We start from the raw sequence: 144,179 nt of genomic DNA, 5'->3' as shown, positions 1-144,179 counted from the left end.
TTGGGACTGGGGGCTAGCTAGTCTTTTGGCTGTAGCTCCTGAGAGTCTATCCGGGGCTACAACCAAAAGATCAAGGGCTATAGCCCCCTTAACCCCCCTCTAGCAACGCCCCTGGCTTCAATTCCCACCATCCGTGTTTATTCTCTGGCCTCATCTTTCAAGACATCTGTGATGCAAATAGCAAATACGTGTAAACCATACTTTGGTTTCTGGAGTGGGGAAAAAGAAAATGGTGAGCAGTGTGGGTGTGAGGATTTGCAAAACTTTTCAAGTCACTGAAGGTTTAGATCAATCTCCTGCAAAATATTGCAGCTGACTTGTGATGGAGTTTGCTGATCCTGACTCTGCTGGCAAGCAGGGGAATAAAATGTCACCCAATGTGTATCACTGTATGCAATGCTCTGTCCACTGGTCCACATTCCCATGAAAAAGTAACCTTTCTGGCCTTGATACTCATCTAGTTCCTGCCCCACATTATACAGAACTTTGTTGAACAACACTAGTGCTATCTTTTGTGAAATGCAATGTCGATAAGAAATGTATAGAAACAGAACAATGTGGCAGAGGTGAGTGTACAGGATGGGTGTGGTATGGTGATTGGCTGCTGGGGAAAGCTGACGTGAAGGTCTTGTGGGGCTGTGTGTTTTTCCAATTGTGCATTCTGCAGTATACAATGAATCGACAGATATATGGTGCTCACGTTTGTCCCAAGTTTCTCCAGGCACACAGTATTCTTGCATGGAATGCATGTGGTGACAAGTAGTTGATCTTTATGAAAAAAAATCCACACCATGGATTTTCATGGTTCGCTAAGGTGTGGACTACTACACTTACCTGACTCCAAATGTGGTGCTGGTGTGCGTATTTTGGTTACTGCATGCTCCTCTTTTGCGCTTCCAGATCGTACAAGTTACGTTTGAAAGACACAGAGACGCAGGAGTATCTTTTTCTTTACACCTCGATTTAACTTTGCCAATTTTCTCCTTTTTGACGTCAATAATATCCAGAAATATATCTACATATCTTACCTCTACCTTTTTCATCATTAGTCCTAGACTCAGTGGATGTGTTTGATGCTGGAGACCAGGACACCCCTACCTGTATCCTGGTTTATCAGATTAATATTGTTCTTCTACACAGAGTGTATTTTTATTTTTTCTCAGGGCTCATTAAACTCCCCTACACTGTGTGGTTCTGATGCTCTAATTATTGAGTCCAACCTCTGTGTGCTCCCCACTTAGCTAAATGACAGATAGCACACTGATTAGAAATATTATTGTCTACTGGGGTACATCCAATGGATATAATCTACTTTTACATCCAAAGGACGCTAACATGTTTCTTCTGTGAGACATTTTGGGCCCAATTCATGTAATAATCTGCGTGGAAAAAACAACACTTGCATGCAAAACCACGCGCAAGTCAACGTCAGTCAATTCATGGAACACAATGCACGGGGCTTACCTGGGACTTGCAAGGAATCCGCAACGGTTCTACATGTCACTGCGACCTGACGAACGCCTTGAGTGAGACTCCATCAGAAGTGCCAGCCGGGCCTGCACAGGCACCTAAAAAGGGGGCGGAACATGTGGAATGAGGAAGAACAAGTGAAAATGTGGGCTTTACGAGGTACGTTCCACCATCAAACAATTGCACTGCCCATATGTGCGCAAAACAAACATATTCATGGAATTGAACAGGGAATGGCGGCGCACGAAGAAAGCATGTGAAAATCCAGACACAGCTATGCCACGCGATAGCAGATGTAAACGTCAATGCACACACTAACAAATGCATAAAAAGCTCACGCGATCAACAAAAACACAGATACAGCCACGATGAATGCACCATTTGTTGCAGCAGTCATCCTGGGACACCACAGGAGTAGGAGGATGGCCCTGGCCCGGATCTTCCGCCCAAGGACCAGCCTTTTTGGGATGCCTGATGACCAGGTCTATGGCAGGTATTGGTTCCCCTCCATATCATCCTCGACCTGGTCTCAGAGTGGGAAGATGACCTCACATCACCCATCATATGCTCCCAAGCACTGAGCTCCTTGCTAAATATGCTCACAGTTCTGATTTTTTAGGCCACTGGTTCATTCCAGCAGACCACCGCCATAGTAGGTGGCATCTGCCATGCCACACAGTCACACTGCTTACACCAGGTGTTGGCAGTCCGAACTCCATATCCTTCTTTCTGATGACATATCTATATGCCTAGTACACTGGAGGAAAGGCAAGCAGTGGTCCAGGATTATTATGGGGTGGCACACTTCCCAAAAGTGCTAGGTGCCATTGATTACACCCATGTTGCTCTATGTCCAGCTCAAGCAACAGAGCACATCTACCGCAATACGAAACATTGGCACTCCATCAATGTTCAGGTTCTGTGTGATGAAAATGGCATCATAACTGAAGGATATGCCAACTATACTGGCAGTACACATGAGAATTACATCTTCAGGATGTCCCCGCTACACTGGCCCCTATTAGCTGAGAAGCATGACAACACATGGCTCATTGGTGAGTATGAATGGCCATGCACATGCATGCATGTTGCACACAGACCAATAAACACTGTCAACAAAGGAAAATGACAAGCATTCCCACCTCTACAAGTGGCAGTGCCTACCCTCAGAGCACATAAATTATGACCCCATACACAACCCTAACACACCTGCCGAGGAGAGGTACAACACTGCCCATATTGGGACCCCGGGCATAGTGGAGTGCACATTCGGAGAGCTCAAGTCACGTTTCTGCTCCCTTGACCACACTGGTGGTGTGTTGCCTATATGCAACATCAGTAGTCTGCAGGATCATTGTGGCAGCATGTGTCATGCACATTGTTGCTAAATGGCCTGGCGTCCTGGTGATCATGGTGATGGTACCCCATCCACAGCAACAGGCACTCCGCGTGCGTATGGCTGGCAAAGAGTGTGTGGAGTGGCTGCACGTACCCAGCTTGTGCAATCTTATTTCACCTAAAATCCTTCTCCTGTGGAGTGCATATGATCCCACCAAATCCCAGGTGACATTCAATGATGACAATGGGCAAATCCACTGTGCCCGCAAAATCACCCTGAGAAAGTGCCCTTCGAAGTGCAAATGTGTGTGCATCCCTTAGAACTAAAAAGACATTTATTTTTGTGTTTCCAAAAGAAACACATTGAAGAGAGAGGACACCACTACCGCCATGCCAAACATTGATTGAAATCAACCCTTTGGCACCAAAAACATCACATATCAGTAACTAACATACCTGTCAAATGTGTAAGTAGTGTTGAATCCAGAAACATCATGTCTGAGCTGCAAGCCATCCATGGCCAAAATATTAACATGGACACAAAATACAACAAGCACAATGCCATATAGCTGCACACATGTCCTAGAATGTGCACGATGCACACAAACATGTCCCTATTGTGGGGCGTAGAAAAGCAGTGCAGTATCTATCAACAGGTTACTCAATTATGAAACATGACCACAATAAACCCCATACGCACCCATGAAAGCTCATCTTCAGGGAGCGATGTGGCTGTGGTCAGTGACATTGGGCATGGTTGCTGGGGGTAAGTCGGTGAAGGTGGGTTTGGACTCTGCAGCAGTGGTGGGGCCAGGTGATGCCAAACAGGGGCGATCCATGGCAGAAGATGCCCCAGATTCATCCAGGTTGTCGGAGGGGGAGGCGGAGGAGGTGGCCATTGAAGCACATCCCAAAGGGTGAGGTGGGGGTGTTCAAGTGGACATCCATACTGAAGTCCTGGCCCAGGGGAATGAGGCTGTGCAGGCCACCATGGAGGTGCCTGTGCAAAATCCCATCCGTGGGCCAACAAATGCAGCAGTGTGCCACCACACCACCCAGACCCATCCCCCATTGTCGGCTGGTGTGTCGACCCAGACCGACACCCCGTTACTATGCAATGTGTACATACATGATTATGTGCTATGCCTGCTGGGTGGAATGACAAGGCAGACATGTGTCATTCGCGATGATCTGCAGGCTACTCGTAGTCTACTTGCACATCATTATGGTGAGCTATACCGACTCGTGTCATGGCTCGCAACATGCCTGTTCCATGTTGTACTCTGTGGGATGTTCCCTGATGCGACAACCTCCTCAACTTCCTCCTTTGCGCACCAGTCATCCTCCAGGGTACCAGCAAGGCCCCCTGTACACCAGTCCCACCCCCAAGGCCCCATCTGGTTGAGATCACATGCCTACCCATGTTGGGAGTCCAAGGCACAGCAGCTGAGGTGGCCACCGTGCTGTGCCTACCCAGGCTCTGACAGGGGCACATGCAATGTAGAGACAGCAGGCACCCATGAGCAGCGCAAGTGCCATTCGCCCTGGGTATTGTCATCAGCTTGGAGAGTGTAGCAACGTAGCAAGCACCGGGCACTGGAGCGGCAGCGGTTCATACAGAGGAGGTGATTTTTCACACGGCAGACCACCCAAACTAGGCATTTGGCAAGAATGAGGCAGGGGCCCCGCCTCAGGCACAGATTGTCTTCCGTGTTCAGGCATTATTATAGGAAGATCATGGCAGAAAGGCAGCAAGAACAGGAAGCAGGAGTGGTGATGGCCAGGGCTGGGTTTGCACTGCGTCATGCAAGGAAGGGGGCTGCCATCCAGGAGGCAACATGCAGGGAGGCAGGGTGATAGAGACACAGATGCTGGACGACCTACAAGCCCTCCAGGCAAGAACTGAGGCCCGCCTGAGGGGGGTGAGATGTGGCGTGGGAGCCAGCTGTGGGGGAAAGGTTGATTAAGATCTGTAAGGAGGAATAGCCCGCTGCCTATGTAAATAGTTATTTAGATATTTTTCCTTTTTTATTTATTATTTTCCCAGACTTGCCAGACTTTCCTTCCCAGTTTTTCATGTATATAGTTAGGTAGGGGTTGGGTTTTTGTTTCTTTTCTTTTTTTCCCCTGAACTGCTTTAAACTTCCTTTCCCGTTTGTACTGTAAATATTTATATGCAATACATATTTGATTTTGTTACATTCCACACTTCATGCAGTTGTGTGTGTGCAACTTTGATACTTCACTTTTCAGTCAGCACATCTTGCCATTGCAAGTCATGTGTCATGTGGCATTTGTGCATGCATGTGTGTTGTTTCTGTGATGGTTGCGACTGGAAGGATGCACATGTGCCTGACATGTGGGGGTGGATCTATCAGACAGCTGTAGCTGCACTGTATGTTTTCATTTGCTTGCAACTGTGCAGCGTTACTGTGTGTTTGCCATCAGTGTGGTTGGGGTGGAGGTATGTGGGGTCATTGTGGAGGTGTTCGATGGTCCTGTTAATGGCACTTTTGTTTATCATGACCCATGTCATGTAGACACACCCACCAGCATGTACAGTCACAAACTGTCTTCTCTCATGCGTTGCTCCACCTTGCACACTGGAATGCAGTAGTGAGCCATTTTTGCTATTTCAGAGTGGCATCACAATTTTCCTCCGGTCTCTTTGACTCATGCAATCTCTGACTGCCCTGCCATCACCCATGCATAGTCCTGTCATGTTATTGTTCCCTGTCGGGTAATTTTAGTCACCTTCCACCCAGGTCAATGATGCTCAGTAGGTGACGCACATGGGCATTTTTTGTGTATTTTTCATTTCTATTAGCATGTTTACTTCTGTCGTGGGCACACATTCAGTTAGTGTGCTTTGATGCCTTGGCAATGTGCCATGGCCAACATGCACATTCCACTTGCCATATCATTCACTTGTCACATGTCTATGGGGTGGGCTGGTTAAAGTTTTGAGGTGTGTTTCAGCAGATGCTCCAGTCCTGAATTGTTCTCCATTGCTTCCTGTTGATCATGTTTGCGGTTGACATATTGGAGTTACACTTCATGTAGCTGGCAGACCACAGAGGTTCAGGTAAGCTGCAGACCTGCATTGCATTGGTATTGTGGAAAACTGTGTGGGGACTTCCTGGGGAGGGGTAGGGTGTCCAGTCTGGAATGGGATGCCTGGGGGTGGTTTCCAGTCTGGAGGGATGTTCAGTCTGGATGAAGTGGGATGCCGGGGGGTGTCAAGTCTGGAAGTGGTGTCCAGTCTGGAGTGGGATGCCTGGGGGAATGTCCAGTCAGGAGTGGGGTGTCCAGTCTGAAGTGGGATGCCTGGCTGGGCGGTGTCAAATCTGGAGGGGGTGTCCAGGCTGGAGTGGGATGCCTGAGGGTGTCCAGTCTGGAGGGGATGTCCAGGCTGGAGTGGAATGCATGGGGGGGTGTCCAGACTGGAGGGGGCTTGCTGGGGGAATGTCCAGTCTGGAGTGGTGTTCAGTCTGGATGAAGTAGGATGCCGGGGGGGATGTCCAGTCTGGAGGGGGTGTCCAGGCTGGAGTGGGATGCCTAGGGGTGTCCAGTCTGGAGGGGGTGTCCAGGCTGGAGTGGAATGCCTGGGGGGTGTCCAGTCTGGAGTAGGATGCTTGGGGGGGTCCAGACTGGAGGGGGCTTGCTGGGGGGGATGTCCAGTCTGGAGGGGTTGTTCAGTCTTGAGTGGGATGTCTGGTGGAGTATCCAGTCTTGAGTGGGATGCCAGGGAGTGTCCAGTCTTGAGTGGGTTGCCTTGGAGGGTCCAGTCTAGAGAGGATGTCCAGTCTGGGGTGGGATGCCTGGGGGGGGCGTCTAGTCTGGAGGGGTGTTCAGTCTGGATGAAGTGGGATGCTGGGGGGTGTCCAGTCTGGAGGTGGTTGTCCAGTCTGGAGTGGGATGCCTGGGGGAATGTCCAGTCAGGAGGGGGTGTCCAGTCTGGAGTGGGATGCCTGGCTGGGCGGTGTTAAATCTGGAGGGGGTGTCCAGGCTGGAGTGGGATGCCTGGGGGTGTCCAGTCTGGAGGGGGTGTCCAGGCTGGAGTGGAATGCCTGGGGGTGTCCAGACTGGAGGGGGCTTGCTGGGGGAATGTCCAGTCTGGAGTGGTGTTCAGTCTGGATGAAGTAGGATGCCGGGGGGGATGTCCAGTCTGGAGGGGGTGTCCAGGCTGGAGTGGAATGCCTGGGGGATGTCCAGTCTGGAGTAGGATGCTTGGGGGGGTCTAGACTGGAGGGGGCTTGCTGGGGGGGATGTCCAGTCTGGAGGGGTTGTTCAGTCTTGAGTGGGATGTCTGGTGGAGTATCTAGTCTTGAGTGGAATGCCAGGGAGTGTCCAGTCTTGAGTGGGTTGCCTTGGGGGGTCCAGTCTAGAGAGGATGTCCAGTCTGGGGTGGGATGCCTGGGGGGGTCTAGTCTGGAGGGGGTATCCAGTCTCAAGTGGGATGCCTGAGGGGGGTGTCCAGCCTGGATTGGGGTGCCTGGGGGTGTGTTCAGTGTGGAGGGGCTGTCCAATCTGGAGTGGGATGTCTGGGGGGGGTGTTCATTCTACAGGGGGTGTCCAGTCTTGAGTGGGATGCCTGGGGAATGTCCAGTCTTGATTGGGATGCCTGGAGGGTAGCGGGTGTCCAGTCTGGAGGGGGTAAGCAGTCTGGAATGGGATGCCTCAGGGGGGTCCAGTTTGGAGGGGTGTCCAGTCTGGATGGGATGCCTGATGCGGTGTCCAGTCTGGAGGGAGGTACCTGGGGGGTGCAGTCTGGAGGGGGCTGCCTGGGGGTGTGTGCAGTCTGGAGAGGGATGCCTGGGGGTTGTCCAGCCTAGAGTGCCATGCCTGGGGGTGGGTGTCCAGTCTGGAAGGGGTGTCCAGTTTGGAGTGGGATGCCTGGAGGGATGTCCACTCTTCAGAGGGTGTCGAGTCTGAGTGGTGCCTAGTCTGGAGGGGTGTCCAGTCTGGAGTGGAATGCCTGTGGGAGTGGCCAATGTGGAGGGGTCTCCAGTCTGGAGTTGGATGCCTGGGAGGAGCCAGTCTGGAGTGGGATGCCCGGGGGCTGTCCTTTCTGGAGGGGGCTTCCTGGAGGGGTCCAATCTGGAGGGGGCTGTCTGGCCTTGTGAGGGAGGGCCGTGTTTTCGCTGGGGTGTGGCCTTGGCCTGCGAGGTGATTCACACGATTTTCCTGCAATGCAGCCTGGCCTTGCGAGGGAAGGGCACTCGTTTTCTCTGGGGCGCAGCCTGGGCTTGCGAGGGAATGCACACGTTTTCTCTTGGGTGCGGCCTGGGCTTGTAAACTGAGGCGTGCATTTCGCTGGGGTGAGGCCTGTGCTTGCGAGTTGAGGTGTGCGATTTTGCTGGGATGCACCCTGGCCTTGCCAAGGAGGGCACGCATTTTCTCTCGGGTGCGGCCTGGGCTTGCACGGTGAGGCACGTGATTTCGCTAGTGTGCAGCCTGGGCTTGCGAGGTGAGATGCACGATTTTGCTGGGGTGCAGCCTAGGCTTGCAAGGTGAGGCAAGCCTTCTTACAGGGGTACTGGCTGGTGGGCCAGGGGTGGTGCAGAGGCTTGCGCTGAGTTATTTTTTTTGCTTGCTTTTTGCGGGACTTGGGGCGTGTTGTGGGCTTTCCTCTCACAGCTTGTTATTACTTGCACGACAGCCAGTAATGCATCTTTAAATCCATGAATACACATGGCACGCAATATTTTTTTACGGCACACGCAGGTTCCTTCTCGGCGCGCGGACCTTGCACCATTTCTGGGCCCCATTGCATGAATCAGGCCCTGTCCCTCTTGTCACAAAATCCTCTCCCTTCACAATAACATGGCACACTGATTCAGAGCCACTGAACATAATCTCATGTCTGTTGCTAAAGAATTGTCGGATCCCTCCTCACTCTGACAATATATCTCACGAGTGTGGTCATGTCAGATGTTCACTGGAATTCCCTCCTCCGAGATCTAGTTGCCACTAGATTATGCATGATTTAAAGACACTTATTATAATATTCAGCATTCTGCCAAGAATTATGAATCTTTTTATCTTGCCACAAAAAGATGGCTCACTCAGTTACAGCTACAGAAAACAATCTCCTCCTTCCACTGAAGTATTTTTTATGTTCCTTAACAACCAACAAGTATTGTGTCACACCACAAAAAGAGGCATCATTTTTTACAGCAACCGAATGTTATGCCCCCAAAGAATTGTAAGTATTTTCCTCTTCAGGCAACAAGCAATTTCCCTTGTCACATATTATGACACATTGCTATATCACCACTGAATATATTCTCCCTCTGCAAACAAACAGTTCTAAGATATTTTCTTTACAATCATCATGTATTTTCTCTTGTACAAAAGAAAACCACATTCAGTTACAAGCACTGAATGTAATCTCCAACCTGTCAACAAACCATTGTTGTATGTTTCAATCATCAATCTGATAATTCATGAATACATGTTTAGGTAAAGCAAGGTGGTCGGTGGAATGAATTTTCACTTTCCATGTACCAGTAGCAAGTATATGATACCACGCCTGTTGCACACTGATTTGAAACCACTGAATATAATATCCTTCAGACAATAAATAATTCTATGATTTGTTTCTGCAACACATATACTCTCTCATTGGCATAATGATGTGCAACTTGTGCATATTATCTCATAGTGCTTTCAAACAATTATACAACTTTGTTTCTATTCAGCAAGTCATTTATCTTAAAATAAAAATGATAGCACACCTATTTACCTAGCAGATTTGGTGAGCTTTTGCTTTTGGGGTGAGACCAAGCTTGACTTGACTTTGGTCTTTCCACTTTGCAAAGGGCATGACAACCTGACAAATGAGTCTCAGGAGTGTTGCCCATAGTAATACCAGAGGGTATTTTATTAATTATTCAAATCCTTCCAATGATCACATTGTCATTAAATAAATATAATCTATTCCTACCACCAACGAATTGAACTAACTTCCCTCATAAAACAAAAGATGACACACACATGTACAGGCATTAAATATTGTCTCCTTCTTCCAGAAAAGAATCATATGACTTTACCTGCAACCAGTATGTTATCTCATCACTTAAAGATGACCCACTAAGTTCCAGGAACTGAATACGACCTCCTCGTGCTCCCAACACTGTTTAGATTTATTTTCTCCAAAACAAGTAATTTCGCTAGTCATATAAATATGGCTTACTGATTTGAATTATTTAAATGAAATCTACTTCTACCACCCAAAACGTCTACAAATGTTCCTTTCCAAGGAAACACAATCACTACAAATAATGCTCGCCTGCCATAAGAACTTCAAGACGTCTCCTTCACAAGCAACACATATTTTCTCTCATCATAAAAAAGATGTCACACCGATTTTCAGCCACCAAATATAATCTCTTTCTGCCTCCAAACAATTCTCAGTGTTTTCTGTCAAATGACACGTATTTTCTCTTATCAAAACAAAGATATCACTATAATTTACTGACACCAACTATGTTCACTTCCTGTTCCTGTCTCCAAAGATGTACATGAAGTATTCCTTGCAAGTAATCCATATGTTCTCTCATCACAAAATGATGGCACACTCACTTACAGACATTGAATGTAAACTTATGTTTGCTTCCAAACAATTCTGGGATGATCCTCTGCACACTATGTCAATGTGTGCTGTGTATTTTACATTCATGTTAGTTGGTCACTAGAGTTCTCTCTTCCAAAGAACTTGTAGCCACTGGATGATTTCATGTGTTTTCACAACAATTTACAATCTTTGACATGTATTCCTTTCTCTGAAGAACTTTTCCCACACCAAGAATATTCTCTTTTCATAAAAAGAAGATAGACACAGTTGCAGAGAATGAATATAACCTATACTTGCCGCCAATGAATTGAATGATATTTTCTCTGCAAAGAAAATGGTCTTATGTAACAAAAAGAAGGCAGATTCAGTTACAGCCACTGAATGTAATATCCCCTACCTCTAATGAATCCTAACACCTATTCTGTGCCAGGAACAATTACTTTCTCACATCATAAAACATATGCATATATGCACCAATTTACGGCCTCTTTGTATGATCAACTCATGCCTAAAACTCCATTGAACACATTGCCGAGAATCAACAAGCATTTTCACTTTTTAAACAAAAAATGGTGCATTGAATTTCATCATCCGCTAAATACAATCTAATCCTGCTTCCAAAGAATTGTAATTCTTTTCTTGTAAGAAACTTGTGTTTTTCTCATCACAAAAAATAGTGCATGGCCACTAAAGAAACTCCTGCAGTTTCTAAAGTATTTTAGGAATGCCATGCTGTTTTACAGTGACTCACTACAATCTATTCCTACATCCAAATAATTCTAAAATATTTTCTTTGCAGGCAACACACTTTTAATCTCGTCACAAAAATATGGCACACAGCAGGAAGTATTTTATTTCATAACACAAAGATTGCACAATCAGTTAAACCCACTGGATGCAATACCTTCTTGCCTCAAAATAATTTGAAGACCTTTTCTTTGCATGTAATAATTATTTTACCTCATCATGAAAAAATGATGCACTGACATACAGCCACGGAATACAATCTTATCATGCCTGCAACTGCTAAGTCATTTTTGTGCCAAGCAAACATACATTTTTATTGTCACAAAAAATAGAGATGGTGCACTGATTTAGGAGAACTTAATATAACCTCTCCTCCTGTCCCCAGAGAATTTGAATACATTTTCTTTGTAAGCAACAGAGTTTTCTCTCATCACCAAAAAAGAGTGGAATACTCATAACGAGGCCCAATGAAAACAAATGGCATGTATGCTTAGGCTATGACAGGTGGTCACTGAGATTCTCTGCTCTTTAGAATTAGTGGCCACTAGATGTGTTTACGTGTGTTTACGTGTGTTACACACTGAGTTACAGCCACATAATATAATCTCCTCCTTCATCCAAATACATTTTAGTGTGTTTTCTATGCATACTGTAGATTTTCTTGTCACAAAAAATGCACACTCAGTTACAACTCTTGACTATGATATCATCCTGCCTACAAATAATTAAAAGTCTTGTTCTGTGCATGCCACAAACATTTTCTCTCATCAGAAAAAAAAGATGGCACACTGATTTACAGCCACCCAATAGGTCTTTTTCGAGTCGTAGCACCAAATAATTCACAGACTTTTCTTTAAAACAGCGAGTGTGGGCATTTTGCACTGTTTTATGGCCACTGGTCATGATCTACTCCTGCGTCTAAATAATTTCAAAACTTTTTCAACACAAGCAACAAGTATTTTATTGCATCTCAAAAAAGATATCACATGGATTTGCAGTTTGGGAATACGATCTCTAAAAACTACACCAAAAAAATGTGCAGACTGTTCTCAAGCAACTGCCATTCTCTCTAGCCATTTAAGACATGGTGCACTGATTTAAAACCACTGAATACATTTTCCTTATACCATCAAAGAATTCTAACAGATAATACAGAAGGCAGGGTTCCCCTACCCAACCAGGAGATGGAGACATTGCTGATAAACATACAAGATTGCTCCTGTCCTAATACATGTATTTATACATGGATCATGTTGTTATTAATGAAACAGACAATATAAATTCAACGTTTTGCTGGCACTGCAAATCCCTCCTGATGCAAGTTTCAGCTATTTGATCTACGGTAGAGAAGTCTAGATACTGATTACTAAAATGTAGGGTTCCTATACCAATGTACTGTTATAAAGATTATGTGAGAATGTCTTGTACCAGTATCCGGTCATTGCATCTAATACAAAGCATTGACAGACCATAGCATTGAAAAAAATGCATTGAAAAAAACATCTAATGCATGTTTCCAATGGTAAAGGGTTTAGTGTAGTCAAAATGTGTTTTAAACCATTAAAAAGGGGGGATAGTGAGGAACCCTCCATTAAAAAAATGTGATTTTTTTTAGATGCTTTGTGTTCAATACTATGGTTTGTCGATGCTTTGGATGCCGATGGAATCACTAGGAACCCTTGTACCATTGATAAAATGTTAAAGTGTCCCTAGATCAGTAAAAACTGCTATAGACAGACATAGAAAGGAGGGTTCCCCTACTCAAACAGGAACGGGTAACTGTGAAAATTACTGATAAACACACAAGATTGTTCCTGTTGGAAAATATTTGTCTATACATGTATCATTGTGTTATTTATCAAAGAGACAAAATTAATGCAACCTTTTGCTGGCAGTGCAAATCCCACTGCATTACATTTGGGATGTGTGAGACATAAATTGCTCACTTCTTTTGTAACCCTTTTTATTCGCAAAGTGGTCACAGATACAGTCATTTATAATCTAAAGTAAATTGTATCTCAGGTCTCATTTAACAGAATCATATAACATAACACAAATTCAAAAATGTGATTGTGACATACAAGTTATTAGTGTGCAATCAAAAAGAGATAACTGGTTACCCCTCCCTTATAACCCCATGATTAGGTAGAGAAAGGAACTCTCAAATACTGAATTTCAAGTCAGTATTATATTCACCCAAGGACACTTTTATGTACAAGTGTGTCAAATGTTATTGCAATATGTTGTGTCTACATATATATATATATATATTTCTTTTAACAAAAACATATCTTAATAAATTGTGACATTGATCATAAAAGTGTGCTTGGGTGAATATAATACTGACATGAAATACAGTATTTAAGAGTTCCATTCTCTACCTAATCACAGGGTTATAAGGATGGTAACCAGTTTTCTCTTTTTGATTGCACACTATTTCCTATTTTCCCACCCTAAAATTGGTCCCCCGATGACAAAAAATTGGGAAGTACCCATATTTATACATAAACATTCATTAGAACAAAAGCACATAGCACAAATTATTTTACAAAATATATATTTTAAATGGAACATGTGGATATCACAACTTCAACACATTTTCAATATATATTCACATCCATCAAAAGCAACACATCTGTCACGTATCTTATGCAATACTTCCAAAAACAACCAAATTAAATACAGTAACAGGTTCTCTAGGAATAAGCAAAGCTCATTCCTCATCACTTGTCTTTTTGGAATAATATTAGCCTTCAAATATTCCATAAGGAAATGGCTGTGTAGTTCTGTTTTTTTAGTTTCAGAATATCTTCACCTGAAGTTTGTGGAGAAATGTTCTGATTGCTACACGTTGAATAAAAAAGGGATGGGCCACTAACAATTTCACATATGGGTACTTCACTATAGCTCAAAGTGAAGCTTTCAACAAATTCATCTATGGGAGAGGAGTCTAGATACTGATGACTAAAACGAAGGGCTCCTCGGCCACTGTACTGTTATACAGATCATGTAAGAATATCTTGTGCCATTAAAAGAATGTGAAAGTTCCCCTACAGCAGCAGAAAAACAACTATATACAGACAACACAGAAGGGAGGGTCCCCCTACTCAACCAAGAACTGGGAAAATTGCTGATAGACACTCAACATTATTCCTGTTGGAAAACATTCATTTATACATGTATCATTGTGCTACTGATCAAACAGCAAATATAAATTAAATATTTTGCTGGCAGTGGCAATCCCAATACATTACATTTGGGATGTGTGAGAAATACATTGCTTACTTGTGTATTTTATCAGTTTTGAAGGAATTCTCGGTACATTTACTGATCCTTTTTTAGAAAATGTAGTGAATTTTTAGCTCTTTTACAGAAATAAAATGTCTTCCTTTTAACCTCTCAAGCAAACTAAAAAGTCATGTTCAGTTCATAAAATAGCTATCTGTTTGCTATAATTCATTTTAGAAATTAATTTGTGTAAAATGTGTGATCATAACAATAATTACTTGACTAGCCATTAATTTCTTTTACATCATTGTGTCTCAATAGTATTTAAAATTGATTAGCTCTATTTATTAATTTTTAATTCAATTATTCTTAAACTATCACTCATAATAGCACTGAAAAACGTTCTGTGGAAAAAGTAACACATAGATTAATTCCAATGACATGTTTTGAAGAGAGTATTTTTCTGATTAAATTATTTTAAGGCAGAGCTTTTTTTGTAATTGCTTTTAAGGTTTCAAACTTGCAACATCATTCAAATTCACATAACGTACAGTTGGCATTTTCCTGATCACTCAGCACATTCAGTACACCTCTCATAACAAAGCTAAACTGATTTTTACCCCTCAATCCCCTCCTCCCCCACCACTAGCCCTCCTTCCACCCTCTGCCCCTTGGGTAACTGCAGGGTATCATCAGTGTCTCATTGGTCCAGTCAGCCAGTGTGGGCCATGTCAATCAATATATATATATATGGGTCAGAGTCTGTTCCAGTACTCTTGTGGAGACTCTACGGGGTGACGTCTCAACATTCACACCTACACACTTGGCGCCATTAGCTCCACATTTCTTTCATAATGTGGGCTACTATGCATCAATAGCTGCTCTTGTATTGTATTTGGCCACGAAGGCGGACCATTTTATTTCTCTGGATGGTTTGCAGTTATGCAATGCACTGGTCATGTTTTCCATACCATAGATATCCCTAGCTTTGAGGACCCATTGCTGCTCTGTTGGCAGCATTAACTGTTTCCACCTTATGACCACAAGTGTGCCGCTAATAAAAGGAAGTGCACCATGTAGGGCAGCCACCGCCACTCTTCATCACAAAACTCCACACCATAGAGTGTCAAAAGTGGGTCTAGTCTCCTCTCTATCCCATCTATGCTCTTTATCCAGACCAGGACCTCCCTCCAGAAGAGCTGCATCTTCAGGCAAGCGCACCACTTGTGCCAATAATCAATGTTTTGCCCGCATTCCCCCCAGTACTGTGGGTTTACCCCCGGGTACATCTTGGAGAGGCAAGTAGGATCCACTGCCACCTATATAATAGCTTAATGCCTTGCCATTTTTATTGACATGCTGTTGAAGTGCAGTGAGCATTCAAGTACATCGTATTCTCATCTAATTCCACTCCCATGTCTCTTTCCCAACTTCTCTTGCAAGTCTATATCTCACCCCACGTGCTTCAAGCAATGATGGATAAAGCTTAAATATTAACCCCTTGGTCGACAGTGCAATGCTAAACACTGTCTCAATGGTGGTTAGGTCTCTTTGGAGCTGCTTCTTCCACTTGGGAGACATCAACACTCTGTTCTGCTGTTTGCATTTAAAACATGAAGCACCCAACATGTAGGCTTTCTTCAAGGGCCCCAAGCTCCAAAATGTCATCCCCCTTCACCACCTGCCCTACCCTCTCCAGTCCTGGCTCATACCAGTCTTAGTGGGTCCTGTATGTCATCTCTTACTGAGGGAGCCCATATGTGGCTAAAAGGGGAATTTCATGTTGCGATCCTTGCCATATCTCTTCCTGCCCTCCTCAGCACCCACAGTTAGCCTAAGATCTTATGGTGTTGTACCTTACACAAGACTGCTTTCAATAGGGCCCATAGCCATTTGCCTAACTTCACTGGGCAAAGCAGGTATTCTCAATGTCAACCCACCGTTTGTCTCTATCTACTTGCAAGTGTGGTACAATTGGTCTAAGCTGTGCTGGCCTATAATATGTGTACATGTCGGCGAGACCCACTCCTCCATTGTCTATGGGTTGTATCAGTACAATGTAAACCCGATGATCCTGTGTTTTAATTCTCGAAAGTGGTCCTCGGGCACTGTTATAGGCAGAATCTGATATAAAGAGAGAACCTTCGAAAATAAGGTAATCTTAACTACATTGAGCCTCCCTAGCCAGGATAGGGTAAGTCATGCTATGCCTCCATGTCTGTGAAAATCTTGTGTAGCAGCAGTAGGAAGTTAGCCACATAGAGGTATGCCAGGTCCCTAGGCATCTGTACTCCCAAAAATGTTATCTTGTGTTTCTCAATAGGGATCCCGAGTTCTCACAGGTCTTCTATGAGGAAAGATTGTACAAGGCTACAGGGGAAAAGGGTTGATTTAGAGTTGTTTACTTTAAACCCTGCAACATGTCCATAGTCCCCAACCCTCAGGTCACCCTACATGGGTCCCCTCCCCTAATCCTCTTGTGAGGCTAAAAACCTTACGGTCACCCTACTTGGGTCCCCTCCCCTAATCCTCTTGTGAGGCTAAAAACCTTCTTGTTTGACTCCTCACTTTCCTTCTTTATTTGACTCCTCATTCTCTTACTCTCACATCACAGAACTTGCCAAGAAGTCCAACTTTCAGCTCCACCTCTTCAGAGGCATTGTCCCTTTCCTCTCCTTTCCCCAGAAGCTCAATATCTCCAGAGCTCTGGTTCTTTCTAGGCTGGACTACTGCAACAGCCTCTTCCTCAATATGGCTCTTTTCTCCCTTCGCCCTCTTCAACTAATTCCAGAATAGTGCTGCAAGACGTATCCTTGGCCTCAGCTTTCAAGCCCAGAAATCTCTCCAATATCTCCCGCTAACCAGAAGGATCAAATTCAAGACGGTCTGCATCATCCACAATGCTGTCTGCAGCCTGGGACCGCTCTACATCCAGCTTTCTCTCCCTAAATCCCTCCCTGCACGAGTTCTTCGGACGCTAGCTCCAACTCTTTGCAGGTCAGACAATTCTCCAAGCAGAGAGAGGGAGATAGAGCCCTTTACTTTGCAGGAGCCATCCTCTGCAATTGCCTCCCGCCCCCCTCATACTTGAGCCGATCTCCTTAAGTTCTGGAAACTTTGCAAGACTTTCCTTTTCTCCTCCTCCTTCCCCCCCACTCTCTCTTCCTAATGCCCCTCTGCCACTGTGACAGGTGCTTGGTCCTTTATGAGTCTTCAAAGGGGACAGGCCCTCCTTGACCAGTCTCCCCCAGCATCCCTAACCAGCACTTGTCCTTGGTCACTCTTCCTGGACTAACCTTAATTTGGTCCACCATATCCATTGCACTTGTATTGCCTTCCCCTTCTCCCCTCAGCACATGCTCAGCCCCCGGTGCAACCCACTCCTGCACTTCACTCCACCCCCCCTCCCCCTTTCCTAGCCCTTCACCCCTACTCCCTGCACTTTGTGTCTCTGCACTTGCACTGTAAAAACATCACAAGGCCCAGTTTGCCCGTTACAGTTGTTTTTCCTTTGCTCCCCTCATCCCGTTTTTCTGACTTGTGGCACCTGGAAACACGTGTGTAGGCAGCATAAAAATGTCCAATAAATAAATTAAATTAAATATGGAGCACTTGCTGGGCCAAGCACACTCTGTTGTGTACATCAAGGAGAATATTGTCTGCATACAGCCCTAGTTTGTACTCTGTCTCCCCTACCATTATGCTACTGTCACACCTAATCTTGATGCACAGCGGCTCTATAGTTAGGGCGAGTAACAGTGGGGACAGGGAGCACCCCTGCCTCAGTCTTCTCCTCAGGATAAATTCAGGGACGTCTTGCCATTGAGTACTGCATGCACAGAGGGGTTGGTGAATAGCACCCTTATGCCACTTTTTGCCCTTTGCCCAGAATCCACTTTCTCCAAGACCGCAAACAAAACCCCCCACTGCACCCGGTCAAAAGCTTCTTCAGCATTGAGGCTGATCAAAGCATAATCTTCCCACCCCGTTCCATGTGCTCCATAAGGGTCTGTGTTGTTCTCATTGCATCTGCTCCCGGCCTTCCCCAAATAAACCCCACATGGTCTGGGTGTATGATCAACCCCTCTAGTCATGTAGAAAGCACCCTCATGAAGACCTTTTCATCCAGATTGAGCAATTATATCAGGCGGCAAGATTGGCAGCATCCTGGGTCACTACCTTCCTCTGGAATAACAGATATTAGCACCTTGCTGAAAGACTGTTGGGCCTGGGCCACACCTGCATCCTGGATGTTACAAGAAAGCTTTACCATGAATGGTAGGCGTATCACTGCAAATTGTTTGTAAATACCTATTGTATATCTGTCTTCGTCTGGGGCTTTTCCATTCAAGAGTCTGTTAATGGCGACTAATATTTCCTCCTCTGTAATTGGGGCTTCCTTGATTCCTATCTCTTCTCGTGTAAGCTTGGACATGTTCATGTCTTGGAGGTATTCCTCGGATGCAGTAGTGCACTCTCGCCTATCACTCTTGGGGAGTTTCTCATAATACTTTTTAAAGTAGTCGACTATCTGCTTGGGCCTTGTCTTGGACTCTCCCCCTATTTCCTGAATAGATGAGGCCCACTTGTCAGCTCTTTGTGGTCTGAGCCTTGCCACTAGTAGTGTGTTGGCCTTTTCCCATTTTTCATAAAGATTTTGCTTGAGAAAACTTAATTTATGGAGAGCATCAGCACCTTCAGTTCAGCCCATTTTGCTGAAACACCTGGGGGCATGTGTCCATGTACCCTTCTCTACAGTGCATCCTGTCTTCCCTAATCGCAATATCTTTCCCGAGGACCTCTTCCATGTGTCTCTGCACCCTCTTACCCGAACTCCTTCCCTCATTAGACATCCCCTCCAGGTTGCTTTGTCTTGCCTGCTCCCCACAAAATGTTTGTGTACACCCCCACATGTCATTAGTTTGAAGTATTCTACTATGTACTATGTAAGTGCAGCGTTGTTCCATGAAAATTGGGTCATGCCATAGGAATTTGTTGCACCTCCATTTATTGTCTGCTCTGCATATTCCTGCCACGCCTATTTCCAATGGTACCATGTCATGGTCTGTCCATCCCACAGTTCTATTCATACAGCTCAAAAATGTCTTCTGCCCAGGTCTCCATTTAGCAGCAAGTAGTCAATCCTAGTGTAGGTGGCATGTGGTGTGGAATAGAAGGTGTTCCCCTTCCAATTAGGGTGTATCTGCTTCCAGGCATCTATAAGCCCCCTTGCAGCTATGGCTCAACCAAGGGCTCGAACCTGCACCTCCCCTTCAATTGCCGTCAGATTTCTCATTGGGACTCTATCCATTTTTCGTCTGTCCCAGAGTTAATGTCCCCTCCTACATTGGGATGACTATGTCCAGTGCTACAATAAATACAGCCTGGCCCTGATTGGGAGGCATACATTACAGCGAGTACAACCAACAGCCCTTCCACGTTCCTCTGAATCAGTAACAACTGATCAGCACCCAGCAAGTCCCAGAAGTCCCGCTTTGCCGCGGGAGACTCGTCTGTTGTGCTCTCCTTGAATTGGAATTTTTCTGGATTTACTGGACTCCGACGCCCAGAAGGTGAACTTTTCAAATGGACTGTGTACACAGTAGTTATACATATATAGTATCACTTTACTGATACTTTTTTCTATTTTTTTAGGCTTTGCTCCTCATTTCAGAGGCGGGACTTACATAAGGGCTGCTGCATGCGCACCGCGCGCGCGCACCCAGCAAGTCCCAGAAGTCCCGCTTTGCCGCGGGAGACTCTTCTGTTGTGCTCTCCTCGAATTGGAATTTTTCTGGATTTACTGGACTCCACGCCCAGAAGGTGAACTTTTCAAACGGACTGTGTACACAGTAGTTATACATATATAGTATCACTTTACTGATACTTTTTTCTGTTTTTTTAGGCTTTGCTCCTCATTTTAGAGGCGGGACTTACATAAGGGCTGCTGCATGCGCACCGCGTGCGCGCACCCAGCAAGTCCCAGAAGTCCTGCTTTGCCGCTTTGCAGCGTTCATCGCGGCGGGTGGCGTTCTTATCCCCTCTTTTACCTTTTTTCTTTATTAACTTGGCACAATTACGCCTTCTTTACTATTTCGTTTTTTTGGTTTTTGGTAAAAAATGAAGCAAGGCATTTCTACCTTAAAAACAGGGATGCCTCCTATTACAGCATCTCACTACTCCAATGGTGAAAAGTCACCTGTGGCTAAAAGAAAACCTCGCCTGAGTTCCACACCTCGAGCAGGCTATCCAAATATAAAAGGGAAAACAAGAGCCAAAATTCTTCTTGGCATGGATATTCGACCCTTTTGTAGTAATCAAAGCGCGGCTTCATCCGTGAAAACTGAAAATGGAAACATCAAACTATCAGCATGTGGTCAGGAAGTCCAAAGTTCCCTTGTGCCACAAAAGGACTCACAAAAGGAACATTCAGCTAGGAATCTTTTGGTGAATGACAAAAACGAAGGCATGGTAAAATCCGGCCTTGTGACCCCAGAAATCGTCTCCTTTGCAAATGAAAATGTATCTTTGTCTGATAGTATTTTGCTAAAAAATATATGAACTGGTATTGTTGTTCCTTCTATTGTAACGCCAGATAAGCATGCTACTTCCATTAGAAACTCAAATTCAAAAAGTGCAATCTCCGGTGACATGCCGGTAATAGACCTTAATTCAAACGATACTGCTTTTTCCACGCATACACTCTCTGACAATCTGTCCAAATCTCCCATCCTATTTACCAACATCAGTGCTGCGAATTCCGTAGCAAATTTGTCTTTCAGTGCCCCTACCCCGCGCAAAGTAAATTCTCATGGCAATCCTGATTTGTGCCCAACAGAATCACAGAGTGTTCAAACTGGAATAGCCTTGACATCGATGAACACAGCGATTTTGGCTTTAGCCAAACTGTTTGAGGTCCTAGCCACAAAGGCTGATCTACACTCCAACCAACTGAATCAAGTTTTGGCAGACCATCTTACACTTGCCAAAAAACTAGAAAGTTTGAGATTACTGTAGCATTGAGCTGGCATAGATTACACCAAGGATAGCAATAGAATGGTAGCTGCCTGGAACCGCATGTCATTCCAAGGTTCCAGGTGTGACGGTTGGTGAACACACAGGATGGGAGATTAAACACTGAAGGATGTATATGCTATCTCTCCTACCTCCCTTCTTAATTAAACCCCGTGACTAAATAAAGCTCATCTACAATTATACCAACCTGACCTCGGAGTGTTTCCTGCTTCAAGACTGTGTATGATAAACCCCAATACTACAAGTGGCGACGAGGATGGGATGTCTAAGTGAACCAGTGATAAATGGAAGTGAGATCCAGCGCCATGATAATATTGAGCAACGATGGTGATGATCTTCCCACATCTAATTGGAAGATTTTCAAGGTGCTGAGGATGCGCTGCCCCACAGCGTTATCAGGGATCAGCGTGAGTCCCAAATACTGTCAAATGCAGTGTGCAGTATTATCAAAGATAATGGTTGAAGAAGCTGCGCGCATAATTCCATCCAAGGTCAGTGCCTGGTAACTTTTTAATAGCCTAGCGGTTGCTGTGGGAGGAATTTGGGGATTTTAAATTCCGAGTACCTAAATCGGAAAAAAAAAAATGAAATCGCTACTGTAATCCCATCCACATCGTGCAAATGGAGTTTATCTTATGGGTGTTATTGCCGTGCACCACCGCTGGGAGACGCTGAAGGCATCACTGTCAACTGTCATCGTTATGACTGTCATTGAGCAGGAGCTCCGTTCAGTTGTGCTGTAAATATGCAAATATTACGTGTTCAGCATAATATGATTTGAAGGCGTATGAGTTCGTTCGTGTTTGTTCTAATTTTCATGAGTAAAGCACCCACTAACGCCTTGCAAGCGTGATGACAGAAGGAATAAACCATCTGGAATGGTTTATTCCTGAGATTTCCAGGGATGTCTCAGGAATACACCATCCAGGGATGTTCCAGGAAAGCTCTAGGGATGTCCTTTTTGGTTACTTCAGGATGGGAGATGCAAAGTGAAGGATGTTTTTAGTGGCTATCCCCTTTATCTATAGTAATTCGAAGATGCGATTGTACCGTGCTCTTTCACTACTACTTTTGCTTCTGTTCTCTAAAGTTAATATGACATGGTTCTTATCATGTGTTTCTTCAAAACTTTCATCTTTCATTTTGTTGTTTTCTGTGTTTCCTTTATTTGTGTAAGGAAAGGGAGATGTGTAGCATTGAGCTGGCATAGGTTACACCAAGGATAGCAATAGAATGGTAGCTGCCTGGAACCCCATGTCATTCCAAGGTTCCAGGTGTGAAGGTTGGTGAACACACAGGATGGGAGATTAAACACTGAAGGATGTATATGCTATCTCTCCTACCTCCCTTCTTAATTAAACCCTGTGACTAAATAAAGCTCATCTACAATTATACCAACCTGACCTCGGAGTGTTTCCTGCTTCAAGACTGTGTATGATAAACCCCAATACTACAATTACCTTATGGCCTTTCTAAAATCAGGAGGTCCATAGCTTCTCAGAACTCTCCTTTGTCGACCACCCCATTAAAAGAATACCATACCATTCTGTGCTTTCCTAACCCCATCATAGATCTTATGAGTGTTGGACATAACTCTTCTCCAGTTCAGCAAATGAAATCAATGAAACCAATTTATCCCTTATTCGATGGCAAACTAAATTCGTATCACATCACTAAAGGGGATTTTAAAAAGCCCCCCCCCGTCAGAAAATCCAAAAACATCAAATCTGTGGCCAAACACGGTAGGCAAACCAAAGTATTTGTTAAAAATCTATCTATACCTGCCGCTACTACGATTGCTGCAGCTAAACTAGTTGCAAAAAAATATGCTATGCAGTCTCTGAACCGGAAAGAGAGGGTATTGTCATTGCCAGTGGAGCATAGCCCGCTAAATGATTTAATAAGAGTGGCGACTGTCATGTCCAAAAATACACTCTTGAATCAGACAACAAATGATTTGGCACATAAAGCAGATTTGTCTAAGGGCCTTGCAGATAATGATATATGACTAAAAAATCTAAGAAAACCTATTGATGATTACATGACATCCAATTCCACTACCAAAAAGTTGATCTTTGCTCCGTCTCAGTCTCAGCCCATAAAAGAATCTCTTGTTCCGCCGCCGCAGCATGTGCAAATATGTCCACAACATTTCGCAAATGCTGTTGCTCCTCAAGCTATTTTACAGACTTGTCCAGCGCAACACTTGCAAACTGCGCCTCTAAAAGTTATCAATGCGCCTTTACCTCGAAGCACTTCCCAAGTGTCTGTACAGTCCACGGCTATTGGCTCTGTGGCTGAAAATAATACTACCAAAGACATAGAAAAACTGATTCACACGTCCTTGAATAAGTTCTTTGAGAATGCTGCCTTTGTGAAACCTAATTTTGCTAGTGTACCCTTGCAAATGTCTAAAGCTGTGCCTCCGCCACAAAAATCTAAACCTCTGAGTGGCGGCCTTAAACGACCAGCGATTCATGCTCTAACGCTTACTTGTATGCCTGTTCCAGCCAAACAGTATAAGCTTAATCGTGCCTCCATTCTCGCCATCTTTAGCGAAATTCCTGCATTAGATGACATCGGCTCTATAGACATCGAGCTTGTGGAATTTATCAACAAGGGCAATTGCTCATCTGTAAATATCTGGATAAACTTGCGACTTGTGGTAAATTCTATTTGGGCCGTTAAACAACAACTCTCTAATCTGTGTTTTTTGCTTCACACTATTTGAACTCGTCTTCAATTCATCCTGAGGTTTCCCCTTGTATTCAATCATTAAACAAATCACAGGCTGTGACCTCACATACTTGTTTGTGTGACTCCAAGAGTAACCAATGCTAGCTTCACAAACTCACAATTTGCTCTTTGGTCTTTGTTAGTTGGAATTCAAGAGGACATGCGCATCTGCTAAACAACAATAATGCACAGCTTTTGGGTCGTGATGTCATCATGTTGCAAGAAACTTGGTTTACCACTGTACCATCTTGGAACAACTATGATGTGCTTTTGAATCCAGCCGAAAAGGGTTGCCGGGGGCGTCCCACTTCGGGACTGTTAACTGCGGTGAAGCAATCCTCTTTGCTAAAAATTGAAGCATAGTTCTATCCTAACACTTTTTTACAAATGTCAAAAATCATGGGTAACAATTTCTCATGTGCTGTGATAAATGTTTATTGGAATCCCCTGGGAATTGCTGATAATGGTTTTCTAAATTCTGTGATCAAGGCCCTGGACATAGTCTTGCTCGAGGGCTTCACTGATTTTATTTTATTGGCTGGTGATTTAAACTTGCATTGTCTGAGTCCCCCATGTAACTCTGAAAAACTTTGCATACAAAAGTGGACGAGTTTGGTTCAATCTCGTAATCTGTTTATGCTAAATGGAACTTTTCCTCAGGATATACCACCCAGAGCTACTTGGCACCGTGGTCGAAGTCAAGGTATCATTGATTTTATGTATGTAAATGCATGTTTCTTAAATAATATCACAGCATTTGAAATAACTGATACAGAAGCTAGCGACCATAATATTTTAAATATGATGGGCTCCTCAAAATCTGTTACATCAAATTTGGAACCTTCAAATACAATAGATCCCATTAAAGTCAATCCTGCGAGGAACAGATTGAAATGGTCGGAAAAATCACTCATAGCCTTTAGAGATCACTATCAAGCAAAATTGATTAAACGAAAAGGGAGCTATTTTCCGGGTGATGTTGTTTACCATGACTTAATGCAAGTGTTCCAATCAAACTCTTCCCTCCATAAACAGAAACAGACACCTTATCTCCATTTACCTGATCAGGAATTAGAGTAAAAAAAGCCTCCATGCGAGCAGATAGGAGAGCTGCCCTTAAGCTACCACTAGACATGCGTGCTCCTGTTTTATCCCAAATCAGAACAAAGTACAGGGATTGGATTAGGGGCATGAGGGCAAAACTATATCAATCCGATGGTTACTCTATGTTAAAGGCTTTAGCTGCAAAGAATTTGGCTCAATCTTGGACTATTATTACCCAATCTACAGCGGGGCATCAGGTGGCTGTCCAAGCAAATGATGTGACGGAGTCTATGTGGATCCAGCACTATTCAACTCTATTTGCTGAGCCCCCCCCCAAATGTATTTCATAAAACAGGCAAGCAATTCTAGAGCCCCTGGCCCTGATGGCTTGGCTAATACACATCTCAAACAATTCCCGGACATTTGGGGAGATATTTTGTATCTCCTGTTTGAGTCTATCAATGCCTCACAGAGCATTCCTATATCAAGGAAGCAGGCTATTGTCATCCCAATTTATAAGAAGGGGGATCGAGCCAATCCTGCCAGCTATCGGCCCATCTCCCTTCTTGATGTGCCGGGTAAAATGTATTCACGTTTAATTCTTAGAGGATTGAAAAATTGGTCGAAGAAATGCTCAAAAATGGATCCTTTACAATCAGGCTTTGTTTCCGGCCTTGGCACCTTACCTAACATGATTTCATTAAATATGCTCAAGTCCCAATATGCAGCCCGAAAACAATCCTTATATTTTGCCTTCATTGATTTTCGTTCTGCTTTTGACTCTATTAATCGGAATTTGTTATTTCATAAATTACATTCACTTGGTTGTCCATCTACTTTGTTATCCTTAATTATTCAACTACATTCAGAAACTACTATGCGAGTTAGACTTTCCATCGAAGGTTCTTTATCAGCATCTTTCACCACATTCTTGGGACTCAAACAGGGGTGCATTCTGGCTTCATTCTTATTTAATTTGTTTATTTTTGACCCAGGTTACGCTTTTCATCGCATCATATCAGATGCGCCTGAATTGGGTCATCAGCGTATACCATGGTTACTCTACGCTGATGATCTGGTTTTAATATCGCAAACGCCTAGGGGCCTCCAGAACATGTTATCTGCACTTGCAGAGTATGCTACGAAAAACCATTTAATCATAAATTTGGAAAAATCACAAATTATGATATGTAGGCCAAAGGGGAAATTCATGGCTCAAAATGTTGCTTGGAATCTCCAACTGGAACCTTTGCACATAGTTTCTGAATATAAATATTTAGGTCTGTTCATTCAGAATACTATTGGCGATCCCAAACATTTGACCATGTTGCAGTCTAAATTACTATCCTTAGTGTCACAAGTCAAAATACTGGTTTACAGATATGGCAACTTCAATTTAAAGCACCTATTTTTGTTTTATGAACAAAAAGTGATTGCCAGCCTAGTATATGGCATTGAATCAAAACTCTATTCAAACGATCAACCATGGGACAAGCTAGAAGCTGCTTTTTGGAAAAAGGTGCTACATTTACCTAATTGTGTGCCCATGCCCATTCTACGTTTTGAATTGGGTATAAATTCACTAGCGAGTAGAATAAAATGGAGAATGTGCGTTTTCTTTCGCAAATGTTTATTGGGTGTGACAAATAATAATATTCTGAGCACAGTTGCTCGTTATTTGATCTCTTCCGATTTAACTTTCCCGACGACATGGCGAATTTTTTTTCTCAAAACTCTTGTGGAAGCCAACATTTCTCTACAGTTCTTACTTGATTGCCCAATACGTGCCATAACATTTTTTTATCAATGGGCCTGGATTCAAAGTTATGAACTCTGCACTAATTATAAAGACTTTGACATCAGAATCTTTGGTAATAAGAAATTGGGTCAAGTGGCGAACTACCTTTTGAAATGCCCCTCAGCAAAAATTTAGACAGCAATATTTGCGTATTTGGCTAAACTTATGGCCTACGAGAGAGCAGTTATTGAGGCGTCAAATTCTTTCCCTTAACTTAAACTATTGTCGATTTTGTGAGCTTCATTTTGTAAGAGAAACTTTGCAACATGTGGTAGTATCGTGTCTAAGATTGAAGGACATCAGAAATAAATATTTTTGTAATTTGTTAAATTTGCATATGGAAAGGAATGAAATTGAGACGTGGAGCATTTTATTAAACAGTCCCAGGTTTGCTGTCATAAAAGCCCTGGTACAATTTCTGGAAAAATGTTTACCGACTCAAATAACTTGATTATCAAGTAGAACTTAGTCAGTTAAAATGATAAATGTGAAGTCAGTTCTAAAATGCTTTTTTAGCTGTTTACATCTGTTTTGATTCCCTGGCTGAGTTTCTGCTTTTTATCTTTTATCTATTTTACTTATTCTATTTTATCTTCTTTTACATTGCTCCTTTTTCCTGTCTACAAGTATCCTATGTGAAAATGTAACTGAATGTGAAATGAAAGTGTAATTTAAATTGTTTTTCTTATTTGATGGTTATGTACATGTAATTTTGAAAAGTTGATTGATTTCAGCTGTACCAAAATAAAAAAAAAATAAAAAAATAAAAAAAAGGAACAACTGTCCCTCAGGCCGCTTAGTGGTCACCACATCCTGCATTTTTAAATGTATGTGCGTTATGATTCCCATCCCACCCCTCTTGACGTCTGCAGATGCACAGTAAACCTGACCTATAACTGCACATCTAATCGGCCTCTCCTCACCAGATGTTATCCCCATCTCTTGTAGAAATAGCACGTTCAGCCCTGCAGCCCTAAACTCTCTGGCTATCAGTGACCTCTTACTGGGGGAGTTGAGGCCTTTAACATTAAGAGTGCCTATAGTGAGTGTGGACACCCATTTCTGTGCAATGATCATTTCCTGCCTTGTACTGCTGCACTTCGCTTCTCTAAGCGACTGTTGACCCTTTGCTATCCTTGCACTACACCGTGCTCAAAAGGGTAATAAGCCCCATTTTCTAACACCCCGTTAAACCCTAAATTCCCACCCCAATGTACAACCAACATCATTTTGAAATTAAGTGTAGGATATTCAATGAAAGTTATGAGACGCCCGCTCTTCATCAGAGGGATGTGAGATACTTTGTGTTCAGTGTCTGCCTCTTCGAACCATTGACAGGCTGAGCTGGTACTGGTGGGGTACTCAGGTGGGTGTCTTCGGGGAAGGTCCATTGAGTCTCACATATTTGCAACCACTTCTCTCTCTCCTTCAGTGCTGGGGACCCGCCTGGTTGGCTCTGCGCTCCTGCTCTCTTGTTGTGTCAGTGCGCTCCTCTCCTGTCCTCTCGCAGAGTCAGTTAGATGGTACAGTGCTTTCACTCCCTCTGCTGCTTACGTCATTCGATAGTCCACTGATTCCACTTTGAATAGCAAGGTGAATGGTTAGGCCCAGCAGTACCTCACTCCCTGTTCTGTAAGGCATTGAGTCAATGTGCAGCAGTCTCTTCATCTGGACAGCGTCATCCTGGAGACATCCTGGAAAATGTTGACCTTGGAACATTCAAGGTCCTGCAGTACCTTGACCTTTTCTACCTCTGCTTAGTTATTTTATCTGAGGAACTTCGCTATGATCGACCTTGGTACATTTCGGAACGTCTTCCCACCTCTGTGCACTTGATCCAGCTGCACTACTTTTCCTCTTTTCGACTCAAACATGAGGTTGATAATGTCTTGTTCCTTTTTCTCTACTTGGGGTGGCCTTTCCCTTTCCTTTTCCCTCAGCCCGATGAGCCTAATATTATTCTTTCTCTCACGGTTTTCTAGGCTTTAGTGCTTCAGGGACACCTCCTCTTCCTGCATCTCGAGCTCTGACAATCGGGCGTCCAGGCGCATTTCTAACAGGTCCGCATTCAGTTGGTTAGACTCTAGCCATCCATTTTTCCTTCAATCATGTTTACCCTGTCCTTAAGGTCCGTGAAGGAGGTCTGTATGCCATTGTGTTGGACTCTGCAAGGATACCCCACACATCTTCTTTTGTGGAGAACCGAGAATTGTCCACCTTTACTGGGAATTTGGTCATGCTGGCCCACTCTGCCCTGTCACCTTGCCACTACCTTTATGCTGCCTCAGTGCATGCTCACTCCAGGCTCCTAAACATGCATATGCTCCACCAATGGTCCACATAGGTGTGTCTCTCCTCCTCTCCCAGACTGGCCCCTGCACCTCCATTGCCACTCAGGACACCAATGCCTCAGAGTAGGCTCCCCTCCAGCTACAAGTGTCCTGCTCTGCCGCCCACCTATGGCTGTGCACCACTCCCACTAACACACATGTTTATTGCATGTGTGAGGGCAGGAAACCCATTCCAGCAATGTATGACTCCAATGGGTGGGATGGTCAGCAGTCAGATAAGCAGGCACAGCATTCCAGTAAGGTTGAAAGTTGCTCAGTTGTGTGCTTGTGAACATGGATAATTCCCATGCATGTAGTGCTCTGTTACACAGCTGGTAGTTCCAAGTTAGCTGCGGTGGCAGATGGAGGGAAGGGGCACTGTATGCTTTACACTATTGCAGCATTGCAGGTGCAGTCATGTTTACTGCGCATGGAAGGGGAGGGGGCCACCCTGTACACTCAGGCCTCTTGTGATCTTGCCTCATTTTTAATTACCTGGGTTCACGGTCAATCCCTTCGTGCTGCTCAGTGGAGTTTGTTATTTTTCACCCTTATGCAAGAAAGAACACGGCATGATAACCTGTTCTGTGGGAATATGCCCACTAAGAGTCCACAGCCACATGTTTCGGCTCACTGTACCTTTCACAAACGAGGAATATACATTTGCATATCAGTCTTTGTCTCGCCCACTTGAACAGTCCAGTACCAAAATGCTATGACAATCTTTCTTTGAACAAGAGTACCAACAGCAACCCACAGAGACGTGTTTCGGCCTAGTCGGGCCTCATCGGTGAGGTGGAGCTTGAGGTCCACATCTGGATAACCCTAGTTAAACGTTCCTTTTACATACAAAATGAGGTCAGGGCACCCCCTGCATGAAAGAACATGCATGACAACCTGTTCTGTGGGAATCTGCCCACTGAGAATTAGCAGTCACATGTTTTAGCTCACTGTACCTTTCACAAAGGAGGAATAGCCATTTGCATATCAGTCTGGGTCCCGCCCACTTCAGCAGTCCAGCACCAAAATGCTATGTCAATCCTCCTTTGAACAAGAGTACCAAGAGAAAACCCCAGACACGTGTTTCAGCCTATTCGGGCCTCATGAGTGAGGTGGAGCTGTGCCTCTCTAAGCACAGTGAACAGGGGGTTCATGTCTGGATAAACCTAGGTAACTTAGGGTGACCAACCCGAAGTTCCTTTAACATACTGTTGTTACTGTATTCTGCCATGTTAGTAATTCATTCAGACTATATTATTTGAAATTCAAGAGCTGTAAGGAATAGAACATAATCCAAATGCATTCTAAGCTTTATTACCATGTGTACACATTCTGAAGATTTCAGGGCCCCAGGCCAGTGGGAACTTGATAGAAAATAATTACAGTTTATAGTTAGGCCAGATGGCTTGAAACTACATCCGAAATGCATTCAGGACATGTTTTCAAAGCATGACAACACTGTTTTTTGGTGTACACTAATGGCACCAGGCCTTGCTTCAAAGAGATGTCATATGCTTTATTTTACAAAAACACATACAACAAATACATTAGCCTATGAACATTTCCACAGAAAAGGGTCACAGCCAGTAGTTAAGGTTAAAGTTTGGTGAAGAGATCCACAACCAAGACATTTTGCTATGACTAGTAGTGAGTTGGAGAAAGAATACTTAGACATTGTGTCATCTTTGCCCTCTTGAGTAAAACTGCTGTAAGAGCACACCAGAGAAAACTCCATGCATGCACATGAACAATATAATGCATTGAAATGTGCAAAATTAAATAAAAGCCTGCATCATCAGGAAAGCTCATATTTATCTGAGCATTTGATATGTTACAGATAAAAGAAAGCTCTATCAGAAATATTGAAACATAATTACATGTTGTCAGTTTCCACATGGCTCAAATGTGCTAAAAACGCATAGCATCCTCGAAAAAAATTAGCATGTAATTTTTCATGGTATCACACTGCTCGCCTTGCCGTAGAGGAACTAAAGTATAATTATTATCAAGGTTGCACTGATGAGTCAGATGTTAGAGCATACAACCAAAATGAGTCTTTATTCAGGAAGATCAGCAGCCCTCTCCTTTTTGGTCAGGTGGCTGGGAAACCACACCTCTATGCTAAGAGCAGAGTGGGTTAAAAACCTATAAGAATAGCTTACATATAGGACAGAAAAACAGAGGGAGAGGAGTCTGGAATATTGAGTGAGAAAGAGAAATAAGGAGAACAAACTGGAGATTGGAGAGAAAATTGGTGATTCCTCCCAGAAAGGGATGACTGGTCCATTAAAGGAGGGAAGTCAGAGCAGCCTGTAGAAGGATGTCCAGTTTGTAAAAGAGAATTGACTCCCACAGCACAGTGGAATATAACTGATTGATGAGAGCTGACCAATTGGCTCATAGTCACAGTACTTCTATACATTGAATCCAATGTGTATGGAGTTAGAAATAGTTGCACTTCAACTTCTCACATCTTCACTGTTCTCATGAAGTTGATTGGTTAGAATGCATTATGCCCCTATTGCTAGACATATGTTAGTTGGACATGATTGGAGCAAAACAGACCTGACTTCTCCTGATTCATTCCTTCCCAGTGTAGCGCTACATCTCCTACCACCCACCCTTAAACAGTTTGCAAATAGTAATAACATAATTGTGCTGACCTCCGGATCGTTATTGGTCACCATTGGTCAGCATCAAAAAGGAAGGATTGCGAGACACACATCTTGCGGAAAGGGAAACATTCACATGGCACCTGCTCAATAATAACCATTGCAAACACTATTGCAGACATACTGTGGGCTTGTAACTTTCCAGGGACACCAAAACATACCGTCTGATTGGCACATCTTGGAGTTCCCCTCCATCCTACATTCTTATTTCCATACATTTGGTGTCATGTGAGTGCCACCCTGGATTAGGTCGCTCTCCACAGCTGCCACTAGTAACCGTGGAACAGGCTTGCCAACCTTGATTGTATCACCCAGTGCTGTTCCCAGTGACTGCATTCTGCTGGAGACAAGCAGACAAAGTTCAGCTTCCCCCCTCCCTCAGCCCTGTGTACTGGCTGTGTGTTCAAAACTGGCCTACGGTGTAAGGACCCCCATGCAGTGCTCTTACCTGCATGTTCACCTTCCTTGCATTTATTCAGCAGGTTCCCTTGTGTCCATACTGTTATATATACAGAGTGTCCCCCCTCGTGCCCCTCCATGACTGGTCCCTGGGGCCCTTGTTCTCCCTCTCCCTGTCGGAGGTGTCCCAGCCCACTCTCCTTACTCCCACAATTGTTAAGTGTGCCCCCATGTCTGGTACAGAATCAGCATCTTCATCTTTATTGCATTCCCCCCTTTCGATCAACACCTTCTTACCCATAATTTCTTTATTCTTTTTATTGGGCACCCATGCCCTTGTTACCCTGTCCATGTCTCCTCCTTCTTCCCTATATCCATCCAGTATGGACCCAATTATCATGCAATCATTTCCATATAGAGAATATGCTACCCAAAAAGCATCATAGTCTTCTCCATGTGGTTGGGGCACTGCAAAAATCAAATACACTCCATCCTCCCCCTCCTTCAACATGGGAGGCGCCTCTCCGATCTGCTACACTCATCACCAGCTTTATTAGCAGACATTATATAATATACTTTTCCCTTGCAACAGTTACACTGCTTGATGATCCACTGTTTGACACAGAAGGCAACAAGCATCACGACAAGAATGGGAACAGTTATTTTGAACATAGCCTCTAGCCACTTGGGTACCCAGGTGAACAGTGAGTCCAGCCTACTGTCTGAAGTTGTGTCATGTGTCTCTTTTTACCATCTTTTCATGTAGGGTCCGTATCTGTTCTACAGCTTCTGTGAGTGTCCCACTGGCAGCATTGTTGGCAGGTTGGCAGTACAACAACTCCTCCCTATTTTATGGTAGAGCTGTTGGGATGGAGAAACAATCTTCAGATGAAACAAAGTCCTGTGAATGTACAGTAGGGGTTAGGGGTGTTGCAGGAGGAGGGGACATAGATAGAGGCCATAGTGTGGGGAGGGGGTTGCATGTTTTTTCCATGGTATATGTGGGGAACTAAATGCCATCTTAGATAGCAGCCACCATATTGGAATTGAGGCTTAGTTTTGTGCTTAAACCAGTCCTGCTGGCCTGAGACAAACACATAGAAATAAAGTGTATGCAGGCAGTAATAGATTGTAGATTACAAACTGGTGAGGAAGGTCATTGTTGCAGAGATTCATAGGCCCTTCATTGTTTCATGTTGCCAACATTTTGGATCCAAGAAGGAATGCGCCCTACAAGGTCACAAGGGGGTTGAGAGCTTGCTGTGAAAAGTAATCCCACAAGAAGGAGGGCACGAACCTCCGACCCTTCCTGTCCCAGCTCTAAGAAATAGCACTCGAAATTCCCAGTCCCAAGACACGAGATTTCCAAAGTACCATGCAATCCCAGACCATCAACCATAAAACTGTTAGACCCCCAAACAATTATCAAAGATCTAAAAACAGGGATCAGCTGCCTTCACCATAGGTCGCATAATTTGTGCTGCGAGGTGCCGGGATGGATAAACTATCATAGCTAAAACGAGGGTGTGGAACTTTGGTTGGGCGTCAATATGTCTGGAATCAAGCTATAATTTGTTATATCTCCTTAGCCCATGTGTGTAGTACCAGGTGCACATTAGCAGAGATTGAGCCTGTATTGTTTGTGTTCACATAATTGACAATCAGTGGTAGCTTCACACCAGATGATGCAAAAGGAGGAACCCACGTGTAAGAAGATGGATAGAAGTGGCTGTGACCAATGTCCTGGCATCCCTTATGGAGCAGGTAGCCTATGTATAGATTCTTAACCAACATCCACGTGGGTTGGAACATTAGGTAATTCACATCACTACTGATACGCTATGCTCTCATAAAGTGGCGTTTGTACAGATTTTTGCCAGAACGTTCCATGGCAGAAGAGTTCTTTGCTGTTCCATTTCTATTTTTGTCTTTTTTTGCTTCTCCACATTTTTTGTGACCCCAACGTGATCCCAGCAACCCCCGTGAAGACAGACGCTACCAGGAGGGGCTGCTCCCAACTAGAGTGACCAGTCCCATACGCGCATCGCACAGCGGTGTACAGGAGCCGTTTTCACAGAATTCCTGTCTGCATTTTGAAGTGGGCAGAGCTCCTGGGAGAGTGCAGGCTGTTGGTGGGACCCTGTGATGGAGGAGCTTGGGTGAACAAGCAAATGTGAGTACACCTCTTGAAAGCAACAAACAAAAGAGGGTAGGAGTGAGTCGGAAAGTGAAGGTTATGTGTGGGGGACGGAGGTGTGTGAAAAGGCCACGTGGTGGGCTGTGTATTTTTTATATTATTTGTAATATTAAGGAGATTACAAGGAGGAAAAAAGGAGTGTGGAATCCTCTCTGATAGAGGGGAGAAGGTGGTATCATGTAATATTATGATAAGGAGCACACAAGGGTAGGAGCTCCATATAGTTAGAGGGCTCGGCTTCCTGTACCCAATTTATTCTGGGCAGGAGAAAGAAGAAAAGCAGTGGTAGCTTATTATTTTATTAATTGTTTTAGTTATTGAATTGTTATTGTGAACTTGGTGAAGGCCAAGGGAGGGCTGGTGAAAATAGTGTGAGTGCACTGTGTGCAATGGGTGGGGGTGAGTGAGGGTGTGAACAGATGTGGTTACAACAACACTGTGTGTTACATTCAACTAAAAGGTTTTTGGGATGAATATATTATTGTTAAATATGGGGTAAAGGACTCTGCTGGAGTATATGTATAATGCGTTGTCATTCTACAAGGATAAAAAAGAGAAGTACCACAAGCAGTGATTTGTAGAGTGCCAAGAGACATTATAACACATCATCACGTTTCTAACAGATAAATATAAGGGTAAATAATTGCAGAAGCGAAAAGAGATTTTAAACCTTTGGAAAATGGTGTACGATATAGAGGATACAGCCAGGTGTATGCCCTGATGTGAAAGTAGTGCCCCCCTCCAAATGTAGTAACCATAGTAGCATCAGAGGAAGCACCATGTGCGGTGCCTAGAACGGGGCTCTATCCACCCACTGCTGCACTGCCACAGGATGCCCCAGTTCCACATAAGGGCCCCTGCCATCCACCTCCCCCATATCAACCAATCCCAAATATCAGTATGCAGCCGGAGAACAAAACACAGAAGGATTTAAAGGAGACATTGAAGGCGACACAAGCAGAGTTGATGCAATTGAGGGCAGCAAAAGAGGGGGAGAGTAGACAAGGGTGTGGGTTGGACGAGTGGAATGCAAGGGACATTCTGGTCAAATTGGATAGCACCACCATTAAGGATGTGCATGTCTAGAAGCACGGGAGTAAAGATCGAGGAGCGGGAAGTTCAAGGTATGAGACAGTGAGGTCGGACAGGGAGATTTATGAAGATGGACAGGGAGGTGAGTGGTACAGTGTAGAAGAGCGTGAGGACAAGGGAGGTGAGGCGCACAGGGTTCTAGAAATTACGCCAAGGGTAGAAAGTTTGTGGGGTGACTGACTGAGGAGCAGGTTTGGGTGGGTAACAGTGGCAAGGAAAAAGGGAAGTGGCCAGCAGAGAGCGGGCGAGGACTAGGCAAGCAAATTATGTTAATATACAAAGGGACATGGGAGGACAAATTATGTACCATGTGTGCAAATGGATACAAATAACTGGATCAAGGTGCTCCCAGCCCCTACTGCCAGGGCTGGGAAGTGAATGTATGCATTTGAGAAACAGACGGCGGCAGTTCCTTTGGCGATAGGATGCTTGAAAAGCCTACTTGTTGTAATTGTGGGGTACAGGCTGGGGCTGTGTGGGTCAAGGCAGGATAGCTTGGAGTACAACTAGGTGATGATGCACATGATGTGGCACCTTTTAATAATATCAGGGAACATGTGCGGGACACAATGATACTAGCATCCCCAACACCCCATACTTACAGTCTATAATGCAGTATGCAATGGGGGATGATATAGAGGCCGCTTGATATATTTTAAAGTGAAGGAGATGTGACACGTGTAGACGAGTGACCAGTGGGACCAATCAGTTCCTCTTTTCTATTTTGCTATTAAAAGGGGATTGCCCAAGGAAGTTCAGCAGGCACTTGACCAGATAGTGGGCAAAGACTCAAACTATAAAAATACACCATTGTAAAAGGATTCAAGAAAGAGAAAAGGAAATGGCTCAGAGGTTGCAGGGGGAGGAAGAAAAACTGGTACAGAAAAAGTTAGCTAAAATAGCAGTGGTAGGGTTGATGACAGCAAACACCAGAGACAGATTCAGCAGAGCAGGCTGCAGCTCGTGCAGATGTAAGGATGGCAGCATTTTGGCCAGGAGGAGGACAGGAGCACTGGGGTGGTGGACCCCTGTGACAGTATCCTGTGTTTTAGCAAGGAGGTCGGCAACAGGGATGAGGAGGGTTCCAAAAGAACAGAGGGGGGTTTGCTGGGATGGGGCCTTCAGGTGGGATTGAACCACCTCAGTGCTGGAGCTGTGGAAAGTGGGGACATTTTGCAAGAGAGTACAGAAGCAGGCAGGGGCAGGATACAATGTATATAATCAACCTGCCCCAACACTACCACAGCCGCCCAGGTTCACCTCCATACCTTATGAAATACATCATACCTACATCCACTTGCCACCAAACACCCTGCATGTGCAGGCCCAGTCACTGCCAAATATGCAAACACAGGCAGTCCAGCAGCACTCCCTGTACAGAGGCCAAATGCCCACATCCAAAGCAGTTTAGAATGGAACAGTAGCACCTTACCGAGGGGTCAGTGCCATGGGAGGAAACCCTTTTTAAGTTTCCAGGTACCAATACATATCCTGACTAGGACAGCCCACAGAGAGCTCTTGCGTGCCCAGTCCTGTCCATGACTACCCACCCTGATGAGGAACCCTTGGTGGGTGTTGAGATAGGTAATCATCTTTATGGTGGGCACTGGTGGCACTAATTCATGCATCAGTGAGGGAAACATTACATAATCAGGTGAAACTCTTGACAAGCAGGGATTCTCTGGGGCTGGCACAACAGTTCCGTACACAGAAGAGGTAGCAATCCAAATAGGAGGGAAAGTGGTGTGTGCACCTTTACTATATTCAGAGGCCTCCCCCATCACTCTGTTGGAAAGGGATTTGTTGAGTAAGCTGAACATGACCATTTCCTTTACAGATAGTGGTGTGGCATGTGCCACCCCAAATATGTGTGCACTAGGTGGTGGTCCATGGCATCCCCGTAGACCCTGACATGTTTGTCTATGGAATAATAGTGCTGCTTGATGCGGTGCCCCAGAATGGCAAGGCGTGCTGGCGGTACGAGACAGGCATGGTATCGAGAAAGACACAGCCTCAAAAGAGTTTATTTGAAAACCTTTATTTATTATGGTTCCTGGGTTTGTGTAATGCCTAACTGGCCCTATCTCTAATAGGGTAATTCCGTTAACTGATGTTTCTAATGGCCGTTGTTGTCTAATAATCAAACATAAAGGTCTGTCTGTGTCTAAACCTATGCTTGCCCTCACTCTGTATAAGATTAAGATAGGAAGTCTTTTATAAACAAGGAAAATAGTGGTTCTAAAAAAAGTGGAAACCAAAGTTGGTTTTGGGTGGTCTTCTCACCAGGCACTGTTTGGTCAATGTCACACAAATGAGTTAAATCAAGCAAACTGTTTGTAAGACCTTCTCCACGGCCCCCTTGTAGTTATTCCAACTACCTTCAGTGTTACCTTCCCAAAGTTTCAGTTTATTCAAGTTTCAAAACAACATGAAGAAATTGTAACACACTTCCTTTTGAGAATCTTCTTGGGGTTCCCTTCCCCACTCTTCAATCCCTTCAACAGTACAACAAAACCAACAAGTCTCTAACTTGGTTGGGCCTCTTAGGGTTCCCTTCTCAAAGCCTATGCCCCTTCCCAACCTTTAAACACAAAGTCACTGTTATCAGGAAGTTTTCTTTGATAGGCCTCTCGGTGTTCCTTTCCCCAAGCTTTAGACCTCTCCCAGCTTTCAAACAGAAACCATAATATATCACTATACTTTCTTGATTTCACAGTATGCCCTTCCCCAGGTTTAGGCCTCTTTATTACACAACACAAATTTAGGCTCTTTGCTTTTCCTAGTCATGACCACTCTGACCCTTTTCCCCACTCTTGGTTATCTTGCTCTTACTTTTCCTGATACCGTTTTATTTCCCTTCAGATGCTTCCTGCACCCCCTTTCTTCTTCTTTCCTTTCCGTGCACACATGCACCACTTACTCTTGCTCTTCTTATCATGCCCTGGCACTTGTCTTTCATTCTTTCGATGCTACCGTGCAGCCTCCTTTCTGTCTTCCTCTTTAGCGTGCCCAAGGCAGCTTTTTTTGCCTTTTCTCATACCCCTTTCTCATTACGGGCTACTCACACCCTTGGGTTGCTTTTTCTAGTGCCCCCCCTCTTGTTATGGGCCACTCACAGCCATGGGATTCTTTCCTCTTTCTCTCAGTTTCGGTTCTGATCAGTCTTTTGATCACTTTCTGCTCCGACCTGCTTTTTTGCTCGCTTTTCGTTCTGATCTGCTTCTCTTGTTTTCTGCTTGACCTTTGCTCTCAGCTGTGCTTTCAGCCTTTATACTTTCTGCTTTGCTCCTGCGCTCTGCTGCACTTTCAGCCTTTATGCTCTCTGCTTCTCTCTTGCTTTCACCAGCGCTTCAGCTTTTACCCTTTCCTTTCTTTACAAATCCTTGCCGATTTTACTGATCGTGGCTTTCTCCCACTCCGCTCTCATCCAATTGCATGCTCCCAAGTTTCTCTCACATTCTCCATTAAACTTACCAGGCAGCATCACGCTGAGAGGTGGTTCCTCCAAAAAATGTGGGGTTGAGGTAAGAGTCTCACCACTTTCCCTCAGGCACCCTTGGGGTCAGCACAGGCCCCAAGGGAACAAGCACTCTCCTGGACCTGGCCGACAGAATGCAGGCTGCACTTCTCCAGCTCCTTGGAGTCATGGCTCCCTCGCCATGCTGAAGCCCTTAATCCTCATTGGGCAAGCATCTCTGCACACTGTTCTCCTTCAGCCTGCAGATCCTTCTTCTCTCCTCCTGGGCTCCAGCGGTCTGGATTGTATCCACAGCTCGCTCGCATTTGTGTGCCTGACCACACCTTTTATAGTGCACAAATCCGTCAAGTGGAGTCAGGTGTGAGTAGTTACTATTGAGCGCCTGACACTGCCTGACTCTTTTAGTGGGACAACCTCAGTTATTTCTAGGGTAGGTTTCCCTTACTTTCCCCATGTTATTCCTATGGGTAATATTTACTGATCTTAGTTCCCTCCACCTCATCTCAGTGTTGGAAATAGAGAGGCCACCATAATTAAAAAAGGAACCTTTAAAATAAAATGACTAATACTACTCAACAAAACATAGCATGTCCACGATCCCTCCACTACCCATCCCCACTATCACTACTGTTTGAACGGCTAAGTCCACTAGTAGCACCATAAAACGCCTCACAAACCTATACTTAACAGCTAAATGACAACTCCAAGTACACAGCATTAAGTATATTAGTGTTGACATAACTAGGTCCTACCGCACCCTTGCTTCTCCAGGCACCCATTTAACTACTCCTCCTTAGCCATTCTCAACAAAAAGCATGCACAATTAACTACCTCACCTATTTCCACCCATTTCAGCATAATAACACAATAGTCTAATCCACTATCCTACCCCTACAAATGAATAACCGCTACTGCTAAACAACAAAGAAATATCAGCATGTATGTTCTCCCTTCATTGTCCATCCCCACTCTACTAAAGTATCAAGGGCCATATGCCTTAACCAGCCCTGGAAAACCTTCGTAACAAACTTCATCAATAATACTGTTTCCCCCAACCTACAATGTACCCCCATTAATTTGACATCTTTTACACCATATTACGCATGTCTTACATACCATAATAATTTGATATCCACACTACATCCAGAAAAAAAGAGTATGATATATCGAAACCCAATACATGCCATAACAGAGAAAATGGGATTTAGAAAAACCAGGTTGTAGATAACCTGACACAACAGATGCTGGAAAATCAGCTATTTGGTATACTTGCAATGCCAAATATAGAACATTAAACCACCAAAATAACCTCCACCACTAAGGCAAGGGACATGACTGCCACATGCTCTGAAAGGAAGCAGAGGTGCACCCACTTGACCTGCTGTGTACATGACAAGCCTACCTGCACCTCAGAGAAGACTCAGAGTACCATCCAATCTGGTGGAACCCTCCTGCAGTATCTTATGTAGCTGTCCCTACTGATTACAGTCATAATAACATTCATGCAACAGATGGCCCTGCAAGTGAGGTGGAGAACATTATGGTCACACATACCCAGGGTCAGGCTGTACCCATAGGGACAAACAGATTAAGAAATCAGGAGACTGTATTAGCTGCACCAGCCCACCATTTTCTACATATTCCAACTCATTGAGAGAGACCTTGAATGCAAAGGAAATATACACACTGCCATGTCACACCATTTGAAGTTGGTAGCTACATGCCATTGTTTTAAACAGACTTCTCCAAATCACATGGTACATGACCTGATAAAGCCAATATTTCCACACATATTGACAAAGGTGATAATAGCTCCCCAATACCATACAACAGCACACATGGCTACCCAAAATCCCTGGGGTGACAGATGATTTAAAAAATGCTTTTACATCATTGACCAGTTCCCAAACACCAATGGTTTCCTGAACTGCACTTATGTGCGATATGCCACGTGTGTCACCTATTCGGAGGAAGCATGTCTTCCACAACTGTAAACAATAGCAAATCCTAAATGTACAGATTACATGTGATGCAGACTATTGTTGCACACCCTGTTCCACCAGGATCCCTAGGTCCACACTGGACTTCATGGTACTGTGAAACAGTACCCCGGATGCAATCATGGCCACACACATGGGGCAACTGGAATGTCTCCTTGGTAAGTAAAATGTAGATAGTGACAAGGGAGTGACTGAGAGGTTCACGGGTGAGTAGCTTCTTAAGTTGGAGTGCTCAAGTGGGACTGCCTGTGAGAGTGGGGGTGATGGGATAAGTCTGATTGTAGGTGGACAGTTATCATATGAACTACAATTATCAAATATATTCTTAAGGACATCCCAAATGATATATCATAAGTCATTTATAGTGCACCTGTACACAAGTGTTTGTAGGCGTGACAAGACAAGGGAGGGAAGACAGAGGGAAGACAAGACAAACAATTTTACTAGGCATTGTGTCATTCAGATCATGCAAGTGCAAGAACGAAAAGTGAAAAGAGAAAAAGAGGGGGGAAGTGCAAGGGTGAACAGAGGGGAAAACAGGGAACAAATGCTCTGAGTAAGTGCGACCAGGGCAGTACAAGGAGACTACTGACTGCTTATACTCTTTCAACTACTGTGATTTTATTCTCAGAAATCGTATCACATGTTCATGAAGAGAGGTGAACACAATGTACTCAGTGCTTTATTCAAAGAAGATTATGATAACATGTCTTCAGAAAATCAATCTGGTAAATATTGATACCATATGTGGTAAAGAGAGTAGTGCTGGATGATTTGACCTTTGCTGCCACACATTTGGTAACAATAATTGGATGTACTACTAATCAACAAAACATATCAACATGTATGTCCTCCCTTCACTGCCCATCCCCACTGCACTCAACTTGCAATGGCCATGTGACCTAAGCAGACCCAGAAAACCATGTTAGCAAACCTCATCCGTGCTACTGTTTTCCCCAACCCACTATGCACCCCCACTCATTTTACATCTCTCTGTGTCAATGCATTGCATAACAACATATTGCATTACATAGCATGGAAAGCACACTGTTTACAAGCAAATTGGAAAAATGCCAAATATGATTCTTCATTATTATTTCTAAATTACTACCAACAATTACATGATAGTGGAAATCCTGCAGTATAAAACACATTCCCATATACTATGAAACCTTTCCCAGTTAGCCACTAAAACACCTTCTTCACTTCGTAATTTCACATTTCCATAATTCGAACAAAGTAGAAAATCACCAATATAGGGTCACACAAAAAACAGCAAACTATCCAACTACAAAGCACACACACAGCTGCAATATTTGTCAAGGGTAGATTTATGCTGCTTGGTTCACACTAGGGTTTATTATGCACCCTCATTCATGTCACATCTTCAAATGTCACTGAGAAACAACCTTTATATGCAAATATATTTTCTGACAAACATAAGCATAGCATACTGAAAACAATGAAGTAAAATATAGAAAACTCTACTTTGCAAGCAATACTCATAATATTTAAAAACAACATGTAAAAACACACCATCACTCACCTTCAGCTGCTCCAAATAATGAAAAGATATTCACCAGAACATGTGCACACTCTGAGTTTGTGAATCATACTCTCAAAAGTTCACACAAATGTCACTTCCATAGCTTTCACAAATCAATGGCACAAGAGGACTGTAAAAAGCAAACAAGTAAAATGACAAACACATTTCTATTACAAGCTATATCAATCAATAAACCCCAACACAATCCTTCAAAGAATATGTTATACAATATTTACACACTATATAAAAAAATCTTTAATTTTTTCCTAATTTTTCCCAATAACATAACCGCGACTATAACCACTGTTACATGACGAAGACGAAAACCCACCTATAGATGCGGTTACACAAACATTTTTCTAATGCGCTTGAAAAGATATTACAGAGATTTCAAAATCAATTCACATTAGCCTTCAGGTGAGAACATCCAAACAGAAACACATGTACAAATCTGAGCTTAAACATCCATAATATAATATGATGGCTTCACCAAAATACAATCAGCTATAACTGCGGGCAGTGACAGATCCATTCCCGTGGCTATGAAAGACAGCCAAAAAGCATGATGTGCGATTGGCCCGGTCATAGCCATGGATTATATCAACTGGCAGTAGTCGCGGCTACCCAAACCATTTTTATAGATTCAAAAATACATATTCACAAGCTGTAACAATTCAAACAACATACAGGTACACATGAGGGCATAGAATCAGAAACACATGTGAAATTGTGTGATGTAAAATCAATGAAACAACATGATCAATGCATAGAAATTGGAATGGTTGTACCCTCGGCTAAAGCGCGATAATCATAGCTGTAGCTGCACCCTCCAAAAATGCACAACATGCCATTTGTCTGCTTGTACCCACTTCTATGACCAATCTTGCGATTGGTACCTGCGGCTATAAAAGACTGCTAAAAAGCATGACGTGCAATTGGCCCATTCATCAACCACCAGTAATTATGGATACCCATACCATTTTTACAGATTCAAAAAGACATATTGACAAGCTGTAACAATTCAAACAACATAAAGATACACATGAGTGCATGGAATCAGAAACACATGTGAAATTATGTGGTGTAAAATCAATGGAACAACATGATCAATGTATAGCAATTGGAATCGTTATACCTGTGGCTAAGGAGCAATAGTTATAGATGCAGCTACACCCACCAAAAATGCACGATTTGCCATTTGCTTGCTTGTACCCATGGCTATAACCTATCTTGTGGTTGGTACCCACGGCTATAAGACACCTGACAGGACACTTTTCATTGGCTGCTATCGTAACCACAGCTATTTAAAAGAAAAGGCAGCAAAAGTATTTTCCTTTTCCAATATAATTAAAAAGTTCTTTGGGTGGCTTTTAAAAGAGCCTTTGGGTTCTTTTACTAACATATCAACCAACATTTCACCCAAAAAATATATTTTCAATGAGACAAATACTCTTCATCTCTATGATGATTCAAAACATTTTGAAAAACCTGTCTGTGCTCTATCTTTAGATAATTAGTTAATCTTCTTTTCCCAAAGAGAAAAAAACCTGTTCTCCCAGTAAAAAATATTTCTCCACAATCGCAGCATATACGTCTCATTTCAAACATTACATCTAAAGTAATATTATAAAACTAAAAACACCTTGTAAGCCAATACTTTGAGAACTCATCACCTATGTCCTCAACATCACTATTAAACCCATTCTCAAAATATTGTCGACAGGTTTTTTTTTTTGTGCCACTCCTGGCTTTTTCCCCTTTTTCAGGCTGTCTCGGGGAAGAAGCCAATTGCTGTCTACTTTGGAAGGCAGGCATTGTGGCTTTCCTTCGAGGCAGGACGTACCTCTACAAGAAAAGGATTACGGCTGATAAGGTAGAGGGAAGGAAATTGCCAGCAGTTCCAGCACTTCAGGTGAGGAGGAGGTAACAGGATCTGACTTAGGTGAGGCTTCTGAGGAGGTTGGCAGATTTCAGCGCCCAGCTATTCTTATTGCCACCGCTGAGCAAGTCCAGCAGCTGGTGGCAGCAGTCCAGGGACTAAGTCAAGAGGTCCAGAACCTAAAGACGGAAAATGCAATGTTGAAACAACTTGTTGCAGCTTGGGAACAGCATCCAGCAGAATTTGTGGAAGCATGCATGGTACACTTCACCTTTAGGGCCAGTACGTACACCTCCAAGCATACCCATGTAGGGTACATGATATTGAACATGGCTGGTAAGGATTTAGCATGGGCCACTCCGCTGGTAACCAGATCAAGTCTGGTTCTCCATGACTTTGGAGCTTTTTTGACGTTGATGAAACAGGTTTTTGAGTGTCCCAAGACCAGATTCGTAGCTTGTGAGGACTTGTTGGACATACATCAGGGCTCCATGGACCTTCTCACGTATGTTATCACCTTCAAGAGACTGGCAGCAAAGGCAGGTTGGCCAGAAGCCGTGCAGTATGCCATCTTCAGAAGGAGGAAATAAAGGACAAACTAGCCAGAATGATACGTCCTAACGTGTTCTCGGATTTTCTGTCTACCTTTCTCCAGATCGAATACCGACTCTCAGAACTCAAGGCAGAGAGAAGAAGATTTTGGGGCCCTCATATCCCAGAGACCCGTCAAAACCACCACTCCCTTTAACCTCCCGGCTCTCCAAGAAGCAACCCATGCAGGTGGGATGGGCCAGGGGACCTCTGACTCCAGATGAACGGACGCATCAGAGGTAGAAAGGCTTATGTATGTATTGTGGATTGGATGTGCATCTTATTCACGACTGCCAAGAGGCTCCCCCTCGCCGCTTGGGTACTAAAAGGGACAATTCACAGAGGTTCGAGCCCTAGTCCCTAGTCTCTATGTGACCCTGTCTGTCTCCTCTTCAGCCTCCCCGGATGACTCCCAAATCATGGTGGTTGCCCTACAGCTGATCGTAGACCAACAACAAGTCGACACGTTGGCTCTCATTAACTGTGGGGCAGTCAGCAATTTTGTGGACACCATCTGGCCTGACAAGGTAGGAATACGCTGGCTAGAAAGAACAGAAGACAAGAAGGTGGGAGGTGTGGATGGCCAACCCCTAAACTCAGGTCTGATCACCCACACCACCGAAGATGTTAAGGTGTTCATATTACAGCACTCAGTAGTACTTTGCTTTGACATAATCAGAGCGGCTCACTTCCTGGTCATTGTGGGGATTACCTGGTTGTGCAAACACAACCCGACAATTGACTGGACCAGGAACACACTGGTATTCAACTCAGAATACTGTAAGCAGACCGGTTTACCGGGGGGAGTCTGTCAGAGTACACTGCCTGCCTTCAGAACTGGCTGAATTCAGCAAAGTGTTCATAGAAAAGACCCCTCAAAAACTACCACTGCACCGACCAGAGGATTGTGCGATTGATCTGGTTCCCGGAGCACTGATTCCATTCGGATGCATGTTTTTGCTCTCTCTCGTAGAGAAGAAGGCTCTTTGCTCATACCTGGACGATAACCTGCAAAACGGCCTTATCCAGACCTCCCGTTCCCCGGCCGCAGACTCATTTATTTTCATCCCCAAAAGAGGTTCCTCAGAACTCTGGCCATGCATTAACTTCAGGGGCCTCAACAAGGTCACCATCCGTGACCACTATTCTATGCCACACATTAAGGATATTCTCGAGGCAGTGCATGGGGCCACCATTTTCTCCAAACTGGACTTGAGAAGTGCTTACCATCTCCTCAGAATACGTGTGGGTGATGAGTGGAAGACAGCAATCAGGACCGCGTTCAGCCACTTTGAGTACAAGGTTATGCCCTTCAGGATAGAGAATGCATACCAGCGGTTCATGGACCAGTTTGTTTAAGACCTGCTTTTTCATTCCACTATAGTCTACTTGGATGACATTCTGGTCTTCTCGTCGATGTCACAAGAACACCAGGCACATTTTAAAGAGGTCCTTCAGCAGATACAGTCCTCACATTTCCTCGTCAAGCTAGAGAAATGCCTGTTTAAAATGGACTCTTTCCCCTATTTAGTATTCATCCTCTCCAAACAAGGAGTAAAGATGGACCCCAACAAGGTGTCAGCAATACTGGGATGGCCTAGCCCGGGTTCTGTGAAGGACATCCAGAGGTTTTTGGGCCTTACTAACTTTTACCAGAAATTCATTCCTGACTTTTCTGAAGTGGTTTTTCCCATTATGGTTCTCCTAAAGAAAAGTGTGGTCCCTTTCTTATGGTCCCAAGAAGCGGAGAGGAGTTTTTGTCACCTCAAGGAATTGTTCTGTTCAGCCCCTGTTTTACGGAAACCAGACCAAACCTGTCCCTTCATTGTCAAAGCCAATAACTCCTCTGATGCGGCAGGTGCCGCTCTGTTACAAGAGCATGAAGGCCTTGAACACCCAGTAGCCTACCTGTCCAAAACCCTCAATTCCAGCCAGAAGAACTACTCAGTAATAGAAAAAGAGTTGTTGACCATGAAGCATGCCTGTGAAGAGTGGAGATACCTGGTACAAAGTAGCGTGCATCCTTTTCAAATTTTCACAGACCACAAGAAATTACGAGTGCTTCAGATGATGGAGTGTGTCAATGCCCTCCCGGCTAGATGGGCCCATTTTCTTGCCCAATATAACTTTTCCCTTACTTACCTTCCTGCCAGTCAAAACACTCTGGCAAATGCCCTTTCACATTGCGATAAGCCAGGGCAATCCACTGAGTCAAGACCTGATCGTCTCTTCCCAAGGAATCGGGTCATCTCCCAGGTATCCACCTTCCTTCAAGGAGTGAAGGAAGCCACCATCGGAAGTTCCCATACTTTCCAACCCAGAGCTAGGGATAAGGTGGAAAGGAAGAATGGTATGCTTTTCATTAATCATCGCTTGTTCATACCAGAAGGGGATCTCAGACAGCGGGTACTATCATGGTGTCACGATGGAAAGATTGCAGGACATTGAGGAAGGGTGAGTACCCTGGACCTCATCCAGCACACTTTTAACTGGCCAGGTATGAGGGTCAATGTGGAGGACTACACCAAGGCTTGCCTGGTTTGTGCCCAGAGTAAGCACAAATACCAAAAGACCATTTGCTTATTAGAACAAGGATCTGCACTGCAAAGACCCTGGAGTAATATCTGCACTGACTTTATCGTGGATCTTCCTCGATCGCAAGGTTGTACTTGCATTATGGTCACAGTGGACTCTTTCTCAAAATTGGCACACTTTTCTCCCCTACCGAATGTCCCTTCTGCTCCAGAGATGGCTAGAGTTTTCATCAAAAAGATTATGTCAGACAGAGGGAGTCAGTTCATGTCAAAATTCTGGAACACACTATGTACTCATTTGGGCGTAGAAAGGGCCTTGTCCTTTGGATTCCATCCCCAAACCAATGGCCAGACAGAGCACTTGAATGGTACCTAAGAACAATATCTATGTTGTTTCACCGACCATCTGCAAGACAAGTGATTCACCTTACTTCCCACTGCAGAATCCTCGTACAATAACACCAAGCATTCCCCGATGGGAATGAGCCTGTTCTTTTCCACCTATGGTCAACACCCCCAAAGTCTATTCCCTGTCCTTCGGACATCATTTAGCTTACCATCGATCAAATCCACATATCCGACCTATCCACTGCACACAGACTTGCTCAGCAGCTTCTCCGGAACAGCCAAAGGACCTATAAGACCCCGCAGATCGACATCATCAAGAATGTCTGGATTGGAAAGCTGGTTCAAATGTTTGGATATTCATGAAGTATTAACCCCGATGGGTGAAACCTTCCAATTTGTCCCCTCGATACTTGGGTCCATTGACCATAGTCTAAGATCAGCCCAGTTGCGTTTAAACTCAAGCTTCCCAAGTACTTGAATCACATTCATCCTGTTTTTAAATCATCTCTTTTTCGGCCGGTGGTTGTGGACCGAGCTGCTAGACCATACCAGCGCAACGGCTGGGTAAAACCAATATCCCAGATGAATACAACGTTTCTCAGATTTGTGTCTCCTGCTGTAGGAGAGGGCGACTGGAATACCGGGTGCACTGGAAAGGTTACCCCGAGTTTGAAAATTCCTGGGAAACTTTGTCTTATGTCCATACTCCCGGACTCGTCAGAAGATTCCATCGATTCCACCTTTGTACAAAGTTACCAATATTATTTCAATACCATCATGGTTCAAATTTATTTTTCTGTTCCTATTTTTGTATTTTCCTCTTCCGCATTACCCATAATCCTCGAACTGGTGTGCAGTATGTAATTTATTTTTAGCATTTTTGTTTCTATTTTTGTATTGACAATTAACTTTTCAATTGTAAAATATTTCATAACAAAATGTATTTTCTTCTTGTGGAATCATTCAATTTATGTGAATATTTTGTACATACTGCTTTTCAATCATATGAAATCAAATATGAATATTATGTTAATTTGTTGTGTCAGCCTTGAAAAAGACCAGGTCGAAACACGTGTCGGCTGACCACAAAAAGAATAAATTGAAATCTTGAGAATATCTATTTGGACTACCATGAATTAATTTAATATTGAGACCAACTTGTTTATCTATAGGAAGACAGTGGGCAAGTCACTGTATACAAAAATTATGCCTCCTCTTTGAACCTCTCTAGCATTTCTAATGACTCTTCAAATAGAGTGCGCCAGTGCTACCAGAGTTTAAACACTCTGGCTGTTGCTAGCAGCACCTTTAATGGATGGAGGTTGATTATGCACAGCCACCGCTCACTGCTACAATAAACATATCAAACCATATATAAACCAAAAAAGACTGCAGCCCAGTATGCTACAGACCATCCCAGGCACTTTCCAATAGACATCATCCCAAGAGACTTGCAACAAATTCTTTATCATATTTGATGTTCCCAAGCTTCTTCCCACAACTTTTTTTTTCTCAGTTCTCAAATGCTGGTGTGTCTTCAACCAAATAAATACAGTATTAGTACCGCAGACCACACTTATACTGTGTTGTGCATTATGGTCAATAGCAGACCACACTCATACTGTGTTGTGCCTTATGGTCAATAGCAGACCACACTTATACTGTGTTGTGCCTTATGGTCAATAGCAGACCACATTAATACTGTGTTGTGCATTATGGTCAATAGCAGACCACACTTATACTGTGTTGTGCCTTATGGTCGCCCCAGATCACACCTGCATTGTGTTGTGCCTTATGGTCGCCGCAGATCACACCTGCATTGTGTTGTGCCTCATGGTCGCCGCAGAGCACAGTTGATTTTGTGTTGTGCCTTATGGTCACCCCAGACCACATTTGCATTGTGTAGTGCCTTATGGTCGCCCCCACACCACATCTGCCTTGTGTTGTGCCTTATGGTCGACTCAGGACCACTTTCGATTTTGTGTTGCGACCCATGGTCGTTTCCTGTCCACACTCAAATTGTACTGCGCCTACCCTATGTCACCAATGCCCCCTATTCGCCAGTCCTCTCCATGCCACCCCAGCCCTAGCATGATACTCTACTTTACCATGATCATGTTCCCCTTTTGTGTCCTGCAAAGTAACATACTTTGCACTGGCAACAGTTACACAGCCTTCAACAATGGTCTAGTCAGACCTACCTGCCCAAGACATCACCCCATCACCTGCCCTACACCATTTCTGCCCACCACACCGGCATTCCTCCCGGTATCGCACTACGCCAACCCTACCTGCAGCTATGCTCACCCCTCTCATGTCCCAGCTATTATGCACTCAGCCGTCTCCAAGCGGAACACCACCGACAGGAGAGCACCCTACCCCACCCTTGACGACAGCACCCCCACAACTGCTAACCCAACCATCTCTCGAACCACTACCGATCGGAACATTAGACTTGGTACCAGAACCCACCATAGATCTAGTAACTGCCCAGTTAAACCGTCCTATAAGACTAACATTCATTCGGTAATACCCATGAATCCTACCCCTCCTATTCCTAAAGGAGCTCTTCTAAATGTTAGATCATTAGTCGCCCATTCCATAGAAGTCACAGACATTATTCTAACTAACAACTTGGACTTCCTTGCTGTAACCGAAACTTGGCTGCATGATGCTGCAGGACCATCTCTCACCCTAGCCATACCTGACAACTACACCATCCTCAGAGCAGATAGACCTAACGCGCGAGGAGGTGGTGTAGCCATTATTTTTAAGTCCTCACTTGATATTAGACTAGCCCCCTCTCCTCCACTTAAATCTTGTGAGCATCTCACAGTCAAATTACAAACTTCCCCCAATAGCACTATTACGCTGCATTTAATCTACAAACCCCCGGGCCCACCTGGCTCATTTGAAGAAGACATCACCTCACTAGTTGCAGACAGCTCTAAACCATCAGCACAAATGATTATACTTGGAGACTTTAATCTTGGGTTTAATGACCCTCTCGACACACCAGCCATTGCCCTGGCCACGGCATTAGGGGAGCAGGGCCTAAAACAATTCTGTTCCAAACCAACACACTCGAAGGGTAGAATCCTTGACTGGATAACCGCCCTCTACTGCAACATTACCGTGAAAGATCCCACACAGCTCATTTGGACCGATCACCACCTCCTCCCATTTGACATTAATACCAGTAATCTAGTGCACAAAAAACCCATTATTGCACCTGCCTGCTCAACTAGGAAAAAGAGTAACATCACAGCGGAAGCACTAATACCTTTGGTGATCCCGACTCTAAACGCACTTCCAGCTACAACTGACCTGAACCAATTGGTCAAAGTCTACAACGACTCCATGACCAAAGCCATTGACATCATTGCCCCACTGAAAATGCGCAAAGAGAAACCTAAAGCACACCTGAATACATGGTACACCCCGAAGCTCAAAACTCTCCGTCAACAAAAAAGTAAACTTGAAGGACTATGGAAATCAGTGCCTTCAATAAACAACAAAACTAATCTCGCTAATATCTCCACTCTCTACAAAAATGAGATTACACGCGCTAAGAAAGAATCTCTCAACACTAGGATCTCCCAGGCAAGCTCTAGCACAAAAGAGCTCTTTAACATCCTAAAAGAACTAGAAAACCCCACTCCTCCAACTGACTCTTGCACCAAGGATAAATCCTGGTGCACAGGGATCCAGAATGCTCTTGCTAACAAAATTTCAGGGCTCCAAACCAAAATTGACAACAAACGACAACAACTCACTCCTGGTTCTACCTCCAGTTCTACCCCTCTTCCCTCCACCGCCACCAGCTCAGGCTTTACCTTCAAAAAGGTATCCATACCGGAGGTACAGAAAATTATAGCATCTCTGAAACCTTCGAATTGTAAGGGGGATAGTTGCCCCGCACAAATCATAAAAGATGCAGCCAGGGATCTCTCCCCCTTCATTACTAAATTAATAAACCTGTCTTTCTCCAACAACATGGTCCCCAGTAATCTGAAACAATCCTGGGTCCTACCACTACTAAAAAAAAACACTCTCGACCCGGAAATACCCACTAACTATAGACCCATTACTACCGTCCCATTCTTACTAAAGATTCTTGATAGAGTGGCCTATCTACAAATCCAGGATTACCTTGAGACTAACCATTTACTAGGAACTCGCCAATCTGCCTTTCGACCACAACATGGGACAGAAACGGCCCTTGTTGACCTCAAGTGCCAGATAGACGAACTCAAAGATAAAGGTAAGGCTGCCATTCTCCTTCTCCTCGACCTTTCTGCTGCCTTTGACCTGGTTGACCACAAAATCCTGTGCAACCACTTGTCATCGGCAGCACACTTCTCCCATTCTCTGGTCACATGGATTCAGTCCTTCCTGGATAATAGGACCATGCGGGTCTTCTCACCCCTAGCAGCGGCTGACCCTATTCCCATTACTTGCGGTGTCCCACAAGGTTCCTGTGTCTCACCTACTTTGTATAATATATTTACAAAGCCCTTATTCGACAAACTGGACAATCTGGGTGTCACCTACACGAACTACGCAGATGACACCCAGATACTCCTCACCCTATCCGGTAATTACAACGCGGACGCCAAATGGATCAATGAAGTCTTCTCCATCATTCAGGCATGGATGGCCATACATGGCCTCTGCCTGAATGATGATAAGACCGAACTGCTTCTTGTCGGCTCATCTAATACCATCCGGAAACTCTGCCCCAGCTACACCAGCTTTACCATTGACGGCAACACCTTACCCATTGCCAAGAGTGTAAAAACCCTTGGTTTCTACTTAGACACAAATACCAACCTAGCCAAACAAATTAATATGACTGCCTCAGCCACTGCCTACACTGGTAAATTAATCAGGGCCTGCAGGCCATTGATCTCCTCCAACAACTGCCTCACTTTAGCCAGAGCACTCATTCAATCTAAATTGGACTATTGTAACAGCCTCTATGTAGGCGCCAACAAAACAGTAATCAACAAACTGCAAGTCTTACAAAACAACGCACTCCGTGCCGCCCTAAATATTCCCAGAAGAGAACATATCTCCGCTACAAGAATCGCCTGCAATTGGCTCTCCATCCAACAAAAACTCGACCTAAAAACCTTATGCCTTACATACAAAGCTCTTAACCATCTAGCCCCACCCTATCTCACTAACAAATTTACATTAAGACAGAACACTAGAACCACTAGATCCTCTAACACACTACAACTGACGGTGCCCATATACTCCCTCAAAAGAGCTGGTGGATCCAGCTTCCCAACTCTGGCCTCACAACTTTGGAACACTGTTCCACTGGATATCAAATCCACACCTACCTTCCAACCCTTCAGAACTAAGGTGATCACTTGGTTACTCAACAAATAACCAACCATGTATGTATGCTTTCCTAATGTACAAATGTTTCTTATTATGCACTAACTGTATTTCTGTTTACTCTGCCTCATTACTACTGTACTATTGTTCCCTACTGCTGCCTGTAACTTGAGGCTCTAAGCGCACATATACCCCTGGGTCAAGAGCGCTATACAAATAAATAAACAAACAAACAAACAAACAAACAAAATGGATGAAAACCTCAGACAGATGATTGGCATAAGGATAAAAAGACCTCTCGCTCATCCAAGTACAACTACTGCAGATAGGATCACCACATCTGTAAACACTTCATGAAACACCTTCTCTCTGAACTTCTGTAGCATTTCTAATAACTCTTCATATAGAGTGTTCCAGTGCTGCCAGTGTTTGAAGACCCTGCCTATTGCTGGCAGCACCTTTAATGGAGGGATGTTGATTCTGCACAAGCAGTGGTCACAGCTACAGTAAAGAAGTAACACCACATATAAGCCAAAAAAGACTGCCCTCCAGTATGGCCCAGACTATCTTGTACTATTTCCAATTCACATCATCCACATCATCCCAGGACGCTCGCCCCACATGATTTATTATGATTGATGTTCCCAAGTTTACTGACAAAACATTAGAAGGGCCATGTTTTAGTGTTTTCATGATCAATGTTACACATTGTCCAACTGGTGACGAAAATATAAAATAACAAAAATGACAATGCCGCAAAAAATGAAGCCACCTCACTAGAATTTCTAATAACTCTTCAAATAGAGTGTGCCAATGCTGTAGATGCCTGAAAACTCTAGCTGTTGCTACCATCACCTTTAATAGGTGGAGGTTCATTATGCACAACCACAGCTCAAAGCTACAGTAAAAATATAAGGCCACATATAAGTCAAAAAAGACTGAAGCCGAGTATGGGCCAGGCCATCTCGTCCAATTTCCAATACACATCATCAACATCATCCAAGGACACTTGCACCAGATAATTCATCATAATTAATGTTTGCAATTTTTGTGATGGAACATTAAAAAAAACCACATCTTCATGTTTTCTAACTCAATGTGATTTCTACTGTCCATAATTTCTCTTACATTTTCAATATCCTTTTTAATTGATTGTACTACTTTTCCACCATTAATTGTCAATGTAATTGTTTTAATTAAACCAGGATTAGTTTTGTGAGTAGTTGATGTAGTGCTTTCTTCTTTAATTCTTTGTTTTACTACAATAACTTATTCATCTATTTGAAAATATTTCAAATATTTTTAAACAATTGAAGATATCATACACTTAAAAAATAACTGTGTTGGTTGTATAAACAATTTATAATAGACACACAATTTATATGTGTTTGTTGACTAATATGTGTTTCTTAAAATATTATTGTTTGTCTCATTTTACATATAAATATGAGTGACATGTAGTTTTAAGACATTGGGCCTCATCACACGTTGTGTGGTAAAAATCGGAATTTTACGGCATGGCGCTATTAGCGTCTCTGCCCTCGCAAAAGACCGCTAATAGCATCCCATTACGAGTTCGCGGACACAAGCATAGCGCCATGCCGTAAATGACTTTACCGCCATGCCACCAAAGTCCACAAAATGCCCATTACCGGCTTCGACCACAGTGCTGATAGCACCTCCTCCCTCACGCAACATGCTAATAGCGGTCACCGCTATTAGCGGACACCGTTAAAAAATGGAACCAGAAATAGCGTCATCGCACAGGAAAGGGAAAGAGAACGGCGGCCATCTTTAAAAACACAATCCATTGCCATCCTCTGCATCCAGGACATCTTTCCGGAGAACTCTGACCAAAAACCATCCAGGACTGCCTGAAGATGTCAAAGGCCCTGAAAAAACCTCTGATCAACAGCGGAAAGAGAAATTCAGACCAGAGGAGCTCATAATGCTGGCTAGCACACTTGCAGCCAATGCCGAAGTCGTCTTCGCCAATGATATGCGCCGGGAGGCGATCATCAAGAAAAAGGCCATCTGGGACGAAGTTGCCCGCAAAGTTAGTGCGGTGGGCACTACCACCCGCAGTGTGAAGGACTGCCGCAAGAGGTGGGACGACCTCCGGCTACGTGTGCGGAATATCCTATCAGTCAACCGCAACCTTGCAATGGCCACAGGAGGAGGCGCAGAATCACCTCTGAAGATAAAGGAGTGGGAGGAGACATGTGCCTCCACAATCGGAGTCGAAGCCATAGAGGGGGTCGGAGACATGGAGCATGGTGTGGCCATCTCATCTGATGGAGGTGAGTGTATACGTCAAACAATGCACAGTGAAGGGTGAGGGGGTACCCCAAACATATGTTTATGACCAGGCCATTGATCCTGCCACACACATACATGCATGCATCACCATATACACGTGCAATACTGACCCATCAATGCATGACCAACCCGACATCCCCATTACAAGAATCACTGATGAATAGGCCCCAATGCATAGAGCAGCATGACGTTAACATTCTGCATGAGGCACCTAGACCCATTAACAATGATGTACCCTATTTATGTCCTCCACAGGATCACCGACAGACATTGGAGACACAAGCACTGCAGCACATACTCCCCCAGCAGCCAAAAAAGCCAGAATGCATGAGAAGGGTGACACCGCCACCACATCCAGGGGAACTGGGAGGACAGTACATCTGCAGAGGGCCAAGGGCAGCAGGAGCACCATTTCATCACAGCCTGAGGGCACGGCTCCTGTTGTAGCTGAACCCACGCAAGTGTGCCCCATCATTGCTGAGATGAGCACGGAGGGCACGCACTCCGCAGCCACCAGCTCCACTGGGGAGGCAGCAGCCACCGCACCAGCCACTGACGAGGAGGACGCAATCGACGTCCTACAACTCATCCATGACCCCAGCCCAACATGGTCCATTGAGGGGAGTCCAAGGCCAACGTCTGGATCTGCTACCCATGGAGCACATGACACCCACACTGTAGAAGGTGCATGGAGCCCTCAGCTGTCCTCACCGGATGCCGGAAGCACGGACCAAGGCGCACCGTCCAGCCCAGCAGCACCTACCACCCTGGCAGACCTTGCAACCATCACCCGGAGGCAGGAAGACATTACTGCGCTGGTCGCCCAGCATGTGGCCGAGACCGGCCGTCTAAGGGATGACCTCCAAAAATATGCAGGGCAAACAAAGGAGGCCATTGAGGCCTGCACTGACAGGATATGCCAGGAGATGGGCCAACTCCGCCAGGCCATTTTACGTATTGGGGACATCATGGAGCAGCATCACCAACCCCCAACACAGGATCGACCGGGAACCTCCTCCTCAGCGAGTTCCCAGCAGACCAGCCCCCTGCTGCGCTCCCTGCGCAACCTGAGGCGCCCCACATCACACCAACCCAATGTTGGTGGAGGCCCTAATGCTTAGCTCCACCAAGGACCAGGTGGCACATGTGGTGCAGGAAACATTATAGACACCATAAGACTCACCTGGGTGTTTTGGGGGGGAGGAGGGTAAGGGTGCATTTGGGTGTGTTGGGGGGAGGGGGGTAAGGGTGCATTTGGGTGTTTTGGGGGGGAGGGGGGTAAGGGTGCATTTGGGTGTGTTGGGGGGAGGGGGTAAGGGTGCATTTGGGTGTTTTGGGGGCGAGGGGGGTAAGGGTGCATTTGGGTGTGTTGGGGTGTTGCACTTCTTATCACATTCTGTTCAATACACACTGTTCTGAAGTTGAAACCCAAGCGTGGTCTCCATCATTGCGTATGTGTCATTTATCTTGGACAGGGTCTTTTGTGGGACTCCAAACATGCACCAGGGCAACAATATCCATCTCCGTCCATGCTTTTTCACCTTTGTGCCTGATGGGATTTCAGAATCAGATGCTGACGCACATCGTGTGCCTCCTTGGCATTGCCTCTTGCATGTCCTGCCGGGGCATTCCACCCGTACTCATCCTCATCCCCATCATGCTCTTCTGGTGGTTGCATGTCAATTTCAGGTGGCATTGGCACATTCCATCATATGCACATTTTTTGATGCTCTACACATGCCATGGTTATCTTTGCCACTTTGACACGGCTGTACAGGAGTGCCTCACACAGGCTGCTTAGGCAGCGGAGCACTTTCATTGGAAGGCTGACTGCCAGCTCTATCACGACGCAGGTACAGGGATGTGCAATATTGTTGTCCTCTTCCTGCTGGTTCTGTGGGTTCCGTACAGGAGTTGGGAGCCACCTCCTCAGTGGATAGCTGGCATCACCTGTATGGTGTGAGGAATGGGTACCTGTTACGGGTCACCTCTGGTGCGGGCTGTTGTTGTTGGTGCTGCACTGCTATCATGTAGTCAAGCCCGTCATGTCATGCTGCTGCTATTGGGACCATCTTGGTGTGGGAAGGGGTGTGGGTAGGGGTGTGGTGTGCTCTTTTGTGCTGGCCGTCTCCATTGCATGCACCTGTGCTGATTGTGTCCACCTGTGGTAGATGGGTACACTGCTCAGGTCTCTTAACGGGTGCTTTTCGATGCCGTTATTAGCGCCATGCCGGTAAGGGGTTTTTGGGTGTTTTCCATGCTGCTAATGCCATGTCCGCATGGCTTGTGATGGCCTGGTATTAGCGCCATGGTGCTAATTCCGGCCTGGGGGTCGCGCGCCCGCGTCCTTGCCGCTATTAGTGGCACCGTAATTAACGGGTGCGCTGATAGCGGTGGGTCCGGGTCGTGATTGGCTTAGGGAATTAACGGTACCGGTAAATCTTTACCGGTACTAGTATTCCGTTACCGTAATGAGGCCCATTGTGCTATTTTTAGTGTACATTTATTCTTGGATTAGATATTTCAAACATGCAGCCCATTTTTGAAAGAGAGGATTTTTATTGTTCAGAACTCTTAGACATTACCAGACAGAAAAACTGGAACACTATTGTCATTGTCGGTTCATTAAGTATTGGTGGCATCGCACTGGGGGAATCATCTACTTCACATGCAGCCAACATCCATACACATAACACATGAGCCCCAAGCATTTTATTTTTTGTAGTGCTCAAGCAATTTCAAATATGCATCATCCACTTCATGTAAGGTCCTTGCCAATACTCCTTACACAGCTTACATGTTTTATTTTTTCAAAACTGTCAAACTGTACGCATATACAATAGTCATACGACTTAGCCCCCACTTCACAAAATCCTTTCAGAATTTGCACAAACATAATAGATCATAATTAATATTCCCACTCTTTAAAACAGATTATTAGATGGGCCACTCTTCACATACATAAAAGAACTATAAAGCTCCTTTGAGAAACATATTTTTTGCAACACATACTTATGCCTGTTGTTAGCAGTGCATGCCAGGGATGGAAATCATCATTCAAGTCTTCACCATGACCCCAGCCGAACCAAACAACCCTGTTATTCACTGCACCTACCCTGCATTCTAGTTCAGTGTCCAGTGCACCATAATAATGTAACCAATGGCCACTGCTCATGGATTGCAACCATGGCAAGCCTCCAAATCCATGGAGCATAGAAATCAGCCATGCTGAATTCCCCAATAAGCAAATCAGAGTACACATTTGTGTTTGCCCAGGGTCAGACCCACTACTCAGACACAAAATGTATATCACTAGTTGTTCTACTTACATTCGTACACTTTGGGAAAATAAAACACAACACATATTTTAAAAAAACATGCCTGCTGGTCCTTGCTAATGCTCGTCTCACAAGTTAGTTGAAATCTAGTCCACAGATTCAGGCTGTAAACACAAGCTAAATATGGTTCCCCATTAAAACCTACCGCTTTGGCCATGCCACATGCCACAATAAGCAAATTAGTGTACACATTTTCCCTTGTGAACATCCACACCCATTGCCCAGTCACCAGAGTTATATCACTGTCTGTTGTACTTACCATTTATACTTTTAAAAAAAACACAGGACATATTTGCAAAACCATGCTTTCCAGTTCTTGCTGACCTCCCTCGTATATATTTGCTGCAATCCCATCCAGCATTTCAACCTGTACCCACAAGACCATTTGTTTTTCCCTTTCAAACCTATCCCAATTTAATAAAACCTTGCCACATAGTGGGTCTCTTGTGGACATGGTCACTTTAACCCCATTGGTCGTCCCTTGTGTTCTTGGCCATTATCCAGATTGTCCGGGCCATGACCTTATGCCATGATTGAGACAATATGCCCATTGCCCATGCCCACAGGCTATTCCTAAATCACCACAGATATATCACAATTTTTTCTGTACCTACATTATGCCAATGGCCCAAAAAATTATCATGCTTTCAGGCCCTTGCCAATACTCCTTACACAACTGTGCTGGAAATCCGTCCATGTTTTATTTGTTCAAAACTGTCAAAATGTGCGTCCATACAATAATCATATTACTTAGCCCCCACTTCACAAAATCCATTCAGACTTTGCAAAAACATTCAAGATTGGGTCTAACACATTTTATATCACCACAAAATCACTTTAACACACACCATACATGATTAAAAAGCATTGTAGATAAAATCACATTTCTACTGTTCTGTGATACATCTTTTATTTTGAAAACAACAAGCATACTTCATGATTGTATATCATGCACTTCACTAAAATTAAATTCCTTTCCTAATAAACAACTTTCAATAATTATTCCTACCCATATTTTCCATATTCAGCAGCAGCACCTCATTGTTAACTAATACAGTAAAAAAACAAAGAAAACCACAGAGCCCCATTATGAACATATTATCAAATCAAACTTTCAACACAACAATCACCAACAACTGATTAATGCCAATCATATTTTATCACAGGTAACATGAACTGCACATTGTGAGTTCTGCAGTGAAAATGAAAAAAGTAGACAAAAATGGCAGTTTCATACTTTTCAAAATCAAAACCACTAAAAGAAGACTATATTATATGAAAACTAAGAAAATGTCCAACATGTTCACTGCAACCTATCACAATGAAGTACACATTAACAAATTTAACACTACCCAATGAGAAACACATACAAACCCTGCTCAGCATCAAACGTAGCCGTGGATATTGAACACACATACAAAGCTCACTTGCAGCCGTGGGTACACGTACATTTTTCTGCAAGCCCCAAATCAAAATAAATTGGCCGTGAAAAATTCAAATCAAATAAGTGAACAACCAAGTACATCAAATAACATACACAAATAAAAATCTGTACTGTATCATCGACATAAAAGTAGGATTATTGCACAGAAAATGTATATTTATAGACGCAGCTTTAAATGTACCCACGGCTCCAGCCGCAACAAATGAATCACCGAGTAGTATTGACCTGTCTACGCACTTTCTTTTATATAGACGCGATTATACAAGAGCCCCTCTTAGATGTCTGTTGATAGCTGTGGCTATCCGCAAAAACTTTGAATTCAAAATTACATTTCCACTACACCAAACTCCCACAAGTGTCCCTAACATGCCTACCAGCCTCTCCTCTACTCCTCATAATCCTCCTCCACTCCCCTAGTCTCGTATAATCCCCCAAAACACCCACTGCATATAAAAAGTCTCACCACCCAAAATTTCGGATACCCACAACTACCACACGTCCACAAACACACGACGTGGCATTTGCTCTAATACAGCCGCGGCTGCAATGGGGAAGGTGTCTACCCGCAACCTGCAATACCGCACGCTAGGCAGCTGTTATTTAGCCAAAAATTCTAACAATAGCATCATCCTCCAATTACAAAGTACAACACATATCATAGATACCCTACTCATACAAACTACTAGAAATTCAAAGACGCAATAATTTTCCTGGAAACAGACAAATACGGCAGCTATCATGGCTGCTTTCAAAACTGTGTGGCTGATTGGAGGCAGTTGGCTGTTGGCTCCACGTTTTTCCAAAATTGTTAAGTCTGAGAAATACAGGGCACCCAGACATAATGCTCATTCATTTTGGAGGCAATGATTTGGGGAATGTACGAGGGGTGTCCCTTACTTTAATGATGAAGCAAGACATGGAAAAACTAATGGAACTATTTCCTCCCACCATCTTCATCTTTTCCAATCTAACTCAGAAGCAAAAATGTAGATGGCCCACCAGATTTAATCGTAAAATTGAGAAATCCCGGAGAAATGTTAATGCAGCAATTTCAACATTCATGAGAGACCACAACCAATTATGGATTTCGAACAATGACATACAGTTCTACATGGCCAATTTCTATATGCATGATGGAGTAAAACTAACCGATGAAGGAAATGCAGTGTTCCTTGATAACATCAAAACAGTACTTCTGATTTGCTAAGGTTCTACACTCAGTGTTCTCCCAAACAGTCCTTTTAAGGACTACTTATCATATATAAATACACAAATACAAAAAATAGAAACAAACAAAAATGTTTTATTATACCCGCGGACACAGTTCATTGACTTTTATCATAGCTGTGGTTACAAAAATTTAGTTGAGAAGGGGACTGACTAACTTTTATACTACTATATAACTTGAACAATCAGTACAGAACAACTATGCTCCTGTACTTAAATAAAATAACTGAAAAATAATACACACATGTAACAATAAACTTGGTAGGCCACACAATATAAAACCATAATTGAAAATACCCACCCTAAAATACATTCTATTGTACATCTAAAACTACACTACAATTCCTCCTTTTCATATTAATTATGTTAAACTATTTTCTTCTGTTTCTCTCCAAAGTCTCACATGCTCAAAAGTCTGAAAACACACATCCAAAATTAAAAAAAGACTCTAATACCTGCCAAGTCTTTGACCATGACCTTTGGCCATGGCCAGGGATTTTTCACCCCTGATGAGAATATACCTAAACATCGAACTTTCAAAAAAATATAAAACACTGACACCCAAAACTATTTAGTCACACATACCGAACTACACATACCCGCGGGTATCTTTTTGTAGCCTCGAATATAGCTGCGAATATCATCAAAAAGGCAGGAAACAAAAAATGCTTCCCTTCCCACCCAGGCCTTGACCAATTGCCTCCTTCACCTCTGCCAGTTTACCCCAAACACCATAAGGCTTCCTCACCTAATCTTCCCTCTCCCTTTTACCCCGGAACGCATGCTGCTTCTGGGACGCAGTTTGAATGGAGATGTCGGCTCCCAGCATTTCACTCAGTGCACTCTGGCCATCCTGCCACCTCTACCCTGACAAAATGTGTATGATTTTTTACGTGCAAATAGCTTTTTACTTTGACGTACAAATAGCTTCTTCCTACATGCTGTAGAAAGGAAAATGCTTTTCCAAGATGGCCACCATGGAAAAAGAAGGCAGGGTTCAGTACAGAGCCCCTCTTCTCTTTCCATGGCAGCCTGCAGAAGGCGAAGTCAGAACCCTATGACCATATTACCACAAGCACATTTTTATTTCGCTTTCAAACCTTTCCTACTTTCAAATAACTTTATTACATAGCTGTCGCAGGGGAACATGACAACTTTAAAACCATTGTTGATCCCTCGTGGTCAAGGCCAGTAGCCAGATTGTCCGGGTCATGACCGTATACCATGACCCAGACAATCTGGCCACTGCCCATGGCCACAGGCTATACCTCAGTCACCAAAGGTATACCACTATTCTTTGTACCTATATTTTGACAATTGTCAAAAAATAAAAAACAGGCACGTTTGCGAAACCATGCTTTCAGGTCCTTGCCAATACTCCCTACACAAGTTTGCTTGAAATCCGCCCATTTTTTTTTCTTCAAAAGTGTGAAAATGTATGTACATATAATAGTCATATAACTTAGCCCCCAACTTGACAAAATCAATTCAGACTTTACACAAACATTCAAGGTTGGGTCTATAATCTTTCTGAAAACCTTTTTCCACATTCATCAAACGGCAGCAAAGTTATAAGCCATCTAAAAATGTTGAGACCCCCTCTAATTTAGCCCCCTCTTGAGAAAATCCAACCAAACTTTACAAAAACATTTATAGCTAGATTTAAAATCATCATGAAAACTCTTGTGCAGATTTGTCAAATTGCACCACATTTATAAGCCTTTACATCATTTTGGGACCCCCTCCCTAATTTTGCCCCTACTTTACAGAATCCCACTAAACATTGCAACACCTTTCAGTGCTAGGTCTTGTATAGAATACCAACATTTCATGCAGTTTCATTGTGTGTGCCCAAAGTTATAAGCAATCCAGGAACTGCTCCCAAACATCTGAAGTGTCCCCAAACTTCACAGGACATATTTGGATTGTTCATAGACTTTTACGTTTGGTTTCTTATGGCCATATCGGATCGCATCCTCATCACCCCCACCTCACCAGAGAGTGTTTGTTGAGTTTTTTAGTTTTATATCGCTGTGTCTGCGGACACCGGCAAAAGTCTGCCCATCCAATCAGTGGGCGGGCCCGATATCCGTGGACTTCACGTCACCTGATGGGCCAATCAGATCACTGTCCGCGAACCGAACAGGGAAATGTGTCAGTGGAGCTGAACCAGATATCATACATTTTTTTGGACCTAGATTTTACCTGTTTTAAAAAAAAAAACTAGTGGAAAGATTTTCACCAAATTTACAAAAGCTCACTTTCCAGACCAAGCCACTGCTCCTGCCGCAAAGTTCATAAAAATCCATACAGCGATTTGGGCTGTAGGCGTGAGCAACTTTTTTTTCCATTCAGTCTATAAAAAAAAATCTGGGAGCACATGATAACCCCCCCCTTCACACAACCTCACCAAACATGCCTACAAAATGTTTGCAGAGTGGGCCATATACTTTTTATTGCAAAGTTTGGTGAGGCTTCGTCTAGTGGAGCGAAATTATAATCCACCCAAAAAGTACTCTTCCTATGAGTTGAGCAACTTAACCATAACTACACAACCGCTACCCGCTACCGCAGGCCGTGTAATATATATATATATATATATATATATATATATATATATATATATATATATATATATATATATATATATTAGCAAGGTGTTAGGCACACACAATGTCCAAGGATGCACTTGTGCTCCATCTCGTTAAAAGCACCAAACTCATACAGGAAAGTCAAAAGGTAGTTTATTCATTAAACACAATAGAATCCGCAGCAGAGGCTGCATGTGGCGTGTTTCACCACCTTTGGGTGCTTGATCACACATTCATTTCAATATTAGGACACAACCTATATACTTTCTCTAACTCTATGATCCACATACATTACTCATCTTTCAATGTTTCTACCACATATCCTTTTCTGTTTGCTATGCGTTCCATGGCCAGCATGTTTAACGTTACCCATTGTACTAAAGTAACTCAATGCCATGCCATAAAACATACATAGTTTAAGCCCACATTCCAACATGAAGTCATGCAATTATAAATAGGCTTTCCTGTTTTCAGTGAAATCTGATAAACACCAGAAGAACAACCCTGGGAGAACAAATGTCTCCTAGGATTACACTGAAAAACACTGTTTTCCCTTTCCCAGTTGTGTCTTAGTAGGAGCAGGGATGGGATGAAGTTTGGAGTTTAAGAGGTGGCTGGAGAGGAGGCTTACAAGATAATAGGTAAAAGACCCCACTACACCCATGTATGCTTGTTTGCTTTCTCCCATTGCTTCCCCTCATGTCCCCTGACCTTATTTAATAACACTGTACATTCAAGGTTACTGCGGTTTCTTTGTAAAAAAAATGTATTCATATGTGGTCAGAGCTATTTTGAGGAATTGTAGACAAATTGCAGCCATTTTTAGGGTTGCCGATTCACATCTTAAAATTGGCTAAAATTCCTCAAAATAGCCCTTGACCACTGATAAATATTTGTATTTACAAAACATGGTTTAACATGGATTTTTCAGTGTCTTGGTTCTCTGTGTATGATGTGTATCTGTCTGGAGGAGAGTTGAAAAGTGTCAGCTGCCTGTCGGCTTTAAAATGAAAGCGGTCTGAGGCTTCGATGTATGAGGATTGTGTGAGGCCACAGTGTCACGGTCAGCTCCCAACCTCTTGTAGCTCTCTAGGGCACCCGCACCCAGCAGCCCATCAGAAGCTGCAGGCTCCTTAATTGCTGCTTAGCACTTTGTTTCTTCAAGAAGTGTTTTTAAATTAGGAACAATTTATAAATGATGGCTCATTAAAGGGATATATGTGGGTGGATAGCAAAACTTGAAGGTGGGCATAGCCCCTTCGGTTTTCTTGAGGTTGGCAAGCTTGCTCACGTATTTGGCTACCAGGATTTTACCCAGGTTGTCATGTTCCCAGTGCAGATGCTTACCCAGAAGAAAACAAGCACTTGAAATGGGTTTTGTTTTCCAGGGAAAATGTCACTACAGATTGCTGGGTTTAAAAGTTGAGCTCTTTTTATCATTTCCCATCATTTATATTCCTCTCTCAGGTTATTTGTTCACATGTTCATTACTTTTTTTTAAAGTCCAATGCTCTTTTGTCTTGCACACTTCCTTCTAAGGGGAAGGTCAATTGAACTACATTTGTATATTTCACTTTAAGATATGCTCACCTACTCTGCGTATATTCATGGATGCCAGCTTTTCATTTTTGCTATGGGGACAAAAGTTCCCACACAGAGTGAAGCGAGAGAGCCTTGGTCATCCCCAGTCAAAACAACACTTTTTACAGCACATGATGCAGCAGGAATAGGAAAAAAAGACATAATTTACAGGAAGGTATACACATATAACATCTCTGCAACAATCACCTAACCTGCAGAGGTGCCTTTGAAAAACTCTGCTATGGGATCACCAGATATTCCCACACCAGGCAAACAGTTTTGGCCTTCTCACCCCCTCCATTCAAGCCTTAGGGGTTACATTAATGAGACAGCCTTCTCATTTTGTAGTGAACAACACTTGATAAACATTTATTATCTGCAGTTTATTTATTTTGACAGTCAAAATAATCCTTATCTCCACCAAACAGAGTGCTCCCTGGCAAATCCTTTTATCATGTTATGCCTTATCTCCTAAAATTAAAAGTCTGTACAATGTGGAAAGTTTGTTTTCACAAATCAAAGTCTTCATGGGATGAACAGAAAGGGCAAGGATGGGTAAAGAGTCCCTGAAAAAGTATTGCATAATTCACCACAATAATTTTGACTTGTAGAAATGTTAGATATTAATGGATTAACACACTCATCTTTATTGTTCGGAAAGTGTTCATAACATCTTGCTCTAAGAGACATTACCCTACTTATGCGCACAATGAAACAATAAAAGAATATTTGTGTATTTACACTGGAAAAATACAGTTATCCATGATTTTTTGAAGTGGGCAAACAGGAAAACACTGACAAACACAGATTCTGAAAACAATGAAAAAACACCCCTGGAAGTAAAACATAATAACCCTCTAAAACAGGAAACCCTAATTATACACAATAAAATGGATGGTTCTAACTCATTGCATTTCTTCATCTACATGTATTGAAACCAGGTATGTACTTGCCCTAACAGTCTTGCAGCATGTCTGTCTTGGGTTGACTAAGCTATATATAAAGTAGCACTGCCCTCTTAGCCAAAGACATTTTCCTGGAGAAAATGTTTGCATTTGGGCGAATCTGTGTACAATGCCTTGCTGTTGTTGCTCAGAAGTCGAGGTGAACTTCCAGTGATGGCTACTAGGGACGCTGTGGTATTTATGACTTGACTCAAATGGATATTCCTACTTTCACATTCAGGGGAAAGGTTTTATTGTAATTCCCACCATAACTTTTTATTGATATAATTCTAGTTTGACTCTTTACGTGCAAGCTGGATTTGCAATTATCCATGTATTTGAAACTTTTTATCCAGAGATGCTGCTATTTTACTCGCAGATTGTCTTTGGTAGTGCAATACTTTCAAGGACTGACAGTAGCACGGTTAAAAAAATATCCAGATGCTCTATGTTTTTTTAATGTGTTATGAGATATTTAAAACTAAGAAAAGATACAGCATCCGGGACTGTGGATTCTAGCCTACCTCCCATCTATGCAGTAACCAAGACCAACCCTACTTAGCTTCACAGGGAGGAAGGGGCCAGCACACTCAGGCCATGATGCTCTAAGTAGTCTTTTCACGTGTGCTCATTTATTGGACAGCATTGCCTGAGAGGGCCGATCACTTCCTCAATTTGAGGCAAAGCAGGGGTTACTGCATGGATAGGGTTCCTGGGTGCCTATTTTGGTATGGACTACAGATAGCAGTGTGCATGTGTAGTTTTATAAAACAAAACAAAAAATAGATGATGTCTGGAAGGTTTAGAATTAATATTAACCACTGGCATTGCTCCGGGCAACCCTCCAGACCATCATTCTTTGCCTGCCAAGCCATTACAGAAGGGGAAGGACCATATGCAAATCAGGCTTGGCCTCACCCCAATTGAGGCAAGGCTGATGCAATTTTAACTTAACTAGTGTAGCCTCAAAAGGAAACATGAATGAGCTGGCTTAGACCACACATAATAAAGTGTGAAACATTCCTACAGAGCTTCAATATCACGTGAGAAACAATTCTATTGGACATAGACATTTTGCAAAAAGCCCACCAAGCCAATGCGAAGGTTTGCGGTGCAAACCATCCAAAATGCTTAGTCCTCTGCACTGCATCCCTTTCTAAGAGCTGTCCTACTGTCACATGGTGTTTTGTCTGCAACTGGGCCTTGCAGATCAGATAGTGTTCATTTCACTTTTTAAAAAGAACTGTCCAGTCACTCACTAATCCTGAATTCCTGTGAATGGTGTTGGTGACTATGTTGGCATTTTGTTTAACCCTTTACAGCATCATTCACCATTTTGACTTTCCCCTTCACCATTGCAGAGTGCTGCCTTTATCTGTAAGCAATCTTCTGAAGGGTAATAGTAGTTGTAAATCAGATCCTAATATAACAAAAACATCTTAACCAACTGTGCCTTCTGGCACTTGATTTTTAACCAATGTGTGTACTTACATTTTATTCCTGTTAAAACGAGTTTTAGCAAAGTCAATACTGTGACTGTTTCATAGTCACAACATAGCATTTGCCTGGACTGCCACTATTTGCCCAGGTACTCGCACCTTTTGCCATCAAGTGGTACCATTATGCCAGTGTCTGGCAAATGCCTATCCTACACCTGCACATACTCCAGAACTGTTGACTTTGACAATGCTTTAATGAGAAGCGCACACTTGCTTAGCCCAGATTGCTGATGTTTCCCTTGAATTAATCTTTGGAGAGGGTTATCTCTGACACGTGGTGCATCAAAGCATCCAGTGCAGTGCTGGACTGACCTACAGGGAACTCTGGAGAATATCGAATGGGCCTCTGCACAATCGGACCCTGTTGTGAAGAATTTGTTATAAAGCTTCCAGTCTGTTTATCCTCACTCATAACAAATGTTATATGATAGTTTTGTACTTTGATTTTCTATTTTGTAATCCTTAATAGGACAAATGTGCTTTACAATTTGCTATTTAGACTAATTTGTCTAAATGTTATTGTATGAGAACACCCAAACCCTAGTTAGAGGAGTTTAGCGTGTTTGTACGGTGTAATATGGGACACCTACGAAAAGAAATGCCCACAGCCACTTTTAATTCCCAGTCCAACCCTGATCCAGTGTTGCCTAAAATTCTGACACTGCTGCACCATCAGCACTTGGGTAGAGAAAATCAAATGGGTTAGAGAATGGGCAATAGAAAAAAGCTTGAAAATGTGATTTACTATACAAATGCTGGCATATATTTACTTAAGTATCATTGTTTTCTTTGGGCAAAATAAGCATGACGGCCAAGGGGGTCAGCATGGAAATATATGATTGCTGTGACGGGCATCCTGATATTCTTTTGGCATGAGCATAATGATAAAGGGGAGTCAACCCTGGCATACATTGTTGTAAGTAGGATTAGTGAATTAGGCTGTGATGGCATATGTTAATGTGATTAGGCACATGATATTCTTTGGACACACAGACAGTAAGATAAGGGCACATCACTTGCATTTATCAGTATGACTGGCCTCATGATATTATTTGGGCACAACCAACAAAAGGGGGCACAACTGGCCTATATTGTTGTGACTGCGGTATGCTTTGTCAAAAGCAGAATGACGGCAGAGAGATAACATTAAAATATATTTGTATGGCTGTCCTCATTGTAAAGATACTGGTGGGGGGTGCCTGTACTTCCGCTCTCTACGTGGTAGAGGAGAGGCACAGAGGACCCCAGCCAAGATTCTCTATTGTGGTAGCAATGGACGAGCAATCAAGGCCTAGCTTCTCAGTAGGTGATGCAGGCTGGTTCTTAAGTACAGTGTAGTCCCCAAACCCCCACAAAGGAATGTCCACACACTGTACTTAAGAACCAGCCCGCATCACCTCCTGAGAAGCTATGCCTTGATTGCTCGTCCACTGCTACCACAATAGAGAATCTTGGCTGGGGTCCTCTGTGCCTCTCCTCTACCATATAGAGAGCGGAAGTACAGGCACCCCCCACCAGTATCTTTACACTGGTGGCAGCAGTGGGAAGCTTCTGGTTTTAAGAATCAGTGAATAACCATGCCACTTACAAAATATCTGCACTTTATGAAATTAAGGTTTAGTTGTGTACAAAATAACTGCATTACAAGCAATTGCGTCTATTGCAAATGGTAAATTGACTAGGATGAGCTTAGAGGCTCTCCAGAGTGTTTGTGAAGCCAGGGAGTTAGACTTTGTGGATAAGTCTAGGGCTGAGCTAATAGCTGCCCTGGTGGACTACCAGACTGATGGTGGACCTCTTGATGAGGCGGGGAATGCAACCAATGAGGACTCTGCCCCTGGGGGTTCTACTGAATCTGTTTCTGAGAATGCCACCATACCTGCTGCCTCTGTTCCAAACCCCAGCACTGCTCTTCAGGGGGAAGCCCTGAAGATTGAACTTTTAAAATTGGAGCTACAATGGGAACAGTTAGCCTTTCAATACAAAAAGTTGGCAACAGAAGCTGAGTTGAAGAAAGAGGAGTTGGCACAGCAAGTGATTCTCAAAGATAGGGACACTGAGCACCAAAGAATCCAGCTAGAGAAAGCTAGAGTGGAGACTTCAGCTAAACCATTTGAGAGTGGCAGGTCCCCAGCCACCAAGTTTATGAAAGATTTGGTTGGTGTGTTTGTGAAGGGTTCTGATATCCTCCAATGGATTGAAGCGTTTGAATTGGCTTGTGCAATTCATGATGTTGACAAAAGAGATTGGGCTAAGTGTTTGTTGAGCAGAGTGCCTCAGACTGGGTATGACTGTATTCTGAAGCTGAGTGTGGAAGACAGGGGTCAGAATGAGTGTATGAAATCTGCTTTGATTGCCAAGTTTGGCAAGACACCTACCCAATACCTTAAAAGGTTCAGGGAATTTAAGAAAAGAGAGAATGTGTCTTGCGTTGACTGGGTGAGTGCTGCGCACATGAACATGATGGGGTGGATTCATGGTTACAATGTGAAAACTTTTGTTGAATTGTCCCACCCGTTGTTGTTTGAGCATTTTTCTGAAGCCTGTTCACCAGAGCTGCGTCAGTATGTTGCTGACCAGAACATTTTGGATCCCTTTAAGCTGGCTAGGTTGTCTTACAAGTGGGTCTCCCACCGGCTGTCCCCTAAGGACTCCAGTGGGAAGGACACAGACTAAGAAAAGGGGGCCTCTCAGAAATCTGAGGAGTCCCAAAAGCAGTCACAGTCGGGTAAACATAAACCCTCCTCTCCTAAGACCCAAAATCTAGTGGGGATAAGTCATCTGTGGGCGAATAAGAGTAGTGGTCCACCTGTTGCAAAGCAGGCTCCCAGTGGTGCCAGTACCGTACCCCGCACTCCTGGCACTTGTTGGGACTGTGGGGCTCTGGATCACAAGAGGGGTGACTCCAAGTGTAAAGGTAAGGCACTCAGAGTACAGGCTGTCAGCCTGACCTTCCCTTACCCCATGTCTGAGGTGGAGGCCACTGTCCTCCCCTCCTCTACAGGGATCACATTTGGTGCTCCTGTAGAGATTTCCTTAGTGTACCTTGCGGCCTGGGACCAGTACGCAAAAGTACTGGTGACTATCCCAGAACTCCTGTAGGTTTTTGAGAAGCATCCTCCTGAACGGCCAGCCTTCTACTGGTTTGAGAGACACTGGGGCAAGCATGATATTGGTGGACAGGACCCTGCTCAAGCCAGAGGACTATGTAGGTGTTCCTCTGAGAACCACCAGGTTAGCTGGTGGGCCTCCCAAATTATCGCCTCTAGCCTTAGTCACACTCGTAATTGGAGACAAGACAGCAAAGCTTCATGTCCTGGTTCAGGACAATGTCCCTGCTAACAATCTGTTAGGTAATGATCTGGTAGAGTTGGGATTGATCTCGGATGGTCTTCCCCTGACTGCTGCTGCAGTCACTAGGTCACAGCTGACACAGGGTCTGGCTGTGAGTCAGGTACCCGAGCCAAATGTGAGGCCTAAGGCAAAAAGAAGGAAGACCAAGAAGGCCACCTCTGTGGAGGAAGCTCCTTCTCTTCCTGCTGTTCCTACAGCACCCATTGGGATCCCTGCTCCGGACGGGCTGGGTCCAGTGGTAAACCCGTCTCAACTCCTGTGGGAGGAGAGCCAGAAGACTCTCTGTGGGAGAGGTTCTCAACCCAGAGGATCATCCCGACCTCCAATGCTTGTTACCTGAAGGGGGACCCTCCCGGGCATACTTCTGTAAGGGACAGAGAGAGTGCCACTCTCTCGAGGGTCTGAGGAAACAGGCCCTGTCCCAGGCACAAGGAGAAGTGCCTAGGACCTTCTGGATATATTGGGAGGTTGAGCTCCTTGTTAATGAGCCCAATAAACCTGAACCTGGTGCCCTCAAGAGGTTGGTGATACCCCAGGTTTACAGGCCCTTCCTACTGCTGTTGGCGCATGAGGTACCCTTAGCTGGTCATCTTGGTACCAAGAAGACTAAGCAGAGGCTCTCTGCCCATTTCTACTGGCCTCGGATGGGAGTAGAAGTGGAGTCACACTGCAGGACCTGCCCAACTTGTCACTTGTCTGGCAAGACTGGAGGCAGTGTCATTGCCCCACTGCAGCAATTGCCAGTGGTTGGCACACCATTTGAGAGGGTGGGCATCGACATTGTCGGTCCCCTGGACCCTCCCACTTCAGGTGGACACTGGTTCATCCTGGTCTTGGTAGATCATGCCACCAAGTACCCTCAGGCTATTCCCCTTCTGACTGTAACTGCCAAGGTGGTTTCCATGGCTCTCCTGGGCATTTTCCCCCATGTTGGATTCCCTAAGGAGGTTGTCTCTGACAGAGGATCCAACTTCATGTCTAGTTACATGAAGACCATGTGGAAAGAGTGCGGAGTAACCTACAAGTTCTCTACCTCTTACCATCCCCAGACCAATGGTCTGGTTGAGAGATTTAATAAAACTCTCAAGGGCATGATAGGTGCTTTGGAAGAGCCCCTATGGAGGAAATGTGATCTCCTCCTGCCATGCCTGCTGTTTGCCTACAGAGAGGTACCTCAAAAGGGTGCTGGTTTCAGCCGCTTTGAGTTAATGTTTGGACATCCCGTGAGGGGGCCCCTTGCCTTGATCAGAGAAGGTTTGGAAGCCACCCCTCCAGGTCCCACCAAGCAAGTGGGGGACTATGTGTTAGGCCTCAGATGGAGGATCACACAGATGATGGGTCAGGCAACAGCGAATCTCAAGGCCAGCGGGGAATTGAACAAGTACTGGCATGACCTTAAAGCGTCGCAAGCGGATTGGACTCCGGGACAGGAGGTCCTTGTGATGGAGCCCACCAAGCCGCGGGCATTGGCAGATAAATGGACTGGACCCTTCAGGATAATCTCCAAGATGGGCGAGGTCAATTATCTGGTTGACATGGGAGCCTCTTGGGTAGTCCCCCAGGTATTCCACGTTAACAGGCTCAAGCCTTTCCACCGGCAAGCAGAATTCTCATGTCTCTTGCTAGCTTCAGAGCAAGAAGAGGATGAGAGTGAGCCCCTTCCTGATTTGCTGTATAGCAACCCTCAGGATGGCTCAGTGCATCTCAATCCAGATTTGACAACCGAGCAGCAGAGGGCCTGCAGGACTTTGCTCCAGCAGTATGCCCCTCCGTTTTCACTGACACCGGGCCTTACACCGTTGTGTAAGCACAAGATAGACACTGGTGACAGCGTGCGTGTCAAAAGCAGGAGCTACCGTATGTCAGATACTGTTAAGAACCACATCCAGGCTGAGGTCACCAAGATGTTGGATCTGGGTTTTATTGAACGCCCAACCTGGTCCAGTGCCGTGGTCCTTGTTCCCAAGGCAAGTTCCCAGGCTGGTACCAAGGATTGGAGGTTCTGTGTAGACTACAGAGTAGTCAATGCCGTCACCAAGACTGACGCGCACCCATTGCCCAGGGCTGATGAGCTCGTGGACACCATAGGTGCTGCCAAATTTGTGAGCTCCTTTGACCTCACCTCAGGCTATTGGCAAATAGCTCTGACGGACCATGCTAAGGAAAGGACGGCGTTATCAACACCAGAGGGACTTTGCCAGTTCATGGTCATGCCTTTTGGGTTGAAGAATGCCCCTGCCACCTTCCAGAGATTGGTCAACAATGCACGCAGTTGGCTGGAAGCCTTTTGTGTGGCTTTTTTAGATGACATTGCTGTCTACAGTTCCACTTGGGAAGAGCATTTGACACATCTGGGTAAGGTGTTGCAGGCCTTGAAAAGGGCTAACCTCACTATCAAGGCCACCAAGTGGCAGATAGCTCAGGGGAAAGTCACATATCTTGGTCATGAAGTAGGAGGGGGTCAAATCCAACCTCTCCCCATTAAGGTACAGGATGTACATGACTGGGAGACTCCCACTACCCAAACCCAGGTGAGAACCTTTTTGGGCCTCACTGGGTATTATCGCAATGTCATGGCAGACTATGGGACCATAGCTGCACCCCTGACAGCTCTGACTTCACCCAAACAACCTAGGAAGGTTAATTGGACTGAAGACTGTCAGAGGGCCTTTGATGGCTTGAAAGAAAGTCTGTGTAGGGCACCCGTGTTGCGTGCACCTGACTACAGCCGACCCTTTATCGTCCAGACGGATGCCTGCGACACCGGAATTGGAGCTGTCTTGTCCCAGTTAGATGACAAAGGGAGGGAACATCCTATCATCTTCATCAGTAGACAACTCAAGGGTAGAGAACTTAGGTGGGATACTGTTGAGAAGGAATGTTTCAGTATAGTTTGGAGCCTTAGACATTTTAGGCCCTACCTTACGGGGTCTACCTTCAAAGTCCAAATAGATCATAAGCCCCTGAAGTGGCTTATGCAGATGAAGGGTGAAAACCCGAAACTGCTCCGGTGGTCCATTAGCCTGCAAGGGCTAGACTTTACCATAGAGCACAGACCAGGGAAGAGTCACGATAATGCAGATGGCCTTTCCAGAAGGTATGTTGACCGTCTGGATGAGGGTGTATATCCAGTGGGTGATTAGGCACCCTCCAGCTCAGTCTGGGGGGTGCGACTGTGATTCTGGAAATGCATCGCTGGGACAGGGCCTCCGTATCCTTGTCCTTTACTGCCTTTTTATCGTGTGTTCTGTCGTGTTTTCCGCGCAGGAGTTAATGTGGGACTCCTGGCGGTGCAGCTCTCTCTCCTTTGGTTTGGTGAACAGACCCATGGGATACCCTTACGGCACCCATGGGTGGAGGTACAACCCTGTGCCCCTAGTGTATGTTTTTTGGGCACCTGTGGGTGGCCCGGAGAGCAGGGTATGGGCTGGTGGCAACTCCCTGCTGAATTTGACAGGTGCACTGAGTATCCTTCATTTTGGGATACCCCAGCCCTGACATTGGAATCAGTTGATTCCTGATGGAAAACAAGTTGCCCCCTGTGGCCTCTTGCTTTCTATTGCCGGTTACCTTGTTTTCCCAAAGTCCTGGAAAGCCCTGACTCTGTCCCTTCCCCCTGACTGGCTGTTGGGTGGAAGTTCCATATATGGTGTTGTTGTGAAGTCCAGTCCAGACTGGCTGGAGCCTTCCCAGTGACTGTATGTTGTGAGTACACCCTGTGACAACCCCTGTCTGGTTTCTGGTATGAGAGACAAAGACTGAGACAGCCCTGCCCGAAACTGGCCTGAATGCAGTGTGTAGTGTTGAATGGCTGGGTACTTGTCCCAATCCACATTCCTTGTTGTGAGTGTCTGAGAGGGAGGAGGATGGCCTGAATGCACTGTGTGCCTGGTTGGCTGACTGACTGCATGAATGCCCTTCTGTATGATTGGATGAGATACATGATAGTATATCTGGGGACCTCTCACCACTGGAAATTGTTCAGAAGCTGTGGCTACACCTGAAGAGTAACTGGAACTGCTGATCCTCGATGCCCAGCTGGAAGAAGAAGACTTGCTGTTGCATTTGCTTCGACCTGATCTGAAAGCTGCCAAATTCGCCGAAGACTGATCCGAGAGAGGACTTGTTAAGGCACCCTCTTCCCGTGCTCCGAGGGACCATCGAGCACCGCTAACCTTCGCCGAAGCTCCCTGGAAGTCAGACCCTCGAAAGGCTGCCGACCCGAGACGGGACTGCCGAGGCGAACGAAGCAAAGCACCCGGACTTCGCCGCTGTCAAAGTCTATTGCCGTCGACCAGGGTTCGCAGGTTTGTGTAACCGCTGGAGGCCTGTCGAAGTTGTGTTGCCCAGCCGTGGGGACCACTTGACGCAATGCCGCCGACGACCGGAGCTGCCCGCTCCTTTGCCTAAGAACCTTTGAATCGAAGGACTCCCTTGTCCGCAACGTCAACCACTTTGTCCTGGCGGAGAAAGTCGAGGATGACCAACGTGCCGAGGAGAATCCGCCGGTGGGTTTCCTGCCACCTGAAGGCCACAAAAAGTTCGACGACTCGACGCCCTTGTTGGGCCACAGGTCTTCTGAAACTCTTTGCGGTCCTGAACAATCCATCGCCGAGGTGCCCCCCACACCTCATCCTCGCAGGATGTCGCTGACGAGCACTGCCTGGATCGACGTTGTGGTCTCGGTACCCTTGAACTTCTCATCGGCGCCGTCGACGCCAAGTTCACCATCTTCGACGCCTCTCGACGATCCGTGGCTCCTGCTTGAAAGGGAGTCACTCAAGAAGGATTCATTTGACGCGTCTTCGAGGAACTCTACTCCACCATGTACATTGGGGGGGGTAAAACATTATAGGAGGAAATAAGACTATTGAACGATATATGGACTGGGCTTGTGCTATATATCTTTATTTTACAGGTTGCCCAGGTTGGGGGATCTCCACACAGAACTGTGTCTATTGGTATGGGCCAGTATGCTGCCCATTGTTTCAACCCTCTTGCGTTCCTTCCTATCTCTATTGCTGGTTTCCTCGTTATTGATCTGTGTGACATTTTAACCGTACAGTTGATGCACTTTAATGAGATTTGATGACATTGGTGGTACCACTTTAGAATTGTATATATTTATCATTGTTGATTTCCGAGTACAAAGTGCGTTGTTGTGAGCGTGTACATACCTTTGAATATTAATTATATAAAGACTGTGTTTTCAGTAATACTGTGTGAGGACATTCCTTTGTGGGGTTCGGGGACTACACTGTACTTAAGAACCAGCCCGCATCACCTCCTGAGAAGCTAGGCCTTGATTGCTCGTCCATTGCTACCACAATAGAGAATCTTGGCTGGGGTCCTCTGTGCCTCTCCTCTACCATATAGAGAGCGGAAGTACAGGCACCACCCACCAGTATCTTTACACTGCACTACACTGTATTACTGAAAATGCAGTCTTTATATAATTAATATTCAAAGGTATGTACACGATCACAATAACGCACTTTGTACTCGGAAATCAACTAATATTGTGATACCCGACCTCACAAAGGATCAAAGGGAAGGCACAGCCACCCAGTATCTTGCCCTTTAAGTGGAAGGGCCAAGCACCCTGGCCAGAATACACACAATCCGTCTACAGCGGGCCTGAGCTCACATTGTTGACACATGTATATGACAAATCAGATGTGGCTACTTATAGTTTGTTGAATTACAATCCACCATACATCAAACTCGGGAATGGCTTTATGTTTAAAAATTAAACTACCATCACAATAGTAATTAATAATAACTATGTAGTTCTGGAACAGAGGTGAAGCCTTTAAATGCAGCATCTGGGTTGTTGTGACTTGCCTGCCACATCAGATGTCAAAAGGGCACTTATGACCTCTGAACCTACCCTGTGCCAATGAAGAGGAGGAGCTGCAGATCTGAAGACTTATGCAGCAAGCAAAGTTCTCATTACGCCTTTGTCATGGAACTTATGAACGGGGCAATTGATGAGCAGGCCAGCCTTCCTGAGATGTAATTACCTGCATCATTTTCAAAGTTAAAAAAATCAAAAACGCCAGGGCTTCTCTGCCATTGCCAAATGCCAATTCTTCACAGCACCGGGACAATAGTTGCTGTAATAGGCATGTAAGAAAGGACTGAATGTCTATTGCTCATTATATCTCCATAATATGTCAACAATGCTTGGAAGAAGAAAAAGTTTGTTTGTTTCTTCACGTTCACTCTGCTCCAATCAGGATGATCAAAACAACACATACCAAGTCGTATTAAACAGTTGCTTACATATTTCAACGAGATACAAAAATATGTGTGCTTATGGGGATACATTAAACACATTTTAATATATTTATAACTTTTAACAAGTCAGGATAGTCAAAAAGCTGTCCCAGGAAGTCTAAGACACATGCTCCATGAATAATCAAATGTATAATCCACATGAAGAGAATAATGCATTGCAATTAATCAATCATTGAAACAAATACAGTGTTAAACTAGCACAGTGCATAAAACACAGAGTGCATACATTAATATGTCTAGAAAGCCAAAATGCCAGCAGTGAAAGGCTGCTTTCTCAAGAGGCCTAAATTACAAACTGTTGAGTTGTAACTCTCTCACAGCAATAATATAGAATTAGAAGAACCCTATTGTGATCATGGATTGGCAAAAATAAAGGTTTTTAGAAATCTACTAAATGACAACTCATTAACTACTTTCAACATTGAAAGCTCATATTTGTCGAAATATGTCTTAAGCAGGACTTGATATCAACATCTATAAACAAAACATTTTAATTGTTTTATTCAAGGAGGGTCTGGCCTACACTTGCCTGTTTATTTAATTGCTAGTTAATATCAAGGCCAAATGTGCTCCTATTGTAAAAGGCCACAGTGTCAATACTTGGTCGCGTTGCCCTTAGCTGCCAGAGGAGACACATATGGTATTTAATGTGTCTACTGTATATAGGGGAGGCATGCTATAACAAGTATGACACTGATACAAAAGATACAATTTGTAAAGCCTAGGGTTTGGAAAAACTCCTATGTTGCCCTATAACTAGGATGGGAGTTGTCTCAACCATCAAACAACAAAGAAAACAGTCTTAGTCGTGTCTGTCAAATCAAAATGGCCTATGCTAACAAAAACATAATGCCTGCCCTATCTCCTGTGCAGGAAAATGTGTAAAGGAGGTATGTATATAAAAGGAAAATCAGTGTTTGAAAAGAATAAATGTGGCTAAATCAGCTCTCCTCCCCGCCTTTGGCCAGCACGGAATAAGGCAGTCTCTATAGGCAGGATGGCACACTCTGACTCAGCCTTTAACACTGAAACAGTTTGAAACATTGGTCCCCCTGTGCCAGGCTCAGACCTTTCTCAGTTCAACGCGTTGGTCCCCCTCTGCCTATCTCAGACCTTTCACAGTTCAAATGTTGCCCCCCCTCCTCTGTCCTGCTCAGATGTTTCACAGTTCAACAAGTCTTGCCGGGGATCCCTTCCCCAAGCCTTTTACACTTTGGGTCTCCCTCAGTCAGGCTCAGACTGCTTTTAGGACGTCAAAGACTTTCAAATGTGCAGGGCTTCCTTTGTAGACCACTGCAGGACCACTTTGACTAAGAATTCAATATTCAGCTTTTTGTCTCCCCTTCTCTTAGGGTTACATTTGTTCACTTTTGCTTTTTCAATTCATTCATCTTTATCGCCTTAAACAATGCACCTTTCACTGAGACCTTTGAGTGGGCTACTCCTCTTTGCTGGACCACTCTGTTACTCTGTATCACTGATTCCACAGCTGTCTTTATCTTAAAGTTAATTCACAGGTCAGCCTTTCCACGTGTCTCATTCACATGCATGCAGATTTGACTTGTGATATTTTTTTTCCAAACTTCGATCTTTCTTAGCACACACTGGTCTCTCAGGTTGCTTGCCAATTGCCTGGCTGTGTGCAGTTCTTTCTGCTTTTACGATTTCCAATTCACAAGCAAACGTTAGTACCACAGGCTTGGCATCGCCTCCTCAACTCTGTCGACCACACGGGAGGGTCGTTGGCGTCTTTGAAACACAATGCAGTCTTCAATATTAGGAAGTGGCCTTCTCCAAGTGTCTTTCGTATCCCTGTGGAGGCAGCAACCTCACATAGGGAACTCTGGGGGCTTTCGACCCGCTGCTCTGCTCCAGTAGGTTCACCTTCACCCCGGAAGTCCTGCTCGTACTCATGTTCTACCTTGCTCAGAGTGTGTCTCTAGGTTGTGCCTTTTATCCTTGTGAGGAGAGCTAATTGGAATCAGGTGTATGCAACTGAACTCAAGTGGCTGGCTTTGCCTGACCCGATTAGCAGGACAAGTCCAGTACAATGTATGATAGTTAGTCTTGTCACTCACAGTCACCATGTTCGTGCATAAAGGGGGAGGGGGTAGTTGGGACATTGGATCCTAAAAAATAGGAGGGTTTGGATGTACATAAAAGGGTGAAATACTGCATGTCACCATCTGCTGCCTCACCCTTACTTCCCGAATACCCCTGACCCAGGTAATCCTCCCGCACTGGTCCACCTAAAGGAACTGGACCCAAAACTGATGGCCATCTCCTGGACACCTGGATGACAAGTCCCACTGGACCAGCGGGTGAGATACCTTTTGGTTTCTCACATATGTCCCAAGGTAAACAATCTCTTTCGGCACCAAAAACACAAACATTTTACTCACTTTTGTATTATTCTGACAAATATTCAGTCAGTCAGTCAACACACTTTTATTTGATATTAAATCTTCAAGTTAGTACATAAATATAAAAAAACAATCACAGCAATTCCATGAATTATGGTGCTTAAAATACAACAAAGCAAATCAAATCCCGGAGGAGAGCTCTGCAAGCAGCCTTCGGCAGTTATTTTAACTACTCACATTACAGTTAACAGAGTTCAGCCGTTTCCTTTGCAAAAACCAGGGCCTATGCGTATAACGAGCTGTGGCAAAAATTACATGGGGTTGAATACTCTGCCTCAAAAACGTCATAGCTAGTGTACCTTATATTCTGCTCCTTCAGGATTGGTTTTAGGCATACACTGCAGATACTTCATTTTGGCACAAATCAACATGAAATGCAACATTGTCCCTCTTGCCGCTCTACACATCCCACATTGATCCGGGACTGAATCTTTCCATGATTGTGTGAATACAGCCAAAGGGAGTGTCCCTAAACTTAATTGTATGTATAGGGATTATTGAAAGGGTGGTGTTATCAGATCTAGGTGAGATTACAACCCGGTAACCTCAGTTCGAGGTAATCTAGGCCTAGTTGTAATGACATTGCACAAGCCACCAGCTGGTCCCATGTTTTTAGGACAGCGCCATTCCTATTTATTTCTTCTCAGTACTAATGGTTGGTTGCAGAGATTTTCCCATAAATGACCTCCCCGTAGGTTATACAGAGTTTGTTTAACATGACAACACCGTTTCATTAATTTTCCCTCATCCAGCTACATCACATGAATTAGACCATCTCTATATTTTTCCAATCCTGCCTGGTTCCACAATTCAGAAAAGAACTGTGCTAAGTGACGCCAACTCATACACCGGGCTTACATCTAGTTCCAGAAGTACCAAAGTGGATGGGTACTCTTGGGCAGCAAAACCAGTCTATTCATATAATTTTGCTCGCTTGTTGTCATTTTTATAAGATTTGCATACCCCCACAGTTCTGCCCCATATAAAAATGAGGAAAGTCCATATAAATCTAAGGCCGGCGATACACTTCCTCAGCCATGGTTGGCATGGAAAGCATGATTTGACCCACCAAGCTTTTCTAAGGTAACAACCAAGCGTTTCACTTGCACAAACCAGCCTTCCGATTCTTGAAATTGTACCCCCAGGTATTCGAAATTTTCCACTTGATCAAGCTGAATTCCATCCACCTTTAACAGCAATGGCCTTGTTCTTGAAAATTGTGGCATGAACAGCATTGCTTTCGATTTTCCAATGTTCAGATAGGGTTGCAATTCTTTACATTCGCACACAAACATTTCCAGAGAATTTGCAGACCTTGCAGAGCTGTGGCCAGCAAAACTGTATCATCCTCATAGAATAGCGCAGGGTACCTGTCTAAACCCATCTTTGGGCAGTCCTGTGTTGCCATATCTATCTGTGTAGACGGCCTACTATATATATTATATAGATGTATTCTTTCACCACTCTGTCAGCATGGTTAGACATTGCCAATCACCGGAACCCGTCTGCTGGGAAACCACTCTCCATCCCATGGTAACATCCACCCAAATTGTCAGGCCGCCACTGTGTCTGCCCCTTGGCGGCAGGGACATGGAATGATTGGTATTCCTGAAAGAAAACAGGTTCCAATGCCCACGTCTCCTGCAAATCTATTACTGTCACATTGCTCGATGTAGTTGACTAGTGTATGCGTCACGCATTCTCTGAAACAATACACAAACAGGTTTTAATTAATTAGTCAAAATAATGTGGCTAATGCTGCAATAAAAAACATGCATGTTGTATGCTGCCTTACCAGGCAATGCTGTGCCCAGTATGTGTGTGCTAACCGAGGGTTAATAGTCCAACTCGGCATAACGAGACATAGCCAAAAGATCTCGGCTCCCTCCAATTAGGGCATATAGTCCGAGCAAGTTTCTCACATAAATTGTTCCTCGCTCACCGAAAAAGGGTAATTGAGAGAGCGGTGGCGTTCCTCCCGTAAATGTGTTGGATACACAGTAGACACGCAGGCGCGTCATAAAGTTAGCTACATAATGACACAAATTACGTACAATTACGCCAGCAAGGTAAACACGTGTTCTAAGTTAAAAATAACAACTAGAGCGAACTGCAATGTACGCTCAAGTTGAGGAGTTAGGAGTTAGTCTGTTTAGAAAAGCAACGGACCGTAACATGATTGTTCATTTTAACAGTTTCCATCCCAGACCCTTGCGTGAGAATATCCTGTTTTGACAATTTCCCCATGGGCATTTGGGAAGAATTACCGCCGATTTTGCTGATTTTTCTGGGTATGGTGGAGGATTTACCTCGAGCTTTTGCTAAAGGTTAATCCTTCACATTACTACCAAACGGGTAATTTAGCAGTAATACAGCAATAGCGGAAGTGTAACCTCATTATCACCATTTTTACTAAGACCACCATACTTCAATGAGGCCCATTGTCTGTAATCAATGCCATCAAAAAGTGAATGCCTGCATGATCAGGTAATCAGACAGATGAACCCAATTCCAAATGCACATTGAAGGGGTTGTGGAGTGCACTCCTGGAAATTGGCAGAGAAAATAACTGTTTGTGCACTGACTCTTTTTGAGTTTCGAAAATCCCCAAATGTGTGGGCCGCAAAAGCGCGGGATTAAAAACTTGTCTCGGCACATCTACATCATTTGGTAAATCGGTTGTCTTTTCAGGTTTCCAGCAGTACCCAGTTTTGTGGAATCCACAGTGTCTGGTCTGGATAGCAGAAGCCCATCTTTCCGGGACCAGCTTTCTTGGGGTGTCAATACATGACATTCCGGCCTGCTGTCTTTCAGCCGCCACCTTCTAATGTTGGGGACGTCCTTGCAGCCCTATTATCCCCATACACTTGTTATCTCCATTATCAGGTGGGGAGGACACCCATGCAAAACCTCAGTCTACCAACCCTCATCCCTGTATGTGGGAGCCACCTGCACAACCCACAGTATGTTAATGCCCTCACCCCGTAAGTGCCAGAAAGCTCTCACATTGCCAACCCTAACACAATTAGCCTCTCCTGTAATACATACCCTCATTCTCATTCCTACTTAGCTGTCTCTCTACCTCTATTTCCCCACACACTGCTGCACCAAACGAGGGATTTGGGAAGTGTGTCACTTTCTGCAAATGACGGAATGAAAGTGGGACCGAACGGTCTCAGGCACTTTACTTTCTGTGGCCATATTTGATATATTATATAGAACTGAAGACCTTTGTCAACAGATTTACATCTTGAAAGATGAGTGTTGGGAGTCCGTGCATGTTATATTTTACATTCATGCATTTGACATTGTTTTACATATCAACATATCTAGATGATTTTGCTTTAAGAGTAAATGTGGCATATAGGGATTTGTACTTGCGATCCTAGTCCAAAAAGGCAACCTTGAAATAGCGTTGCTGAGGAAAAAGCATGCACTGGCAGTGGAAGCCACAGTTATGACTTTAAAGATGATTACATGAAACACTTTTAGCTGATTTAATTGTACTTTACAATTGAATACTTGCAAACTCATAAACTATATATTTATGTGTCAACTGCAGCTAACCAATATCTAAACATCAATTTCCGTGCAAGCTAAACTCATCTAAATTTAAAACGAATGTGTTCGTTCTATTATTTCAGCATGTTCCTTCTGCTAACGCGGGGTGTGAACCACAGATGTTCCTGCCATTCTCTTGTGGTCCTCTCAATTTCTTTTTAGCCTAGCTCCCGCCCCCTTCACCCGGATCCTCATGTTTATCTCCTTCAAAACATCCCCAGATGATGTGTGGTCCTTTATGCAACAATGTTAAAATAGCAAACACTATCATTTAGCTCCTGTTGCCATCAAACCGTGCGCCTCGCCGAAGTCACTCCTGGTTTTATATGGAAATATTTCACGAGGAATTGTTGCGAGTTAAAATTGTAACAAGACGAATCAGTATAACAATGTAATTGGCACAATCAAAATGTCATTAGGTGAAATTGAAAAATGATTGATCATTATAGCGTGCTAAACACATGGACGGACCTGTGAGAAACACTCATTTGTATCTATAAATTAAACAGAGCTACAATCTCAAACTCAACCTGTCTGAGGGAATCTTTTGGAAGGATCATTTTAACAGCTTTTCTTGGATGGAACTGATTTTGAATAAAACTCGATGGATGGATCTTCGGGAAGGATTATGGATATGGACTAGATCAGGTGTACCGGAGGTGGACTAGATCAGGTGTACCGGAGGGTTCTGGGGGTGGACAGTAAAAGGCTCCAGGCTTTCAGGGATGCAGGTCTCTCCACACCCCCTGACTCCTACTCAGGCTCTATCTTCACATACCCTGGATGCAATACACCAAGAAATGGAATCCCTTGCATGGAGGTCGCCCAACGCATACAACTTGGTTACTTGGAATTGTGAGGGATCTGGAGAGGAGACGCTTGATGGAAAAACAAAATGGGAAGGCATGCCCTCTTCCCTAGAAAAGTTGAGCAAGTGTACATGTGCGTAGAAAGAGACTAAGAACAAGGCAGCATTGTAATTAGTCAGCACAGATACCGCAGAGAACGACAATTCATGAAAATAAAGTTGCCACATTCAATGCAGTTGCCATCACATCCTTATGCATCCCAGAATGCATTCTCATGCGCTTACTGAAAATGCTAAAAGAGAGTCAAAACAGACCTTACCATAACATCCTTATGCATCCCAGAATGCATTCTCATGAGCTCACTGAAAACTCCTAAAGAGAGTCAAAACAGAGCTTACCTTACACAGCACCACGTGTCCTAATATGCATTGTTTATCTTTCAGTACACAACTCCCAGAGGACTACTTGTTCCAGAATGCACACCCTTGGTCATATGTCATCATTACTTAATTTTATTAATGTTTGGACCATTGTCCAGCAATTTTTTTGTTGTCTATTTAGGGCAGTTTTGATAATTTCCCTTTTCATTATTCATCTTATGGTAATTCGTCACCAATTAATTATGGTACTCAGTCTTTAGACTGCATTTCCTGAAAAAGGCTGCCCAGGGAATGCCTTTTAAAAGGTCGAATGTGGAACAGGAAGTGACCAGCCGCCCGGAAGAGCAACCCGATGGCACGGGGAGAAGGTAAGTGTGGGTGTCAATGTGTGCATGTATGTTTTTTTGCTGTGGGGAATGGAGGGGTGGCAGAAGCGTTGGCCAAGTCAGGGTTGGGGTGCGAAATCGGGCCAGAATGGGAACCCGTGAGTGTTGGGTTTCTAGAAGAGGGGCACATTTCATCAGGTGTGCTGGGTGGGGAGTGGCGACAGGGTCGTGGAGAAGCACCAAGGAAGGGTTTGTGGTACAACCCCCGCTATGGGACGAATATCCCACCCTTTGAAGGTGTAGGAAATTGCAGGGAAAAGTGCTGGTAATTCCTTTACCGGCACTTTTCGTGCCCCACAAAAGTACAGGTTTGCCGGTGGTGGTTACTGATTTACCTCTAGACAAGAGCTGGAGGTAAATCAGCCCCCACTGGCAAAGCAATGCAGTTTTTACCGGCACCGGTATTACCAGCCATCACCTCCATGGAGCCCTTTGGGACTTCCTTGAATGGGAATTTACTGCCTTTTCTGCGCATGTAATATCCTGGTAACACCGGGATATCAGGTGGCGAAAAGAGTAGGAAAGTTTGCAAGTATCCCGCCGGAATCACTGGCGGTATACTGGCAAACTTTTAATGACACCCTAGACTAGAATCAGACGTGTCAGAAGCCTAGCTAGCCTAATATGTGTAGATGGCCATTCATTAAAAAGAGCATAAGAATGCACCCCAAACTACTCAAAAGAGATGTTCCCACATGGCTATGAGTACCACAAATCATTTCACTGCATTTACTAAAGATACTCCTCATTGGGAGGGCTGCCCCACCACAAATGGTTATTAACTAACATGAGTACCCCGGTGAGAGACAATGAGAATGCAACAAGCATTCTGATTGGCTCTCGCCAGGTCCCTACTCGGCCGGAATCCCTCCGTCGGGATTCCACGGCCTATGTCCCCGGCGGGGGGAGTTGCAGCCTTTCAGCCAATTAGGAGGCTCGAAGCGGGGCCATCCCTGCTCCGAGGCTCCCCGCGGCTGAGAGGCTGCCTTTGCCCCCCGCCAGGGACTCGGGTAAGTCTTTTTTTTTTTTCTTCCCTTCCCTCCCCTCCCTCCCACCTGCCCCCCCAACTTACCCTCTTGATCCTGTGTCCCCGGCGGGGGACGAGGGAAGCCTCCAGCCATGTGGAGACTCGGAGCGGGGCCATCCCCGCTCTGTGCCTCCACACGGCTGGGGGCTTCCCTCATTCCCTGCTGCGGACGCAGGCACTTTTTTTTTTTGTTTTTCCCCGTCCCTCCCCCGCCTTCCCAACCCCACTTACCATTTTTTTAATCCTTTTTTCGGGAGCGGACGCGCTGGGAACACTTGTGTTCCCAGCGCGTCCGCTCCCTATAGCCGCCATGGAAAGGGAAAACGGACTCCGTTTTCCCTTTCCATGGCGGCGGCCATTTTCTTGGTCGTTTTTTTCTTTCTGTCCCAAAACGCTGCAGCGTTGAAACGCCGCAGCGTTTCGGGATGGAAAAAAATTGCTTTTAGTACCCCGGTCAGGCAAATTTTGCGGGCCGGGATACTAACCTTCGCTCGGGTCCTTACCTCTGGGCCCTGGGGAATTACCTGAGTCGGTAATGCCCCCGCCGCTTGGGTTCTATTGCTTAATTAACAAGGAGGCACAGTTTAACACAGGGGGGTTTCGGGTCATAACATGCTAGAATCTAGGTAGAAGGCAAATCAGGAAACATGCAGCGAGTGACTGTGGACCAATCATACAGGAACAATTGTGGTTTTTAAGTGTTAACGGTGGTAGAAGCTGGAGAATGGTTCTACTCATTTCATAGAATAGGGAATAGATCAGAAATCACAGTTTACTTGATGCTGAAAACTGATAGAGTTCAACTTGTAAAGGAAGACAATTCAATTCTGAGCTGAAAAACAGATCTGAGTCAACAGAGCTGAGCGGTCTAGTGCAGCAAAACATGAAAGCATTAAAACATGTAATGCTGGCTTTAGGAATAACCCAGCTGCAACACACTGGGAATTAAGTAGTAGGTAATAATTAGATGTGTTTTGAAACAAATAAATATGATATTATAAAGGTTTTCTGTAGTGTTTCATGCCAGATTACTCCTACTTCTAAAGGCTGTAATGATAGCTGTTATTAATCACCTATATTGACCTTTGGGTGATGGAAGGCTGAGTTGGCCTTGGTGCGGTTTGCACTTGCAATGGTGTCTCAAACATTCCATATTAATTCTCTGAAACCGCATAAGTATGTTTTAATTGCATATTCTAAAGAAATAAATCCCATCAATATGAAATGTGAGCAATTGCCACTTTATTTTAACTTTTGAAATATGATTATATACTAGAACACAAATGTTGAAATGACTCACCTTGAGATAGCATAATTCTACAGTGTCCGTTAGCATATCACTAATTGCAATCGATAGCATATTTTTTAAGAAATTCGGCACTGTGAGAATCATTGTCAAATAGTTAATGGTTTCCTCCACACTCACACATGTCTACACGTTACGTTGTTTGCGAAATATTGACACAGTTGATAGCATTTGTTCTTCACAAAGTAACATTTTATCAAGTGTAGAATGCAGATTGGAGCTATTACTCCATATTCAATGAATGTCCAACATGTGAGATTGAATTTGCTGGCTGTGATTGGTCATCATGACCTTGGAGTTGACTCTGTTCATTGCAGGTAGAAAAGCACTTCTTGTAGACAGTAACTTTTCCCAGCTTGTTTCTTTCTTAGAAAACCCAGCCCAAATATGCACGTTTAGTTATACCAGTTCTGGGCTAACAGACTAGTCACATTAATACTTCGAGTTTATCTGGTTTCTGTTCAGTTTTGTTTTTCTCTTGTTCCTTGTGAATTCCGTACAAAGATGTCTTCAGTTGCAGTCAATGCTTTTCGGTATGAAAGTGTATCTTCCCCTTGAAAAGAAACCATGCAATCGGATCCAGACATTGCATGACATGTAGGTAACGCAGACGCCTTCAGGGACCCCAGTGATAGTATTAGCTCTGCCATTCAAATACTATGGGCCTGATTCGTGGAAGTCTTTTATAATGGCGCAATCCCATAGGAAAACGTTCCATGAATCAGGCCCTATATGTTTTGATGTAGGCACCATGAGAGACTCAGAGGGGAGAGTCGGATACCAGTACAGATTAATGCAGTAGTGTTTTGTGCAAATATACAGGGCTGGATTCGCCCAAAAAAAATAAACTGCATATCAGAGATGCACAACAAATGCGCACAAAGTGCACCAACAATCAATTCCCACATTTCACAGAGACACCCATCTCTGAGATGCCCACGTGCCCAGAAAAAAGCACAAAAGCATAGCAAACAATGTTCAAAGTGCTCAGAAAACATGTCAGTAGCGCACAAATTAAGCATGTGGGAGGGAGGTTTCCACCAGAAAAGCACACGAATGTCCTATGTTCCTGGTTCTCAAAAGCAGAGCACACCATTTGCAGTATAATTATTGTCTGTGCAGTCCTGCATAACATTGCACTGAGATGTGTCCTGCACATTGACCTCAGTCCAGATTGTCAGCCTCAGTAGCCACCCATCCCACATGTTGCTGCTGATGGACAAAGGGATGTGGCACCTGAATTTCGTGATGACGTGGTTGCCATATATGCGCCTCCATGATTGCTGATCTGGACCAATAATTTGTGCACCAAGTGCATATTGAAGGACTGACTACAGGGCCAAATTGTAGCTGGTGTGCACTTGACACATATACAACTGACAGCCATACAATATTGCAATGAACATCTCCAGCAATCCACCAGTGACATCATAGCAATCAAATACCCATGTGATGCATGTAGCATGATAGGTATGGGTGTACAGTTTGAGCCCATTATGCACATGCAAATGAAGACCTGCTCTAAAATGTAATGCCAAAGGCATCAGGGGAACAAAAAAATAAAAGGTGGCAACCGCAATTAAGGTTATGTTGCCATTGGCAAGGCGCACACATAAGGTGAAATGACGTACACAGCTGACTGAACAAAGAAAATAACTGTATTACTTTTGACTGCAGCCATTTTGATTTATAGAACCATAACCTGATTCATCTTCAAAGTGAACATCATGTCCAAAAAGTTAAAACATGTGATAGACTACTTCAACAATGAAACATTATTTTTGGTGCAGATGGAGCTGTTGAGGTCGCAGGGCTGTGGCCTAGCTTCAGTCGACTGAGACCACATGCTGCCTGTTCTGCTGCTGTCATTGGAAGTGTGTCAAGGGGGTTTGGATGGGGACACTGGAAGATATTCGGGAGGCACTGTAGCAATCGGAGCCCAGGCCATAGTGGCAGCCTACCCCTCAAGTGCAGCAGCAACACTGTCCACAGAAGCTACAGTCTCATATGCAGCCTCAGTTGTCTTTGAGCAATGTTCTGAATGGCGTGGCATGATACTCCCAAGGCTTCACTTATTGCTCTTAACTCGTCTCTTGTGGCCATTGCTTCCTATATAATTGCATAGTGCTTGGCTAGTAGCTCCCTTGCCAATAAAACAAGGCCTTCTTCCAGTGTGCTGCGTATTGAGGCAAGTTGGGCACATATTGTGTGCTGATGCATCTCTTTTACCCAGGTGGTGCTAGGAGTATGGAGGGCTTGTTGGTTCTTGCAGCCCTTTCTGCACTCTATAGTGTGGTTGGTTGCCGGGTTGGTGTGTTCTATTGTCCAGGCTGTGTGTCAGGGTCATGGACCTCAAATTGGAACAATGGTATATGCGGAACTGTGGTTGGCCATACAGGTGGATCACTTTGGTGTTGGATTTCTCCCACTTGACTACCTGGTTCTCTTCTTCCCCCTCGAGTGGCAGTGTTTCCGGGTCGATACACTCATGTACACTTCTGATTGTTTATTTTCTAGAAGGAAAATGTATGCAAAGAAATTTGGTGTGTGCTATGTGCTATGTACAAGACATATTATTACCATCATCATTTTATCATTATAATTTCAACTTTATTTCGGCTAAACTGCCATAAAAGCACATATTAAATACAACAACACATTCTTAAAATTACTAACATGATAACATTCACTAATACAATTCTAAAAGAAAGACATCCCATTAATATTGTACATTAAAACAAACATATTGAAGCCAAATCTGCAGGGAACATTTGATGGGATGGGATAGGATACACCATACGTAAAATGCAAGCATTCATACAAAACACAAATATAAATGTACTAAAAAAATACTCTAGCACAAAACAACTTCACTGATAGCTTGAACTAGCTATTCAAAAATGTATAAACATCTAACTAAATAGAACATCATGAAGAAGAAATAAAAGAAAAATACAAAATCATTATTCCCAAGTGCAGGTACTCAAAAGTACTTGACGTTCTCCTGCCCTTTTTTACAAGAGATATATGCCAAAACCAACAATTGCTATATAAATATGTGTAGGTGAAATCTGTAAAGATCGTTAACATCACTACCCTTCCCAGCTAGGGAACTTTGTCCTCAAATATTATTGGTGAACTATTCATGCTGTGTGTACCACTTTGTGTATTGTGTTCAATGGCTGTGCATCTGGTTGAGGGCAGCACTTCCTTATGTATCATGGGGTGCAGGATCACTACATGATTCACATGTCATCATGTGCTCCTGTGTGTTTTGACCTTGCCATCTGCTTCCCACCTTCCCCTGTTTTACAAAGAATCAACATCAGGGGATTCATCCACTGGCCTCCAAACAAGAGCTGATACCATTGGATATTGGCAGAACCAGACAGGAGGACTATGCAAGTGCTCTTGGGATTACTATATTTATATATCTTTATGGCCATGCTTTCTATCTGTGTTTTGAAGGTGACTCCATTAAAATAAAAAGGCCCAATATTTACCAGATAGCCTTGGCTTTGTGAGTATGCAATCAATTTATGATATTTCTTGTGGCAATCAGTCAGTATCCAGGCAACACATTAATGGATTTGTGAATCTTTAATTATACTCTGATGGGGACAACTTTCGAAAACTAAGAAAAGGAAGGAAATTGGACAAAGTCCTGAAGAAAAGTACAAAAATAAGGATAGAGTGGTTGTTGAAACTAGATTAGGGATGATCACTGGATAACTCGATCACTGGATGAGCTCGATATAGAAGGCAATTATTTTATTTTTTTGGTTTGAATATGAACTGAGTTTAGGGCCTTTTAGAAACGTGCAAGTAATGGATGGGATCTTACAGAATAATTCTGAGTCCAAACAACCAAACCAACTGAGGAAGATGGCAAAGTACTGTTTTATTAACAATTATCTATAACAGGGAGTTTACAAAGAACATAAACTGCTGTATGTTCAGTCTTTCTCAGTGATCTTTACACAAAATACAGTTGTTATACCAAAAATACATCAGAGATGATGTCATACTATGTAGCAATAATGAAAAACCTATCAAATGTCAGGAATGGCCAAGGGGAAGATCTAAGTATACTTTCTATAGGAGCTAGGATTGTGATTGGCTGTCCACTATCATGGGGACAACATATGCCTAACTCTAAAACATGTCATCTTCAGAAAGATTAGATATGCAGTTTCTCATTGGTCTTCAAACTATAAGGTCCTTCATTATATGGATTAATATAATTGGTTGGCATGCTTGTTGCCATGTCTGGAACATTTGGTTCACTTAGCAGCACGTAAGCCCAGACCCAGCTGCAAGGAGATGGGGCATGGCACAACCTCCCCACCCAATTAGCCCAGCATAATTTAATGCCCATGACTTCTGCCATGAAGATGGTCTTTGTACTTGGCCTTGCAAAGAATCCTTGTCTTTGAGAGTGCACAGGAGTGAGGGCACTCACTATAGTGTCTGGGACTCCGAGTTCAAACTCTATTTTCATCCTTGACTCACGTGACAGTAGACCATGATTTGGTCCATTTAGCAGGTTTTAAATGCTCTAAATGAATTAAACTTGGAATCCTTGGTGTTCGGTCTTTGCACCTTAACAAAAGAAGATTAATACACTGCATGTTTGCTCATTTCCAGAATATATAGCTGACCATGGCTGTTTTAGTCTTACTGCAACACAGTTTTCCCTTCCAGCTTCATGGGTCCTGTCTCACTAAATTCATGACACTGATGTCCAGTCTCTATACAATGGCAGCTTTGTCTGTGTTCTATTAACCACATATAGCCAGCTTCTATGATGACTTGGTCTACCTTGCGTTTCAACATCTGTACATCTGAACATTTATTGAAAGGTTCATTTTCTGCTTTATGCACTTGTAATCTTATTCGTATTACTTAATTCCTTACTTCGTCATTAGTTTCTTTAGGATCTATAGATCTTCTTCAGCCCGTATCTCAAGATGTTGTGCATACTTTGTGCGAAGTCACTAGCTTCTTTTCTTTGCTCTTTCTTATATTCCTTCAGGGAGTTCCTCCCTTTGGTTGTCATCGCTTTGAGGATACATTCAGTAGGATGTCTCAATGGGTCAAAAAATACACCAATAGGTTAAAGGGACACAAGGCACTCCTCTATCCAACCCTCATGTAGGTACATAAACTTTAGAAACAGACAACAAACGGTTAGAGGGGCACTGTGATCTATTGCAGCAAACTGAATGTCAAAGAGAAACCAGTTATGCAAAGGGAGATATGCTTCTAGTAAATTAAATCATGAAGCATAAATGTTTAGCAAAAAATAAACAAATTTATTGAATTATCACAACAAACACACAATAACAGCAATTGTTAAAAATTAGAACAAATTGCAGGGTAAAATACCATAGAAGTAAAAAATATAATTGTGCAACTGAGTTAAATACTCAAGCAAAGAGATACAGCGTAAAAGGTATCACAGACAGCAATCAATTTGCTTATGGGCTTCTGATGGACAGCCCTATAATGTCAGTCGTGTCAAAAAAGTGTCTTGTGCTGTGCAAATATGCAATTCACTGCATCCAACACTCCATTCATTCTCATCAATACTCACGCATACACATACTATCAACTGATTCATCCAACATGTTTCTTTCCACATCTAAATGTGCAAAACATAAAGGGAAATTCATCAGGTACTGTCTGGGGTTGGTTCTGTGCACTGTATATTGCAGTTAGCGATACAGCAGTATAAAAGAAAGTTTTGAAATCTATAGCAAAACAATCTAACACAAAAACAGCACTGAAGTTGTTCTTTGGAGACACATCATACACTGCAAAGTGAATTAGGGGTTAGGTAGGTGTTCTGATTCAACAACTGGTAACCCAAGGCATCACCATACATATATAGTGGCAAGAGAAATCCAGTTGGGTTCTGTGGGTTTAGCTTTAGAAGATCCATTATCATTGTCCTTCAATCCTTGGAGCTCTGGTATTGATCGATATTGGCAGCTTGTTGTAGGCGGACGGATCACAGAGAGAGTATCTTGATGAACGTAGAATTGTGGAAATAGTCATCTATTCACAGCTTCTAAGGTGGGGCGTACGTTCGCCTTAGTGAGCAGCTGAAGAGAGCGCTCTAGCCAGTCGGCGTCGCTGTGGGCCGTCTGTGTTCAGAGACGTCGTGGAATCACCATAAGCGCGGTGGAGTAAGCAACTCAGCGTGTTGCTGGGAATGCCATTGTTCGCACGGTGCTGCAAGTAAAACGGCTACCGAATCATCAGGGTCCGGAAGTGTGTCTCAATGGGTACCTTCTTTTGAACACATGCTGCGGTATTGGCACAACGTCTGGTGTTAAACATGGCACGGTCTCATGCTTCCAACATATGGGAGGACGTGGGGCACGGTCTGCTGCAGAGGTATACAGTCACTCCTCTACAAAACCTTTAGACAATTTACAACAGAAAAAACATTTGACATCAATTTTTTGGGGATTTCACCTCATAGAGAACCTTGTTGGTCCTTGATACTTTTCCTCAGTTTATTGCCAAAAAATAAAATGAATCAGTATTATTACCCCATTGTCTTGGTGCTATATTAGAATTTTCTCCATCATTTTCATAACTGCTAGGGTCAGACTAACATTAGTGACCATCACCATCATTTTTTTTCCACCAGTCCTCAGCTGATAGTGGAATGCCATTTTGTAAGTGATTGCTTAAGTGGTCAGTTATTATCGCTGTTAGGCTCTTACATTTTACAAGTAAATGAAATATGGATTGAGACGTGTCTTTGGTGTTACAATATCTGCAGTGTCCCAAATCCTTGGGTAGCTGCATTCTGAATAGCCCGACTTCCTTCCTGTTCCTGATAGTTTGAGGACAGGAATTTGGAGAGGTACGCTGGTAGATTGTTCACTGCTCTTTTCTCAGGGGCTATGTTTAATGCAAGCTTGTATTTTTGTCTTTCATTCTGCATATAAATCCAATCCTGAACTCATAGCTTCGATTTGATTTTACCAGGATTATTTATTAATGTTTCAGTGGAGTCTCCTCGGACAGTGGTGGATGCTTATTTAGGGTGTGAGTGCACCGCCCCCCAAACCTCCAGAGATACAATATTGTGTTCACTTGTCTGTGTGCATTTATGTTATTATGCGAAGTGCGGAGTGGCTGCAATATTTACAAAATAAATAAATAATTATCTTGCCATGTGTCATGGCTGTGCCTGACCACACAGAGGGGCACATCCATTTTATGCATTTTCCCCTACAATACTGCAAAGAGGTCATAGGCTCCACGCAGTTTAGGTAATCCATACATAATACCATTCTCTAAGAGGTTGGTGGGGTGGCAGTGCTGTGGCCCACTATTGTTAATTTGTGTGCAAACAGCACAGTGTCTGTCAGTGGGATCTTCTTCAACATATTAACTGAACTTACTCATTTTCATTGGCTGCCAGGCAATGCAATTCGTTGATGATGAGTGTGTGGGTGCGGTGATGGGCGCACGTGGGTTGTATACGAATTGTTCGTATTACAACTGTTCGAATGACAATTGACCTTTTCACAATTGACCGAATTGTGAAGATCAATTGTAACATATATGCGGGGCAAACCCTCCGCACCCCCCACCCAAGCCAAACCCGCCCAAAACCCCATATATATATATCCAAAGCGATATATATATATATATATATATATATATATATATATATATATATATATATATATATATATGCGGTCAATTGTGAAAAGGTCAATTGTGACCCTTTAAATTCGGTCAATTGTTCATTCGAACAATTGTAAACGAACAATTTGGGTAATACCCGCACGTGTGCCACCTTCTTAGTTCAGTTGTTGCCGTGCAGCAAGCAAGTGTTGGGCCTAGCTGCCTGAGCCAGAGAACGCAGTCGATAGCAGAGGCATGGGGCACCGTGTGTGCATTCCGGTCTTGGGTTGCTTTAACGAAGGCCCTGAGTGACAACCCAACTCCAAAGTCTGAACGGTAAGAGTATAGTGATAAGTGGTTGCCTTGTCCAGCTTGTGCACCCGTGACAGGATGGAAGCAGTGTTATCATAGTATCAGACATTGAGAGTCTATGCTAAACATGTGGAAATTGGATGTCAGTCAGAGCCAAGGTCATCCCTCAGACTGAGCCATGGCACAGGGGAGGCAGGTGGGCATGACATTCTGGAGAATGTGGATTGGCATTGCCAATCCCCGGGCTAAGTCCCCAAACCACAGTGAGCTCATTGGCCCCTGTGAAAAGCAGAGGGCCTTAGGACTTCCATTTCTGAGGTGAGGTGGGACAGAAATGAGTCAGTGGCTTGGGCCGGGTTACAGGGGATCATTAGACGGCCGACGGTGCCAGCCCTGGGGGACCCCTGTGAAGGAATGTGCAAAGAGAAGAGAGGACTGCAGCTGTAATCTTGGTGGTTCACTCACTAAGGGTCACAGCCTTATAAGCACGGAGGCAAGACCAGGATTTCTCCTGACACCACTGGAGATTGAAAACAGCTCTTTCTTTCTTAAATGTTATATTCGAACAATTGAACACAAAGCGTTTGTTAATGCACGATTAACTGCTAGGCAGGTATCAAACAGTTGTAATTTAGTACAAATAGTCATTTGAATTCCGTATAGCAAATGAGCACATTTAACTCATTGAATGCTGAATCCTCTGCACATTTGTCAGTGTGGTCACATTCCCCTATCGTTTTAGCGTGTCCGCCGCTGACTCATTTTAGATTGATCCGTCCAAAAACTGACATTATTTTCCATTTCTGTTGGTTTCTCCCAAACCTAAAAGCTTGCGTTTCGAGAGAACACACTGCCAGGATTTTCGTACATCAAGAGTGGGTTGTTACCCATTTTGCCATTTACCTCACCTCCGTGATACCTCTTCTAGCTGCTTAGATTTTCCTTCAATGCTTCCACATATTGTGACCGGCAGAGCTCTCAATTCTATCAAGCATGTGTAATCACACTAATGCTTTTATCCTTTGCATTCAACTAGAAGTGGTTTTGCTTTTTTCAATGCAGGACTACACTTCCCAGAATACAAAGGGAAAAACATAATTAGATAGATTACACCCGCTTGTCATGGCTATATGTGGGGGCTACAAAGGGTGGTTAATTATCGTTGTCACATAAAAGGTTAGGAATTATACGGATGTCCTTCATTTCAGCAGTTTAGTGGTTAGACCTCTTTGGAACTTTGATTTCTGCTGCTGTGCAGAACAACCTTTCAATATGCTACTGAAAGAGACCTTTAGTCATTAACTTTGATTGAAGCACTGAGCCTGATAAGTGGTGCATCAGAAACAAGAAGGAAAAATAGTAGTGTATAAAGAGTTCACAGACATGCATACTTTTTAACATATCAGTGAGAGCACTGCTTTTGAACCTTTTGTCAAAGTGAGCTTGTCATTGGCGAGGAAAGAAAATGTCTGATTTGATGAAAGATAAAAACCGAGTGGTATTAAAGGTTTGTACATTGGTGTTACTGATGTCTGTGACAGGCTGATTCACATTCTCTTTTTGATGTTTTACTTTGAGCTGCCACACCATAAGCACAGAGCTAGAAGTGGCCGGCCGAATGCAAGCTGCCGCCTCCTACGATCCCTCACAGAGCAGCCATCGCTGATTTCAAGGCCGCTGTTTCTCACATCTCAAAGAAACAATTGCAGCCATTTTGTTGGTCAAAAAAGGACATATTAACCTGATGGATGTGACTGCAGCTGTGACGCCAAACTGGTAGATGAGATTAGAAATTCCGGGCTTTGGCTTTCAAAAGCTGTTGGTGTGAAATGCAAAGGAAATTCCACAGCGCAATTAAAAGAAACCTCCCTTTTGAAAAAGGCACTCAAAATGGCAAACCTACAATCATAGCCTGACATTTTAATTCAAGGCTTCAACTTGTGATTTATAAATTGGATTGTTCTAAATTAGTTTATTATTTTGATCCTTCAGAATTGCATATTATAAACTCACCACCTCGAGCTGACAATCATGTTTCAGGTTCTCATTTCTTATTTATAGTCATGACTTTAAAACTGGGTTGGTACAATTTTTGGTTTAGCTACAAAACGCTTTTGGTCATTTGCAAAAACTATTGCAGGACCTGCTGGGTTAGTGCCCTGACTTAGCATGCTTCTTTGCAATGTAACATATGTTCTTCTTTTCTCTCCCCTCTTTGTCTTCCTGTGTGCCTCTGCCCTTCCCAACATGCTCCGTGCTCCACTGACCACCACATGTCTGCTGTTTTTTTTTAGAACAGCTAGGAGAAAGATGTCAGTGAGGAGGAACATACAGAGTGTTGTTTGGTTATTTAACCATCCACTGACTGCTAATAATCATCCTAATCCATATGGCCATCTCCATTCACTACCTGCCCCTCCCAACCCAAAGCATCCGTGATCACTTTGAGCCAGCCCATTCTATCAAGCTGTAACATTAAACCATGGTCTGCCTCTGTTTAGTTTAGTTTAGTTTATTTATTTGTAGATGCACCAAGCCCTGGGGCATCTGGGCGCTCATCTTACAAGTTAAAAGTTACATACATTTATGTTATGTTTTCAAGGATACAAACAGCTGAGTTACATACAGCTGTCTTGCATATTTACAAATATACAGAAGGATTTTTGATTTGTAATCCATCTTCAAGGATTACATGGCTTTATTGTCACTGTAAATGTGCTATGGGTGAAATAAAAATGCACTTGTGCACTGAAGTGCTTTAAAAAATGCCACAGTTTTGGCATGGACATAGTGTTAGATAGGCATTTGCCAGGCACTGTTATCATATTCCCAGGTAATCACACCATTGTCTGGCTGTTGCTATCTTATGTTAATGGTGTGTTATTTATATAGAACGTTTGCCAAAGCACTTTTGATAGAACATATTTCCATGCAATTTCACCCAGCTGAAGTTGGTACTCATCGACCTCGGATGGAAGAAAGGTGTTGGTCTTGCCGTGATTCGAACCTGTGACCTGCAAGTCACACACAGATCACAGCATGTTTGGGTCTGCTCTTCCTCCCCTGCCTCTGCAGTATTTGGCGGACTGATCTGTTGTCCTAGTTGACTAAACATCTGTAGTGCTTCATGACTTCAACCACCAGAGCATGATCTCCCTAATTCATGGACCCACCACATATAATGAATGATATGATGGACCCGGGGATCGAACCTGTGTTTCTCCGTGTCGTCTTGCTTCCAAGGCAAGCACGTTGCTGCTGAGCTATCCTCCCGAGACACATTTGAAGTGGATTGTATAAACATGCATTGCATGCATTCATTATAACTATCTTCAGGCCTCCACCTACAATGCTTTTTAGGCCAGTATGAAAACGTTATATGTTTTCAGCATTACTGAATGTCTACATAATGAATTTCTTTATGCATACAACATAGTACCAGATAATCTCAATACAAGCTGCTGTAAAAATACACCATCACACTTAAACACATAAGAATAATGTACCATCATTAGAGCATAACACCTAATTCTTTTTAGGTTATGTTTGTGTGGATTTGGACAGAACCTAAACATTTTGCAAGTCATTTTACCCAAATTTTCATAGGTTAAAATCCCCCTGGACCCCTTTGATATGGGTCGGGCTCACTCGCAGAGCTCGCTCGCTGGCTTATCCCACCTGCAAAATGTGCACCCCACCACCTTTCAAAGTCACAGCCGCCACTGTCCCAGGATCTTTAACCAGCTATCACATCTTTTTTTCCACTCTTGTAAGGCTTGTTTGCTGTTCCTACCATTTGGCATTACAACTATTTCAAAAGGAGGGAGATATTGTGACATTTCGCATTTCCTATATAATTGCAACGATTTGCATAAAACTATAGAGCTCAGAGATTGCACTCCAAACTCATATCTCAATATTCCAACTGGTAGGTTAACGGAAGTCTCAGTACTGCTTTCCAAAATAGACCTTGTAATCTGTTCCATGTTGTCCAAGGTAAATTTGGAACAGATTCAGCTCTGTAGGTGAACAGAGTATTACCTTCTGTTTATAAAATGTAATCAGGGGAGTTAATGTGAAATTTACATATGTTTTGTTAAGAGTTTTGGCTTGTGCTCTTAGGTTCACCATTTTCTCTCTAAGAATGTCAAGCAATGTTTTTTATGTTCTACTCCTATTCATCAATACCCCTCAATATTTCATTGTATTGACTATCTTCGAATATGGACTTTCCTATGTACCATTTGACAACTTTTTTGTTTATGAGAAGCACTGAATGCTAGAATTTTTGATTTTTTGGCATTCATCTGCAAGTTTCTCTTTTTTTAGTGTAGTCCTAGAATCCATTTAGGCTTCTCTATAGCCCTATTGGAGCCTGGTCTATGATGACCAAGTTGTCTGTGTATAGCATTCATGGGATCTCGACTCCCTGAATTCTCGAGGCGAAGGCCTCTACCATAGATTGTGATTCATTCAAGTCCAATAAATATAAGTTGAATAGGACCGATGCCATGGGGCATCCCTGCTTTAAGCACCTAAATGTCTGTATTTTCTTTGAATAGATTCCTTGGTCTGTTAGGCAGATCCTCACTGATTTTCCTAGGAGGTTCTGGTCACAGTTCCAGTTCTCTAGCTTTTCCCATAGGCGTTCGCTGCATTGCCTGTTCCAGATCTGTAAAGGCCATGTAAATTTGTCTTTTTGTTTCTATCGCTTTGGCTTTCAAAAGGTTCAACAGAATAAAAAAAATGCAGACTGGTCCCCACAACCTTCACAAAACCTTTTCTGCATGGGATCCCTGAGTCCTGCCTTTTTGGCCCAGGTTTGCAACCCTCCCAGCAGAAGTTTTGCAAATATCTTCCCCAAGATGTCAAGCAGGGTGATGGGGTGGTAGTTTCCTGGCTTTCCTCTATCACCCCTCTTGTAAATTGGAACAATTAGGGCAGATCTCCACGAGGCTGGGACATCTCTTGCTCTTGAAACGTGCTTAAATAGGATGTCTGTGAACTCTGCCCAAAGTTCTGGCGCCTCCTTCAAGATTTCATTTGTAAATCCATTTGGACCTGGCGCCTTAGAAAGACTTGTTTGTTTATTATGGAGATTAGATCCTCCGTGTTCCATTGTATTCGCTATATATACATTTCAATTTCAGATACATGGTTGGTCATAACTGCTGGTTGAACATTTCTTTCATTGTTTAGCAAGTCCCACGGGCCTTAGGTGTTCTTTTGGCATATCATTCTCAACATGGTTTCTACATCATGTTGGCCTTGCAGGGCTCTGGAAACTTTCAACAAGTTTCTGTACTTTTGGCTTTGTTTATTTATTTTGTATCTATTGCCTTCTCTGCCCTCCTTTTTTAATCTTCTCAGATCTAACCTTAGGGTTTCCTTTGCCTCAATTACTTCCAAGTTGTACTTATGTTTGGGTTTATACCTTCCTTTCCCATGCATTGATTCGATTTGCTCATAACCAGTTAGAACCCAGCCGTACTGTAGTCTGTTTTGGGGTAGATTTCATTGGTGATTGAATTTTGCTATGATCTCGGGCATGTCCTGTGGCTTAATTCTGAGACGTTTCTTCCATGAATTACTTGAAGGTCATTCCCAATTTTCATCATCACACTGGTTGATTTATTTAGCCAGTTGATTTTCAATAAATCATGATCACTAGCGTTCATTGCAATCACTTTGAAAAGTAACCACTCATTCCCATACATTTGGCGAGACAAAACAATAGACCCATGTTGATTTTTGTAATCCCCTTCTCCATGTTGGTTGGGTTGGTATGTCCACTCTGGTTTGCCCGTTCAACATCCCTACATTTCTGTCTTCCACCATTCTTGTCCATGTAGCGGCATGTCTTGACAGTTCCAAGTTTGATGTGCAAGTCCCCAGGACATCTAGGACGGTTATGTCTAAATCTCTTCAGATGAATATGTCAGGATTGTCAATTTTCATGGTAGTCTTGTCAATCATTTTCATTACCTCATTGATAAATTGCCATTCTCCACACTTCAAGGTATTCCAATATAAATTGAATATGATAATCCATTTGTTGCTCCCAGTTTCTACTGTCAGTATCTGTATGTGAGCACCGGGATTTTGTACACCCATCACTGTCAACCCTGTCCCCACTTGTATGAATGTTAATAATCCTGAATGTGGGTGACCATTGATCCTTTCATAGCAGGAATCAAGCGGCGAGTATAGCCCTCAAACTGTGTACCATTCTTATCCAGGTTTCTTGGAGACACAAGATTCCATAGTCTTCCAATTCCATATTTTTATCATTAAATAAATTAATACAACTCCTGGTGTTCCAGGAGGCTATTAGTGGGTGGGATCCATTGTCTGTGGTTTGGCATTAGTCCTTTACGGGAGCTCCAAGTACACCTGCTAGCCATGACCAGTCTACAGTCGTCGCTGGTCCAGTTCTACCTTGCTGGGACGTTATTAGCATGCCCCATTTTGCAGTCTAACAATCAACAACAATTCTCAGGGGTTTAAAAGTCCACGACCCCTGTCCTGACGTATCAGACTTGAACCGCAGTAGACTTTGCTGGGCTTGATAGGGCTCCTTTATAATTTTGGCATCTTGTTTGGGTTTCAACATGATGTTCCCGCTCTCAGAACCCTCTCTTAATTTAAAGCCCAAGGGCAAAAAATCATCCGCCACCTCCAATAATGCAGTTTTAACCAGGTCAGATCTTAGAAGACAATTATTCTATTAAGAAAATGGATTGTCTCTTCTAATAGACTATGGGGGTCATTACGACCTGGGCGCAAAGGGATACCGGGCACCGGTAATAACACTGGTGCCGGTAATCCCTTTGCGCCCTATTCCGAGGTCCCTTTGTGGGTCCCTCCCTTAACGCCGGGTTTTACCAGGCGTTATGGACGGGACCCGCAAAGGGATACTGGAGTCAATTGTGGGACCGTTATTGACGCCTTCCCCCTTCCCATTGAGCCCTATGGGGGCTCAAATGGGAATGGGGAATGGCTTTTCAAATGGGGACTTACCGGTCCCACAAAGGTCGGAATAGACCGGTAAGTCCCCATACCACCAAATCGATGGCGGTACCGGTATTGGTGCTACTCATGGCGCTAATGACTAGCACCAACCTCGGAATGAGGGCCTATGACTGTGAATTGCATTAGATCAATTTCTTTTTGCTATCATGTTAAAAAAGATGATTACAATTGTGAATTTGATTTGATGTTTTGCTATCAGGGTCACACAATGGGACCTAGATTATATGGGTAGGACTTAGCACATAGCACTTTATATGTTGTGCACTTTATAATTCAGCGGAGGAACCCATTGTGGTCCATGTATGCACTTCATTTATTTGATCATTCCATGTACTGTTGAGTTATATGTATGTTTATGTTTGTATAGATTGTGTTTCTTGAAACTATTGGAAACAAATTCACTATATCATTATTCTGATTACTCTTTGTTGTATTTCTTCAACCTGTACACAATGTGTTGTCTTATTGCTGAATTGAGTCCCTGCCATTGCCTCCTCTGCTGGGGTGAGGGCGTTGTCCAAGGCTGGGCTATAATCTCTGCCACTGGCATGAGCTTGCTGGTCTGCCGGCTTCTCTTTTGCTCACCGCTTGAGGTCTCCCCATTCTTTCATTACTTCTTTTGAAGTCCTATGCGACACTCCCCGGGCAGTCACATTGTTTGTAAGTTTAGCCCAGAAGGCATTTTTTATGGCAAGCCTTGCTTTCCGAAATAGGACATCATGATGTTCAGGACATCATGATGTTCAGGCCATCCTGGATGAAGTTTGGTACATAACTTCCTTTGTCTCCTACTTGGCCACCTTCAGTGTTCGTAGATGTCATATCAGGGACCTGGATAAAGCTGGTTGGAGCTGGATGTTGTTTCAGGTGTCCCGGTGGTATTCAGAGGCTTCCTGCCACAGCAGTTTCTGTGGCGAGTTGCACACATTGTATGTGCCTTTGAAATGATGCACAGGTTTTTGGGGTGGCATCACGTATTCTGCAAAACTTGTAAACACATCTGATCAATGCATTTTGGGCATGCACATCTCGTCAGAATCAGCATTGTTTGCACCATTAGATGTGCTTCTATTGCGCAACATTTTGCACATTGGTGAGCTCATTTATTCTGGATTTGTGCAGTGTAATGAAATGCACAATGATGCAGGTGTACATTTGTGCGATCACCCATTTCATTGAGATGCACACATTTTTGTAAATCTATATCATAGAGTTTTGTTGATCCTCTATCTGTGACATTCATGCTATAAAGAATTACATTTGTATCTGCCTCTTTTTGAGTACTACTAAAACAGTCCTGTCAGTCCTAACGTACAGCAGTTTGCCGAATCTGTAATACTGTAGCATAGCCCAAAGTCCAAACTCCAAGCTCAAAACCAAGGAGGGCCGACTGGACCTACTGTCATTCCGAGGTCAAACAAAATAAGTGGTTAAAAATAAAGCTGTCATTAGAGAGTTTAGGAGTGGAAGGAATCCTTATTGTCCTTTTTGTTTTTCAATGGTTCATACGGTTACTTTGCATAGTAAATTCCATGAATACAAAGGGTGTGTATTTTGTATTCTGCGCGCAGGCTCGCACAGTGCCGATCTCCTAGACTTGCGGGAAGAATTTGCACTTTTCCATGAATCTGGCCCTAAGTGTATTTCATTATACTTCCAGTACTTCTTTGGGAGACAGCTTCAGCCATGTCTTTGCATGTCTGAACACCTTTTGATTTATCCAATGCTTGGCCTCTGCCATGCCATCAACAACCGCAATATACAAGATCATGTAATGTTATGTTTTGATAGTTAACATTGTTGGAGTTGTTGGTTTGGAGTTTATGATGTTTATTTGACTCAAATATAGATAGTTTCTGATGACACAAAACCAGTCCCACCTTTCCCTCACTAAAACAACCACAGAACTTGTTTTTTTTTCTACATAAGTTTCTGTTCTATTTTGTAAAACAGTAAACATGGTGGAAACGCTAATAAAGAGAACAGGTTACAGTTTGTTCACACCTTGTGAAGGTGATCATCAACCTGCTGCAGCTGCAGTAGAGTTTGCATGAGCCGTCATCAAATGGTGGTGTAAATGTTCATGAATATACCTGTTGACAGAAAGCCTGCCTCTTATACAAATCCCTGAAACAAGTGGATTGGGGGTGTTTTACAGTGGCAGAAATGGCAGAAATGTCCGCGACGGAAATGACCGCATGGGAAATGTGCAATATACATAAATGTGTGTACATTTATCATGCTGACATTCGTTGTAAAACAACCCCAAGACCTAACACCTGCCCACACCCCCACCCCCACCCACACCCCCAAAACACCCCCACTGCCTTAGTTACCTTTCACCTTGAAGGGCTGTGTCCCTGAGACGCTGGTTCCCTTTCGCTTCCCTGATTGGGAACCGGCACCGCAGGGTCGTTTTCTTATTTGTTTTCTTTTTTTTGTCGGGCAGCTGTGGGGGTGTCCCTCGAAACCCCACTCACTATATTGTATAGTATGGTGAGCGGGGTGTTGCGGGGGGACACCCCAGCAGCCCAAGAAGCATTTATTTTTTCTTTTTATTCAGATCAGCTGCGGGGGTGTCCCCCACAATCCCCGCTCACTATACTGAATAGTATAGTGAGTGGGGTGTTGCGGGGGACAGCCCAGCAGCCTCTGCATCTTTTTTTTAGTTGTTTTTAGTCGGGTCAGCTGCAACAGTGTCCCCTGCAACCCTGCTCACTCTACTATATAGTAGAGTGAGCTTGTACATAAGTGTTTCTATATAGTAGAGTGAGCAGGGTGTTGCGGGGGACAACCCTGCAGCCCCCACAGCCTTTTTTTCGTGTTTTTACCTATCCCACCAAAATATACATATCATTTAAGGTTCAAACTTTTTGTAGTTCAAACTTTTGGTGGTATGTATTGTAGGTCTTTTGGTCGGATAGGTAAATTGGATTTTGTCATTTCGGCCGATTCCAAAACGAGTAGCTCGTATTTCCCTATGTTTCCTGCATAGAAACAGGAATGATCATCTCCTGCCATGAGGCTCTCTGAATGCTGCCTCAGCATGAATTGCAGAACTGGAACTTTTCTCCAAAGGGTTAAGGGCATTGCCGCAAAATAGGCAGCAGAGGCGAATCCATGGCCTCAACCCTTCAATCATTGCACTGGCTCATCTTCAAGCCCCTGATGCCCTCAAAATCTCCCCTAACAATGCAGCGATGGGAACGTTTAAGATATCACTGTGATGAAAGCCAGCACTTCCCCTCTGAAAGATTACTTGTTTCATCCAACAAGAACCTTCCCACAACCAAGTTCCTTCAAGGGAGTTTCCCATTTTATGTCCTTTCCTGTAGCAATATACTTTTCCCTGCTCTTTCTTCTTCCAGGAGCCTGACATTCCTCTCACTGTTATTTTTATGTGTTGTTACTTCAACTGCAGTGCTATACACATACGTGAGGATTGTGTCCTAGATCACGTATGTCCTCTTCAATGTTTTATTCAGCACGTAATGCCACTGTTAAAGAAGCAAACCACCTTATTTAGAGTTTTACTTTGCAAATAACGTGTGTTATTCCATGATTTTATAATCTTTGACATAGTGTGTTTATGCCTTAAATGGAAATAAAAGCTTTTTTAAGGACACTGACTACACTATCCCATATTTTACCATTACCACCATATGCATAATGACAACCTACAATTTCCCTTTTTGACAAAGGTTTTCTCCTCACTAACAGAGGAGCCCACCTTACAAAGCTGTCTCTTCTCCCTGAATATTATGGTGAAAGGCATCAGTTTGGAAATGAGTGCCCTGTTGGGACCAGTGTGGCCATGAACAGAAGACAACACTGTAATGTGCCCCTATCTATGAGTGTATCCTGCCTTCCTTTGTCCTCATCCATCCTGAGGCTCCTAGATTAGAGATCAGCTGTATCTAAAATGGCTGCCAGCCCCACTTACACAGGTTAACAACTGGAGGGAAATCTCAAGAGTGAGATTATTTGATAAGATAGAGGCTGAGTGGGTATCTACCTTATCTTGAAGGTAAGACTGAGTGGCTTGCTGGACAAAAGGGGCACCTTTCCTCACAGCCTATAATGTGGCATGTGAATCCTTAATTTGTAAAAGCACCAACAATTGAACCACTGCAACCCCCACCAAATAGCAGTGACTCTCATTTGAGAGATGTGCTTCTTGGCTCCCAGCACATTTGTCCTCCCCTAGCCCAATGGAAAGTTACTCACTTTAAATGTCTCCTGCCGTCCCCTCACGCACAATGTGATGATTCGAAGATGGGACCCTCCTCTCGCACTCTCGAGCATACACATTGACAATGGCTTGGCCAGAATCAAAGCCAGCAGATTATTGCTGTCTAATGTTAAGTGCAGTCTGAAATGCCTGAATACTCGTCCTTCCTTGAAGGAAGGAAAACAAAAGACACACCATTACAAGTGACAATAGTCAGTAAAGTAACTTAAAACACACACACACACCCTCCAAATTAAAAAGTAGGGCAAAATGAACACCGTTCGTTCAACCTTCAGACACCTAGCATTCTTTGTATTAAATTAACAGCAGGGTCATCCGATTGCATCTACCTTATACAAAGAGAAATACAGATTCACAATACCAGAAACAAGAAAACCAAAGGAATAATGACACATCACGACAACGGATATGTATTCGCCCACTATTGCAATCTACCATCAGCCCGTTTACTAGTTTTTGCTCCGCTAGAGGTCGTGACAGTGACACCTGTGAACCAAAAACTAAAATGTGTGCGGATTGCTTCCTTTCTGTTCAGGGAAGGTGTATCCAATACAAGCGATTTAAAAATGTGCTCGCATCGCAGGAAGCTATAGTTACAATCCATCTGTAACCTTCCCCAACGGTGTAAATTACATTTAGCAAATAACCATCGAGGTCAGCATTTTAATGGACATGGAAAATGATGGCTCCCCAAAGGAGTGTGGCCACTGGATAAAACTATTCTCGGGCGACATGATGAAACCTCCCTAGACAACAACACAGTAGTCGGTGGGGCTTCCAACTGAAAAGAATTCTGAGGAGATGACAGCACTATAGAATAATGACATTAACCGTAAAAAAATAAAAAAGGCAGTTCCTTGCATGCTTAGCTTTCCTAAGAATTGAAGACTAAAATTAATAGGGTAAACAATACAGCATGCAATGAACAAATTCAATTAAATGTTCATAAACTTGCTTGCTGCCTATCTTCACATAGTCGTATAACGGAAAGGAATGTCAGAATCGCGTATAGTCACTCTGCATATATCTATTTAATGGACAAAGTACCATTTAAAGTCGTGCTGACTTCAGTTTTTGGCAGTATGCTTAGCTTCTCTGAGTTATTGAGCTTACAAGTTAGGTCTACAAATGTATCCAATATATCGAATCAAATTATTCTTTGTTCTTGAGTCACTTCTTGTATCTAGTACTTATTGTTTATGTTAGGTTATTTGACATTTGTAAAGCGCTTAACTGGCACCTGTATGCTCTCGTAGCACTAAGTGACTATTCAGTAGTGCATGCCAGTAGACCAGTAAGCTGACTTCCAGTGGACTGTATGAAACATAGCAGACATACCAGACATAAGGCCTGATTCACAAAGCATTTTTCAATGGGATGGTACCATTGGGAAACACTTTTGTTCGTCAGGACCCCAGCATTAATACTGCCATACTTATTATAACATGCATGGCCAAATTCATAGAAAGAGTGTGAAGGCTGCGCAAAAAACTTTGAACAATAAAGAACATTGTGCCTACTTGCGTAGGCAAAATGTTCAGCTCTGTTCACTGATTCTTGGATTCTAAAGCACAAAGTAACCCGCAGCGCAAACAACAACGAGTTAGGCACAGAACACCCAAAACACGCCCGCCACAAACAAAAACTAGTGACAACAAATAACCATTATGCCATCCTTTGCTCCACCATCCAACACTGTGGCGAAACTGCAGGTAGTCCCATGTAACTAGAACCAGCACCCCAGCGAAACTCCAGACTGTCCCCCATAACTGAAGGCAGTAGCCCAGCGAAACTGCACACAGTCCCGCACAATGCAAGCCAGCACCCTGGTGAAACTGCAGACCGTTCCTGTAACTGGAAGCTGCACCCCAACGAAACTGCAGACTGTCCCTGTACCTGAAACCAGCATCCCAGCGAAACTGCAGAACATCTCCCATAACTGAAAGCAATACCTGGCGAAACTGCAGACCATCCCTCCAAAACAAGCCAGAACCCTGGCAAAATGTGAACCATCCCCTGTAACTGAAAGCAGTACCCTGGCAAAACTGCAGATCATCCCTTGCTAAGCAAGCCAGCACCACAGGACAACTGTGGACAGTCCCAGAAACTAAAAGCTGCACCCCTGCGAAACTGATGACAGTCCCATGCAATGCAAGCCAGCACCCTGGTGAAACTGCCGACCATCCCTTTAACTGAAAGCAGCACCCAGGCAAAACTGTGGACTGTCCAGGTTACAACAGTCGACACGTATTACCTTGTGGTTTTACGTATCTAAGGCTGGAAACAGAGTCACTTCTGTCGACACATTCTTCATCGGGACTTCTCTCCAAAATTATTGATAAATAATTATGATTGGAAGTCACCTTGTTTTACTAACATCACTTGAAATTAGCAATGGGCTTTATTGAATTTTGACAATCGCCAATAGATATATTCATATACTTTTGAATACAGTGTTTGATCTATTGTTGTTATATGTTGTTATATGCTGTTTTTTTAAAAACAAATTTGGACCATTGCTGTCCTTGCTTTTTAGCATACACCAGAAAAATAAAATTGAATATATATTTTTTGTAATACCGGCCTTGCGTATATCTTGTTACATATGTTTTCATACAAGATTCTTATCCACAGCTGCCTCATGTCAGTCTAAATTTCCAGCCTATATGTGTGACATCAATAGGTAGCTTGGCTTTGGGACACCTCCTTTGTCTCTGTCAAAGTTTAAGACACCTAAACTGCAGTCCTACACTCCTAAGTCATAGCAGTCATCTCAGGTCCACACACCTCCACACACCTATGCCCACTACTCCAGGCTGACCCCTCAAGTTCTCCCACCTCCCACCACTGCCACTCGTCTCCGCCCATCACCACCCACTCGCCTAAACCCTTCACCCCTCGCAGACCTCTCAAGTCCTGATGCCTCCACCTATCCCTAAGCACCTCTGCTCCAACCCCAGGAAGGCCCCTGCTAGTCTGCCCTCCTCCAACCACTCTACACATCTCTGTACCAACCACAGTCAGCCACCTGCTAGTCAACCCTCCTCCCTCTCACAACCCCACTGACCTTCACCCCAACCTCCTCAAGCCCCCTGCTAGTATGAACTTCACCCACTGCCCCCACTCACCACCGACCACTACCCCAGGATGCCCCATTAAGTCCTCACACCTCCCACCACCCCCACTCACCTCCACCCATCACCCCTGGCAGCACCCTCAGCAGAACTCCTCCCTCTACCCACACTCACCTCTGCCCCAACCCCAGGCAGCCCTATGCTAGTCCAACTTCCTCCCACCAGCCCCAGTCATATCTGCCTGCTACCCCAGGCCGGCCTGTCAAGCTCACAAACCTCCCACCATCCCCGCCCACATCTGCCCACCACCCCAGGAAGCCCGCTCAAGTCCTCACACCACCCACCACCCCCTCACACCTCTGCCCATCACCCCTTGCAGTCCACTCACGTCCTGACACCTCCAAACACCCCCACTTACCTCCACCCCAACCCCAGTTAACTCCCTGCTAGTCCACCTTCCTCCCACCACCCCTACTGACCTCTGCCCACTACCCCAGACAGCCCCATCATGTCCTCACACCTCCAACCACCCCCACTCACCTCCCTCCCAACACCAGACAGGCCCCTGCTAGTCTTCCCTCCTCCCTCCACCCCAGTGACCTCTGCCCCAACCTTTTCAACCCCCCTGCTAGACTACCCTCCTCCCACCACACCCACTCACCTCCACCCATTGCTCCAGACAGCTCCTGCTCAACCACATATCTACCAGTCAAATATGGAGCAACACCCTCCTGCAACTTCCCAGGATTGCCTTCACAATGAAGTACACCTGACATATATCCTCCACCAACATGATCAGCTTGAAGCACATATGTTGAATCCAGGATTATAGCTTCTTCCAAGACTCCCATGTACACCACACTCAGATGTGCATCAACAGAACAGCATACTGGTGCACCAGCTACACTTTCACCACTCCATGTACATGTGACATAGTAATGCAATGCAAAGCAATGTTGCATTTGTATAGTGCTGTTCTGCCACCGTAATGGCTTCAAAGTGCTGTTGCCAAGGCGGACCCAGGTCTGAGGAATCACAGATTGGGATAGGTCATCAAGAATTGCTGTGTGCATTTCAGCCTGTACAAAGGTAGGTACATAGGTAGTGGTGGAAAAGTTCATGTCAGTGACCCAAACATTACAGGCCTGTGGATGAGTGATGTGAAGGCTGCCAGAGAGAGTGTGACTCAAGGAGACTGATAATATGTCCAGCTAAACAGGACAATCAATTGGATCTATGTTGAAAGATCGGGGCCGAAAAGCTTGCATCACAAACAACCAGAGCAGCAAAAGTTGGAACATGAAAAATGCGTTCCATTCTAAATAGGAGGTGCTCACATGGAGCACCCGGTCCCACTCACCTAAAATCACCCACTACCCTCTACCCCTGGTACCCCACTTACCTGTTCCTTTGCTTCCTCTGTGCCGTACTTCCGTGCTCCATTCTCCTTGTGGCAGAAGTTTCCCAACGCTAAACTGGGTTGGGACTTCGGCCACAGGGTCATTTGTCATTTTATTTTTTAAATTGCACCACACTCCTGTACCATAAGCGGGGTACATTCGGAAGGCCTCAAATCCCATTATACCAAACATGGCGAGATGGGGACACTCCCGAAACCTCAGCATAATGGGATTCAGCTTTTTCTTACATGCCGAATGCCCACAAAATGCGCATTCAGCATTTCTTTTAAACAATTTCGGGCAAAACCCATTCAGTCATGGGACTCTGCTGCATTCCACTTGCAGAGGTGATGCATGATTTAAGAGCTGACAGTGGCAGATTGCAGATGTGGGTGGGTTGGTGGTTGTGCCTTTGGAGGGATGCAGCAATCTGCTATTGAGTGCACACATGATGAGTGTAGCCCACTAATCCACAGTGAACATCCACAATGCAATATACCCATAACAGTGAACGAAGTGTCAGCGCTTCCACATTGGCAAGAAAGTGCCAAAGGAACACCGAAACATCAGTGGACTAGAAAGTAACTCAGCGTACAATAAACTCAACCTCCAGCAGCCAATGTGCAGAGGTGAATGGGCTGTCACCAGATACAACACAGAACGTAACTAAGTGGAACATGTGGCAATACAAATGAACAAGTGAATATCCATCCCCAATGAGAGACCACAAACACCATCATTGCATCATTGCACATCTCACACATCAACACAGCCAACCCTGTACAACAACACCAACACACCAAAACTAAAAATGCAGTGACTCTGCACAAGGACTGGAATCAGATAAACAGCCATTGCCACCTCAAGACGCCTGATGGCCTCACTCCTACATGTGAAATTAATGTGCACATGAACACATTCACAAATGGATCCCAAACTCAACTATGCCAAACGACTATCACACACACACACATCCACACCATGCACACAATTGAACAACATGCCTGTATTGCAAAGCACACAAATATGCAAGCAAAACATGTACATGATAAAGCAGTCAAATACTTCAATCCAAAAGCACCTCACCCACCTACTGCTTCAAGAGCCCAGCCATGTACATAGAGCACGGATGCAACATCCATCACACACATGGAGCAGGTGCACATGTACCCCAGCAATCATCACAGTAACAACATGACATGCACAATGAGGCCACAGCACACATAACTGCCATAGGTAACTGCACTTGGAGAATATGGGAAAAGTAAAAGTGCACATAGACAAAGAGACTGCAACCGGTGTGGTATGAAGAACATGAACACTTGTATTAAAACTATTCACACATAGAAAATGGGATGGGCAAGAAAGTCCATTGAAAAAACCCCCATAAAAGTCCAAAATGAAACATAACACTATTGAAATATGGCAGGGGGCTAGTCTGTTGGGATGTTGGCCATGGCTTCCACCAGGGTCAACTCCACAGCAACCACCTCATTCTGTAGGCAGGCCTCTGTGCTTGCCTGTAGGCCTTGAAGGGTGTCCAAGAAATTCACCTCTGCCTCCTGCACCGCCCTGCAGGACTCCCACAGGATGGCAGCCTGCCGCCTCTTCACTCTGTGCTCCACCTCTTTCCTGGCCCTCCTTATGGTCGCTTCCCTTGCCTGTCGCCTCTCCACCTCCTGGTGCCTCTCAAAACGCACCCTGGATGATACCAGATTTGCCAGCTGGAGACGTACCCCCTGCTTCAGTTATGCCACGTGTTCTCTGCTTTGCTTCCTCCAGGTGGCAATGCCCTCTAGAATACCCCTCCTCACAGCCACCATCTGCTGCTGCCTGGGAGTGAATGCCCAATGGATGGAATCCGTGCAACCAGATGACAGTTGTCGTGGGGGAGTATGACACCTGCACTGCCTTGAAGTGCTTGCTGTTCCTCCACTGCCTTTTCCTGTTTCGGCTCCTGGGCAGGTTCAATGACCACCTCTGCTGCTGTTGTAGGGACTTCCACCTCAACCAAGAACACAGGCACTTCCAGACAGGGTGTTGGTTAGACTGGTGCACAGGGGGCTATGGTGGGAGGTTGCACAAAAGCTGCAATGGAGGACAACTTGGCCACAGAGGATGACTTAGAGGAGGGTGCCATTGCAGTGCCCAGCCCAAAGAGATGGCCAGAGAGGATTGCAGTTGCCAACTGGGCCAGGAAGACAGATATCTGCTCATGATGCCATACAAGACCCACTCGACAGATCTATACGGCATCACAAACAGCTGCCGTCCGCCTGGCAATACCTTGAAGGAGGTTCTGCCCTACTACTTGGAGACCCTCATTTGGCACCAGTGGGGGATTGGTCTAGGTGGAGGCATTACAGAAGGTGGTCGCTACTGCAGCAGATGGCCCAGAGCAGGAGGCTGTGCAGAAGCCTCCATGGTGGACTTCACATCTTCATGTTTTTGAGCCAGGTGCGCAGCCTGAACACCCTTTACTATATCCCCACCTGACCCAGTGGGTTGAGCTGCAATGGCCTCCTTTGCCACCTCCACCTCCAACACACCATATCCCTCCAGAGAGCCCTCTGGTGTAGTTGGCCCCTGTGTGGCAGCACACTGTCCCACCACTGCTGAGGAATTCCCCACAAAAAACACCTCATGGGACTTACCCTGAGCATTCTTGCCCGATGGCATTGGCACTCCCCCAGCAATATCACTCTCTGAAGAAGAGGTCTCAATGGTGCGAGGCTAGGGTGTATACCTGGTCTGGAGGCCCTGTCCCCACTTCTCTGCTCAGTGTGACTGCACTGCTTCTGCCCTCTTTGCCAGCTGCAGCAACTGTGGAAAGGGGACAAAGAACATAGACATCAGTCAAAAGTGCCAATACAAGTGTCACATACACAGCATTAACGGTACCATAAATTCAGCACAAGTCAACCAGCAGCTGCCACACACACCCATGCAATCAGCATGAATACTGACACACAATTGTAGGCCCAACAATGATTTACAATTATGAGATATGCACATGTCAACCTAGCCCATTGACACAGCACTTTTCAATAAATCATCACACGTCACTACACCAATGCCAAAGTGACCCAAGTTGCACCTTCAGGCAAGTCCATGGAAACTGCACCTGGGCACATGTCTCAATTCCACCATTGCATGGCTTGTAAGATCACTTTGTGTGCTCACATAGACATGAAATGTTGGAAAGGATACAAACAGGACGGCCACAAGGAGTAACACATGGGACAGGGAAATTTGACAGCCATGGCCTACACAGTGGCACAGAAGTGTGTGCCCACAATGTGCACAACCAGGTCCATGCCAATGACGCCCCGACAGGCTTATGGATTCCCACTAGCACTTCCCTGGGACACCCAGCAGAGTCTGTGTCCTGCCTGGCCCTTCAACTGCTGGCCTTGTCTAGCCACACCCACAGTGGCAAGGCATCTTGTAACACACCTATGCTAGTGCCCCGGTTCAGCACAGAGCAGCCCATCAAGCTCCCCTGCCACATGTCCATCACGCAGGGAGACACTTACCACATACTACAATGCATGCACACATTGGGGTCCACTGAGCTTTGCTGCAGACAATTGTGGGACCCAGCTGGTCCAGCTGCGACTCAGGACATCTGGTGGGCCAGGCCCAGCTTCATGGGTAGTTGGGCCTGGCTGAAGGAACTGGCCGAAGGAACAGATGGACGTGGGGCCACCATCCAGGGGCCGGTCTTGAGCCACCAACTCTCTGTAGGTGTCTACTAGTGGCATACCACTGTCTGTGGGGTCAGCTCCATCTAAATGGCTAGTGCCCTCTGTGCATTGCGGGGATGGTTGTCACATTACGCACCATTCCGTGTGTTCACTGTTGGGTGTAAAATTAGCAGCAGGCACTGTTGATGTCCAACATCACTCGAGGTGAGTGACAGAGGGACTCCTGGACGTGTAATGATGATCCACTCAAGTGAATTACCTTAACGTAGCAGTCTGCCACGTCTGACCTGAGTATGTATCCGGGAGGCCGTAGCCAAATATCATACCGTTTGGCCTTTCTGTGTGACCTCCGTTTCAGTGGATGGATCAATGCTGCAGGTTGGGGTGCTGCATTGGTCACTTTTGTGCCAAGGGCCATGCTGGATGGGTGGGAGGGAAAGCCTGGGCCCAGGCACCATTCTTGCAAGAAGGGGGCAGCTTCTTACATACCTACCTCACTGGTGTGGGGAATGGAGGTCTGCCACCCTGTGGAACTGTCATCATCCTAGAGTGCAGTTGACAAATGAGTTTGGTTGAGAAGCGCAAGTGCATGGCTCTTGTGAGCTAACACCCACTGTGTGTTGGGCAGGCCCAGTGGTCAGCCCATCATCCTTCAACTATCACATAGCCATTGGGGTACTGCTGCACAGCCCTGCCTCTCCACTGCTTGGAGGGAAGAAACTGCAATGTAAGGGGGCACTCCCAGAGTGGGCATGATTTCGAGTGAAAGCTGTCCCAACACAGGTAGCATGTTAATGCCTGTCTCAGCAGCCATGGCTGAACAAGCAGTCTAACCCAAGTAGTACCAAGCATGCAAAATGAACCTGTGGATTTCAGGGAGTGCAATGGACAATCAGCCCTGCCATTGTGGTGCAAGTAATATGAGGTTGTTTCATGAGCCAGGCACCCTGTTGAGCGGCAAATTAACTTGGCCACACAGAAGAGCATCCACAGCAGGCAAAGCTCTGTTGTCACTTTGTGTGTGGCACAGTCCTTGTCCATCTTGGGGAGATGAGTATCTTAGGTGTGTCTGTGAGAACCAAGTGGATGGCAGTCAGGACCCTTACACACTGTCATCAGTAAGCCAGAGGAAAGCAACTATGCTTAAGTTTAAACTGTACACCCTGGGTGACAGAGGACCTAATTTGACCAAAAGCGGCATACTTCCTCATAGACACAACAGTAGCACATTCCAGATTGGAGCCCATCCTGATCTCTGGAGCTTGCCAGCCCTCTGGACCAACCATGCATTCCCCATGTCCACCATCAGATGACCTGGCATGGAGAGTGGACAACCAGCAATTCAAAGGACCACAATGGGCACAGGCAGCCCATGACCCTGGCCTCTTGGCAAAGACCACCCCCTGTTACCATGCAGTGTGGCCTGGTAACACTGCAGATACCTACGCTTGTCCACAACCCATATGTCTGGGATCACATACACACAGCATTGGCACGAGCGTGCATTCTGGTGTAGAGCAGTGGAACATGCAAGCTGTTTACAGGAGGGAGTACCTCCAATCATGCATACCCATGCAAAACACACATACACTGTAGAGCAGTGCAACCCATGGATACTCACCAGCCATGACTGCCACTGAAGGATCTGGGAGTGGGGCGCTGGGTAAAATCTAGGCAGAACCCGTAGCTGAAGGGGTGACATCCGGTGGCAGCCCGCACAGTGCACCTCCATGTGGCACCTGCATCGATGGATGCCCTTGCCTTTTCATGGCTCTGGTGATTTAGGTTATCCCAGCGGTCATGGTTTCAATGGAACAGACTTCCACCCCTCTACGTTAATGGCAGCCGTGATGTTCTCCCAGGTCCTTACACGTCCAGCCTTCCTGAGCTGAGTTGCTGGGTTGAAGAGCGCATCAAAGTTGGTCAGGACCTGATCCACCAGGATGCCAACTTCAGTGGAGCTGAAGTTGGCAGCCCTCTACCTCGCTTTGGGGGTGCTGCTCAATGAAGGGGAGGATGGACCAGACATGGCAAACCAGAGGAAGACTTGGGACAGCTGTGTCCTGACAATGTTCTGTGTAGCTGTGGTAGTGGAACAGAGACGTGGAAGTCTGTTGCCAGCAGAAGTGGTGGTCACAGAGACTCACAGGTGAGTCACAGGAGAACAGGCAATAGGGCAACATCAGGCACTCCCAGACAGTGCTGGTGGGCAAAAGACACCCGTAAACACTACACAGCAGCACATGGTGGGATTTGGAGGCAATACAGGGTGGGAGGAAGAAAAATAAATGGCACGGAGGCTGGAGGAAAAGATCTCTCTCATTGACTCACAAGGCAGCGAGTAGATGAGAGTAAAGGTCCTCAGCGTGTAAGTTATGTGTTACATGCTGCACGCAGCATGCCTCTGTGGTCCACAGCAGTGACAGGGAGATTTAAGAGGTGCAACACGCATTACCAATTGTGCATGAAAAGGTATGGAGACAGAGCACTTACTATCGCTGACACGCATTTGGGGGTGCTTCCCAAGCCATTGCCTTCACATTTCGTGTACTGCATTATTTTGGTTGGGGGTGCCTATATTTATTTATTTATTTATTTATTTATTTATTTATTTATTTATTTATTTATTTATGCATTTCACTTGTAAAGCATGCAAAGCCCTCAGACATCCATGTGCTCTAGACCCAGTTATATGGGGCCATGAGGTGATTAGGCATAAGGTTACAGAGGAAAAACACAGAATTTATTTGATTTGGAGAGCAAATACAGTATCCTGTATGCATTTATTTGGTTGGGGGTGCCTGTATGGCATCGGGTATGCATCTTTCTGATAGTGGGTGACCATACGCATGGCATACCGCATTTCCTGTTTCTGGGTGCCTTGCAGAGCCACATACTCATTGTGTACCACATTTTCTTTTGCTGGGTGCCTTGGAGTCCTGCAGGAATACTCATCTATGTTGTCCATCATGTAACTTGTATTTTTTTGCAGTGTCATATTTTTGGGGTGAGCTTTTATGTTTGACTGCACCTTGAGTGGGAAGGCTCTGAAAGGGAGAAGATGGGGATGTGCTGAGGACACATGTGCTCTAACCCCAGGAAAGGGATGTGTTGAGGACCCACATGCCCCAGCCCTAGGAGGAGGAGATGCTTCACCAGGATGAGGACATGGTCAGAGCCCTACATGTGGTCAAGCACCACCAAGGGCCTCTAGGGTCAAGACGGGAGAGCCTGCAGAGCAGGAAGAGGCACACACCCATGATCAGGCACAGGTGAAAGAGAAGGGGCTACTGAAGAAGAAGCACTTCACCAATGAAGAGCTTTAAATCCTCTTGCAGTATGCACAGGAACATAATGGGTACCTCTACCCAACGGCCAACAGCACCCGTACTCCCACTCAGCAAATGAGGATGTAGCAGGAGGTCATAGACCTCATTAGGGCTTGCGGTGTGGATGGACACACTGCCAAACAGGTCCCTGAAGGATGAAGGGGAAGCTCAGTGGCAACTGGCCTCTGCCCAGGCCACTTGAGGGGAGCCACCAGAGGAGAAGGAGCTGACTCCTTTCAACGATGTGCAAGTGGACTGATCAGCAGGGAGCAGGTGCTTGGCGTGGGAGGCCTTGGCACCTATGCAGACTCCTCTAGTGAGTGGAATTTGTGTGTATCATATGTGTTGATAATTTTGCAGGGCCTGCTTATATATGTGTTGGAGTACAGTTGGCTCAAGTTGACAGCCATCCATGGGCCCTGCATGAATGCTACGGTGTAAACGTCCATCACATACGCTGGACTCAGGGAGGTGGTTGCATGGTTTCTGTGCTTCTTACGTGTGGTGTCACAGTACACATCACTTTATGCTGTGCTTCACTGCTGTGCCAGGACTCATATATGTGTGGCAATGGCATGCAATTCACATCTAATTGGAAATATTCACAGTGTCATGCATGCCTATAGTCTATTGTGAATGCTAATCATGACTCACAGTGAATCACAGCAATGTGTGCATTATGTCAAAGTCATCCTTTCCCTGGGACTGGCTGCTGGTGGACAGGGATGAGCAGCTATGTCTGTGTTCCATCTGTTTCCCATCCAAGGCCACGTTGCGCCTTGAAACACTTGTGTATAGGCGCATTATAAATGCCATATCATATTATATCATAGACCCATGAAGCCGTCTTTCAGACGGGACAAGATGTGGATGGCAAAAGTTGTTTCACAGTAGTAAATTCCACATTTAGAGTGTCAGAGGAGCAGTGAACTTGCAAGCCGCCTTGGTCATTCCCATGTCGGACATGATTGAGATGCATGTGATCAGGACAAACCACACATCAGGACGGGGCAATGTCGCAATGGTGGTTGGCGAGATCATGGCAACCCATATACCTGTATGAAATTCTGGGTCAGCAGATGTACAGGTTAGACTTCCACATGTTGCAATAAGAGAATGGGCCTCATTAAGAGTCCGGTGGTAGCCATGCCGGTAAAACCATCAGGCTGCTGCTGGATTCGTGGGGATTTACCAGCTCTGGACTTGCCGGAATTACCGGGAGATTACAGCCTCGGTGATCCGGGAATTCCGGAGCTGGCATTCTGTAAATCCCCATTCCTGTGGAGTCCCATAGTACTCCACGGGAATGGGGAAGTGGAAACACTGGAACCATGTCGTAATGGTGCTGGTGTTTCCGCGTCCGTCTGAGGACAGGTGGCGTTAGATAGGGAGCTATCTTCCCTGAAAGCTGCTGTGATGGCAAATTCTTGTTATGTGGCCAGCTCGTAAACAGTCGCAAGGCTGCATTGACATCCCTTAGCTGTGTGCATTTAGGGACGGGCGGTGTACGGACCTTAACGCCCCTCATCAGCCTCACTACTGCCGGATGTTCCCCAATAGGTACTCCGTCTAATGGGTCGTGCACAGCTGGAATTGCTGACCTATAGACCCCTATGGTTTAAAAAGCGTTTCCGCCTCTGGCTAAGGATACTAGAACATTGGGCACCTGCACTAAAGGGACTGAATGGGATGGAGGTTATGCTGGCTGCACCATAGGCAACATCTCCCCCATGCTGCTTTGTTACTCTTGAGCATAGAGGGGGCCCATGATTGTTTGATAAGATCCACAGCTGGTCCTGAAATGCCGGGCAGGTTTCATCTGCTCCTCATACCCTGCATGTTAGGAGAGATAGCTGCCTCATCTTTCTCAGAAGATAATAATTCCCTGATGGGTCTGACAGGAGATCCTCCATGAGAGGAAAATCTTGCGGGAACTCTGATGAATGTTCCATCAGAAATGGAAACCAAGCGTGCGACTTACAGTTCAGGGCTACTATGATGGCTTCCGCCTTCTCCCTCCTGATTTTCGCTAGAACTCTGGCTAACATCATGAAGGGGGAAAGGCATAGTCCACTGTGGTCGACCATGCTGTAGAAAAGCGTCCGATCCTTGCGCATCTGGGTCCAATCTCCAGTTGAAAAACGTTGGCAACTGTCTGTTGAACCTGGAAACTAATATGTTGATGTCTAGAGGACTCCAGAGGACTGCTATCTGGCTGAACAATTCTCGATGCAGCATCCAGTCACTGGAATTGTGCCAGTAAGGAGAGTTCAGTACGCCACTATCTTCTGCATGCCTGGGAGATATTCTGCCATAACAGAGATCTTCCAATCGAGGCAATAATGCCAAAAGTCTTTCATCAGCTCCAATGACATCTGCAACCGCGTGCCCCCCCCAGGTGATTGATGTATCAGACCACAAAGATGTTGTCCATCCTGAGCAGAATGCAACACTCGACTCTGTCCCTGGAGAAGGCTGTTATGGCAAAAGAGTGTGCGAGGAGTACTAAACAATTTATGTGTAGGGACAGTTTCACCTGTACCCACCTGCTGCCCATCTGCAGATGACTGCACCAGGCCCACAGCCTGCTCTGTTGGCATCAGAGTCTTTGACGAGCTCCAGGACGTTGTCGATGATCGTTCATCCATTCCAGGCTTCCATGTTCTGAAGCCACCATTCTAACTACTACTGCCCTTCCTGATCCAGGGGCACTAGTTAGTGGTACCCTAGGCCTCCTGGAAGGCTGCAAATCTTTAGCCTCTGAAGGGCTCTGTAATGCAGAGGTCCTGGGATGACAGCATGGGTGGAGGTTGCTAGAAGCCCAACAATCCTTAGGGTCCAGAGAGATATCATAGACTTCACTAACGCTGCCCTCAGTACTTTCTTTATTGCTCTCATCTTGGGAGCCAGCAGCTCCAGCATTGCTCCCGTCATGTCCGCGGCAAACCCCAGGAATTCAAATTGTTGCTTTAGGACTAGGTTTGATTTCTCCTGATTTATCATAAAACCCAGTGAGGATAGCAGCTGGGCCGTCCACTGCAACTGGTTGATAAGCGCATGCATGCTGTCCGCTAGTAAGAGGATATTGCCTAGATAAATGATCATGCAGACACCTCTTTCTCTCATGGCCACTGCGATCGGCCTCATGACTTTCATAAAACTCGAACGCACTGAGGCTTAACCAAAAGGAAGGCATTTGAATTGCCATATCTGTTTGTCCCATAGGAAGCCGAGATACCTGCGGCGTTTCTTGGCAATCGGGATCATCAGATAGGCATCCTTGAGAGCCATCCTCATTAGCCAGTCCCCCTTCCAGAGGGGGTCCCTGAGGAGGTGCACTGCTACCATTTTGAAATGCCTGTAGACCAGCCACCCATTGAGTTCTTTCAGGTTGATGACAGGGCTCACTTTCTCTTTCCTGTGTATTAGGAACATGTTGCTTATGAAGGCTGACCCTGCTCTGTCGCTGCGCTCTATCACACCTTTGTCCACTAATTGTTTCAACCGTCTCTCTAGTAGTTCTCCTTGCATACTTGCATTAATATTTTCGGCCTGGTTTGTTGTACTAGCATTGCTATGAACTCTAACTGAAAACCTGCTACTGCCTGTAGTAGCAATGCATTGCTTGGAAGCATTCGCAAATTTTGTAAGCATAACAGTATCCTGCCCCACACTGGGGGATAGGTTCTCATACTTCTCACCTGATTGTGTTCCTGGGTGATGATAATACCCTCATTCTCAGCATCCACGGTTGCTGCGCCATCGTGCTGGGAAGAATGCATCCTGTTGACAGGAAACCAAATAATGAGCCCTTGGGTTCTGAGGTCTGAACATTCTCTTCGAGGCACACTGCCCTTTGTGCCAAGTTGCAAGGGTGTCGAGTTTACGGACTCGCTGGTATTCTTGGCCTTAGCAATGGGGCCTGCCATGTCTAAAACCTTCTCCTGACAACCTTTCCAGGCCCTGTCCATGCATTTTTTAAGATCTCTTGAAGCTTTGGATATGAAAGTAATAACTTTAAGGTCCAGTTCCAGTGTTTCTACCACCTTTCCAGGTAATTCCGCCTGGGGCTCTCTGACCGCGTCCACAGTCTCACCTCCTTATCGATGCGCTTGTGAAGTCTTTGGGACATATACGATGCTACTCTTGGTGAAGGCAGACAGTCATTCGAACTGGGGTACACAATTGACTCGGGGTTGAACATGTCGGCCATTTCCTCTTTGCACTCCTCTAAATGCTTCTCATTGCATTTCCCCTTCCCACTTTTTGTCTTTTGGGAGGATTTTAAGCCTGCCACTATGGACTCTTGTGAGGAGTCGTCATCCCTATAGTTTGCACCCTTGGGGAAGGGGGTAGGCGGTTTGGCATGGTTGATAGCTTCATAAAGGCATCTTTCAGCATTTTGAATGCATTGCCAGCCTCAGGATGCTTTCTGTTTCCCTCCTTGAGAGGACCCAGGTGAGTTGAAGAGTGCTTTCTCTTACGGGTCTGGTCTCTCACCACAGCAGTCACCTTAGAGGAAGGCTGTTCAGACGAAGTGCTGGTGTCAACATGGGGGCTTTTTTCTCAATGCCACCCCCAATCAGATTTTCCAGGGCTTCCAGTCTCTCCTGAAGTGGAGGCACCCCTTGTGGCACTGCATTGACCAGGGAATCTACCAATCCTCTTTTAAAACTAAGTGTTAGTTCTGAATCCTCCTCAGAGAACACCTGTTGTTGTCTCCCTGCGCTCCCTTCATCTGATTCCATCATATGTGCTTAGTTGACTAGTGCCTGGGTGCCTGGACTGAGTAGGATGAATGGCACATCCTCTGGGAGGGTGTTTGGGGGGGTTGCTGCCTTGTGAGGATCAGTATATATCTGAGGTTCACAGCTTTGGTTGGCTGTAAACTGTTCTTCTCCTGTATCTGGAGTATAGCTTGCAGGGCTATCTGCTCCTGCTTCAGACTTTCTCAGTGTCACAATGCTTGCAAATACTCTTAAATGCTCTTTTTCTTGTAGCTGGAGCTTATTATGCCTTATTGTCTAAGACTCTGTTGCTGTGGCTGTGTGTTGCCTGGTCTCGCGCTCCACGAGTGCTGGTAGCTTTCCATTCTTGTTATTTGTAAAAAATGCTTTACCGATCTGTTGGCATCCAGATCGCATCAGCTGAGGGAAGAAACGCCACTCAGGTACCGAGTTACGTTCGCTTGATGAGGATCCCTCCGTGCTTTGTAAAAGAAAGCACTTGCCTGCGTGCCTTACCGTGCGTGAGTGACTGAGTGCATGCACTGGGTGTGTCTATGTCTCGGGCACATGGACGGCCTCAGCAAAGCTGGGAAACCTTTGCTCGAATGCTGGACGCTGATACTGCAAGACCTCCTCACCGAGTACAGCCGGGTGCACTAGCGTGAGTCAGATACTCATGGGTCCGCCTGCGCTCCTTTCAGAACGTGATTACCGGTCACGCCGAAGATCCAAAAAATGCAATGTATGCGCGGCAAGCCACACTCTACAATTCAAATATGCTGCCTAAAGTACAGTAAAAGATTTCAAATGAATGTTCACTTGCCATAAAAGCTTGCTATATACAAATAGATTGATGAGTGGATTGTAAAAGACAACACTATGTTAGCAAACTCTGCAGATAGGAGCTAATAGATATGCTACTTATCTCTTGGAAGAGCAGAAAAAGAAGAGGAAGGGACATGGGCAGGAAGTAGCTCATGGGGTCCAGGGACAGGATATAGACATGTGGCTACCAGAAACAATGGGGTACATGGGATGTGAAGTTTTTGGATAGTTTTCTGTTTTAAAGTTGCAAAAGTAATGTGTTATTAAAGAAATATGAAGATTTAAATATGCTGCAAGAGTAGAAACAAAGTTGTTGAAGCATAGTGCATAATTCTCACCTCCGGTCTTGAATATGTGCTGTACAGGTCACAGTGTGCTTAGTTGCATTGTATGATGCATGTATGGTTTGCCATTTCATCTCTGTATGCATTGTAATGCACATATGCATGTTTTGCCAGGTGCTCATACCTCATAATGTTGTTGTCTGTCATTGTGAAGGTGAGGATGCAGGAAATGCAGAGGTGAAGGCGAAGAGAAGGGGGACACATGTCAGACCACCAGTGGAAGCCAGGGTGTCGTGCCCCATGAGAATACCCAGGTGCTGTAGGCACTCCTTGATATGGTTGAAAATTCTTTGGACTCATCATACTCTTCACATGAAGCTGCTGAATCAGATTTGAGGACTCACTGGGGGACATGGAGGGTTCTCCAATAGGCAGTGCGGATGGGGCAGTTGGTTCCAAAGAGGTGATCCAAGAGTCACAGGGCCGGTCATTGGGAAGTCCCGTGTCTACGATGTTTACAACTGCAAGAATGCCTTTGCCTGTGTTGTAATCAACAGCAGGGGCTGTTGTCCAATAGAGAGTTACAGACCTGCAGCCAATGACAGGAGTCCCACTGCGACAGGCCTGGACCCCAGCATCAACCCCCATCGGCTCAAATTCATGGACATATGCATGACGGACAGTCAGAGTGGGAGCAGCAGATAATGAGTCTGGCAGGAGATGGCCGGGGACATCCATCTCCTGGCTGATAACACCCCTTCAACAACTGCATTGGCGGCACGTCATCTGCCCTCTCAGGATCAACAGCGACAGCTGATGTCACCTTCACAGCATCGCTGCATGCTGTGATGCAGTCCTCAAGGCTCTTCCACAGACTGGGCATGGAGGCCAACATCAAAAGCCAGCAGGCTGATCTGTGTGTCTGTAGAATTCCCAGCATTCAGATGCAGTGGCACAGAAAAAAAGCATGCATCTGGAGGTGTTGGCATCTTGAACCTCCCATCACCGTGACACAGAGAGCTTGAGGGATGCACTGCATGATGAGCTGTTGGCTATAGGGTTCCACGACCACCTCGAGAGGGATACCTTGAGGCAGATGCTCTCCCAGCACTCTGATCCCCCACGAGTTGGTGCACATACAGACTCTGTGGTGACTCGTGAGGAAATTCATTGTGACCTCTCCACTATTGGATTCCTCACACACTCATCTGTGTCGCGAGTACCGGACATTGGCACTGCATGGACGGGATTCACCACCACCACCGTCACCTGCGGATACACCACAGGATGGCAGTCCCATACCACCCACGCAACCTCTCCCACCTGTGCCCTGATGTCCATGAGCCCATGGAGTGTGTCTGATTATTTTTTTCTTACTATTTACTCTTTGTTGTTCACTTATGTGGACACCCTCACCCCTCAGGGTTGGAATATTTCATTTTACCCCTGTTCAAGATGGAAACCTTTTCTTTTATCTATTTTTCACCTTGATTGAAGTGCCATTGCCCTCGCAAGGCCTTCCTGAGTGGAGGTCTGGACATGCAGCCATGCACAGTGGAGTCAACTGCCATGATTAATTTGACTGCAACAGCCTCACACATACAGGTGCAGATTACACTCTACATTGATGTACACATGATTGACTCCTTTAGCTGGGCCAATCCACTGTCCTTTGTTGTTACAGATATCTTGCCTCATCCAGTACCTCCGCTCCCTGAGCAGTCTACCCAGCACCCTTTTTCCACTCTAGTCCCCATACCCTCTGCTGGACAATGGCCCTCTATTCCCGAAATGTGAAAGCACAGTGTTAGGTGGAGGTGGTGAGGGAATCACAGCAGTACAGCTCTGCCAGCAGGTAAGGTTGGGCACTGGGTTGTGTAAAGGTGGGCACTGTCAATGATGTTCATGGTTGGTGATGTTTGCACCCCAATATTGACATGCAGTGTCACATATAGGGTTTGCATGGATCATCTGATTTGGTGTTGGCGACTGTTACTATGTGAGTTGGAACACATGTCTGTGTGTATGTATGTCCCCTTGATCATCCATGCATGTGCTTTGGGTTTTTGTTTGCACTTTCACAAAGAACAGCAGACTTAGAAGGCTTTGCTGCACTTATCCTCCTTGAGGCATCTGCAGCCTTCGACATTATCAACACATCATCATCCTCATCAACAGATTCCGCTCTCTAGGCATCATTGACTCTGCAGTTAGATTGTTCACCTCTTACCTCGCAGACTGTTCACAAATCATCTTCCTACCACCCTTCTCCACCCCGCTGCCCTGTCTCCAACGGGTTCCTGCAGGGGGACTCCCTATCCACCCTACTCTTCAACCTGTGCCTGAGCCCCGTTCCCCACACTTATCCACTCACATGACCTGTCCTGAAACAAATACGCAGATGACACCCACATCCTTTCCAGAGTCCCCAAGACCTCTGCTCCTCTCCATCATGACCTCACCTTGGGCCACACAGATTTCCAAACCCTGCCTGGCAGCTAACCACCTTCTCCTAAATCATGGAAGAAGCAGAATCCTGATTTGCAGTAATGCAGCACTCTTCCACCGCCCCACACTATGGCTGTCCTCCCTAGACCCCACTCCCATTGTATCCAGTACAGTAAACACCCTGGGATTCACCATGGATTATGACAGAACACTCTCCCACCAGATTAACTCAGCTTGTTTGTCCTGTCATCTACGACACCACATCCTTAGATGATCTTTTCCTTGGCTATCCTACCCTTGCAGAGTCATAACAAGGTTGGCTATCATCCTCTCCCACCTAGACTGCTTTTATTCCATTTATGTTTGCATCGCTGCCTATCAGCTCAGAAATCTACAACAGATCCAGGACAATGCAGCCTGCCTCATACTTGCACTCGCCCCCATGGAACACATGACTCCTGCACTCTAGGTGCTTTAATGGCTTTCTCTTTCCATTGACCGACACAGACTTTCAGGTCCATTTGAAACACAAACTCTGCCCTCCATGAGATATAACTTGACTTCCTCCAACACTAACTCACAGTCTACCGACACAACAGAAACATCACATCAAGCTCTGCATTAGTCTGTGTAATCGCTTCCCTAAATTCCACTCGAGTTGGAGGTACCTCTTTCTCCATCAACGCTCCCTTACTCTGAAACTCCCCCCCACTCAGTATCTGCCAACTGGAGGATTACCTTTCCTCCCGAAAGGCAATCAAAACCTGGCTCTTTCCTTCCCCAAGCAACACAAAGACCACAACCCATGGAATCTCTCAGCCCAGATTGCCATCCTGGGGGCATCCTGCCAGACCATGGCAGTGTTGTACTGCATGTCATGGCTGTGTAGGTTTTCAGGAGTCCAGCATCAGTGGGCAGAAGTGTGCCTGGCAAAAATGCATACATCAGCTCATTTTCACATAGATGGCAGGGCAACCTGCCGGATGTCTCCCTGTACTCCACACGACAGACTTAGTGCACTTGGACCATCTAAGTATGTACTGCTTTGCACATGTGGACACCTGACATCATATTCCAGTGTTCCACATACAAGTCACAAGTTGTATACTGTTGGGTTTCTGTGTTTTCCCATCTTCAATATAGGGCATGACTTATTTTCAAAATGTTTGTTCAACTCTTGCCCTGTGGGTGACTGCACATCATCCCATCCCTACAGCTCCACTTAATCTTTTGTTCCTGCAAGTGTTTGCACTGCATCCAATGATTCCCGCCCCTTTCCTAGGAACAGCTCATGCTAGCTGTGGGCTCTGATTGAGGGAAAAGCTACAGCTGGGGAGTGAAGACCTGTCCATGAACTAATGTGTCCAATGGGGGGGTCTAGGTGGGTGGACAGAGTCTGAAGTGAGGGTGCCTCAGTCTTATATGCCTGGGAATTGATGACCTATGTCTCTTTGTGGGTTGCCTGTCATAGTGTGTTGACTATGTGGTTTGGGGGCTGAAAAGCTGAGGAGTTTCCTTCATCAAGTGGCTTTTTTCACAGTCTGCCCTTCCCCTCTTACCATATTGTCCTCCTTCACCCCAATCTGAAATATTTTTCTAACAGTATGCCTCTTTGCCTCTCTCCCCCTGCTTCCTTCTTGTCCTCTCTTTCTGTTTCTGTCTTTCTCTCTAACCCTTCTATTAGCCTTCACCCACTCTAACAGCCCCTTCTCTCCCCTCGTCTCCCCACCAGCAAATCTTCTCCTTGACTCCACTCCCACTCTCTCTCTCTGCTCCCCAGATGCCCATTCTTCCATCTATCTCCTCTCTCCCCAAGTCTCTCTTTCCATCTTTCCTCCTTCCCATCATTCCCCCCACTTGCACTTTCACTCTCCAGCCCTTCCCCTTCTCTCTTCATGTCTCTTTCCCTCCCCTGCATCCAAGGGTACCCCATGGGTCCCCAGGCCACCTTACAGTCAGTATGCCAGTAGTCTATGTGTGCAATCAATGTCCTGCATTTTGCCAGCAGCACAGGTCAGACTAACCCCTGTGTCCAGAATGCTTAACATACTCTGGTGGCAATGTGTTTATTACACTGCCAACGATTAATCTGTCCCCGAGTTCTAATTTTGGTGTATTCATTGGTGCTCACACTCTTTGATGTAACCTTTCTGTTGTTGCCAGACGAGAGGACCCAGTCCATCTGTGCATCCAACACACCCTCATCGGGTTGGGTCATCCCTTTACTGCTCAGGGGCACACACACAGCATTCCACATTCTGGCATGCTTCCCACATGCATGGCCATAGTTTTAGAAAATAGACGTGACCACAGGGGGGGGGGGGTGGGGCAAGAGGTGTACGTGCTCCGGAAACCCTGCGGGAACACGATGTCTTGCTTCGTCGCTATGGCAATGTATAAATAGAAAGTGAAGCCGCACGCACCCGCGGCTTCACTCGGATTAACTCGGAGAAGGATACATCATGAGAGGTGAGTGCCGGTTTGGCAAGAGTAATATCAATATACACAGGGAGGGTTCACAGGCTGACAGACCATATATTTCCAAATAGATGCTGTGTCACTTTCAGTGGAAACACTGACGACGATAGAAGATACGAGAATAAAGAGTAGAAAGAGGTATGATTAGGTCTTCCTTTCCATAAAATGTAATTAACAAGATAATTGAAGTGAAAACAGATTCAACACAGATTCTCTCTTGTCTCCTATCTTGTCATTTGTGATGACATCGGACAACAAATACAATTGACACCTGCTGGTATGTCATTTTTATATTTTATACTTAATAAAGCTATGGCTATTACGTACTCGGTTGGAATTACTGTGAACATGTTTTGTTGAATCCCGTAGGTTTGAAATCAAAGTATGGTACAGCCCTGAAGAAGGTTTTTACCGAAATGTATTGGCATATGTACGCATAAGGCATATGTACACATAATGGTCCATTGCTATTATTGTTTCGCCTCACTACTTGCTATGAGATAAATGGTTCCCACAGGAATGTGCATTAAACAGTTCCTGGTACATTTATAAGTGTCCCTGCATTTTTTGCATTCTTTGCATTTTGTATAAGTATAACAAGGAAACTGATTGGTTAACAATGAAAAGAAATAAACCTACAGGTACTAGAGGAAAGTAATATAAAGAATGTTTAAAACTTTCTTCAGCTCCATTCGGGGCCAACTGAGAGCGCCAGTTCTAATAAGGTGGATACACCTTGTTTTTTTGCTATTACGTTTTTTGTGTTCCCTGTGTCATAGGACCATTTCTTTCTGGCAGCCCCAGGCTAAAGTAACCAAAAGGATAAAGACTACTATTTTTGTTTTTTGGAATTCACAGATTTGAAAGGACTCATAAAATAAAGTGGTTCCCACCACTACGCTGCACTTTGGTTGTTGTTCGCCCCAGTGCAGGCCCTCTCGACCATGCTGTTCAGCCTTCATCCCCCAGCACATATGTGCAGCAGTGCAGAACAGCCATTCTGCGGGGTGACAACTCCCGCCCCCTGCCACCACACTGATGGTGGCGCATTACATGACCGTACCACTTTCAGTTATGCCTGAGGCCAATCGCTCCCCTTCCACAAACACACCTGGTGCAGGCAGGCCTGCTTGTACATGTGTGGTTCACCTGTCCACCCCCAAGTGTTGGAGCTCTGCATGCTCTGTTGTTTCTGTCCCACAGATGTTCCTGTGGGTGTGTAGATCACCCAGAGTTGGGTTCAAGGAACCCTCTTTGCTCAGGCAGGTGCAGCAACTGTGAGAATCTAGCCAGTGGCATATGTGTGTCTTATTGAGTGAGCAAGATGTGTTTGTGCATATGGCTAGTACAGTAACAGTGCAAAAGGCTCATTGAGTTAGTGATGTCCCATTTGATGCCTGGCTCTGTTATGTTGATGTCCATGGTGGATGTACAGGTAATACATGCCAACAGATGCTGACCTCCTATGATGCATGCATTTAACAGACCTAAGAAAATATGATATATCATGGCGGCTTCTGTGACTATAGCGACACATGGTCAGTTTACACCTCCATGTGAAGGTAAGCATACATAGTGATGTCTGGCTATTAAACGGGAAATCATATTGTGCCTCCTTCTGATATATATTGGCCTAAGGCTAGTCGCTCTGCGAAGAAAACCGCATTTAAAAGTTCTGATTTTTGATCGACTTCGCCACCATTTTAGGATCATCCGCCATTTTGATTTCTTTTCATATGTGATTCTGTGTTCTAAAATGGTGGACTGTGTTTCCAACTTGTAACCGAGCCTTCGCGACCTTTGTGCCTAGTTAATGGTTAGACTGTCTGAGGGCCGAATGTTTAGACTAGGTAATGAGACCTTGTCTAAAGCATGACTTGTGGTCTAAGGATTGTCTGCACCAACAAGCTTCATCTGCGAACTGTTAAATCCAGGAATACACTTTGCCATTGTAACTTGTTGGAAATGCAAACCTATGTAATCCATGTGCATATTATTGTATGAGCTATACATGAACTCGGCACGAACTCTAGACCATGGATTATTAACCTGTAGAGGGGCTGGACAATATTGCAAGATATGTATAAATAATTCGACTGTTTAGATGTCCAGCTCTCTCTCTCCTCAATCTGATGGGCTGGTACTCATTGTGATGTAATGAGAGCCAGATAGCTATCTGTATTTCTGTTTCTTTGTAACTGACAGTAGATTAAAGATCTGTGAATCTTTATAGCCCGTGTTTGGTGTATTTCCTTTTGTGGTACTCAGTCTTGATATTTCCTTGCTTTTACAGATGGCGCCCAAAAAGGGACCCTCAAGATTGATGCCATTTCGTTGAAGTGTTGACGCGGCTATCAGACCGGGATCAGACGGTGAAAAAAGGGGGCCCCTTTCTTGGATGAGACGCGATACCTCAACAGTACTGCACGACCCGATCCCTGGACGATGAGCCCGCGGTCCGAGACGGCATTTTGACGAGGGTCCATATATCGAGGCGGCCAGTTTTGCTGAAATCACCAACCACGAGGGTCCTTAGTTGTCCTTAGTTATCCGATCGGACCTCCTTTAGTTCTTTGACCAGGTGAGTCGTGACCCGATTCTTAAGTATCCTGATAATTTGTTTTGGCGTATTGTACTCACAAGCACAATTATTGACCAGGTAACACCAGGAATCTGATATGCCTGAGAAATTGTCTGCCTGCTTCAGGGCATTATTCCAGAAGGACAGACAATCTTTGGAATTTAGCCTTCCAGCGCCACAGGAGGGGTCACCGGCTTGTACTATGTACTGTAAGCATGGCATTGGTAGTGTAGTATTTAATGATATTTGGCACAGACAAACTAGACATGCTTCCTAACTTCAGTGGCCAACCAACGGTAGCTTTGAGATTCCTCGTATAAAATATTTAGAGTCTATATCATTGAAGAAAAAATCGAGACCTGCAGCATTTGATGTATTACAAAATTGGAAGAAAGAAGCTATGCAGCAACTTAAAAGTAAAGGGAAACATGAGCGCCGTCATATGTCCAACGCTGAAAAAGCGTTGTTGTATGATCAAAATAAACAATCAGAGCCAGTTAGAAATATGGATAGGGCTTTTCAACTTAGCATTCAGAAAATATATCTGTCTAAAGGTTTTCATGTGTCTGATGAATTAATTAACAAACTTCTAAATGAATGAAGGCCTGGTGCCACTGTGCCACCTCCGTATGTACCTATTCCTGTTGCTTTAACTCTTCCTGCTGTCATTCCTCCTCCCATAGTAATTCCTGTTCCTCCTATTACTCCTGTTCCTCCAGTTATTGTTCCTCCTCCTATAGTTGCTCCTCCACCTGCACCTCCACCTTTGCCTACTGTTACGGGTCTGGTAGATTTGTCTTCTGCACCAGTGTTAGCACCTTTGTTACCGATTATACAAGATTTGCCAACTCCTCCTCTTCCGAGTGATTCTGTCCCGCTTGTACTAATAAGGGAGCGGAATCAAAGATTGTAACTCGCAATACTGTGTCTAAAGAGAGAAAGCGCGATTTGACTGCATGTGCTAGACAGTACATGGAGAAGGGTGAACAATCTGATGTTTTTGCCACACTCTCTAATCTAGAAAGTGTTCTTGAGAAAAATGTTTTTATCGAAGGGCTGGGAATTCATTTATCTGTGATGTGGAACAGACTGGATGGTGTAGATCTCCCACAAGGATTGAGGGATTTGAATGTTTTAGCATATTCAAGAGATACTGGGGAGAAAGTATATGACCATGTCTAGAGGGATTTTGAGTATAGAAGGGAGTTAGAAAGGTTAGGGAATGAAGAAACTGATGGTGATAATTTGAGCGCCATTTTTGTACAGAAACGTTTCCTTCCTCTTTGTAAGTCAATGAGTGAGGAAACACGAATTTGCATAAAGGATGCGATTAGATGGATTTCAGACATGTCGATATCTCCCGTAGAAGTATATGACACGTATAGTCAGTATACGCCAGAAATGCAAAGGAAAGTGATGCAGGTTATGGTAGAATGCCTGCAGGATGAATGTATAAAAAAAAAGATTTGTTGTCCCGCAGAAGTATTGAGTATCAACAAGAGAGATTTTTCATCTGACACTCCCTCAGCACCTTCAGCGCTCGATTTAGCTCTGTTGGTCAGTAAGCGTTCGGAGTTTCCTATCTCTCAGTTGCCTATGAGAGAGGTTCCTCTGACATTTGTCCCAAAAGTTGAGGTTCCAGCTAATGTCGCAGCAGGTACTGCTGCTTACGATATTCCTGCACATTACGTATCACAGTTTGTTCACGTTCCGTTCTCAAGACAGGAAGTGAACACCATCAGACAATCCATCCCAGATATTAGAAAGAATCCAACAGTGTTCTACAAAGAGATAGAATCTGTCTTTCAGTCGTCAGTATTTACTCTGAGCGATATAGATTTGTTATTCCCCGTTCTCCTACCCATTGGTTTGTGGAAACAAATTAGGTCTGTAGACGATGCAGCAGGGTTAGGGGACACGTGATAATATGTTTAGACAAGATAGAGAAAGACCAGCTGGCGAGAGACCGCCACAGGTAATACTGACTTTGCCTGATAGAATAGAGACAAAACAAAAAGCCATAATTCCTGAGAGAAGGATTGTTTGGGACAAATGTACTGCTTGTGTCCAAGGGAAGTCTGAGGGTTCTACCAAATTCGTTAATCGGTTTGAACAAGTGTTTTCAGATTTCAGTGGACAAGATTTGAGCACATAGTCTGGAAAATGACTATTTGTAGATACGTTTGTGCGTGGATTGTTACCTGACATCCAGTCGCAAATTATGACTTCTGAGAGCGCTTGGCAGGCTAAGTCTCAGTCTGAAGTATTTCATATGGCTCAGTATTATGAAAATCGAGTCAATATAGAAAAAGAGAGGATTGAAAAGAGGTAGGGAGACCTAAAATCTAAAGTTCTATTGCAACAGATTGTTAGAGGTCCTAGAGGGGGCAGTACACAGTTTAGGGGACAGTATGCTCCACAGGGTAATGTGCCGTTTGGTCCTGTACACGCGAACCAATGTGCTTATTGCAGACAAGAGGGTGATTGGCGCACAATGCCCGATCCTCCAGCAGAGGTCGAATAACACATTTGGTACCATGGGTAGACGATCCAGAGGCCGACCTGGTACAGGGGGTCCTAGTAGAAGCCAGTTTTCTCAGAATTTGCAATCTTTTTCACAAGACAATCAGTCACCGAGTGTGGATAATAGAAACATTTTTGATCATCGTTCTACTGCATATCTCTCTGAAGACCTTTTTTTGATGATATATTGTTTCGCTAGGATTGCCCGAAGCAGGGTTTGGAACCAACGCCTATTCCCGTTAATCAGAAAGGTCCCTACATTGAAATGATAGTGGCAAATAGGAAACATCTATTCTTGATAGAAACAGGAGCACAAATGTGTTCCATTGATCATTCACGGGTTCCAAACATTCCACTGTCAGGGAAAACCAATGTTTCTGTAGGGTTTTCTGGTACACCAGTGGTTAGTCTGCTTTCTTCGCCGGTACAGATTACACTAGGTCCATTCACGGATCACTGTTTGTTTCTTTTAACAACGAACTGTGGGGAGAATTTGTTGGGGTTGAATCTGTTGAAAGAATTAAATGCGGTAATTAATTGTTCTTCGGATGGATTACGTTTGACGATTTCACCACAGCAACTTTCTGACTCTCAGTTCTTGACTAGACCTTTGCCGCTGGAATTTAATGATGTTCCGGAGTGTTTATGGGCGATTGATGACAATGATGTCGGCCTTCTACAAATTGAGCCTGTTAAAATTATTTTGAAACATGCAGTAAAGTTGCCACGTATTCCTCAGTGTAAGATTTTGGTTTATGGTGAGCATGCTTTGAAGAGTATAGTCTCTGATTTTGTACACCGTGGGGGCATTGAAGGAATTGCAGGTAGCTTGTGCAATAGTCCGATTTTGCCTGTGTATAAGAAAGGCGAGAATGCAATTCCTTTCGTTTCATCATTAACTTACGCGCTATCAATAAGATTGTTGCTCCACAATTTCCTATTGTGCCTGATGTAACGACGATACTAACCATGATCCCAGCTTCTGCTACTCACTTTAGTGTTGTAGACCTTAAGAATGCTTTCTTTACCATTCCTATACAGAAGGATAGCAGATATCTGTTCGCGTTCACCTTAAGGGGATGCACGTTTACATTCACCCGTGCACCACAGGGGTACATGGAAAGTCCAAGTATCTATAGCAGGGCTTTGAAAGAGCAGCATGATACAATCGAGTTACCTACCACTTGTACATTGCTTCAATATGTAGATGATCTTCTTTTAGCTGCTGACTCAGAAAGTGCCTGTAAGGAGGGCACCGTGTTGTTGCTTATTCACCTAGCAAAACATGGACATAAAGCTTCACTCAAAAAGTTTCAATATTGTCATCAGGAGGTCGCCTATTTACGCTATCTCCTGTCAAAGGAGGGAAGAAGGTTAATGCCTGAACGGATTAAAATCATTTCTAGCATGTCTGTCCCAAATACACAGAAGGAAGTCAAAGCATTGATAGGAATGGCTTCTTACTGTAGGCAGTGGATCCTGAAATTTTCGTTAATGATTAAACCAATGTTGGCTTTGACATTGCAGTGGAACTTGGAACACCAGAAAGCGTTTGATCTGCTCAAGACTGCACTGTGTTCAGCACCAGTTTTGGGAAAACACCAAATTATGAAAAGGCCTTCGTGTTGTATGTGCATGAACGTGATGGATGTGCTTTGGCTGTATGAGCGCAGGAACATGGAGGGAAGAATAGGCCATGAGGCTACTTTTCTTCCGCCCTTGATCCTGTTGCATGCACTTTGCCAAGATGTTTGAGAGCTGTTGCTGCTGCTGCTGCGTCTGTAAAACAGAGCAAGGGTATCGTCCTAGGCCATGCTTTAACCATGTTGGTACCTCACTCTGTAGATGTTCTATTAAACAGAACACAAACGCAACACCTCACCTCCGCACGATTAACAAGATACCAATTGATCTTGTTCCCACCGCACATTAAAATTTAGAGGTGTTGTGTATTGAATCCGGCTGAACTATTACCTTACCCGCAATATATTGCTTGCAGTGACAAAGTGTCACATGACTAACTCTACACCATAGAGCAAGAGACTAAAGGCAGGATCGACCTGAAAGATACTCCTTTGAACGACCCACAAGGGGAGCTGTTTTGTGATGGCTCCTGTTTCAAACTTCCGGATGGTACATACATGGCTGCTTATGCCATCACCACACTAAGCACGATCGTGGAAACCAAAAGAATCACGCATAACTCTGCGCAGGCCACAGAGATTATAGCATTGACTCGAGCTTGTGAACTTTCCGAAGGGCTTAGAGTAAACATATAAACTGATAGTCAGTATACTTTTGGGGTAGTTCATAACTTCGGTAGACTTTGGGCAGAACAAGGTTTCCTGACCTCACATGGAACAAAGATCCCATATGGCTCCTCGATAATGCGGTTACTTTCAGCGCTTGTACTCCCCACTCAGTTAGCGATCATGAAATGTACAGCGCATCAAAAAATCATAAATGATATAGGAAAAGGGAATGCTTTTGCTGACCAGATAGACAAACAAACCGCCACCGATCTCTATTCAGAAATGTACACTGCAAGGGAAGCCACAAACGTTTGCACCATAGAAGAAGGCATTGAATCTATAAAGAACATCCAAGCCGATGCAACGTTAGAAGAAACTAAACAATGGGCTGAGGGTTTGGTGAGGTTTGATGATGACGGGTGTTGGGTGGATAAGTTAGAGGGAAAATGGATGCTGCCAGACGCGTACATTACAATGATGGTCGCAATGGCCCATGGGCCCACCCACATCTGTGCAAGGAAAGTGTGCAAAATGTTAGAAAATGTCTAGGTGAATGATAAAATCTCGAACACAGCTGAACATTTTGTCCAAAGTTGCATGATCTGTCTACAGCATAATATGGGAAAGGGCACATCGACACCAAGGGGTAGTTTTGGTCCACCTTCTGTACCCTTCGAAGTCATCCACTTTGACTTTATTGAAATGGAGCGCTGTAATAATTTAAAGTACGTCTTGGTTGTTGTTTGCGCCTTTAGTAAATGGGTTGAAGACTTTCCTGTGAAAGATGCCACAGCAATGACAATGGCGAAAACCATGCTTAAGGAATATTTTCCTAGGTTTGGTTTGCCAAGGGTCATCTGGTCGAACAATGGTCCACATTTTATCGCTGCTGTAATTCTACAGATATGCACGGGATTACAGATCGATAAGCGGTTCCATTCGGCTAGACATGCTCAGAGTTCTGGATTGGTAGAGAGACATAATGGAATTTTGAAAATCAAGCTCGCTAAAATGTGTGCTATCTATGTGCTCCACCCCACAGACTAAGACTGGGCTCTCCCCATACATGGAGGCCAGCTAACTTTTGGAATGTCCCAAAGCCCCGGGCCCTGAGGGATATTGAACATGTTCTTCTTTCTGATTACTGTGACCGGTTAACTAAAAATCTGTATTTGATTTACCAAAAGGTGCGAGAAGCCCTTCTAGTAAAGTACGAGGGGCCAGTTCACAGCATCCGACCTGGGCAGTGGGTGCTCGTGAAAGCATTTGAATGAGCATCCTGTCTTGCACCCCGCTGGAGTGGCCTGCACCAAGTTCTCCTGGCCACACAGACTGTGTTCAGGGTGGAAGGAAAAAGGCACTGGATTCATGCGTCGCATGTGAAGAGGATTCCCTTTCCTTTGCTGAGCGATACAGAAGATACAGATAATCTTACCCGCTCTGCTCCCAACAATCACTCAGCATTGAGCAGTATTGATAGTGCTTCGGAGACACTCCCTGAGCCCGTGGGGCCTGGGGAAACAGGCTTCATCTCCACACTCTCCTACAGATCCTTTTTCACCATTGTTAGGTTCTGTTGCGAATCCACCACTTCCATCAGGAAGCAATGACACGTTGTTCGCAGATCACATCGTACCAGGAGCCACAAGGTACAATCTGCGTCCATGGAGCTAGACTTATTGCACGGTTCGGCTGTGCCACCAGGAAATTACCATAGGGCTTGTCTTTTGGCCCTGTCTTTTGCATACATAGGAAAGCCGTTGGCTAGGGATAGGGAAGGATAAGAAAACGCGCAATCAGGAGATCGCCAGCAAACAAACTCTGGAGCTTTTCATTTTGAAGAAACAATGCCTACTACCGCCTCCAACCGTAGGGAACAAACAAGTGATAGTGTGGCCAGTATAGACAATGGACAATCGAATACATGGTCTTTTAAAACGTATTGTTTTCTTGTAATCATGTTAACCGGTTGTACAATGGTAATTGCTTTAGGATTTTTGGTATATGGAAGAACTGCGTCCTTTTGAAACTCTTTTGCCTACTGAAAATGTACCCACTGTATCTACACCTTTCGTGCATCTGCACACTCTATCTCCTAGAAATTCTCAGCACAGACAGAGTTACTACAATAACACACTATTGCTTATCATGAATGCGACACATGCCATTTTAAACAGGTCTAATTTCTGGGTCTACTCTCATTTACCGCAACATGGAGACAAGGGGTTGGGCTGGTATATTCACCCTTTGCCTTTGACTACTGCATGTTATGCTTCTTTAAGGGCACTATTCTTTGGCCGATGGAATGATAGCATCTCGGGGAACTTTGAAGGAACAAATTTGAATGAATTTGAAAAACGAGTTCTAACGCCCCTGGGATGCTCACTTTTTGCAAATAGGAGCAAGCTTAATGTTGCTTCCATTAGGCCTTCTGATAGACTGTCTCAATCTTTTCAATCCCTGATCTCTTTCAAGATGGCTCCTATAGGCAATAGGGATGCCACGCTAACTTCCTATACTGTTAATAATAGCCCCAACTCAGCTTCTTTCTGCCTACAGCGGAATGGTACTCAGTCAATGGGTGATTTCAAGGGTTGCACCAATGTTGCGAAATTGACCAGTGAGGACAGACCTTTGTATGTAGGCAAACCTGTCTTCTTTGTTTGCGGTAATGAAGCTTTCCCATGGCTACCTAGGGATTGGCAGGGAACCTGTTATTTAGGGATCCTGTTACCATGGGGTATTCAGAGCAAGTACTATAAAAATCTCTAAGGCTCGTCCAAGGTGGGATGAGAATGGCGATACTTCATCACAAGTTCTGGGTGACGTAGCAAATCTTTTGTACCTTTTTGGGGGCAAATACTAAACTCTGTGGATATCAGAAGACTAACGACAGTACTGGAGAGAACTATCAACCGGACCACTGACATACTCTATAACATCACTCTAGAGCAGAAAGCGATACGGTTAGTGGCACTACAGAACCGGGTGGCATTAGACGTCATCCTGGCTGAGTGTGGTGGAGTATGTAAATTAGTGGGGTCCGCTTGTTGCGTTTTCAATCCGGATTCCTCCCCAACCATCTTTCAGGCTATACAAAATCTGCACATCCTTAGTTCAGAAGTGCATGTTCCTAAGGGAAATTGGGATCTTAGAGCTTGGTTCTGGGACTTCTTACGATCTTGGGGATGGAAGCTACTTTCGGTCTTATTGACTATTCTGGGTATTCTGTTGTTCTGCTGTTGCTGTATACAATGTCTTCCTGCCATATGTTCAGTGTTAGGGGGATGTTGTGCACTGAAGATGGAAACATTAGGAAAAAAGGTACGCGCACCAGAGAGAATGACCAATGAGTTTGTGTTGAAGGAAATTTCTGCCACAGACCTTATGGCTATCGATATCTCCGATGATTGTGATTCAGGTTGTTTGGACATTGAGACGTGGAGTTACTCGTAAAGTGACTAAAAGTAGTTTGGCGCTTGGCTTAGGCCAAAAGGAGAGTTTGTTAAACGGGAAATCATATTGTGCCTCCTTCTGATATATATTAACCTAAGCCTAGTCGCTTTGCGTAGAAAACCGCGTTGCAAAGTTCCAATTTTGGATCGACTTTGTCGCCATTTTAGGATCATCCGCCATTAGGGGCTGGACAATATTGCAAGATATGTATAAATAATGCGACTGTTTAGATGTCCAGCTCTCTCTTCTCCTCACTCTGATAGGCTGGTACTCATAGTGATGTATTGAGAGCCAGATAGCTATCTGTATTTCTGTTTCTTTGTAACTGTACAGTAGATTAAAGATCTGTGAATCTTTATAGCCCGTGTTTTGTGTATTTCCTCTTGTGGTACTCAGCCTCGATATTTCCTTGCTTTTATGTAGCCAGTCAACTTCCTGCACCTGATTCACTCTGCTCGTGTATCAATGAAGAATGCAGCTAAATGCAATTTGAATGTGTGATTTTTAGGACACATTGACCATTGTCACTTCAATCTCACCTTGCAGCTCCGGGTTCCTCCTGAGGCTGCGCCAGTCTGAGAGCCGCTATCACGTCAATTGCCTATACATCTGGTAATGGGTCCATGAAATGTGGTGAACATTAGATTGACTGGCCAACATCAATCAGGGGCCCCGGTTCTTCTGTTCAGGGCACACCACACGGATGGTGTTAGGCTGCCAGCATCCACAAGCACAGTGTGTGCAGGTAAACTCTGGGTTGGGTACTTTGGAATGCAACATAAAGCAGGCGGTTGACTCCATCCAAGGATGAGTATAGTTGTGAGACCAATATCCAGGAAGTACCTTGAGTGACAGATGAAGTGTACTTTGAAGACTGGCATGATTCCATCTAGAGATCAACATGTGGGGAGTTGACACGTTGGGCAGTCTGGTCACCCAACACAGTGGATCCACTTGGAGGACCACCATCCGAGTACATCCAGCCTACACTGGGCAAATTACCTGTGTTGTTGTGCACTCCATCTTACTCCAGGTTGGCTGAGGCAGGCCTAGGGTGTAGGTGACTATCCACTCAGATAAAGTGTGTTACTGAATCCTTGATACAGTTTCAGCATGCACACATGGCCAAGGATGATTGACCACTAGCACACATTCTCCTGGCAACCAACCCAGCATCTTTCAGGGGTCACCAGGGCAGAGACAGGGGAAAAAGTCCAGCACTGCCATTGCAACTGTTAATTGGTGTGGACTGTCCTCAGCGTACCTCGACCACATAGCACCGCCAGGGAGGGAGGCCCAAAAAAAGGTGTCAGGGGTCTGTAGTTATGTCAGTTACCAACCCATTCATATTGTGACACAGACCAATGTGTGCAAGTTGGTTAGCCAAACGAAATCCTGTAGGCTCTATGTAGTTGAGGGACAGCATACACCAGCTGACGTCTGATCCCTTTGCACCATGCATGCCACCTGCACATCTTACCCACTCTGTGTGCGACAGTACCCAAGACATGGTGTACTATGCCTGGCCATGTAGAACCAGAAAATACAATATTAAGGCTTTTACACCATTCAAAGAGAAATACACCAACACAGGCTTGTAAAGACTCCCAGAATCTTTATTGCAACACTGAACAGTTTACAAAACAAAGTACACAAATAGCTATTTGGCCGTCAGTACACCACAGAGAACACCAACAGATTCAATGTGAGCAGTGAACAGGAATTGCTAGCTGGACATCAGCATATTATACAGTTTCTTCAATTAACGATGTCAAGCCTCCTACAAGTTAATCATGTACTGGGCTAGGGTTTGTAAGAGGATTCAATTCAACACTACAGCTAAGTCAACGCCTAGTCTATAATACTGAATGAAAACCCTTATTGATATATCTTTATGTCCAGTTCATGCGTTCTGGATGACTACCCCTATATAACACCCCTCTCTCAGAATCCCCCCGACCCCACTGAGCCAAGAAGTAGTTCTGTTTTGCAAGTTTAAAGGTTTATTTGATAACTTAAACAATATATATTATATCACGTTTTATAATAATTTAATAATTGGATATCACACTTAATCTGGTATGATAAAGATTAACAACGGAGAATCTGGCACTAGCACACTTCTTGATAATCACTAAGGAGTTGACATGAAATGGATAAGGTAGCAACAATACTTTTATGGTTTCAAATGGATGCAATGTGGAATGAAATGCAGTACAGAAAATAACTTGATAGGATTTCAGCAAAAGACAATGTAATCACTTTCTTGGACAATTCACCCCCCCTTTATGCAATGCAAGGAAATGGAAGGGAGGCACACAGTTCTCAGAAATGCAATTCAAATGTAATTCAGTTCACCCAGCAACTTAGACTACAGAAGTTGAAAACACAGGCCCAAATGCTTTTAAATGTGCTGGAAATGAAGAAAAAAATATGCTAAAATGCTTTTAATTCCCTCTAGGAGGTTCAGGGTGAGTGGTATCTAGTTAATATTAGCTCAGGCTCACTCTAGCAGTGATGCAGGGATAGTTTTTATGAGGCAAACGATTTGGGGTCCTAGGAAAGCCTAGGATCTCAGCTTCCAGATGAAAGTTACTGCAAGTCTCTAGCACAAACGGTCGCGGAGATATGAGCGATTGAATAAAGGTCGTTTTTCAGATTTGAAATTTTAAAGTTCACAAAGACAAGTGCAGCTTGCAACTAGCAAATCACAAGTGACAGCTTTACAAATGACAGGTGACAGCTTTGCAAATGACAGGTGACAGTTAGGAGGCAGTTCTACTTAGATTAAAATAGCTTGGATTATATTATTTTAACTAAGAGATTGGTTCTGCACAGTTTGCTAGGTACTCACACTATATTCTTGAGTGAAATGGGCCTCGCCATGGATCTGGTCAGGTTTTAGACTGGACTCCGGTTCAGCTCTCTCTGGTTTTGGATACTGCTCTGCTTTCTCTGGGTCTTTCTGCACAGCTTTCTCTGGAGATTGATGGAGGTAAAGTATGGATTTTCCCGGCAGAGCTTCCAGCTGCAAATGGATTTGAAGGCCCCTATCTGTCCTGTCTGTCTGATTTTATGTGTTTTCAAAATGGGTGTGTGTGCAGCATCACTAGACCCTACCCCTCTCCACTTATCATTGGCCAAGCTTTCATTTCTCCCCTGATTGGGGGAGCTAAGTTGTGTCAGAGTGATGTCATTTTACAGCCTGCAGAAAGTCCACTCCTCCTGTCAACTTGCACACAAATCTAGATTTGAACCAAATACATATTTGCAGAGGTACATATTGTTTTAAAATCATATGCACCCATCATGCATTACAGGAGGTATACCCTGTTCAAACTCTGCTCTTCCTGAGAGCTTGCATTCAGAAATGGCAATATTTTGCACTTTTTAACTGGTTTGCAATACCGGACATTACCCCAAATTTACACACATGTGCGCAAGGAGTATGGACATTAGTTGATGAAGTGTCAGATTTTTCACATGCACACATTTTGAGTAATATCCTCTTTTCCGCTAAAACTCCCCTGAACATACCACTGGTTCTAAAAACCTCTTAAAATGTGGGCAGAAAAATCACAAGAATTATGGTGTCATTTAAATAATTTTCACAAGTCCGTACTATGAGTTATTCATCTTTTCAGAGTTATGTTCTGGCCCCAAAGGGGTGTGGTTTCCCCCAGCACAAGGTTGAATTTCTGGTTTTTCCAGTTCTGCCAAGCCAGCTTGCTCTCACAGGCAGTGCCCCTCCCCTTTGCTTCAGGAGGAAGCTACTTTTACGACATCTGCAATAAACCATCTGCCTGAGTCAGGAGAGGGCTTTGTTCAGAGCTCCTGTATTCTGTGGGGGCTCCCTTTAATTCAATTATCAGAGAGATGGCATATCCTTAGGGTGGCCAGCAAAAGGCAGATAGGCCTGGGAACACAGCTGTGACTCAAGTTTCACTCCTGATGGGGGTAGTTGCCA

Source organism: Ambystoma mexicanum, chromosome 9 (assembly GCF_040938575.1).
Source record: "Ambystoma mexicanum isolate Mex_15411 chromosome 9, UKY_AmexF1_1, whole genome shotgun sequence".
NCBI lineage: Eukaryota > Metazoa > Chordata > Amphibia > Caudata > Ambystomatidae > Ambystoma > Ambystoma mexicanum.
Note: the sequence above shows the minus strand (reverse complement) of the source record.